We start from the raw sequence: 121,896 nt of genomic DNA on the forward strand, positions 1-121,896 counted from the left end.
TCTGCTCAGTCCCTTCCCCTCACCTATCAGTACCTTCAATCTGCTTTATTTCCTAAGGTGTTGGGTCTTCTTTCCATGAAAATTCTGCTTCACCAATTCCCCTTTGGTGAGATTTTCAGATTTTTATTTTCTTCAAATCTGCCTTTTAATGCTTCTAAAAAGTTAGTACAAGGACCCCATACTATCCTCCTTAAAAGAGATTTATTTGCAGGTTTGGTTTTTATTGGCTAATAACTCCTATGTGGTATCTGTCTCTGTCTCTGTCTTGTCTCTCTCTCTCTCTGTCCGACTCTCTTTTCTTTCTTCTTGTATTTATCTATACACACATATTAGATTTTGTCAAAAATAAAAATTTAACATCTGACTTTCCTCTTCTGTCTGTAACTGAGAGATTTCATATTGGTCTTAGAAAACAATTGGCAGAAGGCTCTTTTGTAGCCACCTACTTTCATTGTGTGGTAAAGGATTTGCAATTGGAATAATTGACCACAAGGGGGAGTGTTTCTTTTGACCTAAATTTTCTTGAAACTAAGAATTATATAGTGAGTTTTGCTTTTACAAATTATCATTGAATACAGTCACACAAGTAGGAGGTTACGTTTCCAAATAATCTCTTTCAGACACAGAGCTGGCTCAAAACTAACCTTTTAGATGTACAAGATACTGTCCTCCCACTGTGAAAGTTTATTAGTAGCATGATATATTCTATGTCTTTTAAATACCACTCCAAATACCTTAATGACATTAGTCTGGTGACTATAGAAACCATTCCACACAGTCCAGACTTCCTGAGTGGTATTTTCATAATACCACTCATAAATTCTTCTACACTTAAAAGTAAAAAGATGCCTATAGATGAGATTCAAATTTTACTCCCTATTTTTTTTTAACATAGCATAAGATTATTGGCTTCTATTTCCTTAAAGTCATTGACGCTAAGTGGCTTCCTGTGTATTGATCCTGGTAATGGGAACAGATATCTGTCACTAGACTCTATTTAGTAGCTGAAAATGATGACAGGAAATATTTGGACAGAAATGGAATTAGGATGTGGGTTAAAATACTTGGAAAGAGGATACAAAATGTTTAAATTTTAGACATTTGAAATGGGGATTGGTGGAGTGGCGTTAAGTGGTAGAGCACCTGCCTAGCAAGCCTGAGGCCCTGAGTTGAAACCCCAGTGCCACCAAAACAAACAAACAAACAACAACAAAAAAAACAATTTGAAATGGGTGGATGGGTGGTTGGGTTTTAGAAATAAGATAATAAAAATTTTCTAATTTTAGGCTCACTTGTGTTAGAGTCTAAAAAATGTAATGTGAAAAAAATAGAATTAATGGTGGCAGGTATTTTAATTGGGTAGAAAAAAGCCAAACTCTGTTACCTATGTGCATAAAAATTGAAAGAAAATCTGATAATGAACTCTGATTCTGTCAGACATTTTTGGGAATTAGCTCTTTTCAGAAAAGGAAATGAATATTTTTGATAACTTGTTACTATAGGCAAAATCATCTTTCAGCCCTTTTAAAGGCCTGAAATGTTCCTGTATTTCTAGTTTCACAGAATTTATTCCTTTTAAAATATAGAAATAAAATGGGAGAGTTTTTGCTTGCACTTACTTTTCTTTTAACCAATAAGATTCTATATGGTTAAAGAAAAGCTGAGAAAATGGTGGCTCCAGCTATTATTTTTAAATCATAGTTTTACTTAAGTGAATTGTTCCTAAAGTTGTTTTTCTATTCTTAAAATAATTAATTATATTCCATTCTAATCATTTGCTGATTTAACTGATGAATTTATAATTGAAATAAAGCCAAAGTCTTTAGTATAGGATGGGAATTTTTTTATTTCACTCCTTCTTACATACCCACAAATTATAGTTAGGGTTGTGTGTAATTTAAAAGGAACTAATATATATATATATATATATATATATATATATATATATATATATATATATACTGTGTAACAGATAAAAGACATAAATAGAAACTTCACAGAGAAGTGTAAGGGGCCAGTAAAAACATGAGAAGATTCACCTCACTAACAGAAAATGCAAATGAAATAACACAATACTATCTACATAACATAGTCAAAGATTCTCTTTATTAGCTGGGTTAGTTACTTAAATTCATCAACAACAAAACTGAAAGGAAATGGCTAGAATCATAAATCATCGGATTATTATTTATTCTGGATCCAAAGTGACTCTTCTAAAATAAAGGCAATGAAAACTACTGAGAACCTTAAATTAACATTTTGTAATTACATGTTCCAATTGTAATTTTCATAGATGTTTTTAATAATAAATGACATTTATTTTCATTTTATTCTATAACCATAATCCCATAATTGTTTATATTTGAAAGGGTTAAGACCTCAATGAAGCTTTTGTTTTTATCATTAGTGTCTTTATTACTGTGCTATTTATTTATATCACTTTCTTGAATGAAAGTTTTTTGTTCATGAAGAATTTTTAAGAAGGGTTTTAGAATACTGTATTTTTTGAATTTTTACAGGATTAGGAGTATCAGGCTCTGGCCTTCATAAACACTAGCTTGACTGTATATCACATTTTGGGTCAGACTTTTGTTTCCAGCCTTTGTTAGATATTGCACATCATTGCCATGGATGCCACCAAGTCTAAGGTCACTGCCATCGTATCCTTGTTTTTCTGTCTGGATATAATTATTCATCCTAATGTTTAGGAACTTTATCAGAATATATACTAGTGTTAATCAATCCTCGTCAATTTTTCCTTCCAGGAGCTTCTACTTGGTTTCTCCAGCCTCATTTCCCACCACCTTCTTTCTTGCATGGCGTTATCTCCCTGTGACTTGGCAAAGGCAAATCCTTACCCCACCCCACACCCACTCTGTCATTTGCTGTCATTATTTCTGTAGATTTAGCAGAAGCATCTCCTCTGGAGACTTCCTGCAGCCAATTCCGCAGGTGACGCCACGTCCCTCTTCCACTCCAATGAAATGTTACTTTATTATTATTTTTTTTGGTACTGGGGCTCGAACTCAGAGCCTACACCTTCAGCTACTCCACCAGCACTTTTTTGTGTGATGTATTTTTTTTGAGATAGGGTTTCACGAACTATTTGCATCTGCTGGCTTTGAACCGACATCCTCTTGATCTCTGCCTCCTGAGTAGCTAGGATTACAGGCGTGAGCCACCGGCGCCCGGCGAAATGTAACATTGTTGGTACACAGAGTTACCATTAATGTTTCTGGCTTTCTCCTGCCCGAGATGGTGAGCTCCAAGGGAGGGAAACCTAATTTATATCCCCAGAACTACTTCGGCAGTTTAGTAGGGTCCTGGTTGGGAGGAAGTTGGGGGTGTAGGATGGACCGCTTGCGAGCAGACTCCTGAGCGGCCGGCAGACCCGAGTGTCAATCTCGCAAAAGTGGATCGCGTGACACGCGAATGAATGCGCCCAGCCTTAAGGAACACTGATCCTATACTGCGTGGTGGGGTGAGAAAGCCTGAACTCACCCGCTGGGTTGTTAGCAAAACCTGCGCCAGGCAGGTGGCAGGGCACCAGGCTGAGTCAGGCGTCTGCTCTGCGGTACAACGACCTCCCTCCTGGGGAGAAGACCTTGGACTGTGTCGTCTATTTCTGGGCTCTTGCTCGCTTTCACCCAGCGTTGAGGGCCAGCCAAGCTTTCCATGCAGCTGTCCTCAGGGAACCTGTGGGGCAGGGTCTGTGGCTGCGGGGCGGAGCTAGAGACGCGCATGCTCCGTACTGCGTGCGGGGGGGGCGGAGCTAGCGGTGCGCATGCTCAGTGTTGAGCGTGGGGGAGGCGGGGGGACGGGGACGGGGACGGGGACGGGGATTAAGAAGAAGCGCCATCCTCAGGGGCCTGCTCTCTGGGCCGCGCATCCAGTGCGGTTCTGATCGGACTCTGGGGTGCTCTCGGGATGGTTCCGCGATGCCAGGTAAGGGTCGAGGCTCTGCGTGCGAGCTGGTCTGGGTGCCGAACTGTCCCGACATGTCTGCTCCTCCGTTTTCTACGCGGACCCGGCGGGGTCCGCCAGCTCTTCCTCCCTTCACCCCAATCCCCTCAACCCCTGTACCCCGCACCCCGCCCTGGCCCGGTCTTGGGTCCCCAGGCCCCACCGTCTGGTACTCCACCCTGGTTCGCTCCTGCTGCGCACCAAAGTCAAGTCCACTCCATCAACTCTTGAGCCCAGGTCATTTCTGAAGGTCCCTGGACCATTTTTGGCCCTGTCAGATTATTCGTTTTGATGAAGACACATTTTTAAGTTTAAAAAATGCATTTAATTAAGAAATATTGTGAAGGAATATGCTTCACCTGTGGATTTACAAACCGTGGATTATTTGCCCCGCTGTGGTGGTTTTATAAAGTTGTACGGAGTGACGGATCTGGTTACCAGGCTGATTGCCCATGTTTGCCCTAGGAAATACCAGTTTATCCTGTATTTCAAATCCATTTGCTGATCTAAATGTCAGGTTTTGTAAATTGCATAACTTAATCCTTGGCTCTGGGTCCAATGTAGACTGGAACCAAAGGTGATTTGACCACTCTGAAAACAAGTCATTCCCTGATTTATCATTTATTTTAAATGTGTAATTCATCGCGTTATTCAAACATTTGTTCACTGCTTTTAGAAAAGACGCTATAATTTTACTTCAATTGAAGACAGATTTAACATGTTTTCTAAGGAGATGGACTTAAGATATTAATAATGGCATACTTAAGTTTGTAATACTAAAAAGCAAACAGAAATTTGTCTGGATTGTGTTTAGAACAGTTATTTCCAAAATTTAAATTTGTAGATATACTGAAAGTTTTTTTATGGGCAGTTTAATTTTCCCTTACTTACAGAATTTGTCTTTGATTCAGACAATACATTTGGAAAATGAGAACACTCAGTGTGGGCAGTTAGAAGAGGACTGTGTGTTATTACTGAAAGCATTTTCCTTTCAGGTTGAAGTATTGTATTTTGCAAAAAGTGCTGAAATAGCAGGAGTTCGATCAGAGACTATCTCTGTGTCACAAGAAATAAAAGCATTGCAGCTGTGGAACGAGATAGAAGCTCGACATCCCGGGTAATTAAACATTCGTACAGTGCATATGATGGACACTTTATTATTTTTAAAATGTATAAATGAGAAAAGTTAAAGGTTAATTTTTATTTCCAGGCTTAATGTTAAGAAGGGTCATTAGTTTTATTTTTCTGGAGCTACTCCAGGAATCTTAAACTTTGGTATTTAGAAATGCTGAATTCCTTAAGGAACATTAAAGATAATTTGCTAAAAAGAATGTGTACTGAGATACTCCCAGACGGACATGGTGATATCATTTATAATTATTTTTGTAATTAATAAAATACTGAAAATGTAAATTCTGCATTTTTATAGGCTAAAATGAAATTTTTACAAATTCTCTTAAAAATGTGCTTTTTAAACTCTTTTTTGGACCTGTTCCTCTCTTTAGAACACTTAGAATAGAAATTTCTAACACTAAAAGAAGAATGAGCTACAAAACTATAAATGCCACTGAGCTTTTGTTTTGCAATATCAATCCCCCCATCATTCTTGAAAATCTATAACTTTACTGTAATCATTCTTACCACATGTGCTTTTGAAACTAAACATGAAAGTAACTTATTTTAAGGGTGTTCCAGGGCTGTTAATGGTGCCACCTAAGTGTATATAGCTGTATAATCTGGAACACGTAGTGCTATTCACCATGTGTATTAAAGAGAAAGCTATACCTTCTTGACTTCATGCCTTTTAATTTATTTTTACAGTGTCCTGACAATCAGTGAAAACTGATGGGGCCCCTGTCCTATTGTATTTTTGACCTATCTGCAGGGAGACCGCTGGTCTAGTGGGAGATTCTTGGCTACACCTACTTAGTATGCTTGGATACCTAGAAAGAAGGTCCATGGAAGGGCCATGTACTGACTAGGAAATTTTTCTTTTGTTTTGAACTGATTTGAATGTTGCCTCCTGTTTAGTTTTTTGCTTTGTTTTGTTTTTAGGTGCAAAGCAATAGAGTTTTATTAGGAAAGGAAAGCAGGAGAAAGAGCAGTGACTTCCATGTGGGAGAGGCTGGAGGAAAGCAGTCCAAGCCTTCCAGTCTAGTTTTTGATTGTGCTTGCTTAATTTCTTAAGACAGACAGCCCTCAGTAACAGCAGTTAGCAGTTTGATGTGTTCTTTGCAATGCATAATTATGTTTTTCAGTGGATATCTCCTTTTCACAGATATGAGTTAGTGACTTTGCAGGTGATACTTCCTGCAATAACAATAACATCTTTTTTTTGTGGTTCTGGGGTTTGAACTCAGTGCCTACACCTTGAGTTACTCCACCAGCCCTTTTATGTGATGGGAGTTTTTCGAGATAAGGCCTCATGAACTGTTTGCCTGGGCTGGCTTCAAACCACCATCCTCCTGATCACTGCCTCTTTAGTAGCTAGGATTATAGGTGTGAGACACCGGCACCCGGCTTACAATAATATCTTTTATTTAAGCTGAAGGGATTGGAAGTCTATTACACATTGAAACTTCTCATCAGACCTTTTCTCCTTCAGATTGGCTGATGTTAGAAATCAAGTGATATTTGCTGTTCGTCAAGAGTATGTCGAACTTGGAGATCAACTCCTCCTGCTTCAACCAGGAGACGAAATTGCCATTATTCCCCCCATTAGTGGAGGGTAGAACTTTTAAGCCATCTAGGTATGTGAAATTTACTTTTCTTAAGGAGTCTCATGGAGATGGATCATACAGATGATAACTTGTGTAAGGTTTGCTGTTACTGCATATTCTTTGCAAGTCTGTCTGCACCTGTTCTTTTAGACTGATACAGCATCTCTTGATTGGTACCTACCACCTCTGCATCAACTCTATTGCAAGCTATTTAATATTCCTTTGATGTCTTCATTATACTCATTTAACATATTTTGGTGGTTTTTTTTTTTTTTTGAGCTCTTATTGTGTATATGTCAGGCATAGTGCTAGACTGGAGAGTTAATATCCGCTGTTTGCTGGTGAGAAAATTGAAATTCATGAAGTTAAAAAACTTGACTTTGGAGGTCAGATATGCTGGCACACATTTGAAATCCTGGCTACTTGGGAGGCAGAGGCAGGAGTATCACAAGTTCAATAGTATATTTGGAGAAAGCATGCTTCTCTTAAGGATAGTCAGAAAGAAGCTCATTTTTTTGTCATCTGAAGAATAAGTAAGGTGAAAATTAACAATTATATCCCTGATTAAAAACTCTTAACTTAGGAAGAAAAAAACTTCAATAATATTTTTTTCCAAAATCAGTGATAAATATATGCAGTAGCAAATCCTTGGTTCCTTTAAAGAAAGGAATAAGCTAAAGATGCCTGTTTAATTTTTCATCTATTCCCCCCCAATACCCCATTTTTCAGGAGGGCAATGTGACAAAAAATGAAGAACAGGTCTGGAGAGTTGATTACTCAGCATGTCCCTCCTCAGAGGTCTGTCTCAGGCCCACTCCTGAAAACTATAGAATTCCTTGTTAGATCTGTATCTCAATTCTATTTGGACACTGTGATGAGCATATCACTATTACAATTTCAGAAGGTTCTAAGATGCTTTTTTCAGAATTTAGAATTTATTCAGCAAGTGTACACTGTCATAAAAAATGTGTGAGTTTCTGATGATTACTGCTGTGCTTTGGAAAGATCAGAAAGATTACTCAGTATCATTGTGTATTATTTGTGTGTCTTTAGTAGGATTTGTGTGAGGTCATTTTAGAACCTGCCAGCTAGGTTTGATAGTCATGTACAATCAGAAGTTGTGGGTATAGTTTGAAGCTCATAGAACCTATTTGGGTTACCTGTTTCTCACTGCAAGAAAAAGAGAAGAAGCACATATGGTATGTACAGAAGTAAAAAGTCTTGGAATCTTATGGTAAATTAATACTTGTACTTTTCTTTTTAGTAGTAGGCAGGTGATAGGGAAACAAACACTACATTTATTAAGACTTCTTGTTTGGAATTTCAACATCTTGAGTGAGTCCTTAACAACTTCTTTGAGCTGCCTTTCATTTTTTAATTCAGATGAAACCTCAGGATTTATAATTATACTTCCTATGGTCCAGCCTACTTACTGGTCCAGCCTGAGGGCCTCCTCTCTCCTTTGCTCTCTATACTTTGCCTCCTGAAGAGCACTTCATGCTCTTTCTTGCCCCAGAGTCTTCACATTTGTCATCCCCTCTGTTTACCTGGGGCCCTTTCCCTGTTTCTCCATATGGCTGCCTTCTTTTAGGTCTCAGCTTTAAGTATTGCCTCTTAAGAGAGACCTTTGGATCCCCTTACCTCTTATAGCCCTCATGCCCTGTCTCAGAACCTTGTTTATTTCTATAAGCTCTTCACTTCATGAAACCATTCTGATATAGGCACCCTGAAGAAAAGACCCTGTACTTTTGTTCCTTGGTTTGTAGCTGGTGCTTAAGGCAGTCTCTAGCCCTTAGTGAGTACGTATTAGTGGTTCTTAGTGAGTATATGATAATGCTTGCTGAATTAAATGAGAAATGCAAGACACTGCAGAACACCTGGGGGATAGGTGTGCAGTTTATATCCTTATTTCCTCTGTAACTTAATGGGGCTTGTGTCAGATTGTGGAGGGAACTTAGTTCCTATGAAATCACCATGTTCCTGCTTTCCCTCTCTCATTTTTGATTAAAGGAAACGGCAGTTCTAGGTGTAAGTTTTGGTTACATAGTGATTAGAGGTGATGTGTATGTAAATGAAAGTGTTGATATCTCAATTACACAATGATGAGAGACATAAGTAGTAGTTACAGGATTGGAGTAAGTTGGCATATGAGACAGATTACATTTTAGAGATCATTCTCATTGGATCCCTTTATAATGTCTAATTCATTAGGGATGTTTATGAATATATTAATTTTACTAAAATTTTATACTTGCATATTTTTATCATTCAGATCAAGTTATGCCTTCTAACGTATTTAGTATAGAAAAACATAGATGAAAACAGCCTAATAAGTTCAATGTTTTGCCTATAGTATGTGTGAAGGTTTATTAATATCTTATTTCTAGGAATGATATGGATGAAGTTGAAGAGAAACCCAAAGACATAATAAAATTCACTGCTGAGAATCTTTCAGTAGATGAAGTCTCACAGTTGGTGATTTCTCCCCTTTGTGGTGCAATATCCCTATTTGTAGGTGAGTTGTAATTTCACAGTATGCATTAACTGCACAAGAGAGTAGAAATTAGTAAGGGCTCCCCATGTTCATCGTTAATGGTCAGAGGACTTAAGATACTAAACAATGAACTCCAGTTGCTCATGAAAATGGATAGAACTTTAAAAAAAAGTTCTTAAAACTTAAAAAAACTAAGAAAGTTTTTCTTTTGATAGTTTTAATAACCTTCAGATTAATCTATATTAAATTACCAGGCTTAAAAGAGGTATGATAAAAGTTTTTGCTAGGAGAGAAAGTTCTGTATATTCTAAATATTGAGGAAAAAATGTACATGAACATATGCTGGGAACAAAAACATTTTCCTTTTCAATATTTAATGCAGTTAGTAAGAAATGGAATATAGCCTGTTTTGTCAAATGAATGTTTTCAGTCACCTTGTTTATTTATTTTAATTTTATTTTCTTACCATCTTTGAGATAATTATCTTTTGTTTTCCTAAACAACTTTTGTTTCTAGAAAAGTTCAAAGTAATTTTTAGACAAATGGCAAGTTGCTTGTTCACAATTCAGAAGTAATCCTTTTTTATTTGTTAATGTATGATTTCTATTGTAAAGGAAAGTTTTATTTTAATTGTGGGGTTTTTTTCCTCTTTTTTAGGGACTACAAGAAATAACTTTGAAGGCAAAAAGGTCATTAGTTTAGAATATGAAGCATACCTACCAATGGCAGAAAATGAAATCAGAAAAATTTATAGTGACATTAGGCAGAAATGGCCAGTTAAACACATAGCAGTGTTCCATCGACTTGGGTATGATTTGCTTTACCAATTTGAAAGTTAAGTGTAGTTGTTTTCCATCTCTGTACTGATGCTAAGTCTGGATGCTTTCTTAGGAATCCTACATTAATTACCATGAAAGGAAGATTTGTGTGTTGTGTGTTATTTCTGGAGGACAGTGGAGATGGTACCAATACCTTCAATGGCTTCTGGTTCAGTTTGAACTGCTTCTTTTGCTATAATGAATTGCAGATGTACCAAGACTTCCAGGCCCTGGAGCTATGTGCCTGGATGAATGTGTGCTAAAGTTCTTGAGGCCTTTTGAAAATTATTTTATGCCCTGGACTCAGTTTATATGAGTCTGCTACAGATAATGGAATGATTAAAATAGTTTGCCTTTTTGTACCACTAAAAAGAGCAGAGTTCTAGGCTTTAAAATGAAGCCAAAAATTAAGATTACATTTGTCATATTAATTATCTTGTTATTAAGTATAAATTTATTAATAACCAGTAAATTTATTAGTAATTAATATTTTCAATATTCTTAATATTTATTGCTATTACTTTAAATTATATGTTGCATTTACATGGTAATTTTGTATCTCTAGGCACTACCTGGCACTGTGCCTTATTTGGATCAGATGTATGTTGAGTCATCCAAAGAACCCTTTCTTCTTCCCCATCAAAGAGTTTTTGTAAATAGGTGCTAACAAATTATCCACAACATCAGCTCAGTATTACCTCTGCTGAATTTAATTGGGAAGAATTACTGTTTTCTAACTAAACTTGATGCTTAAATAAAATAGAATTACAGTATAGTTCTAATGTATAACTGGATTTTTTTTTACTTCTGTAGTAGATTCTTTAACATATACATTAGGAGATGATGGTAATTTTTTTCTTCATCCTGTTAAAGCTTGGTTCCAGTGTCAGAAGCAAGCATAATTATTGCTGTGTCCTCAGCCCACAGGGCTGCATCCCTTGAAGCTGTGAGCTATGCCATAGATACTTTAAAAGCCAAGGTGCCCATATGGAAAAAGGTAAGCTAAGAAAATATTTCATTTTGCCACAGGAACATGATTTTTCTCAGGAATGCTTAGGTAAAACGTAAGGAATAATGCTTTGTATTCATGTGCCGACCTTGACTATAGAATCTTGTTTTCCTTAAATGTGAAATAGTGCATTTATGTAATATCTCCTTTCCAGAATTGTTAAGCATGAAAAATAAGTGCCCCAAAGAATGTGTAGCACAGGATAGACCTTAACAAGCACTATTAGTTAGAATTCCTAGTCTGCACTGTTCAGTGGCTCATGAATGAATCATTTTTCATGGATTAGAATTCCAGTCAATTGGAGAATCTTTCTTTTGGAGAGTGAGAATAATATCTATCTACTTAGACACTGGTTAAAAGAGAAGTTCCTCAAGGCAAAAGAACCTTTTCCTAATGTTCCTATTTTTAGGAAAATAACCAACCAAGCAGGCAAAACAATGAGATACTGCTATGTCTGAGAAAATGCATAGTGAATGGATTTAAAAACATAAGTAGGTGCTGGATGCAGTGGCACACAACTGTAATCACAAGTTGTGTTACAGGAGGATCACAAGTTCAAGTCCAGTCTGGCTTAAATAGCTAGATTCTGTGTCAAGAAAATATGAAAAGGAAATTCTGACTTTATGTCACTAAGCCAAACCAATCCAGAGGAAATAATTCTCTAGTGAAACAGAGCTCTGAGGGATGAAATCTCCTAATTTCTCCATTGATGCTGTTACATTGACAGTGAGATTGTTCTGCACTTGAAAAGCTGTAATTACACATCTAAGTCCAGAATTGCCTTCAGCGTTGTGACTATTGGCAAAGCTGAGGAATTAATGAGTATCTCTGTGGATCAGAAGAACAGAGCAGATGGCCAGGACTTTAATGGTGACCTTCTCTGTCCTTGCAGGAGCCTCCACTCAAGTAGTACTATGAACCAGGGCCTGGGAAATGTAGTGACTATGGTTTTAGGAAATACTTTTGGAAGTGAAGCTCAAATATCTAGTTGGTTTGCTATGAACAAGGCAGTCACAATTTTATTAGAACATGAGGCAGGCCCAAAAGAGGTAGGAGGAACATTCCGAATGAACTTCAAAACCTAGATGGCAAAAATACCTTTCTTTATGAGGGAGGGGAGAAGGGACAGTCAGATGGCAGAAAATAGAGGAAGGGGTAGCCCCAGAAAATGAGGGCAAAGGGCGGGAGTTGGGGTATATCCTTACTTTTACAATTCAAGGAGTAGCTGGGTTTTCCTATTTCCTTTCTCTGTCTGGGAGAGTTTGGGGAAGGGATAGGTGTTCAGAAACATGTGTCCTTAGAATTTAGAGCAAACAGGAAGCCATGATATCACCAAATGGAACTGTCACTGGTCAGGATCAGTGACTGACCCTCATTAGATGGAAATGGAGACCTTCAGATCAGGAATTCAAAGTGGCTGCTTTGAGAAAATCTCAGTGAACTCTGGGACAACTCAGAAAAGCAGCTCTGAAATTTTCTTAGAAATTTAAGCAGAGATTGAGATAACTACCTTTCTCCCCTGCAAAAAAAAAAAAAAAAAAGGTAAAAACTATAATGAATGAACTGAAGGACAGCTGAATTTGAATTCCTCTCCCACTGAAATGGAACCTGATTAGCATGGTACGAAAAAGTGGTAAGTCCTTCTTCCCCCTCCTTTCCACAGTTACCTAAATTCTAGTTCTCAGCCAAGCCTATACAGGAGATAATCTGAGATGGAGGGAAAGGAATGGCAGATAGACAGTTGCATACTCACAGAGCACTTCATATTTCACATTGGAATGAAGCTCAGACTTTTTTAAGAAATTCCATGGAGCTGGCAGTGTGACTAAATGATAGAGTGCTTACCCATCACCGGCAGCATGGCCCTGCCCCACTGCCATAAAAGAACCTCTGGGTAGTCATTTAATTTCACAGGTTATGCCTTGTCTTGTCTTGGCAAAGCATTTTTAACAATGTTGAAGTACTAAGTATGTTTGGAAAGAAGAAAAAATGTCTAAAACTGATGACTATCCATCTTCTCCTATATAACCTAACCCTAATGTCTCTCCTCTTGACACAAATGGAATTAATTACTTATTCTCTTCTGTAGTTGCAGCTTGTCTTGTAATACTTTCTGGTCTGTCATTTCCCCAGTTGGATTTGGATTCCTTAAGTGTAGAGAACTTTTCTGCTTTCAGTTCCTTATACAAACATTGATGGGTTTGTTGAAAGAGAAGCAAATGTAATATTCATTTGTCTGATTTGTTCAATGTATTTTGTTTTCATTTGTTAAAATAATCTATTTTGAATACCTGTTTTGTTTCTGTTTTTAGGAAATATATGAAGAGTCATCATCATCTTGGAAAAGAAACAAAGAATGCTTTTGGGCAACTGACAAGTAGTTACTTACATTTTTAGAGCACTAAATTTTAAATCTGGTGAACTTTTATTATTTGATCACATTTTGAGTTTTCTCCACAAATGAAGATAGTTTACTGACACACAATCTTGTGTTGTACCAGTGGGACACATGGGAGAAAAGGAATTGCTGTGTAGGATGAAGGGTTATTAGGAGATGAGATGCAGAAGAAATGAGATAGTGTAAATGTGAAGAAAGATGTCTGTGGTAGACTTAGCTTTCTGTGACTAATTTCTAATTGTAACTCAACTTATGTTGAGGTGTGGCCCCTGTTCAGTGACTTTAACTGTTTCAGAGCACCCTCTGCCTCCCACAGTACACAACAGTATTGCTAACAGGGATGCATTATGGAAATGTTGGCAGAACTGGAAAGTTATTGCCAGATAGTTTTGATATTATATAGTATGTATTTTCAAAACTTACATATTTTTAAAATAAACTCATGATTTACAATGTTTAAAAATAGTATTTTCCTGCTTTTTAGAATTCAGTGATAATAGCTACAATATTTTATATTATAGAGACTTCTACATTTAGATCTATAATTGTGCCATAATACTTTTTGTATTTTATTAATTATTAATTTGGTATCAAATTAGCATAAAATTGTTATAAAACCAACTAGCAACAGGGTGGTTTGTGTTAAATGTTAGTTGATGCTTAAGATTTGACTCACAATTGTTTAGGGAAATTATATGAAGGACATTAATATAAGAAATTATGTGATTATTTATTAAAGCATTCACAGTTTTCCTTCTGAATGTTTATGCTGAATTAATTAGTGAAGTCATTAATAAGCAGTTACATTTTCCACAATATTTTCAAACCAGTTTTTATACTAAATATTTTTTTTGGCAGTCCTAGAGTTTGAATTTGGGGCCTTAAATTTGGTAGGCCAGCTTTACTGAGGCATACTTGACAAATAAATGTTGTCAGGTATATTTAATTAGCAGGTGTTTTGATAAATCTTGATGTTGTGAAGTGTTGTGAAGTGTTTAGCCCAGCCCAGAAAATTAAGATGCCTATCCTTGATGTATTCTTTTACCAAATTTCAATTACTTTAGGTTGTTTGTTGGTGGTGGTGTTTTTCTTTTTTTTTTTTTCAATTTTATTTTAAAATTACAAAGACAGCAAACTTTTCCCTTCACAAATAACACTTGTTTAAAAAGTAGGGAGAAGAGTGCACAAGTGTGTGGTTTTCCTATTTTATTAAAAATGAGAGAAAGACAACTGTGCAGTTTTTTTTCTCCCAGCTCCTGGCGAGGTATAAGGACTACCCCTAGATAGGCATATGTACATATTCACACGCATGCATCAGACCTAGCTCTCTAATGCTACTTAGCAGACTCAGAGCAACAGCAGCATGTCTTACTGCAACCCTCCCCCTGCCCCGAAAAAACTCACAAGTAAAGAAGTGGGAGGCTTTTAAGAGGCTGTTGTGGGGCTGAAGCAGACCAGAGCAAAACAAGCAAAGCCACATCTTAAAACAGGAGGCACAAAAAGCCAAGGAGAAAGAAAGAGTCCTCCTGGATGCAATCCATCAATCATGTGGAAAAACTTGGTGGTGGTTTTTTGAGACAAGTTTTCTCTCTATGTAGCACAGGCTGGACTCAAACTTCCTGTGTAGCCCAGGTTGGCCACAAACTCAAGATCCTCCTGCCTTAGCCTCCCAGGTAGTGGGATTACATGCCTGAATTACCATACCCAACTAGTTAGTTTTTAATATAATCAAGTATCTGCATAATTTGGGTAATTGACATCATCACAAAACTAGCATTGTATATGTATTAATAACAAAACTGTACTTTCAGACCCTTAGATTGCAGGGGTTTTTCTTATTTGTTTATGTCACAAATAAGAGACCTGTAATTTCCTACTTATTATATTCAGTGAAAACTTTTTACTTAAGGACTTACTCAACAAATGTTTATTCAGTGCCTGTTTTATGCCAGATACCCATCCTTGTCTTCCAACCTTAAGTTCTACAAGAAAAATTCTGGATCCTGTGTCTGGCTAGGATCTATGAACAACCACATACTCTTGAGGAACTCCTGGTTACTTGTGCCTGCTCCTTGGCTCATCCACAGATTATGCCAGCAGGACACCAGGAAGGCAAATGAACCCTCCACCTGCTTTCCCTGCTGAGTTGGGGTTGTCTATCTGGTCTTAGCCTTCCCCTCTCAATTTGGTGTCTTTCTCTTTTCCCACCAAGCTTATTCTGGCTTCATTGGAAACCAGTGGCTGCTGTTGGACAGTCAGTTGCACTATATTTGAAAGCACATTAGGTTAGTGAGCCACTGCAGATATTCCTAGGATTTTTGCATATATGTTATAGTGTTAATATGACGTACATGTGGATTTCAAGATTTGTCTACCCAATTACTTTTAGAAGGTCTTTACTGAGGGTAATTACATTGTAAAAGACATGGAACATTATTTAAAAATGTTTTTAAAAGAATCATACCTTCATTAAGTAGGTTTATTCCAAGTTTGAGATCTAAACTGTTGTGCTTTTAAGTGTCCAATACAGAGGTAGAGAATTCATCCAGGGCATACTGGACTTAGAACGGAACAACCTTGAAAGTTTTTAGTGCATTGCACTGTACTTAAATTTGGTCTATATTAATCTTTGCTTTCTTGGGAGTGGCAGGGTTAATTGGTAGTTAAGATGTAATAAGCTAGCATCTCTCTGACATGTAGCCATTGCAACTTGATTGGTCAAGTAAGTAGAGGAGTAACTTTAAAAAACAAACAAAAAAGAAACAAAGCAGCCTTTAAGCAGATTGCCTGAAAGATTTTGAAGTCACATTGGAGCTGTGACTGCTTATAAGTTCACTGAAGAAGTTAGGAAATTCATGTTTATACTGCAAGTGTTTTTGAACAGATGACAAAATGGAAAAGTTTTATCTTTGAATGAAAGTAATAGACATGTTCAAAGAGTGAAGTATTGATAATATTTTTCTTTTGGATATGATGTTTAGAGTCACAACATATTTTCAGCATTTTTTGAGAAATGGTGAGTCAGAAGCTTGCATTGGGATTTTGCTTTCAGATCCCCGAAAATGAACCTACTGGGGAATGGCATGCCTGGATATATCTTTTTCCAGATGCTGCTGCTTCACTTCACTGTCTCTTCCATGGTCCAGGCCTCCAGTCTGTTTCTCATGGACTACTGCCTGGCCTGTGTCACTCTGTCCCCTTCAGCTTCCACCACTCATTCTGCTACTCAGAGCCTTTTCAGCTAATCATATCCCTGGGCCTTGTAGTGGTTATCATGGCCACAATCCCACACAGCCTGCCCCTCACCCCACCCCCCTCATCTTGCAACAGGTTTGCTATTTGGCTGTAGCTGGTATGCATAGGCTATAACTGCCTTTGAGTCTTTATCTGCCCTTTCAGAGATTCCCATATTCCACTTCCTCTTTTGTTCAGTCTCTAAGTGTTACCTCTACAGACAGTCTACTGGGGCTACCCTATTTGAAACTGGAATCCTGGGGTAGGCGGGAAAGGGTAAGGGAGAGTAATAAAGGGGGTCAATATGACCAAAGTACAGAACGTTCACAGCTGAGTTGCCATCAAGAAACCCCTTTGAATTATGAATATGGAACTAAAATTGAAGGACAGGATTGTAAAATGGGTTCTGTGAGAGGGTGAATTTTTGTGGGAGGGGGTGAATGGAGGAGATAAAGAAGAGTGAATATGGTCCAAGTACTTTATATACTTATATGAAATAAAATGATGTCACCTTTTGCAATCATTTTAAGCAGGGGAGTGTTGAGGGAAAGAGATTGTAGGGACACTCTAACCAAGGTACAATACGTAAGCATATACAGAAATGTCACAATGAATTGCCCCCTGCCAAGGTACAACTAATAAAAAAATAATAGAAAAAAAGGAGAAATCTGGAATTCTGTCGCTTTACTCTGCCTTTGTCTTAATGCTGCTTGATGTACTGGTTAGTACATAACAAGTCTATGATATAGTATGCACTCAAATATTTGTTAAATACTTGTGCTGTTGATATATTTCATATTATGTCTCATTAACACACCTGACATTTAGAGTTGTAGCACTTACAGATGTGAAAAATCATCCAGTTAAATGAATGAGTGAGTACGTACAACTTTTCCTCTCTCTTCACTTGTATAATACAAGAAGTATGTATTGTCCTTTAAGCAGTCATGATTTGTGTGCATAGTTAGTTGGATTATCCAGCAGAGGGCAGTAGAGCCAGGGCTATGGTAATAAGAATTTGAGATTTTCACATTGAACCAAAAAGTTCAGTTTAGTATCTATTCTTTAAAGGAAGGTTGGCTGGAGTAGTCCTTAAATGAAAACTAAGCCCAAATATTGTGTGAGATGTATAATCTTTAGCATTTTAGAAAAATATTAAAGGTTTATGATAGGATAAGGGAGGAATTTTTTAATTTAAAAAATTTAAATTTTTTAAATTTTTTGTAGTTTTTAAGGGGTAATGTAAATAAGAGGAAGTATCTTTTAAAAATGGAGTAAATACAAAATTATTTTCTAGTTAACTGAATGGGCAAAATGGTAGCTTTAATTTAGATATTTATAGCACTTCAGCATTTCCTACCTTGGTCTGTGAAAAACAAACTTAATGCTTTTTTAAATTTTTTGGCTGTGCTAGGGGCTAACAGGGCCTCACACTTCCTAGGCAGGTGCTCTCCAACTTGAGTCACTCTGACAGCCCTTTTCACGTTGGTTTTTGAGACGGGGTCTTGCTTTATGCCTGGCTGGCCTGGACTGCAGTCCTCCTATTTGTGCTTCTCCAGGTAGCTGGGATGACTGGTTCATGCCACCATGCCCAGCCACTGGTTGAGATGACATCTCTTGAGCTTTATGTCCAGGCTGGCCTTGAACTGTGATCCTCATGATCTCGCCTCACAAGTGGGTAGGATTACAGGCTTGAGCCACTGTGCCTGGCTGGCTTAATGCTTTTTTTTAATTTTTAAACCCAGCATTGTATTTAGTATGAAATATATACCAGAAACACTGGTGCTGTAAGCTTCCTTTATGAGATGTTTCAGCACCAGTGCAATGGACAGGAAGGCATACAGAAGAGATGAGTATGAGGGGTTCGCACATCAATACAAATGGCAGCCCACACTCTTCCACTCAAACTCAACAGCTGGCCATTCACACAGTGATCGCAGTTGGGAGCTGATGTGTTTATTTCAGCAAGTTTAATAATTAAAATGAAATATTTAATCCCATAGTGCTTATGATTATGCTTTTGCACATTACAGCAGTTTGTCTTTTTGTCTTTTTTTAAACAGACCAGATACTTATGGTTAGTTATATCCATAGTCTTTTTAAATTGACTCTTGAGTGTGTTCTGAAGCCAAGTGAATCATAAGATACGGTGAAATGTGTAACTTTCAAAACTCAAGGAAAATAGTTATTTTCAAACACTTTTAATGATACTCAGTAATATGGTATGAAGAGTAGTTTACAATTAAATAAAAGTTTTCTGTTTGGTTCCTATATTTTGATATGAGAAAAGTTATTAGTCCTGATTTATAAATGGATAATTCATTTTTATACTTTTGTTGGAGAGGAAAAAGGCAAAATACATTTAATTTAAAACAGCAAACATCACATCAAAGACTATGCATCATTTATGAAGGAAATAAGACAATTTCTTCTTTAAAGAATATCCATTCCAACAGCAGTTGTGCAATATATACATTTACATTTTGACTTCATCTGCCAAAACGCACCAGATATACATAATGCTACCTTTTATATTTAAATAATAGGCATATTTTTATTCTTTAAAAGGAGTAGTGAAGGTTTTCATTTGTTTCAAACTTTGCCCCTATGTTTATTGTTCACCTCTAGATGTTCAGCCTTTCAAGTTGATTCAGGTGTATGGGGAGGGAATAGTTCTAAAACATTGCATAGATCATTGTTTATGTGAACAAGTTGAAATACTCAAGATGAATCGGGGAGCTCAGTTGAAGGAACCCTGCCTTGTGTTTAAGGATGTCTTAATTAATGAGACTTTCTTATGCTGGGTTATAGCTGTATATCAAGATCAATGCATTATAAACTTAAAGCTTTTTTAATTTAGTCTAATCATTTATGTGACTATCATAAAATGGCTTTAGTTTTCTTTTCACAGCTAGTAGATAACTTTCACTATTTTATAAAAATAACACTGCTAGCTAGAAAATTTTCTGGCCAGTTAGGAGTTCTCAGTTTGCTGCTAACGAGTAATGCATCATTTTAAATCTCAATACAGTTTCTTCATCAAGCTATTTTACAATGTTACTATTTTATGAGGCTTGTGTGGCAGTCATGCATAAAGCAACTAAAATTTTTTTATATTCTGTACATCTTTTCTGTATACCATTTATGAAATGGAAATTTTAACATGACATCTTTAAAGCCCTATATTCTACTTTTATAGCAAAAGTGTGGTTGAATGGAAGCCATAACTTCTTTTCCAACACTACCCTCCACTTTCTTAATTTCTTGAATGAATACTCACCTTTGCATATAAGGACAGGCTGTAGAAGGGTGAAAATATTATGTATACATATATGTAAGTGGAAAAATGAGACCTGTGGAAACTATTCCAGGAATGGGAAGAGGGAGGAAAAAGGAGAATGATGGAGGGGGTGAATTACATGATATGTTATGAGAACTTTTGTAAATGTCACAAGGTACCCCCGGTACATCAATAATAAAAAAATAATGCTTGAGGAATAATTGCAGGAATCATTTGATGATGTCTTGGAAACAAGATTGTCATGACTGCTGGTGGGGGTGGGAGGAGGATTCTACCTGGCATCTAGTAGGTAGAGGCAATGATGCTAAACAACATCCTACAAGGCATATCCACCTCCCCCAGAAAACCACCTGGTCCAAAGTGACAATAGTGCCAAGGTTAAAAACCCTACCTAACCCAAGGATGGCCAAAACTCTCAAGCTCATTGTGTGTAGTCGGTGACTTTAGTTTCTTACTTATCTAAGGAAGGGGAGACAGAGTGAAATAAAAGTAATGACATGTTATAGTTACTGTATCAGCACACTGAAACACTGGTGTGGATATATGCAGTAGTTACATGATTTGTTAAATTTTTTTAAATCAATGTAATTACTAGTTTCTCCACATTTTTACAAAAGAAAATTTTGGTTGGAATGAAACTGAGTCCACACAGCTGTCAAAAGTAGACTCTGGCACATCTAACTAAAGAATACCATGCTGTTTTTGCTATAAACACCTGCTGTTTTATGGCTAATATTCCCCCTTTGTTTGTTTCACTTTGTAACTACAAAGTAAATCATTAACTGGTTTTGGATAACTCTGAACTGCCACCCAGGGGCCAGGTAAAGCAGTCAAGGCCATCCATAAACACAAGCAATTTCCTGTTTTCCTCTGACGTCTTCAAGACACGCTCTTGGAGGACTATTTCTATTAGAGGAAATCCAGATTGTAGACATTTAAAACTAAAAGCGTCACTGCTGAGCTCCAACCCAATCTTCCCATTTTATAATGACACTAACATTCACAGAGGTGGAGGACTTGTCCAAAGCTTTAGGCATATAGTGTCTGACATAAAATGGTCCTGTTGCCCTTGCCTGCGCCCTTCTCCAGTCTCTCCTAGAGAATGTATGGGTTCAGAAATAGAGAAAAAGTGGTGAAAAAGGTAGAAAAGGGTAGTGTTCCTCAAGGGCCATTTGTATCATAATGACTGGGTGCTTGTCAAAATGAGATGGATCTCAGAGGTTGGGGCCGAAGAATCTACCTTCTAAACACACTTGCCTAAGTGAAGTCCACTCGTGTTCTGTGTGCAAGCACAGAGGATGCACCTGCTAATTTAGTGATTTCTGCTGCCGCCTCCATGATTTCTTGCACATTCCTGAGATTTTTTATTTACCTGTTCCTACTGCCCAAACTTCCAACATTTGGAAGTTCACTCAAGCTTTTTTTCTTTCTTGTTTAGCAACAAATGAAAATAGCTGCAAAAAGTAAGGAGTTTGCACAGTAATTCACACAGGTGTGTGAATTAAACAGATGACTTTTCATCCTAATCCTTGGTATACAGCATGGTGACTGAGGGTGTGGGATATTTGCAAGGGCAAGGGAGTAAAGGAAAGTAAGTAACTGGACTCCAGGAGAGGGAGGTTGGCTGCAGGGGACTGGACTGCTGTCACATGGGGGTACCAGGAAGTGAGAGAGTGATTTAGCAAGGAAGCAGAAAGGTTGCCAAAGAAATTGCTCCTGTTTCAAAAATTCACTAGGTCTGTGTCAGCCAGCTAATCAAGTCCTAAAAGAAAGGACATTTCCTCCATCTCCTTCCTCTAGCATAGATGAGGCCTCTAGCACCAGGATTTTACATAAGTTTGTTATTTATGAGTTCTAAGCAAAATTTTGTGCCTTGGCTTCTAAACTGCCCTGATCAGATCACCAACTTAAATGGAAATTCCTTAGTAGGACGTGTACTCTAAGCTCTTCTCAGTTATTCAAGTATTCTTGACAATTAGAGCAAGATAGAACTGAAGCCAACAGCAAGTTTTACATAGTTTATAAATAAAATTGTCACTTAAAAGCATCTTCTGTGGCAACTGTGGATGAACAGCAAAAATTGAAAAACAATCTGTGCTAGATTTCCACTTGTTACCATAACACTCATAATAGTTTAATGTATGTGGAAGTACTCAGTACAGTATATGATATGGATTATATATTTTATATAATATATAAAACAACAGCATTATATGTTTAAATATAAAATCATGTCATTGATAATATATAACAGATTATATATAAATTATATATAATCTATGTTATATATAATATACATACTGGTTACTTCCACTTTTGTTGTTACTGAGTTAAAGATGATTTAAAAGAGCGCATTCCACATTCCCTTAAATCTGAGGATGTGTTACCAGTTTCTTTAAGACTTCTCACTCCTGGAAGCATTTCATGTTTCTGACACAATACACATTAGAATGTAAACTCTGGACCAGCCAGTTTAAACGTTACTTTTTTCTTCCCTGTATAAAATACGTCTTTTGCCCTTTATACCCCTAACCCTCCCTCCCCAATTTCTTCATTCCAGACTGACCGGCAGTTCTTTTAAATGTCAGGCTAATTTACCTATTACATTATGTAAAGACTGGGACTTATTCATGACAGTCTCAGGCCTGGGCTGGAGCATCTGCTGGTAGCTCAGCTGTTGAGTTCTGTGGTCTCATCAGTCTCATCTGGATTTTTCAACATTTTCTCATACTGTCTTTTGAAGAAGCCGAGCTGTGAAGGCGATGACATAAAACTGTTACTACCCTGATTTGATCATTACTCAGTGAATACACGTGTCACATGTACTAACAAGATACTGTACCCAATAAATACATACAATTAAAACAATGTTACGCCCATGGCTTATGTGGCCTGATGTCTTTGAGCCCCTTTGCTACCCACACTCTCTGCCATGCCCCAGGAGTCCTGAGGCTCTGAAGAGTGTGGTACAGGCTGCTGACCTGGTACTATCACCCACTTACTGAGAAAATTTATATCCAGAGTCCAACTGAATTGTCTAAAGGTAAAGTTTTCAGAATATACTTATTTGAAGATAAAACAAAATGTTAAGATTCCTGGATGAAAAAGAAGTTAAAAAAAAAAGAAATAGAGTTCTTACTGTTTTTCAAAGACATGAATGAGAAATCATAAACAAACTTGCATTTCTTGCATGATAGAGGACATGCCATATCATACTTAAGATGGCTGTTTTGAGGAAATTCAAGACAGGCCTTTGGAAACCCGGTATTTTAAAATATGAAGCTTTTCTTACCTTCCATAAAATTGCAACCAGAGCCATCAGCAAAAGGATTCCAGCAATTACACTTCCGACTATAACTCCTATTGGTATTTCAGCTTTCTCATTGGGCTTCATTATCATAAGGGGAATCTGTAAGTACATGATTATGATCAAGTTACCTAATTTTAGCACAGAAAAAAAAAAGTGAAGTGTTCCACTCCAATTCTGTAACCCTATAAATCCAGGTCCATAGCTCTACAAAGGTGACATGACTTGATCATGAAGACATTTCTCAAGCACTGTGCAGAACAATTTTTAGAGAAAATCTGTAAAATCCAGGTAAGGAATACAGGTTCTTCTTTTTTTTTTTTTTTTAGTTTCTCCTATTTATTTGCATCAGTATTTCATGGCTATGTCATGTCTGGCAGCATCAGATGTTTTAATTATTATGAAATAGGAACTTCAGTTTCTGTCAGACATTTTCACCATCAAGCAAAAGCCAACTATGGTGGGGAGGGGAGTTGAAGAACACTTATCCCAGCTCCCTTGATATTCAACAACTTGGTATTTAGTTTCTAAAACACTGATTATTCTTAAATCCCATTCACAGTTCATATCAATTGTTGGAAAAGCTGAGAAAGTATTTCAGGGCTCGGGTTGACTTTTCCAGTGATGACCTTGGCCTTGAGGACAAGTGCCTTTTGATGTCCACTTCCTAGCAATCTTTGTGGTGCTGTAATGGAATGATGCCCCCAAAAATTTTAACAGTAACACTTCACATTCTTCTTTTTATTTTTCATTGGGTAAAGATTCTCAAGCATTTCCTTCACAAAATTCTTAATATTAGTAATAAATATTTTAGAAGAAAACAAGGGCACAATACCTAATTGATTTACTGTTAAATTGCAGTGGCAATGAAACTGCTTTTTTGTCATGTAATTTGAGTTGAATAAACAGAAAATTGGCCTTAGTGAGTGTACTTTTCTTCATTTGTGACTTCAAAAGCTAAAATGAAATTGTTCATAAATTTATAAATATAGTTACTATGAATTCATGTAATTCATTGCATACTGGTAGTCAAATGCCTACTCCTCTGTATGCTAGAGTTTCCTAATTTGGGGTCTATGGATCTGTCGTGATCCATGAATACAAAATTTTTGTGTATCAGATTTTTAAGTGGGCCTGGGATTCAAATAGGTAATCACTTGTCTTCCTATGGAGATGTGTCAATTTATTGTTTGGATAAGAAACATTCAAAGTATCTAAATTATTTGGATTAAAAATATTTCATAGACACAAGTAAAAGTTGGCCCCTTATTTATTAGTACTTCTCAGAGAAAAACCAAAAAAATAAAAATCTAATGGGGTTATGAAAAATATTAATTTGAATTTTCAATGAATATGTCTAAGACTGCTTTCTAGAAAACAGACTACAGCATATTGTTTGAACACTAAATTTTTTAAAGTGAGCTCTTAAAAAATCTATAGTAATTTCTCCCTAGGCTAAGTTCAGAGCAGTTCAACTCTGAAGTCTGTGCATTTCCTTTGGCTCTATTTCTTACTTTCCATGCCCAGCCTCTGGAAAGAGGGTGTGGGCTTTCACCGAGGTTTTTAAACGAGACAGGAAAGTGTCCTTTATTGTTTGGAATCATTTTCCCTGGGACAAGAGGGGGACAACAGTGCTGTGAGCTTTCAGACATTGAGAGAGACCCAGAGTTCACCCCACACATTGGCTTTTTAACCATGTCTGCAGGCTGGAGCAGCTGGATGGGGGCCAGTTGCCCAGCTGGCCTTGGGGGCAGTCCTGAGCTGGTTTCCAGCTCTTAACAAAAGCTTTGGGAGGAAAATGCTCAGGGCTCTGCCAGCAGATTAGTAGGGCATGGAAATCCTGCTACATCTAAAAATGACATGTGCTAACCAGAGTTTCAGTGCAAAGGAAAGTTGTCCACGCCAGCCCCTGAAACAGAGAGCCTTTGTTTTCTGTCAAAGTACACTTCTCTGAAGAACCATTTTTTTTTATCGAGGGGAGCATTTATAGTTCTTTTTAATGTAAGATCATGAATGAACATGTCACAAAGTCTAAGTGTCTGATTGTAAGACTCACTATTTATAAAAAAAATTTTAGTAAATACCTTATTAGGCATGCTTCAGCACATATCCTTAAAAATACTCCAAAACACAACTTATGACTTGCATAAGCATGACTTAGATTTTATAGCCTAAGATGCAGATGGTTTTGTATAGGCATACATAGGAGAAAGAAAAAGCTGGCAATACTGGTTTAGGCATGGAGAAGGGTCACCATGGTGTCCCAAATGAGACAGAGCCCTTCTGTTGTGCCTTTCTTTGGATCATCACTTCTAGGAAAGCCAGCTTTGCCAGCATGGGGGGCCTGGAGGAGGGAAAGTGTATCACTGAACTCTGAGCAGCAAACACTCTTGCCAATGCTCAGTGTATTAAACATCAATTCTCAGAGTTTTGGTAAGATACTTCTGCATGCATGTAGGTGAGAAGAATGAGGATGTGCTTTCACAAGTACAATCGCTACTCTAGGTAGGGAGGTGGTCACTCACCGTGACAGTGTTTTCTTCGATCACAAATATCTGAGGGTTATAGGTGTCGATTTCTGCAGCTGCAGTCAGCTGTACTGTCTGGAAAGTTGACTGGAACATAGGGGAAAGAAAATATTTTATCTTAGCAGAACTAAATGCAGAAAACTCAGCAGATTTATGCTTTATTTTCTGGTGGAAAGTCACAAGAGCAAATGACAGTTCTGAAGACTCCCGAATCTTCCTGTGCTCATCAGAAGACACTGGGCAATGTTTAAAACATGCTGATTGTACCCTGCCACTGCAAACTAACTCAGACTCTGGGAGTGACATCCATACATGCGCCAGTGACTCAAACTTGAAAATGCTGGAAAGGAAAATGGTTTCTTAAATGAAGTTTTTAATTTGGGAAACACCATACTTAACATCTTTTGAAACTTTATAAAGCTTGAGGCATGAAAGAAAATCACAAACAGTACTTTTACATCCCTACCTGCCTGAGTCACATGTAACGGAAAGTCAGTATTTATTTATTCTTCATAAATATTTTTATTAGTATATGATAGTTTTACAGTGGGCTTTGTTGGGACATTTTCATATGTATATATGAAATTAGACCCAAGTTTGGTTCATCCCTTACATTATTCTACCTTCTTAAAATAACTTCGACAGGTTTCAATGTTCCATACTCATACATGTATAGAAAGTACCCCAGCCACATTCATCCTCCTTTACCCTCTGCATTTACCCTTCTCCTCCCACTTATGCCCTCCCCTGAACATGATCTAGGAAAACCAATATTTAAAAGAGAATTTCTTTGATATATGTATGTAAAAACACATTATATACATAATCGAACATGTCAAATGAACCCATTATTTTGTATAATTAATATATGCTGATTAACAAAGGAAAAAGTACACTTCAAGTTGATCATGCATGTCAACAGCAGATACCTTGAACCTTTTGTCATGTCACAGCTCATCAGGAATAATTTCAGATTCTCTAATCTACATGCTTCTATCAAATACACTAGTTATGGGGTAAAGATGTAGAAAGGGCATTTATTTTATGTTGATCTTACTAGTAGCCTCCTAATATGAAATGTTTACATGCATTCTTTATGTAATTACAGAGAACCTATTTTTCAATGAAAACGTGATTGATGTGTGTATTTCACTGTTGATGTTAATATTTTCTCTATAAAGCTGATTGTGGGCCTGATGCTTATGGTGAAATAGAATACAAGGCTCAACTCTTAGAGCTGTTTTTACATGTTCTGGCTATTAAGACTCAGTTTTTCTGGTTACTAGGGTACAAGATCCAATATACTCCATGAAGTAATTTGCTAAACTATATCTTGGAGCCAGCAAGAGAAAAGAGAATATATTTCCAAAAAGTGAACAATTTATTTCCTTCCTACTAACTCAGTCTCTGTTTGTTCTTAATTTTCTCAAGATGAAGATTGTATCATAAATTAATCCTGAGAAATGTTAAGTTGACTTGCACTGCTTCAAAAAAAAGGGTGCCAACAGAGAGCAGTATATTAGTGGGCCCTGATAAAGGAAATGAGATGGAGATCCATTTAGATTGGTTCTCCCATGTGGTCTTTGGAATATCCACTGTGTTGTTGAAATATCTGAAATCAAGGTGGTGAGGGGTAAAACACTGGACCTTCGTGAAGGAGGAAGCTGTGGAAGACTTGATGCACAATCATTCTCAAGGCTGTCTCCTCAGTGTAGCCAACATAACTGTGTTGAAGAAAGATAAGTAATGTACTTTCTATAAAGGATAATTATACACTTTCTAAGAAGTCTGCTCCCAGGAATGAAACTGCTGCTTCTGAAAACTACAAAAGGTAGTTTTCAAAAATCTTATGGTTAAAGTGATACAGTTTTAAGCAAACTCAAGAAAAACCAAATGCTTTTTTACAGAGCTGGTGTGACTGTACTTCGATGAGGAAAAGTTTTCCTTCCCAGTTAGTCAGGTTGCTATACAAACATTGTTCCTTAAATTCAAGGAGCCAAGAACCAATTGGTAAAACTAAGCACCAAACTTCAGCAGCTAGAAAGGCGGTACAACCAACAGCATATGTCACGTCTTACAGGACTTAGAATTGTCCTGAAGGCTTTGAAGCACAAGTAACAAGAAAACAAAAGAAAGCAAGCAAAAGGGAAATCCAATTATGTATTTTTTCCTAATCTTTTATTACTCCTTTTGATGTCATGTTTTTATTCAAGAATATTTGACTCCAGGGATAAGTCAGAGGGAGCACATTTCTCTAAGCATACACAAAACTCCGTAGCAGGGGATGGAGATTACAGGAAATCATGAAATGGTGAGAAGCTAGGAAGTAGAGTATTGTTGTAAGCACCTTGAGAAAAAATCCAGTGAAAGCCACATGGGCCCCCAGGAAGTTTCAGACTAATTTTTATTTTGCCACCTAAATCTTTGACAAAACAAAGAGCTGGTTACTCAAGAAGTCCACTTTAAGGAGGCTGGCCTATAATTTTTTTTATGCCAGACTGAAATCCAGCTACCCAAATTCATGCTGAAACTATTACTAGGATAGACTTATAACTCCTATGGGAAGGAAAACACTGACAGTGTTATGGCATGTTCTTTCACTTCTCCTATGGATTGAAATGACTTAAAAGTTGTGTTCTTATTCAGCTCTTTCAGCAGAGGAAGGACAAAACAGGAGAGCAGAGTAGTTACCCACGAAGATGGACCCGTATGCTGGATTGAATCACTGGATGATTTGAGATCAGTCAATCAGCTGAGAACTCAAGGAGATGGAAGACACATGCATCTTGATGTGGGTGTGGTGGAGATGATTGGAAAGAGGGAAATGTGGGGACAAGCAGACACCATTTGTATCCAAGGACAGCAGAAGGTAACCTTGATGCTATTCCTGTAGATGTCTTAGGTTGAGATGGAGTCTAAGAAGCAAATCTTTTCATGAGGCACAGCCAGAGTGGGTGAGCATTGGAAAGAGATGTCAGCATACTGCTTTCCAGAGTATAAATGCTCTGGGTTACTTGGGCCCTGGTGACTAGCCATAACACCATTTCCTCAAAGGGTAAGGACTTCGTTGATGAGCCAAATAAATAAAGCTGGTACTTACTGCAGCAAAAGTCCCATTCCAAACTCTGGTTGTCACATTGATGAAGTACTCTCTTTTTTTGTGAAGGTCTTTCAGCCAGCATGTGACATTCCTACAGGTAACAGTTCTGCAGTTCTTTCAGGTGGGAGTCAATAATAAAAGAAGGGAGTTAGCATGGGTGTAAAAATAAGGCTTACATTTTACAAAGATAGATAAAATCCAGTGCTTGGAAGGATCTAGGGAAACATTTAATCTGATGAGTTATTAGTACTTATAACTGTTTTTCAGGAGACTTTCTGGTACTGTCTCAAGATGTAAAAAGTACACGTTTTGCCTCAGTCATTTCCTGTCTATATATAGCCTAAGGAGATAGTCAGAAGTGTGCTTACTTACTGCACTACTATTTCTGAGATTAAAACGAAAAAATCAACTCATGATTATTAACAAGTTAAGTATCTAGGAGTGCTGGCTCATGCCTGAAATTTCACCTACTCGGGAGGCAGAGATAGGAGGATCACAGTTTAAAGCCAGCATGGGCAAAAAGTTAGCAAAACTCTATTTCAAAAACAAAATACAAACCAGGTATGGGAGTTCATGTCTATAGTTCCAGCTAATCAGGAGGCAGAAGTAAGAGGATTTTTGTCCAAGACCTGCCCCTGGAAAAAATGCAACATGCTATCTGAAACAAAACTAAAGCAAAAAGGCCTGGGGGCATAGCTTAACTGGAAAAGTGCTTGCCTAGCAAGCATGAGGCCCTGAATTCAAATTCCAGTACTGACAAAACAAGCAAACATGAAACAATGTACTGCATAAGAAAATTATTGAACATAAACAACATGTAGTACAATTTAGTCATTAAACCAAATGATAAAGGTGAATTTCTTAGACTAAAAAAATTGATAGTAAAAGAATCAGTGCCTGCCAGGGTTTAGAGAGGAGGAGGGATCAATAGGCAGAGCACAGATTTTTAAGGCAGTGAAACTACTCCCTAAGAAACAGGTCATTTATACATTTGTCAAAATTCATAGTGTAAAAAAACAAAAATGGGAAGATAGAACAGGTCATGTCCAAGGGTGAGTAAAAGTAGGAAGGTGAGGGAAAACAGAGAAGATGAAGAAGGGCTAATATGGTTGACATACTTTATGTGTATGAAAATAGATCAATGAAACCAGTGGAAATGGTTCTAGGAAGGAGCGGGATTTGAGGGAGAATGATGAGGGAGGGTTGAATCTAATTAAGATACATTTTAAGCATGTTTGTAAATGTCACAATGAAACTCCCCTGCAAACTAATATATGCTAAGTAGAGTGTAAAAAATCTGTAATGTGGATTTTTTCAGTGTTAACAGTGAATCCTAACATAAAATATAGAACTTGATGTGTCAAATATAGGATGATGATGTGTCAATGTAGGTTCATCAACTGTAACCAATGCATCACTGTCACTCTGGGTCAGCGTTTTGATAGTGGAGAAGGCCATGAGAATGTAGGGACTCCCTGTATGGAAAATTCCTGTAAATTACACACAATTTTGCTATAAACTGATTAAAAATTAGGCTATTTAAAAATAGTCTATGACACATTGTCCTGTCACAGACCAAAAGATAACATGGCCCTTTTATTTAAAAGCCTACATATATAGCTATATGTGAACTAATGCACATTGGAAAAAACTCTTTTATTCTCATATTTTTCTGTTTCTCTCATTCTTCACAAAATAAAACAACTGCAGTGAAAGAAAGCAAAGAAATGTCAATATTCTGATAGGGGAGAGCTGATGTTTGGTTTAGGGTTTATTGCTTGCTAGATGTCTACTTACTTGAATACTTAATATGTGCCAAGCACCATGCTAGATGCTAGCCCAATCTCTTTCCCAAAGAAGAGAGAGTAGAAGGTAATACAATCTTGAAAAGCAGAGGAGGGAAGCATTCAGCCCTAAGACATTGGTGATTATGTGGAAGGGGAATTCAAGGAGCTTCATCTGTGTAGCACAACCCCAGTTTCCTCACAGCTCTTTGGAATGTTTCCAAAGTGCACAATGCACAAACAGTAGTTTCCCATGTGTCCTTTTGATGCCATGAATGGTGGACATGTATTTTGTTAGTAATGGCATAAGTAATAATTCCAATAACATAACCTTGAGAAGGTACTTTCTAAATCCCAGTTCACACCAGCCATCGCAGGCAAAATAAGAAAACTCTTTGACATCAGCTGATTGGAGAGAAACAAATGCCTTGATTCTGGTAGACAAACACTGATTAGCTGAAAGGCGCTTCACTGATAAACCAGTCCTCACCAGTTCTTTTATTTGCCGGAAATTTTCACTCTTGAAAGACACAGAAGAAAGTCTCTGTCCTATTTTCATTGGATTTATTTCTGCTTTACAACTGATGTCACCTGCCTACAAAGAAGAACACCATGTCAGATTTAGGAAGCAACATGTTTTTTCAACATTCTTTCAGCATGTTGGGAAATCCTACTGTCACATGCCAGGCAGGGAAGGAAGGGGCTGTTAGGCTTCTTTCACTGTGCTTACTGGCCCAAGTTTTTGTTCTTGCTAGGCTAAACCCTGTAGATTTCAAACCTGCTGATGTGAATTGATGAGGCAGGCTAGGTTTTTACAGCCTGTTGTGGTTTAGATGTGGTTTGTCCCCTGAAGTTCACGTTGGATGCTTGGTGCCATGGTGGCAGTGTTGAGAGGGGATGGGACCTTTAAGGGTTGGGGCCTAGTAGGAGGTCTATTGGCTAATTGGTGGGGGGGGGCATATGTTAAAAAGCAATTGTGGAATTCCAGTCCTCTAGTTTCCAATTTGGTGATGTGCTTGTACTCTCTATTTCTCTCTTGCACTCTCACATTCTCCTACCATCTGTACATCACACCTCTTTATAAGGTGGCTAGGGTGATAAAAATAAATAGCTAGGGCTGAGTATTACCCAGTGGAATTCCAGACTGGCTGGTTGACGAATAGCTACTAATTGTGGCTCTGTGGACTTATTAAGCACCCATAGTAGATTCAACCTCTCCTCAGATTTCTCTCCTAACAGGACCCTAGCAAACTCAAATCATCACTTGGGAAAAACAGGGATTTGGGAATAATTTCTGCCATCTGTAAATACCAAGAATCAGATATTTATTTTCCTCTAACAGTATTCTGCTTCTAATATGAAATTAAATGTTAGTTAATTGGCACCCAGTATGAATAGGTGTTATCTTTTGCTTCTCAACTATAAAATGTCAGACACAATTGCCCCAAACTCATGGGTTATTTCCACCTTGAAAGTACACATTATATACACACATACACAAAACACACACACACATGTGTGTTTTGTGTATGTGTGTGTATAGTGAGAGAGAACAAAATTGTATTAGTCTGTTTGAGGGGACTGCAGGAGTATGGGAGGCGGGAGAGATAAAGAAAATGTTAAGGAATAAAAAATATTGAGACAACCCATCTACATATGAACATATTAAAATGACCTGTACTGTAAGTTGTTAAATATTAGGGAAGCATGGAGATAGAGAATGGTAAGTAGTGGGAAGGGAGGGGGTCAATTTGATTAAAGCATGATCTATACATATCTGAAATACCAAGGCAAAACATCTTTGGATTATCAATATACATCTGAAAAATTAAGGAATGGAAGGAAAAATAGGTCTTTTCCAGAGGAGGGGACCAGTCAGAGGGGGTGGGCACAAGGAAAGTGGGAATGAGGGTAAATAAATTTTGTATTCATATCTGAAGATAGAAGAATGAAACCTTTTGAAATAGTTCTAAGAAGGGGGAAAGGGGAGAAGAGGGAGAATGACAAAGGGAGGAAATCTAAATAAGATATATTATAATTTCATATGTAAATATCACAGTATGTTCTCCGATACAGCTATTATATTTCAAAATATAATTTTAAAATATTTTCAAATATTTTAAAAGTAAACATTTTTATAGGCAAATTTGTTATCCTTACCTGGTCTGTGTCCACCCCAGTCAGGTACATTAGTGGGTTTTTTTCTTTGGTGTACTCAGGGATGTGGATGACTACAGATACCATGCTTACTGGAACACTTCCTGTTGTTACCTACACAGGGAAGAAAGAACTCCCCAATCACATGTGATGCCCATGATGCAAGGAAAATGAGCAGTAAGCCCCAGGTTGATGAGGGGAAACTATAAAGTAGTATCAACTGCAACTGACTGGTGGCATGTGTTGGGTAAGGAAGATCTCTCTATGCTTCAGTTTCCCAGCTGTAAAATAAAAATAACCAGAAATTCAGTAGGTATGGGCTGGTCTACCACCTGTTCTCACTGATGGAGTTTCTGTTTTAATTGGCTAGTGCCAACACCCTATTGTTATTAAAAATTTTAAATAGTATCTCTAAGAATAATAAGAGTACTGACCTTACAACTAGTCTTGAAATTAAATTAAATAATTTATATATAACTAAGTGATATATATTTCACCAATACTTATTGAATGTTTTATGAATGTTATCTGCTTTTCCTGTGAGTTGATTCAATATCCTATTAAAGAATGTGGCTACCAAATACCATCCACATTTTATAAATTCCAGTATCTGGATAACAAATTAAGATTTTGTATATTTTTTTTAAAATAATAAAACTACAGGGTAAGCAGTTTTTCAAAGGACTAGTAGGAGATATTAAAAAAGTCATCACTCAAGGTGGTGGGTGACTTTTTATTTTCCAAAGTTTCTGTAAATGTTATACTATAGAAAAGTCACTCTTCCACAACTTAACTGATTACAATCTTTAGATTAATAGTTGCTTGCTCATAGATACTCACAGTCATAGTCTAATGAACTTGACTGAGAATATATGTAGATACTACTTATTGTGAATGTGCAAAACCCATATTTGTACTCTATACAATTGGTGAGCTTCTCAAACAGAAATAGTTTCCCAAAATCAATTTATGTAATGATTTTCCTCTGAGGAAATTTGCCCATAGTAATAGCACTGTAGTGATGCCTTGTCTGTTAATGTTGAACTTTTGTCTTGTCTCTGACACATCACTAAGCACAGAGCCTCAAATTTACATATATATTATCTATCCCAGTGTATCTCAATGTATGGCAACTGTACCAGCATTATCAGTATTGTCACTTGGGAACTTGTTAGAAATGCACATTTTTAGTCTCACACCAGACGTATTTAATCAAAAACTCTGGGGATGAAACCCAGCAACCTGTGTTTTAATAAACCTTCAGATTATATTAATGTGCACTCAAGTTTGAGAATCACTGGTGTATTTCAACTTCATTTTATTTTCTTCTGTTGCCAGACCAATTTTTTTTCTTTCTTCTTCTTTCTGACTTGCTGTAATTACAAGTTTACCAACCTTAAGGGAAAAGATGAATTTTGGACCAATCTCTTCCAAATTGTGCACAATAGAAGGAACATTCTCATTTGAGGAGACTTCATAAAAATTTATGTTGGTGGATCTGTTGGATGACATTTGTAAAGCCAAATTTTTAGTTTTGCTAATGTTCTTGAGTATTAAAATCTTCTATTTAAGTATCTTCTGGCTTACATTACAAGGAAAACGTTTTACTTTAGTTATAAAAGCACAAAATGACTACTTTACATCAACTTTTTAGGTTCTGCATATGAAAGAAAATATGACATTTGTCTTTCTGTGTCTGACAAGAGTCTGGGAAGGATAGAGATGGAAATGCCAGTTTCCTCTACTTTTATCATTATGCCTTCTATGTATGTGCTGAATTATTGCTCTATACTCATCTATATTATAAGAATTTTAAAGTGCTAAATAAAAATGAATGCTTGTTCTGGTCTATGTACCAATGATGTTTTTCAAGGTAAAAAATTCCCTTCCAAACATATCCCTTTATAGTCATTCTGTAGAGATTCTTTGTGTCATATGTCTGCCAGTTGTCATGTTTCTAAAATAAGTACAAAATTATTACTATATAATTGACAGTGGAACTTTTCTCAAAATTGATACTACATTGCCTGGTATTTAACATTGTGGACACTCAGTCCTTGATTAATTAGCAGATTTATAAACCAAAGTTTCCACTTGGTATGGCTCGAACATAATGATGGGGTACCAGGTATTAGTGCCTGCATTATTCATTAGTGGATGAATAATGCACTTTACTAATCCTTCTTCCTATCTGTCTCTAGTTCCAATCCAGCTATAATAGTTTGAAGCTGAATTGAGCTGATCAAATCTGCTTCCACCATAAATGGGACCACGTTTAAGATGGATGACCCAGAAATTTTATTAAGCTAAATCTAGAGGCATTTACCTTGATGTCTTTGCCTGGGAATGCCAACTACTGTCTGCATGTAGAGTAATATAGAGTAATGGTTAGGTCATAGGAACCCCCACAGAACCACTCAGACTGGAATGAAACTGGACATATCCCATATTCTCACTTTGTTCTGGTGCTCTGAGGCTGGACTGAAACCAGGACAGCTTGTTTGGGTTGAGGATGTGGAGAAACAGGTGTCAGGAAATGTACTATGCATGTCTTCTCCATGTATTCCCAATGGACAGTTTATCTTAATTATAGGATGTTGATTCTCTTTCCTAAAAAATTGAACTGGACATTTTCTGAGATATACATTTTTGGGTTTTGTACTGAATCCTCCCCCTCTTTCTTCTTCTCTTCCTCCCTCTCCCTCCCCCTTCTCTCTTTTTGCCTTACAAAAGCTGTTTCTCAAAAGGAAAATATATCATAGGGAAACTCATGTGGGATTTGCCAAAGCTATATATGTGAGGGGAAACAATGATTTGTCAGCCTTACATGGAAAATGGGAAAACTGATTAGGATTTGAAACAGAAAGCCTGACTACGTATATATAAATTATTCTCACTGCCTTCCAGAAGACCCAAACAGGGCCATTTTCTAAACTGATTAATATGTTCTGCTTTTTGAATTTTAAAGAGATCTGACATTTGTCACTAAAGTTACTAAAGTTTTCCCTAAGTTACTAAAATGCTGATCATAAATGTTGATCAATATATTTATAGTTGCAGTTAGCTATACTTAAGGGGGATCCTGTTACAAAAGTAATTCTACTATTACTATTTTCACCCATAATATTTATACAATATAACTAAAAATTTACACAGTTGAAAAATGATCACTAAGGAATATACTCAAGAAATTGAATAGGACTTTTCTCAAAAGTTTGCAAAGATGTTTCATAAAGTTTTTGTTTCACTATTGCTTGTGATGGTTAAATGAACAAAATAAAAATGCGAAACAACCAAATATCTCACTAATATTGGAATAGTTATATAAATTATGATCCATCTAGCAACAGAATAAATTAATGTATGTCCTGAATAAGTGGACTATTACAGGGAGGTAAGGAAGGTTGACCTTTCATTTCATAGAAAATGTTTGGATGTTCTATTACATTTATTGCTTTTCTTTTTAAAAACCTCTGAAGAATTATCTGAGTATAGGATTAGGTGCTATTTTAGCTATTTTAACTTTTATTCTTTATAATATTCCATAGTTAAACTTCACTATATATTTTAAAGAACACTGGACTGTATTAGAATCCAGTCACAAAAATGCAGAGCTAAGATGTCCATTAGTAAATGTGAGGTCCTATTTCAATCTTATATTCATTTCATGTTAAAATATCTGAAAAAAATTGGCCACCACAGGACAGTAGAATCACAAAAAGGCTGTATTAACAAAAAGTGTTTAGGAAAAGAAAGAGTGAGAAGAAAAAAATTCAGGTGATGTGGCAATACTAACCCCTGTGGCTACATTTGTTTTCAATCACTTATTTTTGCAACTGGGAATCCTTTGAAATCATAGTCACTGATTAATTTTTCAGGGATGGGTGGTTTGGGCTATATTTTGTTTGTACTTGTACTTTTGAAACTTGCTTGATACAGAAGCATTTTTCTCATCTTTGCTAATGTGTCTCAAGCTCCAGACAGTGACATATTTTCCTTTTTCTTTTTGCTTAGTGATTTATTGTATGATCGAAATATTCCATGCTTTTAGCAGCTGGGGTGGTGAAGCAGGAGTAAGAGAAGCCTGATTTCATGGGACTTCTTGGGGAAACTCTGCTGCATGTTTTTCAGGGGTCATTGGTTTGTGCAGGGAAGCTGCTCGGTACTTCACCAGGGAGAGGATTCTGGTTACTAGGCTTGGAAGTAGGCAGCCCCTGGGCCCATGCACCTGTATGGCTGCGCTCCAGTGTGTCTGTGTCATGAACCAGCCTGTGAATTAAGCTGCTAACAACCTATTTACACCTGTCCCTTGGAACAATTCAAGATAACAGCAATCTTTTAATCACTGCTCTCAGGTTTACTTGCTTTGGGAAGGGAAGAAAGAGGAATAAAGCATTTCTTCACGAATGACTTCCTTTGGAAAATCCCTCATTTCCTCTTGGTTGGAAGAAAACCCCAATCACTTGCATCAGAAATTTTCCACTCAGAAACTAGACTGGTCTAGTTTCTAGTCATAGTTTCTATGACTCCCTTGAATATGTGTTGACCTCTTAGGTGCAAAGTATGGTGCTGGGGGCTTCCATGTTCCAGGGGATCCACTTCCATGTGAATATTTGTTGACACCTCACATGCACAGTAGGAAGTAGGCAGTGAGTAGAAAGTGCTACAAATTCTCAGGGCTCCTAGAGTCTGTTTCAACATCTTGGGAAGGTTTGCACCTCCACTGAAGATCTACAGGGGAGTTTCCCCATGGCATAGGGCAAAATGTGTTTTTCTGTGTTTCTGGTGCTGTTCTAAGTCAATTAAGCTAAAGAGTTGCTCAAGGTCTTCTTAGGCCACTAATTTGCCTGAGGACTTCTCTTTCAGTTGACAAGGGGGAGACAAATTCTTTAGTTAAGACTGGGCATATAGAGGATTTCTTTATTCATGAGCTAAACGTGTCATAAACAGGAGTGGTAATAGGCTACCCACCTATAACAGGCATCACCTACCTGGTTAAATGAATTTCAGCATCATACAGGAGAGGAATTTTGAGGTTGATCGAATTATCTGCTGTGTTTGCTTCCTTGCTTTCACTAAAAAAAATTAGGAAATTACTTAAAGAGACATATTATAAAAGCCATCCATCATCAATTCATACCTCATTATGATTTACCTGAAGGCTTGGAAATGGACAGATGCCTGATTCCGAGCATTTTGAAGATCAAAGTCAAAGTTAAAAGTAAAAGTCACCTGTATACAAAATTAAAATCCATCAGTCTATGATGCTTTATACCAGGAAAAAATATTCCCCATAAAAGCAAACTCACTTCAATTTGATTCTAAATTTTATATACTTGAAGCTTTAAAATTTGTAAACAATCTTTATTTGTCCACCTTGCTTAGCATGCTTGCTTTAGAACTGGGAGAGCTTACCTTTCAATTGACACATATAAGTTACCCAGTCACATATACTTGTCTGAATCGCAAAGCTTTCAGATGATTTGAAGCTTGCTCACCAGAGGTTAACAAGTGATTTCTGTGACTTTCTACAGCATTTGACCAATGTTGGTCAACACATTCAGACAAAAAGAACTTTCCATGTTGCATGTGTTTTTGGAAAAAAATCCTACTTTTATTAAAAATTTAAAGAAAAACTTCAGTTAAGAAAGTTCTTCTTAGTATGCAGCTGGTTATTTTGTGATGTCTAGCAAATGATGACACCTCTTAAAGACATGTTATGTTGGTAAATTAATGAGTGCTGAGGTTTGGTCAGCAAGGTGTACCTGTTGATTTTTCTTTAAAGCAGGGTAGCCCACGTCACAGGTAACAGACTTCAGTAAAGAACCAACCTGGCATGTTACTTCTGTTCCATCACCCTGAACAAGAGCAAGAAAAAATAATAATCGGTTTGCTTATTGGGTGTATGTACCCACACTGAAAGACAAATAAGGATTTGGACAACAAGATTGGTTCACATTAAAATAGCTTATTGCTATTCAAAGACCTGAAATTCTTAAACTGTCCAAGTGGCTAACATACTGTTTTTATTACTAGCTCTAGAGATATACCTGACAAATGTATCTGGGGGGATTTCCGCCCCCAGAAGGAAATGATAATTCTTATTTTCTAGAACTACAAATAGCTTTAATATAATATTCAGTAATCTTTAGTATATATATTTTTTCTTAATATTTTTGTGAAATATATTTTCAGAGAAGAAAAATCGTATTTTTAAACAACCTACAGAATCTATTTTTAGTTTTCTGTAGTTTGTTTTCTCTTTAAAGAAGTTGCTTAAACACCAAGGTCAGGATTGGTTTAGAATTCTCAATGTACTGAGTTCACATTGACTTTAAATGGGATGAAACCATTTTTTAATGCTTTAATCAAGTAGCTCCCTTGGAAAATAGCTTTTCCTTCTCTCCCTTTTCTTTTCATTGCTTATGGGCCAAGGAGGGAGCGAGGCCCTCATAGTCAAGCGTGTTCCTGGTTTAGTGATCAGGTCAACGGGATTGCTCGGTTTTGCTGGAATGCATGGTCTTGGCAGCTGCAGCAGGACTTGTGGTTGCGCAGCTTAGGCTCAGCTGTGGGGCTCAAATGCCTTGGAGCAAGTGCACCACATCTGCACGGCAGCCTCAATACACAGGGCTCGAGAAGAGTTACTGGAGTGTCTCACTAAGGCTGCCAACTCTCGGGGTAAAGGAAAAAGTGACCCAAGCTGGGAAGCAGACCTGGTCTAGATACGGAGCCAGACTATGTTCTCATGTGGATTGATCATGCTGGTGTCAAGGTGTTCTTCAGACAAGTGCAAAGACACAGAGGTTTGAGTATAAGGAAACAGTCATTGATGGCAAGTAGGAAACACAACTGTGCTGTGCTCAGGGTGTCCTCACATACCGGCATGGAGTGTGAAGCAAAAAACAAGTTTTCTGAAAATTCAGCAACAATTGCAGTGTTGTATGCATTTTCCCCTTCATTTTTCAGTGTTACCGAAAATGTCAACCTTTTGTTGTGGCTACTGACAATAAAAGGTTGTTCCCTGGTTTAAAAAAAAAAAAGAAGAAGTAAAAGAAAACCATTAAAAATTTTTAAGTTTTATTCATTTAAGAAAGAAACTCTATTTGAAACACTAAAAACAATACTTAATAATGGAAAAATTTTCAAGTTAAAATGATACAAAGTAATAAATGCTATTTGACTTTCTTGTTTTGCTTTCAATTACATTACTGGGAAAATATCCAGATGTCAGTGATTTTATATTTCTTACTGCTTTACTCTTATTTATATGGTAGAAATTGAAATTTAGTTTTTAAAGGTTATTACTATTATGAATATTTCTTTTATAGAAAATATCTCCAAAATTTAGTTTGAGTGAAGAAATCAACTCTATCATCTCTTTCCACTGAGGTAAAATAGAACGTACTGAGCAGCTGGCAGCTGTTGGACATCTAGGACCAGATCAGAGATGCAAACTCCATCCCCAGCACAGTCTTTATAGAAAGGAATCTACAAAAAAGGGGGAAGCAATTATGCATATGCTTTTGGGTTAAAAAGCAAAGTGCAAAGGCACACATACAGTATTATTCCATTTATATAAAGTTCAAAACCATGAGAAACCAAACAATGCATTAGGAATATGTACAGGTTTAGCAAAATCATAAAGAAAAGTATTGATAAATACAAAGACAATAGTTTCTTTAGAGGGAGGTAGGTTAAAGTAGATATAATGACACAGAAGTTCATAGGCATTGGTAATACTCTCTTTGTTTAAGTGGATGGTAAGAACAAGTTGTTTGCCTTATGTCTTACTTATTTCTTCAACAAATATTTATTGAACACCTATTGTGGGCTAGGCACTGCTCTTGGGGCTACAAACAGTAGAGCAGTGAAGAAAGACAACAATTTCTGCTTTCTTGCAACTTACATGCTAGTGAACCTTATACGTAATGTCGTTTGGAAAACTAAGACATCTAGACTAGGTCCTATGTATCTTTCACAGTACTGCAGTGGCCATAATACTTTGTAACCCAGTCAAAATGCAGGAAGGGCATGCTGCACTTACGCTGAAGACCTTGACAGTCTCAGAATAGGCTTCAAGGGCAGGGCTGGTACCAGGGTTTTCCAGACCAATGTCCACACGCAGAGGCAAAGCGTTGACAATATCAGTTGGTCTCTACATGCACACACACACACACACACAGACACACAGAGTAAATTACTAGAGCATGGCAACTTTTTTTTCTTTATTCATTTATTCATATGTGCATACATTATTTGGGCCATTTCTCCCCCCTGCCCCCCACCTCCTCCCTTACTCCCCTACCCCCTCACTTTCAGGAAGAACCTGTTCTGGAGCATGGCACTTTAAAACAGGAAAATGACAAGTGTGTCTACAATTAAAAACACAGTCAGAGCTCAATTATGTAGACTATCTTTTTTTTGAATGATCAAGACTTCTCTGTCCTAATTCTGCTATCAGTCTCTAAACTATTTAGAAACCTCAGGAGATTTGATTCTAATAAAAAGTCTAAAGCAGCAATTTTTAGTGGGTCTCATCAATAATCTCATTATGTATACACAAGCAAATATAAATATTTGTATGATATGTCCAGTTTTAATCTTCGGAAGTCTCCTATGTCAGGACCCAGCTCTTGGGTTGTTGACTCTGTCTTTCTAATTCCTATTGTCAAAACTTAAGTATGCTTAGGCGTCTCAAAAGGCTTATTCTGTCTCAGTAGCGAAGATGTCTAGGTTGACTGTCAGGAAAGGGACAAGATTTCCTTTCTTAGGAGGACATGACTGTGTTCTACAAAACCAGAGAATGATGATTCCCACGTCCTAAATCAACCTCCCCAACCTCTGGCCCGAGCTGATTGTTCAGAGAGCTGCATTGCTCCTTGAATGTAAAGATAATGCACTCAATACTCAGGAAAGCCAACCTCATCCCCATACAAATACAGCTTCTCCACTTTGCCTCTGTATAGAGGGCTATGGACTTGCAGCCTTCCAGAAGCATGGACCCCTTCCAATTTTTTGAAACATCTTGTCTAATGAAATACTGAAAAATTCCAAAAAAGGTTTGCCAAAGTCATCAACTAATTATCTTACAATCCTCCTTCATTCTTGTCAGAAAAGAACAATGTCTAAATAAATGAAAAAATTATAAAATTCAAATTTGTCTTTCCTCTCTCTTCATTATCATTGAGTCCATTTACTGGAAGGACTTCACTCCTAAGTCTTGAGCCCTTTGGGAGGCCTGACAATGAAGACTGCTTCAGTGAGGAAATGCTTCTTCAGTTAGCAGAGAGCTTTGCCCACTGGATGAACTTAACCAGTATTGTTCTCAAATAGTAAATAGAAATTTTTGTTCTTTAAGAAAAACAGCCTGGCATTCATTCTCCACAACGGATTACATGTGTAATTTGACCCACCAGTTGGCACAGGTTAGGAAAGAATGGAAGCCAGTTTTTTTTTTTCCTTCAGAAAATATGTACATTTTGTGATTTTAACAACAAATGTCCAGGACTTCATGGACTGGAAACCTTTAAATTAAACAGTAAGCAAAATAACTCAATGATTGTAATTCATCTACTTATCAAGTAGATATTTTTCCAACTGTTATGCTTAGTTTCTTATAACATGTGATCTCTGTACCATCCATCTACATTAGGAATATATAGGATGCCTCTTAAGCCTTCATATTCCTGGTCTCTTGAAGCTCACATTTTTGATAGTGGGGACCCAGGATATGAATTTTTAAAATGTTGCCTTGACAATTCTTATGTACCTTACTTAACCTCTGGGAACCACATGTAGGAAAGTACTTTAAAAATAGCTCTTTTTAATTGCTTCCTGAGTAAATTATACTTTCAAATACTGTTATGTGGTTGTGAAGGGGAGATATTGTAAATTTCCACCTGAGAAGCATTGATTTATATGAGAAATTTTCTGTAGTTATTTATGGCATAAGATTAGAACAATTAATCTTTCCTTCATAATCTGCTATCATTCTCCTGCATTAAACTAATACTGGAATCACGATTGGAATAATAATAATAATGATAATAACTGGTATTATTACTGTTATTTGGTGGAGCTGGGGGATAGACTCAGAACCTCCACTTGCTAGTCAACCACTCTACCACCATTTGAGCCATGCCCCAAGCCCTTTTCTGCTTTATTATTTTTCAGATAGTCTTGCAGTGTTTGTCTGGGCTGTTTTGGAACCACCAACCTTTCAATTTCCACTTCCCAAGTAGCTGGGATAACAGGTTTGAGCCATTGCACCTAACTCCTGCTAAACATTAAAGAAAACACTGTATCTTCAATTTCTTTAAGAATCTTCATAGCCCTTTTAGCTGCAATCCCCAATAAAAATTAATTCCAGTAACATACATAGAAATAGAATGTGACCTTAAGTATTAGCACAAAGGAAATGTACTTCCTGCTCATGGAATTAAGAAAGAAAGGCATTAATTAGAAAAGCATTGATTTTCTAACACATTGCTTCCATTTTGGACTTTCAGAATTCATTAGTCTTTGAGAAGAAATAGAGTGAAAGAGATGACTGGGGTCTCACCTGTATGTGAATCTTGTACTGGGAGCATGATTTTGCTAGTGTTAGTACCATATTCTTTTGCAGGTACCGTTCATTATTTTCTTCAAATAGACCCCTGGAGGTTATTCTGGATGAGTATCCATCTGCATCAAGTGTGATGTTAAACATAATGGCTATGATAAAAAATCATGAAGAAATGTTATTACAGATGAACTCCTAAGGGAAAAGCATCTTTGCTTTACTGTATCTTACTGAACATGGTGCCTGACTTCAAGAAAACATAGAAATGGTCTTTACATAAGTGAATTATAAACTAAGGATAACACTCTGTGGCATTTGCACTTCCATATGATAGAATATTATTTATTTGACTGCAGATACAAAGAATTGTGACACAGATACAGAGAAATGTAGCTTAGAGCAATGGAAAGAAAATTAGACTTTCTCCCAGGAAGTCTACTGAATAAACTTGGGCAAATTACTTACTCCTACCTGCATAGGCTAATAATCCATAACACAGACATAAAAGGAAAGGACCTTAGTTATTTATCACATCCATGTATATTATCCATACAAACTTTATAATATATCTGAAAAGTAGGTATTATAATTCTATTTCTGAGATAATGAACTAGAATAAATGAGATCAGATAATTCACTTAAATTCACATAGCTAGGGCATGGTTAGAAATAAAATTTGGGTATTTTTGAGAGGAAAGCTCACATTCTGTTTCTATGCTATTGTAAGAATTGAATGTTATGTGGAGATTAGCTGAAATCCTTTAAAATAACCTCGACATAGCCTGGTATTTTCTAGATGCTTTCATGGGGAAATGCATGCAACATTGCAGTAGTAAGGTTTGAGTTAGATAGACTTAATCTGAACACTAATTCCACAGATTATGAGCTCTGTGACTTTGGGAAACTTAGTTAATCTCTTTCAACTTCTGTTTCTTCAACTATCAAACGGAGATAATAATATCCAACCCGGGAAGTGAAAATGAGAAAAAAAAGTGTGATGACAAAATTAGAGATAAGGGCAAAATAGTTTCTGCCAGGTAGCAAGGGGTAAGGGGGGGTAAGGGGGGGAGGTAAGGGAAAGGGTGGCAGGAAGGGGGGAGAAATGACCCAAACATTGTATGCACATATGAATAAAATAAAAATTAAAAAAAATAAAAATAACAACAGAAAAAAAAATGATGACAGTAAGCAATGTCTAAAACCACCACAACATCAACTCTGGCCACATGTCCAAAATTTAGAGTGAATATCTGGTCTTATCCATACCATCAACTACTTTTGCTTGGGGTTATTCTAGCAAATATTTTATTTCATTTTTTTCATGGTTAAAACCATCTTTGTTTTTATTTATTGGCTATAAAAGAGGCTGGTCTCAAACTTTTGATTCTCTTGCTTCAGCCTCCCCAGTGCTGGGATTACAGGCCTTAGCTTGACCTCTATCAGTTTATATTAGTTTCGATATTTTAAGGTTGAATATACTTCCAAAAACATTAATTCTACCATAGGGTAAAGGATGCAGAGGGAAAGTCCTAATAGTAGGAAAGCCCAGAGACATTCAGTAGCCAATTAACGATAAGGAAATTCTCTGAAAGAATTTGTGAATGTGTGGCAACAGACTAGATGAAGTACAATCAAAAGATGCAAGATACACAAGGCACATTCATGCTTCAGGGCCAGGACAGTTTAGCAGGAAGCCATTTCTGCCAATTAATAGATTTTATTCCCAATGTAATCTTTTATGCAGACTATGCTCATACAGCAGTAGATTTGACTTAACTATCATGGCGACTTGGATGGATGTGTGCTCCAACGCAGGTCTGTTTCGTATGCTATTCAAAGTTGTGTCAATGTTTGAACATCTAAAAGGAAAACCTCTACATGGATGGGGAAGTAGAAAAATATGGAAGTCACGCCAGAGGTAAATCTAACTTCTGCTTTATTTATATTTTGATATGAATTGTGGCAAACAACCTACCTGAATATTTTCAGCCTTTAAGTTAGTTTATTTGCTTACCATGTAAGTAAGTACATGTAGGTACTGAAGGTTCTTCAGTTTAAAATCTAAATCTGATGGAGGGAGGATTAGGACCCATAAAATAGTATCAAGGCAGAAAAATGTAGTTTTTAATAAAGTGTTGAATTGTATACTGCCTATAGAGGGTGCTGAGATAATTGGGGCAAGGGAATGAAAGAGATGGAATGGCCAGAAAAGGATTCCAAGAGGATATGGGGCCTCGGCCAGGTCTTGAAAGATTTTTTGGCCAACCAAGGAACAAGAGGAGAGGATAACAATATCTGGCAATATTTGCTCACAGTGTTTTTCTTACTTTCTTTTACTCACTTTGTATTATTTAGAAAATTTAAAACAATGGCCACCAGTTACATATTGCTTTCTGTGTTTTCTTTCATTATTTTATACTCATTAATTCCTCTGGAATAGAACAATATTTAGCCCTTTTACTGAATATGCTCTGTATGAGTTGTGGCACAATCGACATATGGCACACTCATTTAAACCCAGCAGCAATTCAGTGATGTCTGTGTGTGCCTGAGGAGTTAAGAGAGAGTAAGAGAAACTCAGAGGACAAAGTTGGGAGAGCCCATGATTATGTCACAGAGATTACAATGTTCTGCAGCAGAATGTCACCGTCAAAGCTGAGGGAGGAAGCTCTAAACAAACCTTCCATGCCTAATGAGTCATTCTTAGGTGCCTTAAATGTGTGGCATTTTAAGTGTCTGCAAGTAAAGATCCTTATTTCTTTGGTCTACAGACCAATCATAGGTTAGGCTCAGGGATGAAACTCTACAGGCAAACTTATCTTTGTATAGGTTATTTCAGGTCTACTCACCCACTTGATTATTTTGCATAGTAGGCCTAAACTTCACAGTGAAGCAGAGTTGGAGGATTATCTCAGCATTTTTGTTGAACAAAATAATTTTTTCTGGGCTGAATGAAGCTTTTACAGCCACATCAGCAATACTTTGTGACCTGAAAGACATAAATAGAAATAGATAGATGGATGTTATCACAGAGTACACAAACTATGGACTTTACATAGAGGACCTGCTGCCAGCATTATTGAATGTTTCTCTTCACTCCCTAAGAAGTTGAGCAGTATTTTCTGTTTGAAATGTCTAAGATGACGGGCAGGGACAATGTCTTACCTTTTTGTTACTGCATCATCAGCATAATACACATGTTATATTTTTATTAAGTAAACACCTGCATGAGAACAGAATAGGGATCTGCAACCTTCTTGCAAATGAAATGCCAAGTCATGATCTCTGTTGTATTTTGCCAACTTGAGGCAGTGGTATTCTCTCTTCTCACAAAGACAGGGGAGGGGGAAGGTAGGAAGGTGGAGGTGGAAGGGCTGAAGAGTGTGGTAGCAGCTTTTCCCCTGCTACCTCTGTTTGGCAGAGATCCTTTAAAATGTGGAACATGGCCATGATGGTGGTGACAAGCCTGAAGACAGAAAATGACTGTCGAGTCCACCAGAGACAGCATGCTATACATCTGACCCTGGTGTAGCCTTTTAGATATCTGTCTTATGTGCTCCTTACAATACTCATGTGAAATGGTTGGAACAAATATCATTTCCATCTAAGACACAAGACATTTGGTGGCTTACCAATTTATTGAGTAATAACCAATGAGAAATTAGAAACTATAGTATTTTAATTCCTCCATTAGTGGAGTTTATACTTTATCATAATGATACCCTCTATTATACCTACCACTATTTATTAAACAGCAACTAATAAGTAGTAAATTCACTGCTTTGAAATGTACCACAATAAGATACAGAAAATATTTCCTTTTAATTTCAAGTACCTCCTGAAGGACTCTAGTCAATTGAAAAATTACTTGAATAGTTAATATGTCTCCGTCCGGTCTCCTAATAAGCACTCATAACCTATCTAATAACAAATCCAATATATCCTTGAGCTCATAAGATCTAAAATGCTTAAGAAAATGTTTTCTTTAAGGCAATCTTTCTGAGAGACTGAGCATTTATTCCAAAAGAGATGTCACTGACCTACATATTTTGTAAACTTATTTATTTTCAGGGAGTTACCCAGAAAACCCAGTCTCAGCACTGTATAGGAGTATGACCACAAAATAATATTAGCCTATCTTGACTCATCATCTCAGTACACTGGTTTGATTCAATGAATCTTGACATTTTTGAGGAATCAAATCTATCTTCAAAGAGAAAAGTTTAGCCCTATCACTGACTATTTTAAAAAGGAGTATCATAGTATTGTAAATATACAGCCTACAAGTATGAAGCTTACCAATATCTTTACATTGTCATTGTAAGGTTCTCTGAGATATATAATTTCTTATTAAAGCAGTTTAAAATCAGCCATATAATTTATCATATGTTGTATTTAATCTTTGTGTACTACTCTTAAGTGATTGTAAATAATTTTATTCAGTAAACATATTTTTTTGTTCTCCCAGTCTTAAATAGTATCCTTGGGTTCTATTTTTTTCACGTAATAGTTTCATTCTGCAATAAAACAATATACTTTACTCATTAAAAGCACAACTGAAATTTGTAAATAGTATCATTAAACTCAGGAATCATAAAACACTAATGAATGTCTTTCTGGTTTTGGCACATTTGAACATTTAAAGCACATTTTTTAACACAGACAAATGAAGGAATGTGTACTCTTGATTGAATAATCAACTTCTTTCTGATTCTATTCCTAGTTCACAGACTTATTTTTGACTTTTAATCACATGGCCTTTGAATCTCTTCTTGTTCCCCCCAACCTTCTACTCCTATGGAGGTCAGTAAGAGGTTGGCTAAACTTAATGGCTCATGTTTATGACTACTAATTTTAAAATATACCTTTTAACCACCTAAGAAATTTCACTTTACTTGTGGAGTCTGAAATATCCAGTATTTTCCTTGTACTCTCCTGAGGCTTGCTTGATGTAAGCTAGGTAAGACTGTTTATAAGAAGATAAAATTCAGTAATTCTCTGGATATCATTTCAAGGGCTTTGTCTTTTTTACACACTGTTCCATTCCACCATATAGAGAAGAAACACTTGATTCTAATGTTAAGAGAATGTATATAATAATAATATATGTTATATATATATTCCCACCAGGAAAAGCATAGTCCTTCCTTTTGCAAATTATGGTACACAAATTCTCTGTAGTCTTATATAATCCATGTAGCATTTCTAAATATCAGCATAGCAGGTCATTTTTAGTTAGCTTGTTTGGGCTTGGTGCTTACTGCCTCACCAAAGTTGAACTACTTGTCCAAAAGCACCAATGGACACATCAGTGATGGAATCCCCATTTAAATCTCCATAGCCATCCAAAGATCTCCCAAAGAACTGCAGACGGCTCCTGAAGGCTCCATCGGATCCCAGGATTTTCTGAAAAAGCAAGTTTGTCATGAAATTATAATGCACAAGAGCTGAAGCAAAAAAATGGCAGCATTTCCATCTCACTATTTTATTCTTATGTGGTCATTTTCAACATAGACTTTATTCTCCACAAAGTGCCATTAAAAAAAATCATATCAGATCTCTGTATCCTTCTCATCAAGGAAACAGCATGAATCATTAATATGGATCACAAGCCAGCACAAAACAATGAGAAGTTCAGTGGACTGAGAATGAGCTGATGGAAGTCGAGGTCCTGATTCTCATCCTGGGTTTTTTCCCTTAGGTCCCACACAAAAGTTGCCTAATCTGTAAAATCTCATCAGTCATTCTTTCTCATCTTTGAAATTTCATTCCCTATTTTAGTTATATTTTCATATTTTATTCCTAAGAATTTATTGCTATGTAGAATGCCTTATTTCTTTTTGGTCATGTCTTCTTCATTAGCCTATAAAATCCACAAAGAGTAAAACTTTGTCAGACCTATTACAAAATAGACATCACCAGAGCCTAGAACAGTGCTTGGCACATAGTAAAGGGCCACTAAATACTTTTGAGTGAATGAATGAGCTAAAAATTAAGGTGGATGGAGTGGATGGTCTACATGATACTTTATAACTTTAACATAACATTAACTTTAACATGATAGTCTGTAACATATCATCAGGTAGCTCATGGATTACCTGGGAATACTTAGTGCGAATGGTGCCCTCTTGACCATTGTAAATGTAGACAGCTCCAGAATTCTGGTTTTCTAAAGGTGAGCCAACGATCACGTCATTAAAGCCATCCATGTTGATGTCAGAAAGAGCTGCAATCGCTGAGCCAAACCGAGCATTTTCAATGCCCTTAGGTCCTTCAAGAAATTGATGCTGATTCAAAATGCCCTTCAAAGGGGAAAAAAAACAATGATTAAAGCCAACTTCACAATGTGTACAACTGAAATTTACAGCAAATGATGTCCAAACTGATTTAAAAGTGTATAGAGTATTAAACTTAGAATTAAAAATTATCTATTCGTGATGAGAATTATAAAAAAGAATTTCAGCCAGGTGCCAGTGGCTCACATCTGCAATCCTAGCTACTTGGGAGGCTGAGATTGGGAGGATCATGGTTGGAGGCCAGCTAGGGCAAAAAAGTTCGTGAGACCTCATCTCAACAGAAAGAAACTGGGCATAGTGGCATTACCTGTTATCTCAGGCTCTGAGAGAAGAATAAATAGGATTGTGGTCCAGGCTGGCCTGAGCAAAAAGTGAGACTTTATCTCCAAAATAACCAGGCCAAAAAGGGCTGGAAGTGTTCCTTAACAGTAAACTGCCTTATTGCCAAGTGCAAAGTCCTGAGTTCTAACACTAGTACCACCAAAATAAATGAATAAATAAGTAAATAAATAAATAAATTCAGTTACTAAGGGCCCAGGACATCTGCTCATAAGCCAAGGTGAAAGGAGATAATTGTCTTAACTGCAGATGAACAACCTGAATAAAATATTCAATATTTACCTCCATGTCCCCTTCACCTGATTCCAAACCATTGATTTAAAATTTTTCTGTTGAAAGTCTAATGTCCTTAATGAAATTAAGGTAGACACAAGGCAAAATAAGACATGATAATTCAGATTTAACTTAAAATTACTGAAGAGAGGCATAATTGTAACGGGACAGGAAGTGGACAATGAGATTAATATTCTACTATAAGAAATACTAAATTATTCTGTCCAAAGGAATCGGTATTTCTTTGTAAAAATACAGTTTTTCCTTCAGATTTTGTAATCAAGTATGAAAATATTTCATGACTTCACAAGACAGTAGAGCTTCTCAATCATGAAACTGGATCATTGATTCTTTCTCCTCTATTACAGTTTTGTGAAAATTAATTCATTACTGAGCTAGAAAAGTGTTGATAAGTATCTTCATCATCAACAATTAATGATAATCCAGAATATCTGACAAGGTAAAAACATTGAGGAAACTAGAAATTTATTAAATTTTCGAGTAAGTAGATAGGCTCTTCCTTTATTGTACATTCTTGACATGTAGAATTAAAGTTGTTTTAATTGCTTCTGTTAGAGGTTTAATTTTTACATTAATTTAAATAAATAAGGTAGGACAAAACAGTACAACTAAGCAGCTTCCCTTTTAACCTCCACAGTTGTCTAATTTTATATGTCAACCTGTGCCTTTAATTTTAGTTTTCTTTTCTGTTTCACTGCATTCTACATTCTTACCTGCATGGATTTATTTATTTATTTATTTTTATTATTCATTTATTCAAATGTGCATACATTGTTTGGGTCAATTCTCCCCCCTGCCCCCCTCCCCCACCCTCTCCCTCCTCCCCCCTTCGCTTCCAGGCAGAACCTGTTCTCCCTTATCTCTAATTTTGTGGAAGAGAAGACATAAGCATAATAAGGAAGACAAAGCGTTTTTGCTAGTTGAGATAAGCACAACTATACAGAGAGATTCCTAGCATTGTTTTCATGTACAAATGTGTTACGACCCATGTTGATTCATCTCTAACTGATCTTTACACTGGTTCCTGATCCCCTTCTCATGTTGACCTCTGTTGCTTTAAGGTTTCTGTATTAGTTCCTCTGGAGTGAGAAGATCAACCACTTTCATATTTTGGGTTTTCTACCTCTTCTCATATCTCCCGTACATGCATGGATTTACAGTCAGAAATACTGTGATTTTCTGTGTTGAGGAAGTTAAGTTTTATGTACAAGGATGTGAAATTCCAAGAGTTGGACATATACCTAAATGTCAAACTAAGTAATGGAATTTCCAGCAAATTCACATAGAAAACATCTGAAATTATACAGAAGTTTCTAAAGTGGCTGGTACAATTTTTCTCACTGTAAAATGATAAAAAAGATAGTATTGTTGTTATATTTTTACAAAAAATTGCATGAGATGCTTGAGAAATACACAAATGTTCATGTGTGTATATATTTTTAAAAAATGATGTGACTTATAATGGCCTATTTGTATAAGAGAATATATATTCAGACCTCTCACAGAAAGTAGAATGCACTTTAAATTCTAATTAGGCCTTGTAAAAATGTGTTTTTTAAATGATAAATTAACAGGAATCCTCAAAATTGATGACATGACATAAAAACCATAGTATAAGTGCAAATTAATTATTATTCGAATATAATACATTTTTCTTTAAAACAGAAATTCATTTACTTATCAGTATTAAAGCAAATTAAACCATAAGTTTAAACATTTATTTTTACCTTTATAATGGTAAACAAGTAGACTCTTCCTTCCTCTTTTTTGAGGTCATTCATGTACATTGGTGCACCTACCAAGAGCACATCTGTAATAGTGTCTTTATCCACATCAACTGAACACAGCACACTACCAAAATAGGAGCCAATCTGCAGTAATAAAGAACATTTACCTTAGGACCCCAAGGATCATATATAAAAAATACTATACGAGCTTTTATTTACTCATTCAACACACATGAATGGTTAGTTTACTATTTGTAGGGCTCGGAGCACACACATGGACAGCACAGTCCCTTCCCTCAGGGTGTGTCTATCAAACACTTGTTTCTTAAAACTTAGTGTGCACAAGAATTACCAAGAAAATGTTTTTAAAATACAGATTCCTGAGGTCCATTTCCAGAGAATTTGATTCAATGCCTACGGTGTGATCAAGAAAATAGCATTTTAAAAATAAGCACTCCAGGTATTCTGTGCCAGTGGGCCAAATACCACATTCATAAGAGAAACTCTCAATAGCTAGGTGAATGCAGAAGGAGTGGAGGGAGGGGAACAAATATTTGTGCTCCCATAGTAAAATATATTGTCATAGAGGAAAGTCCCAAATGCGGAGTAATTACAGTGCAGGGAAGTCAAGGAAGGCTTACAAAGAGAAAGTACTAGTGAGGAAGACAAGGAGTTTTCTAGGACAGAAATGGGAAGGCATGAATGACATGACTCCATGGCCTGGTCCAAGACAGGTGAGTAGTTACCACATGGCTTGGGATGGGAGAACGAGGCGGAGACAAAATAAAATAACAGAGGATGGGAAACTGAACATTCATCCCATTCAGCAGTGTTCAGTGCATGCCTATGTGAACATTTCTCAAGAATTTGGGAATTAATGGGATGGAGGCATGGCTCAAGCCATGGAATGCCTGCTTAATAAGCACAAAGCTCCAACCTCAAAGCCCAGTCCTGCCAAAACAAAGAAAAAAAAAAAAACCAAAACAACAATAAAAAAAACCAAAACCAAAGAATTTAGAATTAATAAGAAATGATTCATTTCATATCACAGTCACCATTTTTCTCAAAATAGTAATACACTTCTTTAAAAATATTAAAGAGGAGGGGAAAATGTGATAAGAGCTTGTCCACGGTCAAGGAAGTCAAGAACTCATTTTCTCACTCCTGGAAAATCTACAGTAACAATGGAATCAGACCTAATCGAGGAGAAGAGAAATCTGTGGTTAGTTTTTCTGACTCAGAGAAGCAAATCATTTTGTGTTGGTTGTCAGGGATCAATGATGTTATTTGAAATGGGTCCATGGGTCACAACTGCTTAGAAAGGAAACAGGAACCAACCAGCTGTCCTTTGGCAACAAGCCTTTGCTATAGTTGGCCATACTGGGATTTGTGTTGGGGTCTGACTTCCAAATGGCCATACATCAGTAGAAAGTGACAGAGAAGAAAGTTGTTTGATTTTAGAAAATATCAAAGCCAACAGAGCACCTTGACAGGCCCAAGTTCAAGCACCTTGCACAAGCTCAGTTTTTATGGTATTATACTGTTCCTTTCTTCTCATTACTTCTCCTCCAGATCCTTGCCTCTTACTATGGGCTTGGCAACAGAGCCATGGTTGGGTGCCTGCCATCATGGCTAAATAATGTCCATCTTTCACTAACGTGGACAGTCAAAAATATAGACTGGGATGTCACCAAACAGCACAGGCAATGAGGCCAGATGAGATTGGTTTTAATGACAGCTTAACTACATTAAAACCGTGTGATCTTAGACAGTTAGCAAAACTCTCCATGAACTGTCAAAAGATCTTCCAGTACTGTTGTAAAGATTTAAGATTTGCTACATAAGCAAAATCAGATTATGGCGCCAAACACAGAGGTGACACTCAACAAATATTAGTTCCTATTTCCTACCCATCCAACTCTCCACTTACCCCAGTTGTCCATAAAGTTAATTTTTCTGCCAAGTAATGATACTTACCTGCTCCCCTCTGTGAGACTGAATAACTGTGACATTGCCATTCTCATTAACACTATATAGAATGATGTGGCCAGTATAATTTGCCCGAGGAGCACCAGCAACAAAGTGGACACCTTTTTCAGCAGAAATCGCGGCCACAGAGTAACCTAGGAGAGGAGTCATAAAGTGAGTGCCACTGAATATCTCAGCTGGATAAAGCTTGCAAAGTTAGTAGAGATGATCAGAGGTCCTTTTATGTTGCATGTGATACACAGTCTCTAGTGCTTCTGAGTGCATCACTGAGGACATGTCTTCCTTATTTAAGATGAACTGTTCCTGCCTTTCACTTGTAGCACTGTCCAGCATAAGCAGGGCCTCAACTATAAAGCTGGCCCTTGATTCTTGTTTGTTTTCATCGGCCACCTATGAACTTGGCACTCAACAAATATTACTTGAAATATTAAATGAAATTAAAAGGTAAGTTTGCATAGTGGACAGAACACAGGCCATGGAGTTTCTAGACAGCCCCAGATTCAAATACGGGATTTTTGCTACTTACTGGGTTGTTTAACTTGAGCCAAGGTATTAACCAGCTGGCTCTTAGAGGTAAAATGGTGTTCAAAGTGTTGTTGGAAAGATTTAAAGGTTTACTTATACAGAACAACCAACTCAGGAAGTGCTCCCTGAGTAGACACTCAAAAATCAGTGGATACTTACCACAGGAACAAAAACTAAGAACTCTTAAGTAATAAAAGACTACCGCTCAATGTATGACTTTTAGAAACTACTTTCATTTTTGAGGAGCACAGTCATGTTCTGGGAATTACAACCAATTGAATGGCCAGAGGAAGCAGTGTTCCTAGTTAAGTACAAACACTATGGGCTAGGAACTGACTGGCAAAGAGGTAACGTCTATCTGAAAAATAAATATGTTAATTAGAGGAAAGTTCAGAGGCATTGCTGATGTGATCCTGAGATTCAACAAGGAGTTTAAAGAAAGCAAACTTCAGACTGTTGAGCCAAATGCTGCCATGTCTTACCTAAATATGAACTGTGATTTCTATCCTGCAGAATTTGGTCAAATGCTTGTTTAGGAAAGATCAATTGTCCATGAGATGTCTTCTGGACAACAGTCCCACTCCAGTCAAAAGCCCCCACTGCACCTAGCATCAGAATGTCCTTAAATAATTGAGAAATGAAGATTAATAAGACAAATGACCTTTAATGCATACACATGAAGAACAGGCAAAACATTGAAACATATTGTCTAGATTAAAGAAAATAAGCACAATGAAGTAAAATATATGTGAATGTATGTTGATATATCTCAGAATTGTTTTCATAAATTTGTACTGGAGAATAAGCTTACTGTGGACTATGCTATCTTGGGATGTACTTATTATGATATATAAGTAAATCTTTGCAATAAACTGCAATACATGATGATTTCATAGCCATCTTCAAATTTCTATTCAAAGGCATACATTTGCAAATGCCCCACAGGAGCTGCTGGAAAGGAGTCAGACGTAAGCTTTCAGTCCTACCTACTCATTGAGACAAAAACACTACCTTCAACAACAGGAAGGGCTAACCCCAGAGAAGGGAGATGATGTTTTTTTCTAAGGCACATCTTAGGACACCCTCTTCTGACTTATCTATTCTATTTTCAACTTTCTTCTCTCTTTTTGAGTCATTCTCAAACGTCTTTCTGACATCTGTATTCCTATAACCAATCCATTTGATAATAGCACAGCTAGAAAAGGCAATTGTAATTACGACAAGTCAATCTATTGAAAGGAAAATAAGCGTAGGTCAGCCCTGGGAGAGAGGGTGAAGGAAACAGGCTATCTGAATTGTCTCAAATCCAATTTGAACATCCAAAGCTATAAATCACTGCAGAATGAAGGCTTGGTAAGAATAAGAGATATTTTCTAACAGCTAAGTTTTTGATCATAGATGTTAGAAAACATGATAGCAAACAGGGAAATAATATGTCCTATCCAATGAAAAGAAACCATGAAGTTGTGTGAATGAGTATAATAAAATCAAGGACTTTGAACTGGGGTACATGAATGTGCTCCAGGGAGTGTAGAAAAACCTCATGGAATTATGCACAAAATTCTCTGAGTGTAAATTCATTTACATTTTTTATGGGAAAAGTCATAATTTTTATGAGCATCTGTAAAGATTTGTAATCCAGAAAATGTCAGTACCTTTTATTCTATACAGAAAATGAGCTGGTTTTGGTTCTTGGATCTGCTTATCAAATTCTCTGAATTCACATTATTCCCTAAATATTTTCCAGGGCCTCAGATCATTTTGCACTTTCACTACTCCACCCATATCCTGAGTAGAATTAGGACTAGAGGCCTGGAGTTGGATATTTCTGAGGAAAATGAACGAATTTCCCTGAGCTAAGAAGACAGTGGCATTCTCCAATCCCATCTTACATTTTTCCTAACTCCTTCTTTTTTCAACTATTTTCGATCTCAGCTCTTAGAAAAAGATACCATTGCACCCCAGAATGCAACGATGTCATCAATAAGAAGAGTTTGTGTTTTGACAAGTGGTTATAGAGGTTAATTGATTCAAAAGAAATTCCTGCAGGGGTAATACCGGCAATTAATATAGAACCTCTGTCCTGGAGCCCTCAAGGCCTTCCTTGCTTATCTTTTATCCCCCATAGAAAATCTCTTTGAAATAGGGAAGAAAAGGTGTTATTAACCTTTATTTTTTTAGGTGGTCAGTCAGCAACACAAAAATGCCTGAAGACTGTGACCAGGAATTAGAACTGGTGGTCACAGATAACTGTTTTTCCTACTTTATGTATAAGTTACTGTGTCTAGAAATATTACGTCTGATCAGTTTGGCTTAAATTTATCTGATATACACACATTTTGAGGAGAGTAGTCTGCACTGAATCCTACTTGTGACATTTCCATCTGGAAGTTTTCTCCTCCTTGAACAGTACCTGGGAAATAATCAGTTTCAAAAATTGTATTACTGTCAGAAATTTTAAATCAAGTTTCCAAACATGGGGACACACACACACGCAACACACACATAGTGTTCTGACATTCACCCAAAAATATGGAACTGGAGTATTTCAGGAAGAGGAAGTCACTAAGAAAAAGTTCAAGGTAGTGTTCAAAGTTGGTTTTAATCTTAATTAAGCACTAATCTGTTTAATGGAATACTTATGACGCCCCTGATATTAAAGAACCCTTAACAAAGGAAAGGTATGAAGTAAGGTGAAAACTGAAGTCATGGTTTTCTTTAAATTTGTCATTACTAGTTAAGAAATTAACTGAAAGTTTAGCTTTTAAATGTTTGTACAACTAATGCACAAATACCTCAGATGCAGTTGGAAGAGCTAGAAAATTACAGGGAAAAATACACCAAAAAATATTTGGGTTTATTTTCAGGACTCAGGATTCAAGACTGAGTGGGAATTTTGCCAATTTGAAAGTTGGTTGTAGTTGTACATATGTCCTTACCTCTGTCACTAACACCATAAGACTCCATTAACACTTGTTTTCTGTATAGTGAGGTTGTGGTCAAAATGGTTGCATTTCACTAATGTTCACATAAAGGAAGCTGTATTCCAGGACAGATACTTTAATACAGAAAGAAGAAACTATACAGGACAGTCTTTTTTAAAAAATGTAATACTGGATGAGCAGAGGTAATTTTTCACAAAGTAAAGGTGTGTTCCTCAAAAGTTTATAGTAGCATATAGTGTACAAAATCCTTGATCGCCAGCTTTTAGATCATGCCATTATTCATGCCATTATCAATAAATTGAGTAGCATTTTGTATTATCTCAGGGAACATTAGATTTTTGTGATGATTTAAGAAACTTAGAAGAATTATAAGAGATTTAAGAAAAATAAATTTTTTGGATAGAAATTTCCAGTGGATAATCAGGAGATCAAAATTGACTATAGCAATGAACACTTAACTTATGCAGACCCCTTGAGCCCAACTTTGAAGGCAGTACCTAATATGTGAGTGCTCAATAAAATGCCCTCTTTAATGTTAAGAGTTATTTGGGTTAATTAACTATGTGGAACCAGGATTTGGGTCATGTGGAACTTTTAACCAAGTTTAAAGTATGTTTCAGACTTCCACATAGTGAATTCATGGCTATGTGATATTTCTACAGTGACTAGACTATCCAATCCTACATAAGTGAATGATTGTAGGTACATTAAATGAAATATTTTCCCATACTGAACTATCAAAAAATTTCACTGTATTATTAATTTCAGAAGTATATATGCTTATTAAAAAATTCAAGAATTTCCAAAATTACTTTCATAATGTAAACCAACAAGCTGTTTATGATTATAATAGATATTAAGTTATTCCCTCAAAAATTTCTAATAACCTATCACCTTATCAGCAATATATATGAGCCTCCTTGCTTCTGAATAATAGCTGTAAGATTAAACAGTATTGATTTGTGCAAAAGCATATTTTAGACAAGACATAAAAGTGGTTGAATTTATATTTTTAAATGATAACTAAAGTTGAGAATATTTTCTGATGTTTATTGACATTTATTGTGTTTATATGACTTTTAAAATGCAATCTATACAAGTTAATGTTCATACAAGCTTATGATAATAAAATAACAAATTCTCAAAAATCATTTTTGAAAGAAGTTCTTTTACCTTCAATGCTGAAAATCTGTTCTCCTAATGTCCCAGCCTTTTCTAGTAGAGCTGCTTCATCAGACACATTGAAAAAATATCTTTCTGTTGGAATACTAGCAATTGCTTTGATTTCTTTTATTAAATTTTTGGTATTCATGGCATTTCTGTTTAAGTACCCAAGAACCTTAAAATAGAGGAAGAGCAAAAAATGTCACTCATTCCTGCTGTACACCAGTTTTCCTATTACCACAATCTAGTCTGGAGAAGTGAATCAAGCAACATTTCCACAACCCTCTATTTAATTGACAGGACTGAAGATCGGCAAGAAGAGAGATAGTAAACAGTATTTAATCATAAACTTTGAACAGCCAATGAGAAAGTAGGGACTTGAAAAGTGATGCTATAAGGCGTTGTTGACCCATCAACTGCAAGACAAGTAAAGGAAAAGCCACTTACTGCTATGCCAAATCTCAGAATATTGTCATTATTACATTGCTCTATCACATCTTTCAACATTGACCCATCATGAGATTCACCATCAGTTACAACTACCATTACTTTGGTAGCACCTCGTCGTCCACCAGAAGCTGCTGAATAAGCGAAATCTCTGTGGCAGATAAAATTAAAGATTCATTATCTAAGCATGAAGTTCATTTGTGCACATCTATCTGGAAACAGAATTAACAAATTAGCTTCTTTAAGCATAATATATTGTGAGTTAGAATTTCTCTCCATGTCAGTGCTTAGTGCCATATTTAAGAGTGTCCAATTTGTAGTTTGTAGAGAGACATATAAAAATAAAATTCTTGCTTGAAATTAGAGATAATTTTACAGACATCATGCTGTGTATGTGTGACTTCACCCCATCATTTCTTAAAATATTTTCACATAAGAAATCTAAATTCATTTAATACTTATCACCAGATCTAAGATATTTATCATAAATTTTATTCACTACACCTGTGTTTACTTTTTCTAGATTTAATTATTTTTAAAAAAGAGTAATAAGAATACATTTAAACTACTTGAAAGGGTATAAACAAAAATGTGATACTACGCCCTCTTTTCAAGTAACCACTATTCTCAGTTTCTTATGTTTCCCTCTAGAGAAGATGGAAATCTTCCAACATTAGCATATATAAAACCTTCATTTTTAAATGGCTACATGATATTTCATTATTTAGAGACATCAGTTTATTCCACCTGTTCCTCATTATTGGGTATTTAGGCTATTGTGTCATCTCACTCATATACTTTCTCCTTAAGTCTTGTTTACTTGACCAGGCAATCCACTTCACCTAATGACAGCTAACCTATTAACTCGCCAATAGCTTATGAGATGGTCAGGAATAAAGGGACACCTTACTAGAAATAGGGAAGATTAAATCAATCATATCTTATGGGGAATCTACTTTTGAGATGTGAGGAGAATCACCAAGTGATAGAAGCAGCAACCAAAATATACATAGAGAAGAAGGAGGGGACAGATATAACGGAAAACACAGAAATAGAAATGGCAGGATGTGGTGACTGACCAGATCACAATCTAAGGAGGAGTGGGAAGAATAAAGCAAACACCAGTAAGTTTTTGCCTGCATTGCTGGGAGAACAGGCATGAATAAAAAAATGGCAAAGTCATAAGGGAAAGGAATAAAGCTGCTTTAGGACATTTTGAATTTCCTAAGAGAGACAACATTTCAAATAAAGATATTCAGCATCAGCTAGACACCTGTATGACTTTGAGGAGAGAGTTCAGTGCTGATGATACAGCAATGGGATGGACCATGTAGAGATGATACTGAAGCCAAGGGAGGGGACACAATTACTAAAGAGAAAAACTATGAAGAAGAGAGGGATCTTTTTAATGAAGAAAAATAGGAGAAGGAACAAGTGAAGATGCAAAAGTTACTGACAAAACATTGGCATGGACACCAGAAGTTTGCAGTGTTCATCCTTATCAGACTTCAGAGGAGCTAGGGAGGATGAGGCCACGGGCAAGACTCCTGGGCTGGGTGACTCAGCAGCCATGCTTGGTTTCAAGGAAGGGGAGAAAGTGAGTGTAAATACACAGAAAGAAATAGGTTAATGAACAAGATAAAATTGGCAGGAAGTAGGTTTAATGAATGAGTGTTCTCACTTATTTTCTAACAATAGAAGAGTGTTTAGTATTTTTGCAAAATATCCAGTTAAAATAGAATGAAGGTCATGGAGCTGTAAATGAAGAAACTAAGATAAGAATGTGAAGAATGCCATGCAGTTTTAAAATCCACACTTCCCACATGTTGTAATAAGCATAATAAGCTGATTTGGTTTATTCAGATCTATGTGCACATGTTAATTTGCACAAAATACACCTTTACCTTAATTTCTCTGAAGTTCTGATAGGTATGAAATAATCATGATGGATTGCTTCATTCCCTAGTATTTTAACCTAAGATTTTCTCATTTCATTTAATTCATGTAAAATCACCTAAAGTCAAGTTATATTTTATAAAAAAGATTTTAACCTCATTTCCTAAGTGTCTTCTTAGAGTATTCAAGTCACAGTATGCTTGGACATTTTTTCTCCATTCATTCTGATTTAAGTGTGGGTTCTAGTCCTATTTTTCCTTTATTTTTCTTACTTGTTGGCACTTTTAGCATCGAAACTTACCTTGCAAATTGAATTGCTTTGAAAGTATTTGTGAGATCCCCACCATACTGATATGTCCGGGATGTTGCTGCAACCATTTCATTTTTGGTTTTGAAGGTGTTCAGGTTAAACACAACTCTTGGATTATTGGCATATTGAATTAACCCCACCTTCAAAAGAGCAGAAGTTTATTAATGGTCTGTCATCAAGTTGTAAATAATTTCTATATAACCAATATATTAATATTCAAAAGTATATTTAAATAGGCTGATGGGTTAAAGGAATCATTTCCAATTTTGCTCTTGATAGATATGTTTCTTTCAGTGGAATGAAATCTGTGAGAGGCTATCAGTATGCAATAGGAATACTGTACTGTCAGGCAAGATTATGTACTACAGCTTGATTTGGTTCTCAGGAGTAATAATTACAGATTTTTAAGCATTACCTTATAATACTTAATATTGATGAATACTGAAACAGGTTTATGACAGAAAAATTAAAATAGGTATAAATAAACTTTCAAAATACCAGTAGATATATTGTTGCAAACAACTATAAGCAGTCACAGATGGAGGGTAGTAGCTTATTGAGGTAATTATGTAACAAAGGATCAGAACTGAACACAAGAAAAGCCAATGGATTCTTAAGCAGTATAGTCAATTTGGATTTATTTACCGTGATGGATTTCCTTTAGTACGGGCTTGAGCATCTCTGGAGGAAATTTGATGGATGTGAATGGGGGGCAGGGAATTTTATGACTTTTAGAGAAAATGTCATTAAAGAGAATCTTAGGTGAAAGATCTGAGTGGGACTTCTGAACAAGAAGTTTGGGATCATTGTCTAACTCTTTAGCTCAAGGTCACACCCTTCTATCAAGATCCTCAAGTTTTGGAATCATCTTGTGAGCCTAGGGGAAAGAGTTTTAAGAACAGGAAATGGCAGTAGCATGTCAGTGGTAAAAGGCTCAGAGGCAGTTCACCAGGCACTGAAGATTATGAGAAATATAATGTCCCTGTACCCTTTTCTTTAGGCTAGGATGTACAACTTGAGAAGCAGGGAAGAATCAACAATAACTCTGCAGGTTTCAAAGTCTAATGTGAGAGGAAGATGGTGTAAAAGTGACCCAGAGACACAGCCCCAGAGCTTCTGAGTGAGAAAACAGAAGGAAGATTTAAAGACATGGTGTATATTAAAACTCATAGAAAGGTCACATTTACCTCGTAAAAAGAAGAAAAGTCCATGATTCTATGTGAAATTTATATTAGACACAACCCAAGTGGTTGTGTGATGGGATAGAGGACTTAGCCAATTAGAAACAGAGAAAACCGGCAGATACAAAAAAAACTTCTCTCATAAGGGGCTTTATGTTGTTCTCCAGAAACCAAAGCCATGCCAAGTCTTAGTAAACAAAAATTTCTGGTAAAAACTTAAGAGTGAAACTTCCAGCACTTCAGCAGATATTATGGTCCCTTAGTATTTAGAAGGAACATCAATATTTTATAATATTATATAGGGAATCAGAAAAGCATATAGGGAAAATATTCCAACAAGATGTGGGATATTGGAGAAGAAGATGGAGCCCAAGAACATACACTGGTAATTGTGTGAACTTCTATCTACTGATTTTGGTTCAATGTGCTGTTACAGCCAGAATGATCCAGGAATGGTAGATCTAATCAGAAATGAAAAAAAGAAGAAGAAGCAAGGGCAAGGAGAAGAAACCCAGGAATGGAGCCTATTATTTTAAAGATGGTATCTTGCTATTGCCCAGGTTGATTTTAAACTTCTGGTATTGAGAGATTCCCCTGTCTCAGCCTCCTGAGATCTGGGAATATAGGTGATACTTTAAAAATAACTGCTCTTCAATCTTGTTACAGAAGCATGAACCTTCTGCTGTCAAATTTTGGTTGCTGACCTCAAAAAGATATAAAAGCCTTCTTAAAACATAGAGAGCTATAACAAATTATTGAAAAACTTAATCTTGTATAAAATATAGACTAGACTAGAGTGCTAAAAGACTGTGATACAATAAATGGTAGAATTATGCTTGATGATTTATTTTTAGAATTCCCAGAATTCAAAGATAATTGTTTTACCAGCAAGGAGTAAACAAAAGAAATGTATTATTAATCCAAATGGACATAAAGAAAAAATGCATAACCAATTTTAAAGTGTATATGAACTCATGGGTTAGATGGGCTAAAATAAGACAACTAAAAGAACATACTCTTTGGACATATTACATCCAATAATGCCTGCATCCTTCTGATGTCTGCATCAGAAGTAAAACTCTAAGGGCAACAGCATGGGACAACTTCATATGTAGAATAATAACCATTAGCATTACAAGTTTCTATTTACTTTCAAGGTTACCATGACACTCATTAAATATGAAGATTTGCAAATACCTAGGAGTAAACTTAACAAAGGATGTGAATGACCTCTACAAGGAGAACTACAAACCTCTGAAGTAAGAGATCGAGGAAGACTACAGAAGGTGCAAAGATCTCCCATGCTCATGGATTGGTAGAATCAACATAGTAAAAATGGCTATACTACCAAAAGCAATCTACACGTTCAACGCAATTCCCATCAAAATCCCAATGACATTCATCACAGAGAATGAGAAATCTACCTTAAAGTTCATTTGGAAACACAAGAGACCACAAATAGCCAAGGCAATATTCGGCAAAAAGAGCAATACTGGAGATATCACAATACCCGACTTCAAACTATATTACAAAGCAATAGCAATAAAAACAACATGGGACTGGCACAAAAACAGACATGAAGCCCAGTGGAACAGAATAGAAGACCCAGATATGAATCCACACAGCTATTCCCAACTTATTTTTGAAAAAGACACCAAAAACATAAAAAGACAGCCTCTTCAACAAATGTTGCTGGGAAAAGAGGTTATCTGCCTGCAGAAAACTGAAACTAGATCTATGTTTAGCACTCTTACTAGTATCAACTCAAAATGGATCCAGGACCTTAATATCAGACCCGAAACTCTGGAGCTAGTACAAAAAAGAGCAGGGAATACTCTAGAAGCAATAGGTATAGGCAAGGACTTCCTCAATAGAACCCCAGCTAAGCAACAAAGAGAAAGGATGGACAAATGGGGCTACATGACATTAAAAAGCTTCTGCATAACAAAAGAAATGGTCTCTAAACTGAAGAGACCACCCACAGAGTGGGAGAAAATATTTGCTAGCTATACATCAGACAAAGGACTGATAACCAGAATACACAGGGAGCTCAAAAACCTAAACTCCTCCAAAATCAATGAACCAATAAAGAAATAAGCAACTGAACTAAATAGAACTTTTTCAAAAGAAGAAACTCAAATGACCAAAAAGCATGAAAAATGCTCACCATCTCTGGCCATAAGGGAAATGCAAATCAAAACCACACTAAGATTCCACCTCACCCCTGTCAGAATAGCTATCATCAAAAACACCACCAACAACAAATGTTGACGAGAATGCAGGGGGAAAAAAGAACCATCATACGCTCCTGGTGGGAATGCAAGCTAGTATGACCACTCTGGAAAACAATGTGGAGGCTTCTTAAAGCACTAAACATAGATCTGCCATATGATCCAGCAATCCCACTCCTAGGGATATACCTAAAGGAATGTGACTCAGGTTACTCCAGAGGCACCTGCACACCCATGTTTATTGCAGCACTATTCACAATAGCCAAGTTATGGAAACAGCCAAGATGCCCCACTACTGATGAATGGATTAAGAAAATGTGGTATCTATACACAATGGAATTTTACTCAGCTATGAAGAAGAATGAAATCTTATCATTTGCAAGTAAATGGATGGAACTTGAGAACATCATCTTAAGCGAAGTTAGCCAGGCTCAGAAAGCCAAAAACACTATGTTCTCCCTCATATGTGGACTTTGGATCTAAAACAAATGTAGTAATATTATTAGACACGGGTCACACGCTAAGGGGAGAACACACACAGGAGGAGTAGGGAAAGGTAGGAAACCCAAAACTTTAAAGTGTTTGATGTACCCACTGCAGAGGAGCTAATACAGTAACCTTAAAATTACAGAGGCCACTATGGGAAGGTGACCAGGAAGCAGTGAAGAGGTCTGCTAGAGATGAAACAGTGGGGGTTGTAATACTCATGTGCATGGAAGCAATGCTAGGAATTGCTCTGAAAAGCTTATCTCAAACTAGCAAAAACACTATGTCTTTTTTATTATTGCTTATGTCTTCTCTTCAACAAAACTGGAGAAGAGGGCAGAACAGGTTCTGCCTGGAAGCAAGGGAGTTGGGGGGAGAGGTAGTGGGTTCGGGGGAGAAATGGCCTAAACAATGTATGCACATGTGAATAAATGAATAAAGAAAAAATAAATAAATATGAAGATTTGGCAAATGCAAAAATTAATACTTTACATCTGAAATTATTTTCTCGGAAAGAAAGCCATGGTTTAGTTTATGTACTTCAATGTCCATACCTGTGTCTTTGTGGGACCTATATCCAGGCCTTGTACAAATTTTTCCAAAAAATTCTTTACTGCTTCCCAGGGATAAATACTATTTGATTCATCACATACAACCACAACATCTATGAGGGAAGGGCAGGCTACACAGGAGAAGAAAAAAACAGCAGATTTCCATTAGTAAGTCAAACTTCATAGTCACATAAAAATGAGACAGAGGGTTTGGTTGGGACTTGATAAAAATCCACCTCCCCTCTTTAAAGGCATTGTTCGTCTTCTGTAGATTCACGACTTACTCTGAACTGCAGGTGAAAAGCTGGCCAAAAGCTGAAAATCAGGACTAACGTCGGAACAAACACCAGTTGTGTAATACTGATTCCCACACTGGTGTGCCCATAGAGGACCACAAGTCTTCAAAGAAAGAAGAAAATGATAAATAGTCACACACAAGAAATGCTAACCTTTCACCCTTCCATTTAGAGAACTAGGAAATCATTTGTATTTTTTTCCAAGATACCAGGAATTACCAACTCTTAAAACTAATCAAAAATGCCTTTGAGTGAGAATCCACTGGGAGGGCAGAAGAGATGGAGAAGGTGCAGATGCTCTGTGCCCAGTGGCAGGCCTCCCAGGAGGAGGGGTCATGGGACTTTTAGGGCCCGTATCAGTGAAGGAAAGAGCCCACCCGGTCACCCACCAAGCTAGAGAAAGGCACTTTCCTTTTAGAGAACAACTAACAAGAAACTGAGTGCAAAGTTGATCTTTTGTCTGTCAGTTACCCATCCCATCCACTGCTGTGGAACAGGACTCCTAGATTTTCTAAGAGTCACAAAGGGCAAATTGTGTGTGAAAATCCACACTTAAAAAAAAGACATTCTGTAGGATGGAGGGTAACACAGATGGGGTGAATTTTGTCAAAGTACATTGTATGCAAGTTGTAAATATCACAATAAAATTCTTTTGTACAATTTATTTATGCTAATAAAAACTTTTTAAAGGAATATATTTATCTATGGTCGTACTTGGGTTTGAACTCAGGGCTTTGTGTTTACTAGGCAGGCACTCTATCAGTTGAGCCATGCCTCCAGTCCTTCAAAAGAGGTGTGTTTTGTTTTGTTTTTTTAAAGATAACCAAACACAAATGAGGTTCTCAGGCTACCAGTTTTTAACTTTCCTATAAAATATTTCTTTACTTTGAGGATTTCAAAACCCTTTACTTCCACTTTGTAATTTATCCAGCCACAAACCTGGCTGGCACTTGTCTCCTTGCCCACAGTATCCACACTCCAATTATGAATATGACCACTAACACAATCCCAGTTCTCTCCTTTCCATCAGCCCTTGAATGAATGCCAAGAACGTCTTGATTAAAGCATGTGGGAAACAGTTTAAATAATATTAAAATTATTAGATGGAAAGGAGAAAAGTGGGAACGAGAAGCCTAGTGAAGATACTAGAAGTTGTCTAAAGAGTTTAACGTTATGTAAAGCATTGGCTAAAACACTGACCTTATGTAAAGATCAGTTATTAAAACTGAAAGAAAAAAGTGGACTTGCAGGAAGAAATTTGTAAAACAAACGGGAACTTATTTGACCCAGTTTAAGTTAGTAGCTTTATAGTTAGAAGCAGCTGTGGTCATATTTCATGCTCAATGAATGAAGCATAGTTTTTCTTCTATAAAACGGGTGCATTTACCAGTTAGTTAGGAAAAAGTCATTATTGACACTTCTGGCTAGTTTAACCAATAATATGTACCAATTATTGATTTCTACATTGCACTGCTACTTTGAAAAATAACTCATGAAGTATGCAAGAATAATTTTTTTGTTTTGTAGGCAATGGAAAACTGCATTAAGCAGTTGAAATTAGAATATGCCAATAGTTAATGCCAGAACATTTTTGCTTTAAGCCCAGAATTTAAGAAGGTTCAAAAAAATGTGATGATTGTCAGTCTTTTCCACATAATATTTAAGAGTATCTTATGATTTTGCTTTTGACATTTCAAGTGTGTAAAGGAAATATTGCTTTTTTTTCTTCTTTGTCTCTTTTTCTCTTTCTCTTCTTGTTACATTGACTGTTAAATTAACCTCTCAAATTCTTTTCTGATTTCATTTTATTAAATCTAGAGGTACAATCTATAATCCTTTTCTCTAAATATGTTCCTCTTGGGTCTTACTGAAACTTTAAATTAAACAAAAAATATGAAATAAACTCTATTGTAAAGATTTTGTAAATCATAAACTATGAAAAGCCCTTCCAATATTCATTTTCATGCTGAGGGAACACATACTAAAAACAATATTTGATGTACTTAGTCATAATAAAATTTTCTGAATACAAATATCTGTTCAAAATATCTGGCATAGTTCAAAATTGGTTACTTTTTTTTTTTTTAAAACAATCCAGTCTTTTAAGATAACATGCCAGTGGCATAGATAAAATTAGCATAAAGTTAAATGGGTTTTCTAAGACAATTTTATTAGGGTTATTCACTGAGGCTGTTCCTACATGAGCCAATGCAAATTTCAAATAAGATTGAGTTTTTATTTGCCTTTCCACTTTTTTTTTTGGTGTGTGATGGTTACCATTTTTTTCTACAGCCAAATCATTTCAGCAGTTTCCTATAGTATTTCTTCTATTAGTTCTAAAATTCTTCCTTCCTTCAGAGTATTTCCATTTTTTATATGAGTTGTTTAATTCACTTGAAAGTTTATTTGGATATATGAATTGTTAACCAATTAATTGTGTTCAGACCGCTTGATAAATAGGCATTCTATTTTATTGATTTATGATATCTTTTCATAGCATTTTAGAAATTGAGAGTACAAGCAAAGAAAGCACCATGCCTTCAATAATATCAGATTAACCAACCATTATAGCAAGGGATTAAAAACACTTTAGAATACTTTCGAGTAATGTTTAGGATTAACAGTGCCTAGCTTTAATGTTCCTTCAGAAAGGAGAAATGAGACCTGGAATTTTGATGTTATCAACAGCTACAAGTGGCATGGCTCAAGTGAAAGAGCGCCTGCCTGTCAAGCATGAGGCCCTGAGTTCAAACATTAGTACCAAAGAAAAAAAAAGTTACTAAGCACACCTTCCAAGGACAAAAAATCAAGAGTTCTTTTTGTTCTCTTCCCCATTTTTTCTGAAAGAATTTTGTGATAATGGTTTTGCTGAATATCTAAAAAGTCTATACATGAAGGGATTGCTGTTTTGCATTAGATATCCAAATAGCATAACTGATCCAAAAGCACGCTCTAGTGTTTAAATGTCCAGATGTGATTTGATGGGAAAGGATGGTGAGAAGATGCTGACTAAAAACTTTCTGCAAAGGAAAGAGGATTTGAGAGGTTAACACTCACAAGAAACCCTCCGGTTCCCACGTTCCTCGTTAGGGTCAAGCCAAGATTCATGTTGTTTTTTATCTCAGTAACATTTGGGATACTTGTTGAAGCTTTCAGAGGGAAAGAGATTTTAAAATGTAATTAAATCTTTGCCATTTACTTAATGCTTTTTTAAACAAATGAACAAACAGGCACACACATATTTTACATAACATTGACTGCTTTAATACTATACATCCAGGAGCTGGCGTTACACAATGCAGTGTAGAGAATGCCTTCAGTGAGTGATCCAGCAGCTTATTCTAGTGTATGAAGCTGCAGAGTTGAAGATATTAGGGCACAGGATAGAGAGGACATTTAAAGCCATTTTTAAAAAATAAAGTCCTGACCAAACAAAACAATGTGAGGATACCACTTGTTTCTGTTTGCCACTTTTGTTTGTTCCAATCACTTGGTTGTACCCAATGCTTCTTTTTATCTGGAATGTTAAAAATGCCCTTAAAGAATGCCATTTGATTGAATCTGGCTGAAAGAAGTGGGTGAATTTTAAAAGAAAATCATGAAACCAGCCAGGTAAAACAAGAAAGGACTCTCTCCAATATTCTCTCTCCCCCGATACAGTGGCTGACACCGTTCTTGAAAGATTGAAGACTGCAATTCTCCTCAATAATACCATTTACTCATCCAAGCCAAGCCATCATGGTCACTTCATTTTCCTTAGCTTGACTCCTTCCTTCATTTCTCTTGGTGACTTATTTCACCCTTCTTTTCAAGTCTTCAACTCAACCAGGCCCTGTCACTCTTAGTGAATGAATAACTCAGATACTACAGGGAAAAAGAATCACTCTAACGGTAACTTCAACTTACTGTCATAACTACATGAGGATCATTCCTAGAACTCCAACATTTTCTCTTCTTTCTGTCTTAGAGAAGGGAGCATTCTTTGTAACACTCTTTTTCCCAGGTACCAGTGACATTAATCTCATCCAGTTAAATTTGTCCTTTACTGCTAGTCACTCCTTTTTTGTCACTTTCCTACAAATAAAACCATCTCTTTTTTCTAGAGTGTTCTTCTCTCAATCTTATTGTTTCATAGGACTGTTTTTCTCAGCTCTCTCCTTCATTATTCAACTTCTAGAAAGGGAAGTGGACTTTTATTCCTTGTACTTGTTCACTATGCATCCTCTCCTAAATTCTTTATTTTCTCCCAGTAGGACCACTGGATTTATAGTCTAGGTGAGAGTCACACAAAACATGATTTGCTAGAGTGCAGAAAAAAATAATAAAGCTTCTATGTGCATGCTTTTATTTTTTAAATCTATTTTAACGTAAATGTATTATTTAAGAAGATACTACATTAGTACATATATAGAGATTTAAAAATAAATATACATATGCATACATACATAGTAGGGGTAAGTTCAAAAATTAAGAGTGATATGATACATTAGAAGTGATAAAACTTTTTTTTTTCAGTACTGGAAATTGAACCCTGGGCCTCACATATGCCAGGCTCACCACTGAGCCAGACCCCCAGCCTATAATAATAAAACTTTTGAATTAAATAATAAAACTTGTGAACATTCACTCCTAATTTATATATTTTTACTATTAAAACATATGTGTGGTGAGTGTTCAGGGAATTACTGATCTATGTCACTCTCAACCTCCTCAAATAAGTCGAAGGTGTTTACTTTACCCCTGTAGCAGTAACTGACACTCTTCCCAGCTCACTGAAATGTGTTTATTGAACATCAGTCATGTGTCGGAAGTTATGCTACAAATTAGGTATAAAGATCTATAAGAAATATTCCTCGTGTTTCCAAGTCTTAGTTACTGTTTTTGAAACTTGTCTTTCCCTTTATTTTTTATAGCACTGCATTTTCCCATTTTATGCCTCAGTTTTTCAGGAAAACTCTAACTTCTCAACACTGGTTTTTCTGGATGCTGCCACTGATGTGATGATCACATAGATGACATCTTACTTGCATCCGGAAACACTGTGTGGAAATATTAGTCATTTAACTTTCTAGGATTGTTTCATCATTTTTTGCATTGTAATAGAAAGCATCTGAGACATGGATAATTAAAATAGCAAATAATTCCAAATGGTTAACTTTTTATTAGAATACAATCATTTAGATATAATCCAAAACAAAGTATTTCTTGGCATCTCCAAACTCAGCCCTAGAACTGATGTTTCTGGCTTGTTTTGGAAAGGGGGAAAGAAATATGGGCAGTCATTTTCCTACAAGTAATTGGGAAAATAATTCTAAATGTTAATGGAAACTTTCCATGAGTCTGGGCTCCATGGTCCTGGAGGCAGCACATCTCCCTTGTATCTTGTTAAATTGGGGCTTCAAACTGTTTTGGAAATTTGGATACTATTTGGCCCCATGTGATTAAAGCATAAAGTTGTCTACTTTTCTTTAAGACAAAGCGAGGTTTGTTTTTGCTGTTATTTTTCAGTTAAGTATATAACAAATGAGATTTTACTATTTTTAAAAATTAACATTGCTAATTACAACTTACTTTGCAAATTGAGTTTTTCACATGTAGCAGTGGATTGGTCAACAGGGCATCTATACACATCTCCCATTTGGTTATTAGGAAAGCCACTCCATGGTGAACCAACCAGTAACCTAGAAATAGGAATTTTTGTTACACATAGCATGTTAAGTGTAGTTTATTAAAGATAAATCTTACCACACATCCGTGGAAAAACACATTCAACTTTAATTTTGTATGAGTGACTAATTGATTTACTTTGTGTAAGTAAACAGTTCATATTTGTTCAGTTATAATTTGGTCTGCTTCCTTTCCTCTTAGCTGATCAAGACCCCAATGAATGGCTGTGGTACTGTTGCTCTTCTACATTGTGTGAGAGACACAGAATGCAAGCATCAAATGTAAGTCACACATGTAATTTTAATTTCTCCAGTTGCTAATCAGATTAATACAATAAAAAGCAATAAGTGAAATTAATTTTAGTAATGCATTTTATTTAACTCAGTATAGCCAAACTAGAAGGCAGTCAATATAAAAATCATTAATGAGCTACTTTTCATTCTTTTTCCCCTATTAAGTCTGAAATTTAGTATACATTTTATACTTAAGAGCACATCTCAATATGGACAAGTAGTATTTCAGAAAACCAATAGCCTTATGTGGTCAGAGGTTACCATATTGATCAGCATAGTTGTAAAGAATGAAATCATTTTAATCACTAACATTTGTGGAGTTCTTTCTACGTCCATGTTAACTCATTTAGGGAGCAGCTGACATATCAAAGTGGCTTTTGTTTGTTGTCTTTATAAGAGGACACTTAGCAAAAACACTGAACAAATGCATTATGGGGCTCTCCTTATATGTAACAATGTGTGTGTATCTAAAACACAGGATGAAACTAGTACACATCCTTCCTTTGGTTAGTTTCACTTCCTGTAGAGCTTCTCCATCTACAGAGTTTGTTTTTCCCTGTAGAATCACTCAGTAGATGTTTATGACAGCACAGCACTGGACAGAAACAGCCAGTGGAACAGTTTGATCTTCAGAAACTGTAGCAGGTTAATTATTCTGTAACATTCAGTTATTAAGGAAACACATTTGCTTCAATATTTTTTTTTCCTTGTCAAATTTGGGAAGGGTTGGATTATGAAATTTAAATTCTTTAATGATCATTGTGTACAATAATTTACCATTATCAATTAAACATGTGCCCCATGCTGTTAAAGATACAGACTTCTGTCTGTTAAATCTAGGAACACCAAAAATACATGAGTAGTAAAATAAGAACACAAGTGAACTGAAAGATATGAGTTATTCACCCTGTGGAACAAACTTAAAATGGTCAAAGGATGCAAAAGTGGACACGAAAGACAGTTTATAGTTCATTAATAAGCTTCTCTCCTTGTTTATCTTAGTTATTCTTATAGAGCATATTAGAATACTTTAATCAATCAAGTTTTATTAAAGTTATAATTAAAAGATTTTTATCTTTTAAAATTTTAGTTTATTTTTTAATTTTTTTGTCCCCTTATAAGCAGATAATTTAACATAATTTACCTTTTCATGTACCACACACATTTAGGATTACACTAATCCCAGGCATTATAGGTTAAGGTATTTGAAAAAGATAGAAATCTGAATACCAGATGTTACCAAGTAACCATACTCACTTTAATGGAAGGAGGGACAGAATTGCAGAATTTGGGATGCATGTTTGAACATCTCCAAATTCATGACCACTCATAGAATACTAGGAATTTTTGGTAGTGTGAAAACTGTCCATTCTCCCTCTGTACAATTCCTCAGGCTTCACTTGTAGTGAGACTACAAAGCATTTCTCTGATTTTTGTGTGCCAGACACATCTTAGAGTGTAAGAAAGACACAGATAACCTGACTTTGGCCTTTTTTTTTTTCCCCCAACCCTGTCTCTTTTCCTCACCCTCCAAGAGCTGCAGGACTTCAGTCTTAGGGAACCAAGCCCCTACTGCAAATCAGATTCTCTCTTGCCTCTAAACCTTCCCTCACGGTGTTTTGTGCCTAGCAAGTTCTACTCATTATTTAGATCGCCTGCTGGACACTCTTTCTTCCTGGAAGTTCCCCTGGTTCTTCTAACTCTGAGGACTGGAGATGAAGTGCAAGTGCAGGATAGGATTTCTGTGCCTGTGGGACTGAACAGCTGTGGGCAAATGAGTGAAAAACAGATGAATGATTCTGTACTATTATTTAAAAGAACTCTCTTGGTTTGAGGAACAGTTAAGTAAAAAGTCTTTAATTCTGTTCTAATTGAGGTGTGTGTGTGTGTGTGTTTGGTTCAAGTAAAGGCAAATATTTTTAAAAGAAGTGAAAAAAAAATCAGCCAAACCAAGAGGAAAGCTCCACATATCTAACATGCATCAAAGTTATTACATGATATTTATTTATTTTGCAATTCTGAGGATTGAACTCAGGGCATAGCATTTGCTAGGTAGGCATTCTACCACTCGAGCCACATCTCCAGCCCTTTTTTCCTTTTAGAGTTATTTTTCAGGTAGGGTCTTTGTTTTTGCTCTGGGGCTAGCCTGGACTATGATCCTCCAACCTACACTTCCCTCATAGCTTCAATTACAGACTTGACCCAGCACAACTGAGCCATAAGTTCAGATGAGGTCTTGCTAACTTTTTGTGCATGCTGGCCTTGAACCACTATTCCCCTGATCTCTGTCTCCTGAGAAGCTGGGATTACAGGTGTGAGCCATTGCATCCAGCAGGTCATTATATTGTAAAGCAGACTGTGGAGTCTGTGCAGGAAGAAAATAGCACCTTATAGCAAACAGCTATCGCAGGAAGTACAGCTCTGACCCTTGGCATGGGAATTTCTAATAATTACAGTAAATGTGACATTTTGTAGTGAGTACAAGATTTTCCAACCATTATCTAATTTAAACTGCAAAACGAGTCTGAGATTGCGTTACCTCCACATTTTATATGGAACCAGTGAGAGAGATGAGCAATTTATTTATGATCAAATGACAAGGGGGAAGCAACTGCACCCAATTCTGAAGCCCAGGTTCTTAACCTTTAGGCTATTCTCCTTTCCCCTAGCTGCAGGAGGGCCTGGCACAGGTCTTAGGTTGGGAAAACTATCTGAATAGAATTAGCGTGGAATAAAAACCAGAAGTGGAGGCCACACCACTGGGAATAACTGTATGGCTATGTGGCAGAGAAGGGGCTGAGAAAAGTAGATAATAAATCTATTAAGTAGTGATCAGTGCTTTAGATTGCCACTTCCATGACCACCCTGTGAAAGCACAGCACAAGGTAGGATGCAGGCTCTGCTGTGTGCAACAGCAGGCAAGGTCAGGGTATGGTCAGCTAATACCACATGCAGCCATTCAGGTGACTTCTATTACATGCATTTCCATACATCCCCACTACAGCCCAAGAGAGGCACTTAGGAACAATAGGTAAGTGTTTCTGACCTAAAATTGAAGCATCTCGTCTCTCAGATCCTCCAGCAATAAGGCTGTACCACCAGCTACCTCTTACCTCTATGAGAAGGCATAAAAGCCTATTTGCTGTATCCTACCCACTAAGCAATCCCTGCACAGTCTCCCCTCCCCACTTGCTGCCTCCTTTAACAATATGAATCCCCCCCGTAAAATGAATATATTCTAATAAAAATTTGTAATAAAAAAAAGGAATTTGATATCCATGAAGTTCAAGAGGGTTCTCAAAAGAAGAAATTCAAATGGCAAAAAAGCACATGAAAAAGTGCTCACCATCTCTAGCCATAAAAGAAATGCAAATCAAAACCACACTAAGATTCCACCTCACCCCTGTTAGAATAGCCATCATCAAAAACACCACCAACAACAGGTGTTGGTGAGGATGCGGGGAAAAAGGAACCCTCGTACGCTGCTGGTGGGAATGCAAACTAGTGCAACCACTCTGGAAAAAAATTTGGAAACTTCCTAAAAATCTAAACATTGATCTACCATATGATCCAGCAATACCACTCTTGGGGATATACCTAAACGAATGCGACACAGGTTAGTCCAGAGGCACCTGCACACCCATGTTTATTGCAGCACTATTCACAACAGCCAAGTTATGGAAACAGACAAGATGCCCTGCTACTGACGAATGGATTAAGAAAATGTGGTATTTATACACAATGGGGTTTTACTCAGCCATGAAGAAGAATGAAATCTTATCATTTGCAGGTAAATGGATGGAACAAGAGAACATCATTCTTAGCAAGGTCAGCCAAGCTCAGAAGACCAAAAATCTTTTAGATTTAGATCTAGGGCAAATGCAGCAATGTGGTTGGACTGGGACCACACGGCAAGGGGAGAGCACATATGGGTGATATAGAAATAGGTAGAAAACCCAAAACGTGAAAGCGTTTGATGTCCCCACTCCAGAGGAACTAATACAAAAACCTTAAAGCAACAGAGTAACCTCTGTTACTTCTCTGATGAGAAGGGGATCAGTAACCAGGATAAAGATCAGTGAGAGATGAGTCAACATGGGTTGTAACACATGTGTACATGAAAGCAATGCTAGGAATATTTCTGTATAGCTATCCTTAACTCAACTAGCAAAAACACTTTGTCTTCCTTATTATGCTTGTCTCTTTTCTCCAACAAAACTAGTGATAAAAAAGGCAGAACAGAACCTGCCTGGAACTGAGGGACGAAGGGAGGAGAGGGTGGGAGAGGGGAGACAGGGGGAGAAATGACCCAAACAATGTATGCACATGTGAATAAATGAATTACAATAAAAAAAATAAGACAGAGTGGCACCACTGCCACTGTGAAACTGCGGCACTCCTAAGTTTATCAGATGAGAAGAGTGAGCCATGGGTCTGCTCTGCTGTGTGCTAATCAAGAAGAATGTGAAAGCACTTGAAATTCTCTGACAGAATGCAAATAAATCCCTGCTAAGACTATGCTGTATTAAATCCATAACACAACACAGTAGGAAACAGTGGAAAACCAGACCATTCTGGTCACTGTTGAAGAACAGGAATGTCCTCATCAGGTGTGACTCAGTGCTTAGACATGGTGAAGCACATTAGAAAGTGGCCTCCAGGGCATGTCAAAGACTGCAGGGAAGGCTTCACAGACCACTGTGCACCTCCTTTCCTGGCAACATCTCCAGCAGACTCCTCACTTCCTCCCTAAGTCTTCAGTGGACTCCTTTTTTGACAGCTCACTCTCATGAGGACAGTCTATGACATCATCCGCCTATGGCCTCTCCCCGGGAATTGCGACATTCTTAAATTAATCAGACAGGAAGTTGGGGAGGCTGATATTTTTATCTATGAAGTTTTACAGATTCAGCTGTAACAGGAAGAGACACACCCGGACAGAATGTTACAAAGGTGGGTGGGCAAACCCTGCTGAAATATGGCAAAAGTTCTGTGAGATAATGGATTTAATTAATCTTAAGCACACAAAGCAGCAGCCTGAGCAGTCATGTAGGCCGAATCTCTAAACAAAATAAAATCTCAAGATACAAACTTCTCTTTTCCTACAGTGAAACTGGGAATTCTTCCAAGACTACTTTAAATAACACTACTGCTCAATTATCTTGTGGGAAAATAGTGATTATGTAGACGTCCAAAACATAGCCAATTTGCCCACCTCCAGTGGAACTCAAAATGCTTTTGTTTAGTTGGTAAACAGTATTTACAGTGATGTAGATAGGATAGTTTCAAACCCACAATCCAGAAGCTGGTATAAATATCTTCCTTTGGTCTGTGGCTCTCTGAACTCTCCAAGTGTTCCTTCAATAGTAGGGATTTTTCTACAGATTACTGATAGAGACATACTTAAAATAGTAAGGCAAACATTTTGTTTTATTCAATTCAACAAATATTTATTGGGTTCCTATGAGGTTGACATGTTACAAATATCCATGGGGTAAATTCTTGTGTGTACTGTGTGGTCTTGCCTTGCACACAGCCTGTGAGGTTATATGCGGTGAACAGACCTACTATGGGTCACACTGGATTCTAGGCATTGGTGATTTATGAATAAATCATTCAAAAATCTCTGGTCTCAGAATTTACTTTCTAGTGGAGAAAACAGGTACTAAACTAATAAGTAAACCATATTGTGCTAGTAATCAGTGCTCTGGAGAAAAAAAATGAGCAAAATAGAACTAGGAATGTGGGTGGAGAGTGGTGTAATCGTTACTAGAATGAAAAAAGAAGGCCTCACTGAGAAGGAGTAAAGACTTAAAAGAGGTAAAGGAAAGAGGCAGAAGACACTAGTAGAGGAGGAGTCCAGGCTTTTGGAACAAATGCAAAAGTCCTGGGGCTAGAACGCAGTGCATGAGGAAGAATGTGACTGATGAGGTCACACTGATGCTGAGGCCAGATCAGAGACTTGTATGTAATTGGAAGCCCTCCACTTTTTCTCTTAATGAAGCAAGGAAGATTCTGGAGGTGGGGATGTTGACTGATCATGTGATCTGACATATTTTAGGGGTTCTGAATGCTGCTTTGTTCAAAACAATTGTTTTGGAGCAGAGGTGAAGCACCTAGAAAGTGACTGCAATAATCCAGGCAGGAGGTGATGGGAGGCTTAACCAGGGCTGGTACAGGTGGTACGCAGTGGTCTTCTTTAAGACACCTTGTGAATGTAGGGACAGCAGGATTTCTGGAGGGATGGATTTTGGATTAAAAATTAAGCAAAGGAAAAAAGGAAAGAAGGGAGGAAGGAAGGAAGGAAAGAATTGTGTGCTCTTACTTTGTATACAACCTGTGAGGTTATATGCAGTGAACAGACCTACTATGGGTCACATTGGATTCTAGGCACTTGTGATATATTTGTGAATAAATCATTCAAACATCTCTGGCGTTGGAGTTTACTTTCTAGTGGAGAAAATAGATAATAAATCTAATAAGTAAAATATATGGTGGTAGTGACCAGTGCTTTGGGGGAAAGAAGAAAGGAAGGGAGGGAGGAAGGGAGGAAGAGAGAAAGGAAGGAGCAAGGGATAATCCCAAGATTTTTTGGCTGAGAAAATAAAAGAAATGAATCACCATAGTTAAATGAAAGGAATCAGCAGAGCAAGACTGTGAGATAGGGGAAGCTCAGGAATTCAATGTGAGATACTGCAAGTTTATGATGTCTATCAGATATCTAAGGGGATGTTTTCTTGTGATTAGAAGACTGTTGTATATAGTATCTATGTTAATATGAGAAATTTTGAAGTCTACAGTATAGGAATAGAAATATAGTTCATTATACTATTCTAGTCCATTGAGAGCACAAGACGTCTGGTGAGTTCTAAATGGCTGCCTGCTTCCTGCTAGTAAATATGAAAAGCAGTTTGTGATGGAAAGACTTCACCCATGAAGACTTTGTACCTCTTAGGGAAGGGGAAGAATGGGTAAAAAGAACTCATCTTTTACGTCTTGGTTAAGAAATATTATTACAAACTAATGGTTAAACTCTTTGGCATATGTTGAAAGGCAATTTCAGTATTTAAACCTCATTATGGTGCCTCAGACTCCTTTGGCTGCTAAATAGTTTTTTCTAATAGTGGGATGAGTAAACCCTTAAGGTCTTTCAGAGTCACCACACAGAGCCCACCAGCCTCATTATTACCAAAACATCTTAAGCCTTAGCTTCTCCATTGAAAGTGAAAGAATCAATAAAAATGGATAGTTATTTCAACTCATCCAACATGTAGTTTTTCTGAAGGTAAAATAAAAAGCTGAAATATTCACCGCAAAGCATGATGATGACACAAATTCCCATTCTCGGACTGATCCTGAGGAGGGGATATGATTTTAAGATTATCACATTTCAGAAGTCAAAGCCTATGAGCCAATCTCTTTCAACTATGTGCTTTGTCAATTATGTTTTATCAGTGATAAAAAATAGACTAGCAACAACATTGAACACAGCACTATAGTTTATAAAGCACTTTTTATGTGTATTATCTCCTTTGATGCTTATGAATACTATGTGAGGTGAAATGTCACTTCTATTTTCATAAAAAGAAACTGACTTCGAGTGTCTGCGTAACAACAAAAGCCAGATCTGCCTCCATGCCCTTTCCTTCCAAAGCCCCTATTCTACCATGTTAAGTTCACTTAAGACTCTTAAGCTTTTACTATTTTGCCACCCTATGGGCTACAAACAAATTCACAAGTGGCTTCTACCTGTGCCACTTAGTACCTCCCATATCCCTCCTCAGATAAGCTTAGATGAATGGAACTGTCTCAGACAATCACATGCTAGAAAGGTGTGCATGTAGAAATCCTTCACCCTTATAAATGAACTTCATTCTGAAATAGACATTTGGACATTATCAATGAGGAAAACTTGTAAATATATGACTAGCTCCATGGGATCAGATTGGATTTTCACAGCTTACTGACATGCTTCCAAACATTCTGGAGCAGAGGATCTCTCCGAAGTACAAGCTATAAACAGTGGGTGCCTATGTGTGTTCATGTGTTTGTATGTGTACACAGAAGCTTGTGTCCAGAATAGAGGAAGGAAGAAGCAAGTCAGAGCAAGGAGTCCTTAAAATGTCCTTTCTACTGTGAGTTTTTTAAAATAATAAATAGCCCACATCATTAAAAATTAGAAACAAATATTATTTTAACTTTGTAAAAAAATAATTAGATAGTATAGTATGAAAAGTGTTCCAGTTGAGCCAAACCTCCAGTCCATATATATAAACATGTTTCCAAAAGTAGAACTGGTAGAAGAGACTAAGGGAGGAAGGAAAGAAGAGAACACCTGTATAGGAATAAGACATAATGAAATGCACTGAAAACTGCTGAACAATACAGGATGGGGGAAAAGGGTAAGGAAGAGTAGTAGAGGGAGTTACCAAGGTAAAACCCTATTGAACAGTGGATAGACACAAACAATGAAGGACAGGAATGTGAAACAGGTCATGATAAGGGAAGGGTACTACTGGAAGAGGGAAAGTAAATGAAGAGGGAAAAGAAGAGTAAATACGTTATGTATATTTTCTACACATGTGTGAATATGGAACATTGAATCCTGTCTAAGCCATTTTAAGAAGGGGGAGGAGAAAGAGGGAGAATAATGGAGGGGATGAACCAAACTGGGTTACATTGAACACATATACAGAAATGCCACAATGAAACCCTCTGTACAGCCATTATGTACAATATATTTAAAAATGTGTGCTAAATGTAGGTGAATCAAAATTAGAGTGCTCCATGAGGTCAATGTTCTAAAAGATATGTGGTTCCCCTTTTATCCTGCACCTGTTGACAAGTAATGATAGGAAATATGCCACTTTGCACACCTATAAGAATAGTGTTGAATGATGGCTTAGTTACATGGCAATAGCATAATTTTTTTAAAAAACTAACAATATGTTTTATAATCTTAAAAAATGTAAGACTACATTCTAGTGAGACATCCAATGTCTTCATAAGATCAAAAATTGGACTAACTTATAAGTTAGTAAAAATAATGAAAATTTAATAAAAAGGAATATATAGGTTGAGGTTTAAAATAAAAACAAATTTCATAAATAAATGCAGCATACAAGGTCAAATGGAACTGTCAGGATAATCTAATGGAACCAAGATTCCATCTGTGGGACAATACATAAAGATGACATATTTAAGGGTCATAATGAAAACAAAGCCGTGACTAGTTTTGCTGGGTACAGGTAGCTCATGCCTGTAATACCTCAGGAGGTAGAGATCAGGAGAACCACGGTTCAAAGCCAGCCCCAAGAAAATGGTTCATGAGACCCTATCTAAAAAAAAAAAAAAATCACAAAAAAGAGCCTTTAGTTCAAAGTCCAGTGCCCCCCACCAAAATAAGTAAATAAGCAAACAAGCCATGGCTAATTTGGAAAGGGGGTCAAAATAATACTCTTGGCCAACCCAAAGAAGAAATGGACTAAAGCAAATCCAATATTCATGGAAGCTAATCCACAGAGAGATGGATGAGGGACAAAGAGTGGGGTGTGGTAGGGAGGAACTGGTTATAAAAGCCTGATTTTCTTTCTATGATTTTACAAGGTACTAATAAAAGTAGCTTGCATATGCTTAGTAGTTAATTCTTGAAGCGCTTACTTTTATCCTTGTAGAAGTGCTCGTAACATTTCACTTGGTGAGAAAGGTATTCTTTGTGCTTCAAAGAGATTGTGTGACTGTCCCCAAGTTGAGGGAAACAACCTTGTGCTCTAGCTTCTTACTTCGATGAGAAATCTTGTTTATGAGAGGCTAAAATAGTGAATGGTAACCATCATCCAGGGCCAGGCAACACTCAATGGTAAAGCCAATAGAAATTTTAATTCAAACTTCTGAAACCTTTTCTTACTTTATAAAGTTAATATTAAAATAAAAGTTATATGTTACTTATGGATACATTTATGAATAAGTAAGTGATATTACTTATCTGGCCACCTTGGATGCTTATAAGAACTTGGTTCATTTGTAACATTTTATCTCTGTCTTGCATTAGTTTATGCTATCTTTATTATTTGTTAGCCCCGAACTTAGGCAAACTATCTAAACTTACTAAGTTTCAGTTCCCTCATTTGTAAAAAGGACAATAATTTTACAAAGCTCCTGTGGTTATTATGAATATTACTTGTTTGATGCAGAAAGTACTTTGCTATCACTCAAGTACCCAGTGAAATACTCTGAGGTTTGCTATAGAATTGAACATTTCTTCTTTGTTTTTATTTAAAATTTTCCTATAGACACATTTGTAGAGTACAATATACTATATTTATAAAATACATAGAGTTTTATTAAACTTTTTCTTAATTAAAAACAAAAATTATAATATAAGCTCATTTTATAGATGGGTTTTCTTTTGTTTTGCTATGGTATATTTTCATCCTGTTTCCTTTCTTCTTAAAAGAACTGAGATGCACCAGGCCTCTCCAGAATAAGAAAATTCATTTCTACAACTGGAAATACCCCTCATTCTCAGTCAGCACTCATCATACAAGTGGTTACAGTTTTCAATAGTCTTGAGTCATATAATGAGCTCAGATTGTTCTTGGGACTGGCCTTCAGATTACACAAACAGAAACAGTGAGTATTGCCATGAGCTCCAGGAAGTGATTTTAAACATATCTCACCCTTTGTAGATTGTTTGTGATAAGGATTGCTTCATCCATGTTTGAACATCCTGTGTGTAAAATAAAGGTTCCAGGAAGAGATGGCCCTTCTCTGCCTGCACTGAACTAGAGAAAGGTTAGATCAAGAAGAATCGACCTAGACAGTAACACACATACGCAGGAAAGCAACGCAAGTCAACTCCCTGTATAGCTATCCTTATCTCAACTAGCAAAAACCCTTGGTCCTTCCTATTATTGCTTATACTCTCTCTTCAACAAAATTAGAGATAAGGGCAAAATAATTTCTGCCTGGTAGCGAGGGGGTGGGGGAGAGAGGGAGATGGTGAGGGGAGGGGGAAGAAATGACCCAAACATTGTATGCAAATATGAATTAAAAAAAAAAAAAAAAAGAACAGACCACAACAGCCAGAGTGCTGCTTCGGTCCTCTGCTTGGGAGGTCATCTTGCTTTTAAAACTATCCAGCTCACTTGAAACTTTTAAAAAGGCTCAACAATTACCAAAGAGATGTCACTACTCTTGCTAGAGTTGAAGTCTATGGTATAATAAAAATCTTATAATTAAAATTAATAAAAGACTCAAGATTCCTTTGTTAAAATCTAGTAGACCAGTAAAATGGGACTATAAATTCTTAGAAACACAGGACACATGCAACAGCTAAAATTGTACTTTAAAAAAATAACAGTGTGATTTAAGAAAACTCAGACCAGAGTCTTAAGTAAATTGTCAGAGGGAAGAAAAAGGTTGAGTCATGGCAAAAATAGATTGCAAAGAAAGTCAAAGTAATCAGAACAAAAGGTACCAAATCTCAGCTCTGGGACAAGCAATAAGACAGCAAAGAAAATAAAGGGCTGTGTGTACACGAGCATGTATATATAATACGTATATGTTCCAGAAAAGTGACACACAGCTCATTAAAGGATTCATAGTATCACCACTTTCTGTGCCCAAAGTTAACTTCATTAGGATCAGAGGAAAGTTAATGCTTAAACACTCCTTTGCACATCTGCTACTTCCATAATGTCTGTGCATTTGTCATAAATTAGGAGTGGAGAAGGGCAAAGAGCCAACTGTCAAAACAAACAGGCAATTCTGGATTCTGAGTTTCACATTATTTTCTCTGAGAATTGTGGAAGCTGTCTAACCCAACTGTGGCCCACCTAGTGCTGGCATGGAATAACCATGACAAGGATCTTGGCACAGCTCTGCCCTCAATGGCAAGGCACCTTGGCACAGGTCATGAGGAAACCTTGTCCCTTTGGTGCCCCAGGCCTAGTAAAGAGATAATGAGCTTTTAATATTGTTAATGTAGCTAGGGGTACTAAAAGAACACAAATACCAGCAATTATCTGGGGTAGGCACTAAGTTATGTCTTCTGTATTATTCATGGATGCCTGCTCTGCATATCAGACTTCCTCCCTGATTACTCTGTGCTCCTTACTGTCAATGCTGATATTTTGTACTGTCTGTACTCCACATAGTGTCTAGTCTGCAGTGAACTGGAAGATTAAGCCCATGGCTAGCCTTTTCTGTTTCTTTGCTTCAAAAGACCAGATCAGAGAAGGGACTCAGACAGGCTGGCCTACCTCTTTTTTTTTTTTTACTTTCCTGCTTCTTACCTCTACTCGGCTCAGCTCCATAGGACTAACATGTTCTATACCTTCTCCTCCTGTGTGTGGTGGGGTATGAGCGTAACAGCTGGTAGTTAGATACAGCTAGAGGTAAAGAGGATCTTGAACCTAAGCTGAACATTACACCTTGCCAGAAAGCTCCACACTAGCATTCTAAGCACTAGTCAAGCCATTAACGGAGTGAAGCTTTTTTATACTTCTTTCAATCTGGTCTTGACATCACCTCATCAGCATAAGAAGCTCGGTAGATTCTGCTAACAAATTTGTCTTTTAGCAATGACTTGAATGCTTTCAGAGAATCCTGGAGAGAGAAAAGACAGGTGGCTGCCTCTCCTTTTCCCGGACTGTATCAGATAGGTTTCTGTCAATTCTTTGTCCGTTTCTGTCTTGTTGAATTTCCAGTCTGCAACTTGGCCAGTGGTTGAGTTCCCTTCTAAGGTGTGATAGACTAATAAAACCTATTATTTATTTTTCTTTTATTCATATGTGCATACAATTTTTGGGTCATTTCTCCCCCCTTAATAAAACCTATTATTGATGGTATTTTTTCTTCTTAGATTTATCCTGACTCAGGCAAGCTCTTTCTTAAAAGGAAGAATCTCAAATTCAATGCCAGATTGTAGACTATTGGAGTTTACCTGAAAGTTTCATTTAGTTTGCTAAGAAAGTCTAATATAATTCCCTGTGTAGGGTAGCTGTTGTGAATCAGTTGGAAGTAGAAATTAAACAAATAGTTATTGATCCCCTGCTTGGTGCCAGTCACACTCTGGTTGCTAAACACTCATCAACAAATAACAACAAAATGTTCCTGCACTCAGAGACAAGGGCAGAAGACAGATAGTGAACACACAAAAAAAAAGAAAGATAAACACAGGTAGAAATAACAGCTAGAAAGAAAACAAATCTACACAGAGATATAGAGAGTAAGTAGGTGTAGTGAAGTACCGTGTAGATAGGCATGTTCTGAAAGTTCTAGGAGGGTCAGACATCTGAGCCGAGACTCAAAGATGAGAACCAACCTGCTGAGTGAAGGTAATGGCAAAGACTCTTACGGGCAAAAGAAAAGGACGCGAAAAAAAAACCAAAACTCTAAAGTAGCAATGAGCTTAAGATCTCTGTTCTTAAGGAACAGACAACAGGCATTGTCCATGGATAACAAAACACAAGAGAAAGAGTAGGAGATAATGTGGGAGAAGTAGGCTGGTATTGGATTATGGAGGACCACTTAAGGAATTTTAATTTATTATAAATGCAATGGAAAAGTCACAGTGGGTTTTCATCTAGGGAATAAGTTCATGCTGGCTGTTGAGGGGAGAGCAAGAGTGGTGAGAGGGAAACAGGAGACAGTGTAAGGAGCTGTGACAGCAGAATCTGTAAGAGCTAGTGTTGGCTTCCATCAAAGTGATCAGAGAGATGGGGAGAAATGGTCAGGTGTGGTCTTTGTTTTGGTGATGGGTCAACAGGATTGGCTTATGGGTGAAATATGCAGGAGGAAAGAGAAAGGGAGAGGAGTCAATATTTTTTGGTCATTAGCTGATATAGAAAATCAAATATTTGTGTTCTCTTAAATTTGATATGTCTATTAAAGTGAAGGTGTTGGATGTGGGAGTCTGTGTGAAGGAATCAGAGCTGACTGTGTAAAATTGTGGCCTATTAACAGATTCTCTGCCTAGATTCCAAGGCCAAAACACTGGCCATATCATCTTTTTAGCCTTCTTATTACTTAGCGGTTAGCAAAGAAAAATTTAATAATTGATAGAGATACAACTTTGTCTTCTATCCCAAATCATTACAGTAACTGTTAATCTTTGGACTTCCAACCTGACTTTTTTTAATCCTTCCAGAGACCTAATAAACTATTTCTGACATACTGTTTTCTAAGTCTCCTCACAGTATGTTCACCTCCAGCCTACTCAACTCCGCCATTTTAAACGCTTCTCACAATTTACCTCCTCCAGGAGCCTTCTGAGACACACTACCCTGTCTCATGGTAATTTCATTTGTTTCCTCATCACACAGACAGGCATGCCCCAAAATGAAGATAACTTGAATTTTAAATAAAGTTTTGAATTCAATTGTTTACAGGATCAATTCACACACAGGAATGTTATGCATTATAGCTCTTGCTTGATAATCCAACAGCAATTAAAGTAAATACTGGAAAGCATTTTAGAGGGTGGAGATCAGCACCTGAAGCTCCAAGGGGATGGGGACAGTCTGAAACCTTCTGCCACAACAGAAAGATAAGTTTCCAAGGACAGGAATCCTATCTACAGTGAGATAGAAGAGGAACTGTAGTTCTTCCCAAATACAACTTTCAGAACCATCTGATTTCCCTGACTTTGTTTCCAATACTGTTATGGGAAACTTAAACTAGCAATTGGAGTATATATTTCTTTTGCACTCTATGAGGATGGTCATTTTTCACTAGGGAGGAAAGCTATAGTTTATAAATATAACTCTTACCTAGCATTGGAAGGCTGGGGGCTCTTTGTAGTAAAAATAACAGGTGCTAAATATAATAGAGAAAGGCATCTTTGTAAATTTTGCATGGAAGCTTATAAGGACCCTGTGTTACATGGCATAAGGAAGGCTAAATTAGACTAAAGTGAATGGACAAAGCTTTGTTGAGGAAAAAAATTTAGGGAGCAAATGATTCCTAAACAGCATTAGCTTGCTCATTATTTTGACAGTTCAGTGAAAATCTGTTCATAGAACAAGAAATGAAGGCAGTATCTATCTATCTGTCACCTATCTATTGATCTACCTATTTACCTACCTACCTACCAAGTAATCTAATGGTCAAAACTGGTATTATTAATTTGCTATAGGGTATTTGGAGAAAATTTTCTAGGGTTTTTTTGGTGCATTATATTATCCCATTAATTGCCAATCTGCAGTTGTCAACTCTCAAAGAAAGATCTTTCATTTAAAAATATTGGGGACTATCAGTGGTATATTTGCACAACCATTTTAGTAAATAGTTGGAATCAAATCTTAAATTTATATAGTATTTTTATTGAAATGATAAAGAGGAGAATGTTCTTACCAGTTGCCTTTTTGACTTATAAATTGCTGCACTGCATAGCCAAACTGTTCATTTGAAGGACCGGAAAATATTTTTGCATCTGGGAGGCCAACATTGTATGCCAAACAGCAATTTAAAATACCTATAAGAAAAATGAAAGCATGGTCCATGTTTATAATTTTTTAATGTAAGTATACAATATAAATGTTAAAGACCACTTTTAAAAACTTATTTGATCCAATAATTATTCTTCTCATCAGTTTTCAAAAGTAACAGAATCTGCATCTAAGAAACTTATTTGGAGCCCTGGAAGCACACCAAATACTTTAGTATTATTGTCTTTGTTTTTCAGAGATTTCTGAGGTTAGGAGGTAAGTGTATCTCACAGCCAGAGAATGGTAAGGGTAAGGGCAGGATTCAAACACAAGACTAGCTTATTCAACATCCTGAACTCTTAAGCCAGTATATTATCTCTAGGGATTCTTAAGTAATTTGAGTTCTATTTATCCTTTCTAACACAATAAGACTCTAAGCTGTCCACATGCAGGATCTGACAGCTTTCTATTTCTTCTGAATACCTTGTGGATCCTGACATAGTCTCTATATGAAATGTCTGTTGAAAAAGCAGTGCTTATTTTATCAAAGGAGGGATAAAAATCACAGCTCCTTGAAAACTGCATCAGAAAAGACCATTTTGGAGGATAAAAGAGTTGGGAGAGGTATCATATCTTTTTATTCTAGTAGGAACTGTCAAAAGTAGTTTTGCTCTTTCTTAATGATCAAGAAATAACAATCATTTAAAAAAACAGAACAAAGACCAAGGAAGACAGCACACTGATAAACTGTTTTGAAAATTCTTGTTTCTGATGAAAAAAGAAAGAAGTGAAAGAGTAAGGTGAATTATATTTCCTCTCTGACAGCATTAATGTTGGGAGTCCTTTCTGTAGGAAGAAGGTTATGTGGGTATGCATGCTTTCTATGGAGGTGGGAATGTAGTTCAGGATCAGATTTATCTGTGGAGACACCAAAGACAGAGAACACTCTTTAAAATCCACACCAAACTTCCATTAACATGTGTTTTGCAAAGGAATATCCTACTTTGTGGCAACATTGAAAGTGCATAGCATTTCATAAGTCTATTGTTACAGGAATAGAAAGGCTGGATGAAAATAACTTGCTCTTCCACTGGGCCTCTGAACTTCTGGGTGCAGATTCTGTAGAGTCCTCCAAAGGAAAAATGAAGTCAATGATGAAACTTTGCAGACTTAAATAGTCAATATGCCAAAAATCACTATACTGGGGATTTGCTTACTCAGGAAAGCTCAGCTCATTATTTCTTGGAAATATGTGCTGCCAGGAAAAGAAGTACAAATATTAATTTTTAAATACTCTGTAGAAAAGTTTACACATCTTGACATTTGCAAATTTTATCCTTAACATGTATTTTCATAAGCGCTACTGCTTTTTGTTTTTGAGGAAAAAAAATGCAAGAGCAAATGACATAGCAAATTAAGCATGAAGTCAAAAGCAGCATTCAGAATATTCTACTTGATTGTACAGAACTCAACAAATACTATTTCAATATTTACCAATTGCCAAATATACTTAGTCAAAGCATGGGGAGATGATGCCATCTGCTTCCACTTTACAACATCTACTGCTAGAAAGAACATTTGTGACTATATCCATGACTTCATTTTCTCTTCATTAACTGACCATGGAAAACCATGTACTGTCCTGAAATAATGATGGAGTTCATTTCATTGTTTAGCAGAGAAGTTTTAATATATGCACATACTCCATATATAGTCTTGCCTTGCTTAATGACAAGCACACATTTTGAGAAATGTGTTATTAATTTTTTTGTTGTGTAAACAATCTATAGTACAAGAACACGAACTAAGATGGATTTACGACATCCCTGGGTGATATAATCTTATGGAACCACCATCATATATGTGGCTCGTTGTTAACTGAAATGTTAAGCACAAATATGCAGTGTGTAGGTATTATTATATGTGCATATAAAATTTATTATCTATGTACAAATGAGGAAACAAGTTCATTTTACCATCTAGAAATCTAATTTTATTACATATTTAGTGTATATATACTTGTATAAAATGAATTTATGCACACATATGTTTATATACACATATACAATACTATTAATAGTGTAGGTGAATTTTTTTATCATTCTACTCAAAATGCCCCAAGATCTTGCCATTGCACTGAAAATAAAATCCAATTTCTTCACCAAAGTTTCAAAGATCCTTCATGACCTGGTGCTCATGTATCTTTCTGACCTCACTTCTCTCTACTCTCCTTGCTTCACTGTGTTTTAGCCATGTGACTTTCTTTTGGTCCCATGAACTTATTTATGGTTTTTGCTCTCAACTCAGCATTTAGGTCAATATCGTACTCCATCACTGACCACTGTCATAACAATTATTATCCCATTTATCTATATTGCATTATGTCTGTCTCTGCCTACTAAATTGAAAGCTTCTTGAGACACCAGACCTTGCTTCTTTTATTCACTCTTATTTATTTTCTCATCACCTAGGATAATATTTATAGAATAGAATACATTTTAATTAATATATATTCTTCAATGATGATTTGGAATACAAAGAAAATTAGACAGGAAAATGATCACTCAGAGTTCTATCATTCTACTCTTAGGTGCAGTTAATTTGAATATATTTTTTCCCATACTTTTCCCTCTATAGTATAATAGATATACCAATTTGTATCCTGCCATTTCTCAATGCTTGTACCTTCTTGCCAATGAAGACAGAATCCTCCTGGGTCACTTGATTCCCACAATAACCTTGTACAACAGCAAAACCTAGTTATTATTACCAATTTACAAATAAGGAACATAGAATTCATGAAAGCTACCCATCTTGCTTGCCCAATGTCCCACAGTTGGTGGCTGAGCGCTGAGTCTTGGTTTGGCTTATTTTCTCCAAACTTTTTGTTTAGAAATTCTGTTCATAAATGGTATGCTCATTTTTTTTCACAAAATGTCATTATTCATCACTATTCCTTCGTTCCACTTATCCTAAATTTCTTATTTCCTGCTATTTAAATCCTTCCCTCAAGACCATGCCTCTTTTGATACATCTGGACAATTCTGATTCATATTTCTCTTTAAAAATATATTTGCAATTCAATATCTATGTCATCATTTCATACCATTAGCATATGGTATCTATTCAGTTCATATAAATTTAATATTTTTATATAAAGTATTATTTCGAACTCAATGCTCATTTCTTCTTTGCAATCTCAATGCTTATCATAATATGTTTCTATGTCTGTCTCCACAGTCTAACTGGACCATATGAAGATTAGGAGCTATATTTGGTTCATTTTGTTTCCTCCCTCCCAATCATTCCTGTATGTCTATATATTCTTAAAAAGAGCATCATTCAGAAAGCATTTATCAGCTCCTTTGTGCCAGAAAGTTTTCCACATCTTGATGATACATAAAATGAACAAAACAGAAAATATAACTGCTTTTTGAGTTTCCATTCTGCTCTTTTGGCTAACCCCCAAATTATAATGTGGTAACTGTAAAAATTCAGAGAGGACACAAATCCCTGGGTCAAATGTTGAGAAAAGGATAAACCTGTTTGAAGGCTTCACAAGTAGGTGGCAATTAATCTGGATCTTGAAAGATGAGTTGGAATTCACTACAGTAAGAGGAAGGTGAAGCTCATTCCGGGCACAAGAAACATCATGTTCAGCAGGCACAGAAGTGTCAAAGAGCACCAGAATGCTGCAAGGTTTGGCCCAGAAAGCCACTGATGGCATCATTAACATAAACATTTCCAGTTCTATGTTAGATGTAGGGAGCATCAAACAGACTAGAGCTTTGCCATGCCAGGAGCATCTTATTACCCAGACTGTAAGTCTTCCTTCTCTGTCCTCATGTGAATGCCGGTGAATTTAATAATGGCATAGTACACTCAAAATATTTATCAAAGGTAATGTTCTTATACATTTGTTGACAGTAACCAAGCCAAAATCTTTCAGTAAGTCTCACCAAAACTCACTGAAAATATAAGCATTGTATCTTCTACAGGATTAACTAGTTCTACTTTCACAATGAAAAGGGGATAGATACTATTTCATCTTTCATTTTAACCTGGCTCGTTGCCATTTTAATATCTGTATGTAAACCAGATAGTTAAGAAAAAATAACTTAAGCAAATTTCTTTACTTATTTAAAAAATTTATAGAAACTCTTTCCCTCAGAATTTCTAACCATATCTGAAATAGGTTTTTGTTTGTGTGCTTCTTTGTTTAGAAATTATCATCATTTAAGAATCAGTTTCAGAAAACATGGAATTTATTCTCTCACTTTATTCTGGTATCAAATTTTACATTGTTAGGAAATCTAAAATAGAAACTTATGGTTTGTGACTAGATAAAGTTAACTTCATTTTGTTCTCCAGATGCAGTAAAGCTCAGAAAAGAAAAAAGTTTGAAAGCAGAAGCAGAAATATATAGATGTATAAAGCAAAGCATGTGCTCCAATATTCAATAACAAAAATTTAGTAAGAACATACATTGACTTCCATAATATTATTTTCAGAGCTTAAGGACACAATTTATAGTAATGACTGGCAGAAAGAGGACCTGATCCATTGACCAAAAGCAACCTTAAGCCTATCTTTCTATTTACATTGGAAGATCAGTGGGGCAAGCTTTCCACAGAATAGGTTCATTTGCAGAAGGTTTCAATAAGAAATTCAGGTTAAGAAAAGAGAATCAAGACCAAAACTGAGAGGTGGATTTAGGAAGAGCAAGGTGGTTTTAATATCAGACTTGCAGATTTTACTCTATCTGGCCTATTTCTGCAGAGGTATGCTGGCATTTTAGGAGGAAAAAATATCTCCTGTAAGTAGTGAACAAAAATCTAAAAACTATAAGGCCCAGAATTCTATGAACTGTGAGCATGGGGTGTCACTGCTTTAAGGAGGTAGTGTGCAGTCCTCGCGTGCCTGAGGAGGCTGTAAAAACATTGACAGGATCAAGGCAGAACTGCCCCCTGTGCATCAAGACTTCGGTCTAAGGGCAGAGAAAAGAGAACGGTGCAGCTGTGACCAGCACAGAGGGGACACTATTCGGAGCAGCAAAGATTTCCAGGAGAACCACATCCAAGACCTGGGAGGATGATCTCCACTCCCAAAGGATGAAAAAGCAGCGTTAAGGGATGTAGGCTACCCTGATGTATAAGTAGGTGATTGAGACACAGAAATACTGTATTGCTAAGCATAATTTTGTATTTTATACTATAGGTGGCCTATGAAACTATACTTTATGCATGCTGAACAGTTTTTATAATTTGTAGCTATCTAAAAAATTAGTTCTTAATAACCATAATTAAAATATCCAAATGTCTATCATGAGGGGATTGAATATGCAAATTGTAAATGCAAACCAAATGGAATTCTACACTGTCATTAAAAAGAAATAATCATGAAGACTGCAGGATGGCATGAAAATGATTAATGAAACCAAAATACAAAATGATATTCAGAATAGAAGAAAAACATAAAACACATCCAGAGGATATTAAGTTAGCAAGCAGTATAATTGTGGATGTAATTTGCTGCTGTCTAAATTTCCTTTAGGGTATTATAGTATTTTTGCAATAAATAAAAATCGGGATAATAATAATTAAGAAAGCAAATTATTTATCCTATCCTACGCTAGCATAGAAACACAAACTGTTTTACTTCAACCTCATCTACAGTGCCTAATCTGATTATCACCCCCATGAAGATAACATTTATAATATATAAAGGGAAATTCTGGCCCACTGCAGTAGGTTTGATTCTTAATTTTATTTGCTAAGTATGTTCTAAGAATTGGATCTTTACATTTATCCCTACACATTTAAAAGGGTAATGGTAATAAATGTATTTCAGTCAATATCTTAAATGGCTACATGACAATTCTTCAATTTCATGAAAGTCTATGTTTATATGTCTTATATGAACTCAGTCAATACTTGCAATGACACATGGTTTTATCCTTGATTCTATGGTTTTAATTGCTCCATTTACAACTGCCCATAAAATGTATGGATTTACACACATATGTACTCCTTAAGCAGACTACATGTTCTCATAATTCAATTTTTTATTCACTCAGCAAACATTTACAGAGTGCTTACTATGTAACAGACACTGTCTTAGTTCAGGAATGAGAATTATAAAATATCATCTCATCTTGTAAGCTTCTCATGGAGTATATGAAAATGAATCATACAAAAGACATAGGACTGATATTGAGAGAGGCTGAGATTTAGTATTTATTCTGCTGCTTATGGAAGTTTCTTATCCTGTCAAGGCCTCAGATTTTTAATCTCTGAAGACAGAGACTTATAAGTCCTCTCCCATGTACAAAGATTTTACCAATTAATACATTTTGCTCAAGGTAAAAGTAATTGGATTTGCTTATTATATATAAATTCCTTGTTACATCCTTTGTGATCCAGTAGATCATTGATCATTGACTCCATGTAAAATTATTCAATTTAGGGCTGGTGTAGTGGCTCAAGTGGTAACTGAGGTACTGCTTGCCTAGTAAGTGTAAGGCTTTGAGTTCAAATCTTAGTGCTGAAAAAAAAACCTGAATCTGAAAATTAATTAATTTTGAAACTGATTTTTAAAGTACTTTTCTTTATTCCTCTTAATTTTTAAAAAGAACATTTTACCTATTTTAGCTATAACTCTGCCAAGAAAAGATGTAATTTCTAATACAAATACTTTTATGTTTTCTAGAATGCTTTGTCTTATTCAAAAAGCGTATCATCTGAGGAGACCTTTCGGTACATATGACAAACTTAAAGTAGAGTTAGCATAGGCTTATAGTAATTCCAATTTTTATTACTAAAGATTAAAGATGGGCACTGTAATCCCAGATACTTGGGAAGCAAAGATTAGGAAGATTAGAGTCTAAGCCGGCCAGGTAAAACAAAAACAAAAACAAAAATAAAACTAGTGAGACTCCCATCTCAACCATTAAGCCAGGTGTGCTGGCACATACTACAATTCCAGTTACACAGGAGGCCATAGGTAGGAGGACAACTATCTGAGGTTGGCCTCAAGCAAAAATGCAAGACCCTACCTGAAAAATAACTAAAGCTAAAAGGGCTATGAATGTGACTTACTAGGTATGCTGAGTTCAAACACCAGCACTGCCAATGAATAAATAAAAATGGGTAAATAAATAGAAAAATAAACAAATAAATAAATAAAATGAAAATAACAATAGAAAAGTTATCTGGTGACAATAACAAAACCAAATTCATCACATACATATGCGGAACAAACTCATCCTTCTTCATCCAAATAAGTCATGAATACATGCATGAAATTAAAATTATCAGCAAGAGGGTACAGTAGGAAAATATTCTCCAAACCTGGAGAAACTTTTAGTTCATCAGTGAATCTCAAAATTCAGCCCTGGGTCTAGAGAAACCTTCACTCCAGTGGGTGGAGTGGAGAATGAAGGCCAGGCAGCACTCAGCATCCTAAACTTTGGTGATTTACTGTTCTAGGATTTTAAAAATTATCTTGTGATGATTTATTTACAATAATTTTGCTGAAATCAATGCCATTTTTCTCAATTACACCCATATTATTCCTTGTACTTGTAGAAGGCAAATTCTACTTTGTAACTTTGATGTCCAGATGGGTGAGACCATAGTCACAGCCCCAGACTCTGTCTCTCCAGCTCTAATTCTAATTCCAAGATCTTTCTGACTCCTGGTTTTCTTGGTCCCATTCTGCCTTCCTCCCTTACTACCACCTCTCTCTCTCCACTCCTCATATATGCACAGCCATTGTTTTTAGTCTTTTGAAGTTGTTTTAAATAAATCACATTGATAAAATTGACCATTATTTAATTGATGAAATACTTTATACTTATGGTTTAGAGAGGAACTATCTTTGTTTAGAAAATCCTTGATAGTGAATAATATTGAAATATATTGCATATGTGTAGGAAGAAGGCATAACAAAATGTACTGAAAGCTATTGAATAATAGAGGGTGGGGGAAGGGTTAGGAAGAGTAATAGAGGGGTTTAGACTGATTAAAGTACAGTATATTCACAAGTGAAATATCATGGGCAATGAACATACACCTAAATAATGAAGGACAGGAATGTAAAACTGCTCCTGTTAGGGGAAAGGTACTTGTGGGAAGGGGTGGGGGAATAGAGAGGGTAGAGGAGGATGAATATGGTCAATGCACTTTATATACATGTATGACAATAGAACATTGAAACCTGCTAAAATCCTTTTAAGTAGAGGCGAGAAGGATGAGGGAGATTGGTTGTGGGGATAAACCTAACCAAGGTACATACATGGAAATGCCACAGTGAAATCCCCTGCACAACAAATATGTGCTAATAAAATGTAAAAAAAGAAAAAAGAAAACCCTTGATAAACTGAGGTGGAGATAAAACTTTTAGGTCATCAGTAATGAGGCAGGGCTACTAAAGAGATAACCAAAAAGGACTAGAGGGCAGGTGAAGTGAACAATGAAGGAGGGGACCAATTGCTGGGTGTCGTAGTTCACACCTGTAATCCCAGCATTCAGAAGGCTGAGGCATGAGGGTTTTGAGTTCAAGGCCAGACTGTGATATATATAGCAGATTCTAGATCCCAGATAGGGCTTCATAGCAAGACCCTGTTACAAAATGAAAGAAGAATGGAGGGAGGGAGGGAGGAAGGAAAGAAGGAAGGAAGGAAGGAAGGAAGGACCAGCCATACAGTGGTATGGTTGAACATTTATAAGCACAGGGATGCCTCTCACTGTAGTTTAGTCTGTTTGAATTCCTATACTCAGTTTGTTTCCTGTTTTATCTATCTCACACACAAAGGTCTTGTAAGAGTGATTCCATGAGGAAATTATCAGTTTACCATAGCTATGGTGGCAAATTACCACAAACTAGATGGCTTAAAACAACAGAAATCTTTTGTTTCACAGATCTGGATAACAAGAACTTTCCAATCAAGATTCAGCAAGGCTGAATCTATTTCCTGCCTCTTCTACCTTCCAGGGACTGTTATCATTCTTTAACTGTGCCTGTGTCATGCTAATCTTTACCTTGTGGTCACATCACATCACCTCCTTCTCTATTTGTGTGTCACATCTCCCTCGTCTAACTATTGTAAGGAAACTTGTCATTGGATGATCTCAAGAGTCTTAACTTGATTACATACACAAAGTCTCTTTTTCCAAATAAGGTAATACTCACTAATTCCAGGGATGAAGACATGGATGAATCCTTATAGGAACCACCATTACACCCATTGCACTCTGATGTCTGGTCCCCCCCAAACTCACATCCATGCCACATGCAAAATACATTATCCCAATTCTCCAAAAGTCTCAGCCCACTACACACCAACTCTAAGCCTAAAATCTCATCTAAATATCAACTAAAAAGACCCAAACTCATCATCCAAATCAGATATGAGTGATTCCAGGTGATGTCCTAGAGCAAAATTCCTCTCTACCTGTGGGCTTCAAAAACTAGAAAAGTTACCTACTTCCAAAATACAATGATGGGATGAGAACCTGATAGACAATTTCATTCCAAGAGGCAGAAATCGAAGGGCATAAAGGAGTCACCAGTCCAAAAAATGTTTGACATCTAGGAAGGAAAATTCCATTAGGTTTCAAGACCTGACTGAGAGTAATGAATTCCCTATCGTTCACAGCTCTGTCCTGTGGGTACATGGGAGCCCGACAGGCCTCATGGCTGACAGCAGCTCTAGTGGTCTTTAACTCTTTGCCCCCCTCAGTTTAAGATTTCCACATTTCTGCTGAGACAGTATTTATATATACTAGGGTTTGAACTCAGGGCCTTCACCTTGAGCCACTCCACCAGCTCTTTTTTGTGATGGGTTTTTTGAGATAGGGGCTTGTTAACCATTTGCCTGGCCTGGCTTCAAGCCATGATCCTCCTGCTCTCAGCCTCCTGAGTAGCTAGGATTACAGGCATAAGCCACCAGAGCCTGTCCATTTTTTTTAAAACCTTGTCGATCTTCAGTTTATTTAGTGGGGATCCAAGCCATTAGATAAAGATCTTTCCTGGATATTGTTATCTCTATCCCTGGCCTGTGCTGAGATGGATGAGAGGACCCATGGGTCACACAGCTAATCTGTTCAGCAAAAAGCTGTCCAGCTAACCACTGACCTTCTTTTCAGTCTTGTTTCTTAACAATGAATAGCTTCCTAATATTATTGTCTTAGTTTGGGATGCTATAACAAAGTACTATAAACTGATGACATTTGAATAATAGAAATTTATTCCTCATAGTTCTGGAGGCTAGAAGTCTGAGATCAGAGTTCCAACATTTTTGGATTTGGTAAGGGTCCTCTTCCAGCTTGCAGACAGCCACCTTCTTACAGTATCCTCACAAGGTAGAAAGACAGCTACCTAGCTGTCTAGTCTCTTCTTATAAGGGAATTAATTCCTGTCATAAGGGCTCCATTGGCACCACCCAATTACCTCCCAAAGGCTTCACCTCTACACATTATCATGCTGAGGATTTCAACACATGAACTTCTTGGAGGAACACATTCAGTATGTTGTTCTGAAGCCTAGATAGGCTGAGAATTTTCTAGCTCATCAAGGTTGATGATAGGCTGAGTCCTTTTTGTTTAACAGATTCTTCTTCAAGTTACCTTTTTCTTCTCACATTTACTACATTGCAAGGAAAAAGCAGACTCTTGAGATGAATCTTACCTCAATTTTAATAGGCAGAGAAAAGACTCTAGCTGACATTTGGATGATAACCTGTTTCAAGGTTTGCAGCCATTAATTTTTTTTACAGTTAATACTTATATCATTTATTTAACGATTAAGCTGTGTTTATATCAAAGAAATACAAGCATCATCTGCATAGCCAGAAATAAACCCTTTAATATAATGTTTAGCCTTTAGGGGGTGTTATGAACCGAATTGTATTCCCCTCAAAATTTATGTATTGAAGTCCAAACCTCCAATGTGATGATATTTAGAGACAGAGACTGTAAGGAAATAATTAAGATTGAATGAAGTCCCCACAGTGGAGCCCTAATCCAACATAACCAGTGTCTTTAAAAGGACAGAAGAGACACCAAGGATATTCTCTCTCAGCAAAGAGAAGAAAGGAGGAAAGGCCTATAGAGGAAAGCCCATGGGAGACAAACCAGCAAGATAGCCACCAACAGAAACCAATTCTCACAGTATCCTGGTCTTGTACTGCTGACCTACATAGCTGCTAGAATATAAATTTCTTTTGGTTAAGCCACCCAGTCTGTGGTATTTCATTATGAGAGTCCTGGTAAAGGAATATAGTAGGAAATCAGAATGTTTCAACATAACTAATCTAGGCTTCAAAGACTCTGTCCATATATACAGGCACACATAATGAAGAGAGATATACACTAATTCCAACTGTATCATTTAAGATTCATATTTTGTGTAAAAAAAATCCAAAGTTATATGTGTGTGTGTGTATGGTATGTGTATGTGTGTGTGTGTGACAAAGTAACTGCATAAATCCTGCATGTGGTTAGATCATTTCAAGGCCTTTTTATATTTTAAAAATTCGATCTTGAAGGCAATAAACATCTCAAAAAGCCCACTATTATTGTTTCTTGCATCCATTTACTATGACTTGGTGGCTCCTAACAACTCAATAGATTCTCTTTTATTTCCGAAGGACACTGGAGAGTGAGCTGCCATCTGGCAGACTCAGTGTCTCCTAAAGGCTGAGAGAGCAACAGTAAAATACAACAGAGAAAGAATGCTGGCTCAATGCTTACTGGGAGATCTACTGGCAATACTGCCTCTTGAATTTACTTTTTATTTTCCCATTTCTTCCTAAATTCCCCCAGTGTAAAAAGAGAAATCTTTCACCCATCTCCCCTTTTCTTTCTCTCTCTCTTTCTCAAAGTATCATTTTTGTGTAGTTAACAAGTCTGTGCCTATTGCCTAACCTGCTTAGTAACAAGCTATGTTTCACAAATCTTGAGGCAATGTATGGAAGAAATGAACAAAATTAATATTAGCATTTCTTCTACTACTCTGTTCACAAGCCACTTCTCTACAAAATTTGGTGGCAGTCTTCTCTGGCCACCAGAGTCTGCATACACGTTTCTTTCAACTCTTTGATGCTGACCATTTACATGTCTTAAGAGTTGTATACTACCTGGAAATGGTACTCAACTGTTCTCAAGTGTAAGTTTTATCTCATCAGCTGCATGATCAGTCTTTCCCTGCCTGTCTGACCTCTCTTACAGTGCACTCAGCTGGAGTTCTGGTTCTTTCTCAAACACACTCTGATCTCAGGCCCTTTGCATCTGGTCTGCCAATTAGGAATGGGCTCTTCCAAAGACAGCTGCGTATTAATTCTCATTGCCTTCCAGCTTCTCTCACACACAAACTTCTCAGAGATGCCTTCTCCCACCAACTTTGGTAGAAAGACTGTGGGGTGCCCTTCAGTGTTATCCATCTTGTAGTACTCTTGATCTTATCTAATATAGTCCCCTTGGGTGAAGGCAGGACCTGTGACATTAACTGATGGATTTGAAGATTTAAAAAAATAGAATCAGATATTGTGGCTATCACTTCTGTGAATCCATTTACATAGGTTGCAACTTCCATTTTTGCTAGCATATGCTCTTCCTTATTGGCCTTGATGAAGCAAAGATACCCATAAGCTTAGGAACTAAGGGCGGCTTCCAGCTAAGAGTTAGCAAAAAATTTAGGCCCTCATGAAACAGCCGTTGAGGAAATTAATTCTACCAGCAATCTGAGTAAGCAGAAACATGATCCCTCCTCAGTCAAGCAATCAGATGAGACCCCATACCTGGCAAACACCATGGTCACAGACTTGTAACAAACTCTGAAATAGAAGGCCCCAGTGAGGCCATGACCAGATCCAGGCCCTCAAAAACAATGAGATAATAAGTGTATATTATTTTACTTCACTGCATGTGTGGCAACTTATCACACAACAGTAAACAACTAACACAGAGCCCTAAGTGAAACATCTTCCTCTCCACTTGCCTCTGCCTGGCTTTTTGTCTTCTTACTCTACTTCTTTTCTTTAAGAAACTTTTGTTTTTCAGTGCTGGGGATCCAATGTTTTATTTTCTTAATACATTATCACTGCCATATGTCACCATTATTGTCTGCCTCCCCCATTGAAACCCATAGGGGGAAGTCCAAATTTTGCAGGGACCAAAGCTTCTATAATTTGAAGACGAGAGGCTCCTTATGGAAAAAAAATCTAAAAAGTCGTTGAACAAATTTAGCTATAAAATTAAATATTTATTTGGAATGAGAAAAGCAATCTTAGCAAATTATTTTCAAAAGCTAAAAAAGTCATGTATCACTGAGTGCCTAAAACACTTCTATAAAATCCTTTTTCCTATAGTTCATGGTCTACATCTTTTGATCACTTCTTCACATGACAACAATTTTATAAAATAGTATTCTCTAAAGGAATAACAGGATGTGTTTCTTCTAGCATGGTAAAATGAATTTTTACAATTATTACTTATAGTTAAGAAAAGTTCCTTTCATTTTCACACATCCTTAGTTGTAATGTCACATAAGTGTTTAGAACTGTTTTCCAGTTTTATATAGGAGCTATCATATTTCAGGACACCTTAAGTTTTCTCTTACAGAAACTCTGAATTGATGAGAGTTAATAATTAGTTTGCAGTTAACATATGCCTTTGTTGAAGTAGGCTGTGTTAGAATAGAAATGAGACAGTGACTTTAACTTTTGCATAGTTAATACAAATATCAGGCTGTGTGAACACATGAGAAGGGGTCTGCATAGTACAGCCACTGTTTTATGGTAAATTTGGTTTTGTCCCTGAGAGTAAGGACCATCTAATTTGTTAACTGCTACATTGCCCATACTTAGAATAGTGCCTGGCACATTGGTTGTTACGTAGTAATAATTATTGAAGAAACAGACAAGTTAATTGTTTCACCATTACATCAAGCAATAAGTTGCTCATATACTGCAAGAATATTTAATAAAGACCGGTTTAGTTAATAAATAACTAAGAGTTCCAGGATGGTTCAAAGTAAAATATGAGAATGCACATCTATTGAGTAGATGTGTTGATGGATTAATAGTTAACATTAATATATACATACTGCATAGATATAAGTAAAAATAAGATCTAAATACATGTATTAATCACTATATTCTGAATGTTTATATGCAAATGTACATGCAAATACACACAGGTTTTTTTTCTACTTAGAATTTCTGAGAACATTTAGCTTTTCTGGTCTTCTAGCCATCGAACCTTAAAAAGATGATTGACTATTTGTGGGTTGATGGGGTGAAAGAAGTATGTCAAAGATAGAAGTACAGTATTTTTAAACCAAAAACTTCACTTCCTGAGCAAGGATAACAGTATGTCACAGCATCTAAGAGCTTGGTCTCTGAGGTTTAAATAGCTCTGTGACCTCTGTCAAGTTTCTCGTTCAATATAAGGCACTGCTTTCTCATTTGTAAAATAGCTTTAATACATGTGTCCCCATCATTTTTATCGGATAATGCATCTGAAACTTCAAGCCAAGTACCTAACAAATGATAGGCACTTAGTAAAGTCAGTTTGTTTCTGTTTTTGCCCTTAGTATCATTACACACTTCTGAGAGCAGCACACTTACTGAGAAATGTAATAAGCACTTTCACTACTGACATAAAAATCATATCCTGAACACATTTCTATTTAAGTTCCTGAAAACTGCTGTATAATGAGCAAGAGGAAGACAAGTGGCTGCACTTTATGTGAAATGTACACCATAAAAACCAAAAAAATATTATCAGTCACTGGACCCTTCAGGAAGCCACACTAACAGGAAATTGAGGTATCCAGACCCTAATTCTGGAACTGAGCAAACAGACTTCAAACTCTACAGTGCAGCTAATTATTATCCAGAATATGTTTGGCACAGGAAATGGTCATAGGTCACATAAGATTTTTTGAACACACACATAACTGCAGGAAATCTCATTTTCAATAGTATTGTTTTCATGCTGCAAAGACAGTTAACGCAGGTAGAAAGCACCAGAGTCCAAAAAATAAAAGCAACTTAGAAATTATAGGCCCATTGGAAATGATCACACACCACATACAAATTTAAGCTCTTTAATGTTGGCTTATAACTATGGCACTTGAAAAAATGCAAAAGCCAAAAGCACAAAATCATCCCTACAACTGCTTGTGGGTGTAACAGTGTAATACCGTCCTTGCTTTCACTAAAGTAGGAAAAGTCTTTGCTCTCAGGGTTGAACTTTACATTCAATAAAGATTTAGGTGCTACCATCCCCTCTGCAAGTAATGTTAGAAATGGAAGGAAATCCTACTAAAAGGGGGCTGCCTTGGAGCCCCCAATCGATTCCCCCAGTGTCTGACACTCTAATGACATAGACGCTTCATTACTTTAAAAGTCCTTTAAATAAAATGAATGATGATAAAATGGATGAATACAAAGTATAGGAATCTTTTTATTTTATAGGCATATAATAGTCATACAGGGGGATACATTGTGATATGTACATATGTACTTACAATATATCTTAGTTAGATTTACCCCTTCAATCATTCTCCCTCCTCCTCCCTTCCCCCCTTTCTTAGAACAATTTCAGCAGTTTCATTCTTCTATTTCCATATATGGATACAAAATACATACGTCATATTCACCCTCATTCAGTCTTTCCTTATGCCCTCCCCGATCCCCCTAGCCCACCCCTGGAAAAGACCTGTTTTACCCTCCTGTCCTTCAATTCTTTTTAAGTGTACATTGATAATCCAAGGGGGTTTCATCTTGGCATTTCAGCCATGTATATATCATGCTTTAATTGGATTACTCCCTCCATTACTTATCTTTCTCTATTGCTCTGCTCCCCTATTGTTCAACAGTTTATGGTTCTTTAGTTTATATTCGAATATGGATGGGATGTTTCAATGTTTTTCATTCTCTAACACTCTCTTTCCCTCTTCTGCCTCCCATAATTCCCTTAGACAGATCCACTAATACAACCTTGTTCTCTCTTACTATATGTGTGTGTACAAACACATATATGTATATTGACTTTATCTTTAATTAATAATTACTTTAATAATAGTTGAATGTATATTACCATAACATACACAAAAAAAATCACAAAATGAAGATTTCACAAACTACACAGGCTATATTGCAACTTATAAGGTAAAAAAAAATTTAAGACCAGTCCCAATACAGAAAAGGAAAAGTATTTCTCCAAGAGAAGGCAAGTTCAGCCTGAGCTGAGTTGCCTTCTGCTCTGTGTGCACAATGTTATCAGGAACACTTCTAATTTGGAGGAAGGTTCAGACCTCAGGATGAAAATGCAGAAAAAGCAGGGCCATCTTTCCACATTGGCATGGCTTAATGAACATGTTCGTAGAAACAGAAATTCATTGTAAAACAGAAAATAGTTACTTAGATATTACAGTAGAAAATATATTGGTATGAGAATTGTAAAAAATTATGAATTATAAGAAAGTTATAGTAGAAGAATAAGTGACTCGGGTTAGTAGTACTATTGCCAGTATATTCTGGGAAAGAAACCAAAAAAAATTTAGAATAATAAATTAATGAATCAATAATCACTGTCATATACCTGAATAATTACTAAAGAAAGACACTAATAATATATAGATTTGGGGATCTTTCCTTTATGATAATTTGGCTATATGGTGAGGTAATGTTTTAATTCTTTTATGCTGATATTATTTCCTTTTTTCTATTATACTTATAGTTGTGTATTTTTAAGAAGTCTCTCATATTTACTATTAGTATTCTACTAGGGGTACATTGTGATATTTACCAAAACTCTTAAAATTTATACATCATAGTTGAATTCACCCCCTCCAACATATTCCTTTATCCCTCCTCCCCTATTCCTGGAATAGTTTCATTTTCCATTTTTATACATGAGTACATGTTTTTATAATCTACAAAATACTTTACCCTTCATTATCACCACTGATCCTCTAGGTGACCCAATAAGGTAGAGAATAATTTGCTTGTGACTTAAATAAGCCAGGCATGCTGCACAGTATTCAACAGTGCACAGAGCAGACCCTGCCCAGCCCCTTTCCTAGAAAGAATTATCAAGCCCCGAATATCAATAATGACAATGTCTAATCCCTAGTCTAAACAGGGAACAGTCTTGTAAGCACATTAAGTTGTTTATGTTACTGTAGTGGTTTTAAAACATGTCTGGGAATAGTTTTACATTCTTCCATCAAAAGACTGAGTCTCAATTTCCTTCTCTTGAAACTATGTGAGACTTTGTAATTGGCCTGATGAATAAATATGATTGCATAATTTCTAAGTCGAGGTTAGAAAAGGCCACACAGTGCTACCTAGTTTCTTTGTGGGACACTTGATTTTAGAGCTGGCGTCACTCTCCAAGAAATCAGACTACCCAGAAAGTGCCATGCTGGAGAGACCAAAGTTTACCACATGAAGACAGAAAACTGTCACATGAGAGATGGTGAGCCAAATGCCCAGCCAAGTCTTTCTTAAGTCCTCACCCAAGAATCCATGATATGTAGTAAACGATGGTTGAAGTTTTAAGCTATTATCTTTTGGGGTGATTGGTTGCATTGCAATAGCCAAAGAGTACAATCTATGGATTGAGTTATTCATAGTCAAAGGCTCTGACAAATACGATGTTTTCCCCCTTACCCTACAGGGTTTTGATCTATGAAAGCACAGAGAGCTTAAGCAGAGGACTGCCACTTCTCAGGGGAAAACGGACTATGATCAGCACGTGGGAAATAGGAGACAAAGCAAATTTTGTCAAAGAGATTTCCAGAGGGGCATCCAAGGGCATCTTGAAGCGATACAGGTTGTAGTCCTGGGCTTTAAGTCATTTCAAAAGGCAATTCTTACAAAAATGAGGAGGAATGCCAAACTAGATAATCTCTTAAGGTTCTTCTAAGCCCAAATTCTAGGACCTTAACTACAAATACTTTACAAAAGAGATGCTTTTTAAAAATGCAACTTGAAAAAAATAATCCTGGTGAATAAAAACAATGAAAGCACCAGTTCACAGCCATCAAATTATAGAAACTAAATGAAAATCTAGTGATGAAATTGACAAGCCTTCACATTAACAGATGATACATGGTTCAATATATGACTATAGCTAAAAAATATACACACAATCTTTGACACTGTAATGTCCCTACAGGAAATCACCTAAAAGGAAAGAAAAGAAAACTTCTTATGCAATGACTTTTATAGCCACATTATATACTGGAGGGGGAAAATCCCACAGGAAACAACTTAAATACCCAACAATGGGACAATAGTTAACCATGACATGGCAGGATGCATTAATGTAAAGTTATAAATATAAAACCATAAGGAAAAATACATACAAGCTTCTATAAATTGAAATTATTAATCAAATTTATTATTTCAATTGATATATTTACTTCACAGATAAAGATAATTTATATAAGCAAATATACAAATTCATAAAGTTAAGGTGAGTTAAATTTGATAATTAAAAACATTTTCTACTATAGAATTAAAAGTTTAGAATATTTGCCAATATGGAACATCATTTTAATCAATTTTGCAAAAAAAACCTATTTTTCTATCAGTTAAAATGCCACATCAACAACTAGTATGTGGAAAATTTGGAAAATAAGAAATAAATATTGTTTTATAAAAGGAGATCTTTAAAATGCTAATCTTGATTTTTCACTTTTGGAAATAAAGAACTTGTTTGAATCAACTCTCCCATTGAAGACTGCTGAGAAATTTGGAAGAAATTTTTTAAATATTCTTAAATATACTTAAGAAGTCTTCCTGAAAGGGGATGAAAAAGTAATTTAGAGAAGAAACTTAGGCTGTTGGATCCCTTGTTGCTTTGGTGAGGGTGGAGGGGAGACTGCAGAATAAAGAAATTTTCCAATCCTAAAAAAAAAATGAATGAAAAATTAAAATCTAACACCTGTCAGACAAGGAAATTACTACACCTATATAAAAACAAATAAGCCTACAAAAGTTGTGAAGGATACAAACTAAACTTAAAATTGTTAGCAAAGAAATTTAGGACAGAGCCAAATAGAAATCCTAAAACTAAAAATATAGTAAGCATATTAAGAACTGAATGAATGATTCAACTTCAGGATAAACACTGTTAAATCTAGAAATAGTGAATAGTAATATTGATAAGAAAAACTACCCAGAATAAAGTGTAGACAGACATAAAGAGAAGAAATACAGCAGAGAGCATAAGAGGCATACAGCACATAGGGAAAAGTTCTAATATTCAGTGTATTCTCTTTATTCACAGCAGCTATGTTTTGTAGATTTTCTGCAAATATTAGCAAATTTGCTACTATTGCTCCTAGGGGAAATAAGGTCTTTGTTAGTCTCTGGTCCAAAGTTACTCATCAACCAATCAATATATAACCTTGCTTTATGGATGTATCTGTTTAATGACATCTTATTTAATATATATTATTGTTTCATTAGCATTAAACACTCAGCCAACTGCCCTATAACTCATGCCTGAAGGAAGATTATTTTACCCACATATTTTCTCTATAAAGCACATCACTGCCTCTTTTGCACTTAAGTACACTAAGTAGCACTTCAGAGCAACACTTGGAGGCCATTTTAAGCAATGATGTCATCCAAAGCCGAAAATACAAAAAAGCTGGTGCTAAACAGAGCATGAAAAGCACACCTGCTTTGTATGATAGCTGAAACAAAAAAACAGAGAGGTTTTTTTGATCTCAGTGGAAGAAATGTACAAAGGGTAAATCAAAAGTTTTGCTGCTCTGTGATGTTTTTAAATGACCACCAAATTCCCCTAGCATTGATTTGGAGGTTCTAAATACAGTAGTCCACTCTCATCTGTGGTTGCTCTTTCACAGTTTCAGTTACCCACAATGAACCCCTGAAAATATTAAATGGACATCTGCAGAAATAGACAATGCTCAAGTCCCCAATTGCATGCTATTCAAAGTAACATGAAGAAATGTGGTCCATCCAGCCTGAAACATGAGTCATCCCTTTGTCTGGTGTATCCACGCTGCATATACTGCCTGCCTGTTAGCCACTTAGTAGTCATCTCAGTTATCAGATACTCTACTGTGGTGTTTCAGTGATTGTGTTCAAGGAACCCTTAGATGGTATCCCAATGCTATATCCCAATGCTTATGTTATGCAGCTCACTTCATCTTATCATGTAGGCATTGTTTCATCTCATAGCATCACAAGAAGAGTGAGTACAGTACAATAAGACTTTGTTGAGAGACTACATTCACATAATATATTTACTATACTGTACTATAATAATTTCTCTAATTGTCATTTATTATTCTCTTGCTGTGCCTACTTTATAAACTAAACCATGATATATATGTGTGTATAGGAAAAAACAGCATATATAAGGTTTGGCACTATACACAGTTTTAGACATCCACTGGGGATCTTAAAATAAAGCCCCTGAGGATAAGAGGGACTACTGATAATGTTTGTAAGTGGGCACATGTGTAAATACAAAATTATAAATAATGAGACATCAGCCCTATTTGTGGCTGAAGGCCCAGAAAGTCAGAAAAGAAAAAAGTAGAGAAGAAATATTTAAAGACATGCTAGCTGAGAATTTTCTCAGAGGAGAATAAGACCAAAAATTGTTGAAATAAAACATAAATATGGCATATGGAATAAAAGAAGTTGAAAATTGCTACACTGAAAGCACTAATAAGTTTCAGAAAACCCTGATGAGAATGAAAATTAAAGAATACCTAAACAAACAAAGAGATAGATCAGATTCATATTTAAGAGTACTTGATAGAGTAAATATGTCATTTCCCCCCAAATTAATTTATGGAGTCAATATGATAAGACAATTTTTTGGCAGTACTGGGATTTGAACTCAGGGTCTTGATCCTGCTAGTCAGGCACTCTACCACTTGAGCCACATCTCCAGCCCTTTTTACTTTAGTTACTTTTAAAACAGGATCTCACATTTATTCCTGGGCCAGTATGAACCACATCCTCCTATTTGTGCTTCCTGCCCACCTGGGATAACAGCCACACACCACCGTGACCAAATTAGTTGAGATGGAGTCTCACAAAGTTTTTGCCTGGGCTGGCTTCAAACTACAATCCTCCTGAGTATCTAGGATTACAAATATGAGCTACTTTGCCTGGAAAAAATTTTAAGCATTTAAAAATTTAATGAAAGTCATTGACATTAACAAGTTCATTATAAAATTTATATTAAAATGCAAAGGCCAAGTCACTTTAGAAGGGGAAAAAGAAGGGGAAATTGCTTTGGTCGACAACAGAAGTTATTATAAATCTACTGTAATCAAAGCAGAGTGATCCTGGAACAGATCAGAGAGGCTAGAAACAGATCAAAGCATCTATAATACTTGATTTTTGATAAAAAAAAAAAAGGCGTTGCAGAATGGGCTATCTTTTCAATAAATGGTGCTCCGCTAATTAGTAATCAATATAGATAAGAAAAATATCTTTGACTCCTAGCTCATATAATTCCCAAAAACCAATCACAGGCCTAACTGAAAATACAAACAAATACGTTTTTAGATTATACATAAGAATATTTTCATGCCCTTGAAGTAGAGAACTATTCCTTAAACATACTACTAAAATCAAAACAAAAAAAAAAAAAACCCAACTGCAAAACCAGGTAAATTTAACTAAATTAAGTTTATCAATATATCATTGAAAGAATACAATCTTCCAAGTAAGAAGCCGTATTTACAATACATGTAACTGGCTCATAATTGAACATAAAAAGAACAAGTATACTCCATAGTGCTGAAAATAAAAGAGCTACATCTATATGCAATACAGACTATATAAATACAAGGTTAACAAAGGTCAGACACAGAAGAATATGTACTGTGTTTCCTACATGAATTTAAGATCTAACACAAACACTACTAGATTTTCAGATTTTAGCTGTAGAAGTACAAATAAAAACAAAGAAATGACTGCTCAAAAAAAAGTAAAGAGTAGGGGAGTGGTTTGTTACTGAGAAAAAAAATATGTATAGGACTTCTGATGTTCTGGCAATCTTATTTTTTTTTTGACCTGAGTTGTACTTACACAATATTTTTAAAATAGCAACTGATTAAGTTGTGGTGAGGTGGGAGACACTCCTCCACAAGCATCTCACAGAACACTTCTGCTGAGTAGGTGGAAGATACAAGACCCTAACAATTCTTCACCATGCCATTTCTCAAGGTTGTATTTGCAAAAGCCACTGAGGACTGAGGTATTGTCTCCCTGGGCGACAAAGAGTAGGCTTTTTAACGGCTTGTTGTAAAGTTGCAGGTTTCCCAGGCTCAGTACTCCTTTCCTGGAAGCTGTTGTATGTATAGGCATCTGCCTGGGCCCTCTGTGGTGCCCCCTCCACCCCCTGTGACTTGGAAGGCAGAAAGAACCAACACAGATTTGCTGATGTCATGTTGCTTGTTGTGCCAGGAGTAATAACGACCTTCGTCTCTGCCCCTGAAGTCTTGTGTCTTCTGCCAACATATATAAAAAGGTGACAAGCAAAATTAATGACTTTTATAAGGAAAGGGTGTAGGAAGGTGAATATGGTGGAAGTGGTTATGCACTTATGCATGAAAATGGAAAAATGAGACCTGTTGAAACTATTCCAGGAATGGCGGGAAGAGGGATAAAAAAGGATGATGGAGAGGGTGAATTCAACTATGATATATAATAATAATACATATAATATATTAATGTATAATAATAATATTATATTTGGCAAATGTCACAATGTACCTCCAGTACAACAATATAAAAGAAACATAAATGCAGAAAAAGAAGGGTAAAATCAAATTCAATTCCTAAGAAATTGTATATTTACTTTTAATGCATTTATCTGTATATATGTTACATTTTAGAATAAAAAGTTTTAAATTTTACCTGAATTCTGTTTTTCTTTCATTAACCCATCATTTGCCAAGTGCTTACAATATACACAGGAATATAATCATAAAAAGGACAAACATGATCTTAGCAAATATTGTCAGTGACAGAGACAATCTAGCCCACGATAGATAAATTATGGTGCTGCTTTATGACAACAGAAAAGGACATCAAGAAATGGTTTGGGGGAGAAAAGGATGTCTGCACTATACTTTTATTAATTTTCTTACATTTCAAAAGAGCTAGTTAAACATTTTAAGACAAAGGAGAAACATTCTAAAAGCAAGCAAACTGCCAAAAAAGTGAAAGCTACCAACTGAAGGAGTATTTTGACAAATTCATGTAAACTTAAAAATAGAGTGATTTTGCATATACTAATAGGAAAGAACTGGGAATTTCTCAGTTAGGCATTCATTCAGCAGAGTGCCTTTACTCCCACGTTGCAGTAACTGTTACCCACTGCTCATCATGCATCACTCATTCAACACAGTGGTTCCAAGAATCCTTGGCTTTTCTTCTCCATGCTGGCAGTCTATAGGAGTAGAATCACAGAATGTGATGACTGTTATGGGGGTTCCATCTGACAACTGAAACCTAAATAGGACCAGGGCATGGATGTACTTCCTGGTGTGCCTGAGCCTCGGAGAAGTCAAGATTTAAATGACGTACAGAAGTACTTCAGAACAGAACATGGATAAAGGCATGTGATCACAGGGCTGTAATCTTAAAAGAGATCACCAGAATCTTAATGCACTTGAACTTCACTTGAACCATAACAAAAAATAATAGAATGACACTTATTAAAGTCTGATTGTTCGAGGGGTAAAAATTAAATACTATAATAACAAAGGGGCTTCTTAAGCATTTGTATGGATTATTTACTAACATTTAAAATTTTGCATTATATTTGTTAGGGCCATGTTTATACTTTCATACTGAAAGAAAAGTAAAGATCACATAAAAGTATTGTAGTTTCCAAGCTAAACTTTCTTTACTTTTTCTCTCCTTCCCCTCTTCCCCACCAGAGCAATGTTAGTAAGTACATAGAACACTTATTGTGAAATATAGCTTTTATGCACCAGCATTCAGAGTATGATTTAGAAGGGGTCATAAAATCTAAGAAGGTTCATAGTCTAACTTTGGATAGGCATCCAAGAAACTACTTCATTAAAGGAACTGAACGTAACCGATAAACAATTTGGAATAGAGCTGTCCACTGATCTGTCCAGAAGCCAGCTTGTGTTCAGTCTGCATTTCTACATGGTATCCATGGAAATGAGATCAGGCCTGCACAAAGACAAACAAAGGCCACCTTGAAATGAATGGGGAAGAGTGACAACTGCCAATGTTCAAGGCATGCATCGGCACAGTAGCTTTGCTCATGCTTTTCAAAACACAATGAAATAATCTCTAACAATGACAAAACAGTGTATAACACTCCTTTATTACCATTGCTCTGTTGAAACATAACCTCATTTTTATACAGGAAGTCTTTCAGCAATCTGGATTTATGTATGGCTTCTGTTGTTGAAACTGTCTTTAGTCATTTTAAACTAGTAAGAGGGAGAATTGCAGTCACCCTTTCAGGACATAGAATAATAATGCAGGTGTCTTTGCTGAAAAAGTCTCACAGTTTTTATTAACTATTTGGTCAACAGAAAAGACAAGTCTCTCAAAAGAAGTAAAATGTTTAAAAATTATTAACCATCCCAATTATTCTATGAGTTGAAAACATTAATGAAATACACATTTTGTTCTGGTTAGTAAGTACAACATACATACAAGAGTCAGCAAGCATAGATTGGATAAAATTCTTGAGTATATGCGATTTGAAATAATCAAGAGATTATCTGGAGAAACATAAATCTGTATTTCTAAATGATTAGTTTCTTCAGGAAATCTGACTAAAGCATATTTCTAGGCTATCAAAATTAGAATGTTACTTTGTATTATGCACCCTATGATAAGTATTTTCTTCAAAAGGACTTTAGTGTGGTATGTTCTGAGACAAGCAAAGTTTATAAAATGGAACCTCCATCATTGGAGCAGCCACACTGGAGCACGGGAGGTGCCTCTTCTTACAGGTCTTATTTCCTTCTCCCCTTCACTTCATACTCTTTTTCTTTCCCTCATTGCATTCTTCGATCAACTTTGCCTTTCTCTCATCCATGAAACTGAACTCTCCATTTTATACCCCAAAACATACTTTGCTTTCCTTTTCATGGTCATCTATGGCTTATAGGTAGGCATTGCTTATTGCCAGAGCTGTTGTTGCTTGTCATCAATTTTTCTCCCTCTCCATTCTCTCTGGTAATTTTCCTTTCCACAGACATCTCTTGTGTTGTGGACCTCTGCCACTTACAAATACCTCAATGCAATTTTAAAAAATTACAAGTGTATCATGCAGTATCATAAATAGAAATTCAAAAATCTCATTAAAATAATATTAGACAAGTCTATCTTTGTTTGTTTAGCTGTTTAAGGCAGCTTCTCCTATCTTTCCTCCCTTTTACTACCAAACTTTCTGTCACTGTTATGGTTCTTCTCTTCAGCTTACTTGCATACAACTCCACTGTAGTCTCCCCATGGAGACTGCCCTTGTCCAGGCTGTCGGACTAGCTTGATTTCTGTGAAGAAGTTGATCCTATTGACCAATTCTTCCTTCTCCAAATATTTCTGTGGCATCCCACTTCCTGTAGTCTTCTTTCTGCTTCAAAAATCACCCTGGCCTCTCTGTTCCTCTCTCCTCTTCTGACATGGCCCACTAAAGAAATTCCCACATTGTGGCCAGAGACCTCTTCTAGTCTCTCTTTGCCTGACTCATATTATCAATGCCATGTCATCAATTATTTCCTACATGTGGATGCCTCCTAACTCTCCTCTCTCCTCATCTTACTCTCTTGCCTATTCCCAATGCCACTACATAGAACTGTCAACTAACCTGACATGTACACCTGGATGTCTCAAATGCAACCTGTCCGAACAAACAGATCAACTTGCCCTCAGCACTCCTCACTTCAATAAATGGCACTGAACTGTGTGCATTTTCTATAGTAGAAATCTAAGTATCTGCCTTAACTTTTCCTTCTCTCAGTGACACCATGGTAAGTCAGTTACCAAGTCTTGTCTGATTTTCCTCTTTAACATCTTTCTAATTGGTCCCTTACTCTCTTTCCCACTGCTACTATCTGAATTTTAACTGCCATCATCTCTCAATTGGCACAGCAAACCAATACTTAAACTAAAACTGGTTCTTTCCTGGATGGTCTTGGTGCCTTCCATCTGGCCTCCATCCATCTACCTTCCTTTATGTTATCACAGTGTTCTGCCTAATAAGTAAATCTGAGCATTTCGCTTACCTGCTCAAAGCTCTCAAAACCTTCCCATTGTCCTCAGGATAAAACCCAGGTTCCTTAACCATGGTTTAAAGGCCCCATGGCTGGATGTTGCTTACCTCACAGCTTTTACTCACTGTGACCACCTTGAGCACTATGTTCTAAGCATAATGACCTTCTGCTTTCAATATGTCAGTTTCCCATTTAGAGCCTAAACATCTGACCCAAGAACCAGGAGACTTGGGTCCTACTACTAGTTATGTTGCTCTCTCTTATCTGACCATAGTACGACTTATAGTCATTTAAAATAAAACTGGACTCTATGATCTTCAAGGTCCTTCATGGAAGATATAAAATCTAATGATTTCCTATTCTTTTTTGTCCGCATGAATACTTCTTTAGAGGTTTGACACTTCAGCATCCTAGTGATATTTCTCTGTTCTCTGAACTCAGTGCTGTATCATTCATTAATTATATGCAAACATATGATGACTATTATGCTATAGAAACTTATGTTATAGTTCTAGGTTATATAAAAAATAACTAAGTTTCAAGTTATATGAAAAAAATTAAGACTCTAAGAGGAAATATAGTCTTAAATTTAAGTAATTTAGAAGTTAAAATACAACATAAGAGACTATTTTTCATTCCATCTATCCTTGAAGGTACTCAAGAGTGTACTGGTTTTATCCTTATGTTAAGTGACATGATTTCAAGATGTCTTTAATGATTCTGAACCTCACTTCAATACTTGACAGTATGTTTCTTCATCCACGTGTTTCTTAAGAATAAAAATTCTTTTCCAGAAGTCCCCCACCAGATAGCGCCCCCGCAATCCATCGTTGGCCAACATTGCATTATGAGCTGATGTCTACATCAGATAATGGTGTAGTAGTCACCAGATTGACTCAGGCCAATCACCCTCTGCCTTCCTTGAACCTCCTAGTTGTGCAGAAGAGGATACTAACTTGATAAATGGACTTCTGCTAGAAAGGAAAAAGTCTGGCTGAAACTGGTTAGGTGTCCTTCAGGACTGAGACAATTTACTTACTCCATATTTGAACTTGTTTCTAATTAAACTGCAATCTTTCTAGGCTATATTTTGGAGTTTCTCTGATTCAACTGTTCCTACTATACAGCCTTACATAAAGTAGGTGCTTCATAAAGATTTGATCAAATGTTAGTTTTATAGAATTCACTGTAGTCAGAAATATAATCTTTGCATGGATCATTTGCAGGGGCACAGGAATCACTGTCATCCACAGAATCTACTGTCTTAATACCCATGATATCAGTATTCTTTTCTGTAGAGAGCCACTCTTCTGGCTGTTCTTCCTGATAAATCACTGAGCACCATGACAACTGAAAGAAACAAGGACAAGAAGTCTCCACACCTTTGATTTTCTGATTAGAGAGGCAAGCTTCCATGATTCTTCTTTCTTTGTGTTGTGCTGAACCTTTCAGCAATATTTTATACTGAGTAGGGTTGATGGTCCAGACTAAAACTTACGGTGATGATGTTTACAGGATGCCAAGATACTTTTGGTCTCAAATATTTTTCCATTCTTAATGAATTCTTTATTTTTTACATGCTGACCGAATATGAGTCTTATTTTGCTGAATGTCTAAAATTCATCATTACATCATCTCTTTACATGAACAGGCTTCTCTCTTTGATTATGCCCAAGACTATTAGAACATGAAGACAGGGAGCAGTCATCATCCACTTTAGAAGGGATTCATTGAAGCTGATGCAGTCACTGACTCTTGGTGTTGAAATCTGTCTATCTTGGTGGCCATCTCACAAGGTGATATAGGCAACACTGGAATTTTAATTTGTTAGGAAATGGAGGAAGATGGTGATAATATTTAAGCAGTCAATTCCAAACCTGACTATACATTAGAAATACAAGAGTGGTTGCTTTAAAAATTGGAATTCTGAGCCCCAATCCATGAATTGCAATCAAACAGAGGCTCATGAACCAGAGGAAAGCTCAGCTGAGGTTGGGCAGGTAGAGCTGGTGAGCAGTGGAGGAGGGAAGGTGATGATGATGAGAGAGGTGGTTTAGACTAGGTCCCAGAAATGAGAGATTACATCATGCTGTCCTTTTTGCTATAATAGAAAAACTGCCCTGTTTTATAATTATGTTTGGGGGTTGGTTTCTTGTAGGAGTGGAAAATGGTCAGTTGAAAGAGATGAGAGAAAAATAGAAAAAGCAACAATGCGGTGAAGTCTGGAAAATATTTTAACACGAAACATGGTAGAATCACTTGTAGTCAGAACACACAACGGTATATACAGGTGCATTTATAACACTTGGAGAATATGTCTGTGTGCATGTATGCAGTATGTGTGAGTGTGTACTTTTATGCAGAAATGGATAGAGTAGCAAAAGGTTGAATAAGTAAAGTGTGGCCAGTTGGCAAAGGACTTTTTGTGATATGCCAAGAAATCCAAGCGTTTGAAATCAGGGAGTGGAGTGATTGGAAACAGATAAATGAGGACAATGAAGGGGAGGGATAAGAAATAAAAACAGGAAAACCAGTATAAAAGCTACAATAATCCAGACACAGCAAGATGAGGGCTCGGACTGGTTGGTGGTAGAAGTTGTATAGATTGGTGGAAAGAACAAACAGAATCTGGAGATCAACTGTGAGATACATGAGCAAACTGCTGGCTCTCCTGCGTGCATGATAACACTGCTATTAAGCAGTATAGACAATAGAGGAGAAAATTTTGAAGGGCAGGTGTTAAATTCAATCTAGAAAATGTAGAGTGTAGCATGCTTATACAACATCCAGATGGAGGAATTTACATTCTGGAACTTAGAAGAAGAGTGTGGCTGGAGATTCTGAGTTGGGTGGGAGCCCGCTCAGACAGAACCTGTACAATGAAGAGGAGGACTCAAGATAGAACTCTGCAAACAACAAGAAACAGGACAGGAATTAGCCTGCAAAGAAGACTGAGACAGAGAACAGGAAAGTAGGAGAAAGAGAGAACAGAAGCCTGTGGTGGAGGGTGTTTCAGGAGGAAATTAAATATTAAAAGGAAGATGTTTTCATTATGGAAGAAATTAGAATACTTACAGATCATGGTGAAGTTACATTAGAGAGAGAATCTGAATATGTACATTAAAGAAAGCTGACTCTTTGTAAGATTCTAGGGGCAGTAAGAAGGTGGGTAGAAGGATTCCTTGGCCTGGTAATATACTAGAAAATATGTAACCTCTTTCATTTTAAAGTTACAGTTGCCTTTCTTCTAAGAACTTTTACTTAGTTTGCAGATTATCTAGGCCTTTTATGATCGCTCTCTTCCATTCTCAGCCTGCCTGTGAACAATGAAAAGTGATAAATATGGAACTAATCTGTGAAAACTAATCTCACAGGTGCATAACTAATCTCTTATGCACCTGTGAGAAGGTCTATGGAAAGTGAATTTGAATCTAAGTGTTAAAATGAGATTTGAGGGGATATGTTTCCAAAGTGGTTTGTGTGTATATGCTGGACAGAATGCAAGATGAATAAACACATACACATGCTTACTGTTAAAATTTTAACTTTTATATGTGTTTATATGTCACTATTACACATGCATACAATTTATAAACAATTATGTATATGCATGTTTAGTGATGACGTACATTCAGAAATTTTATATGGATAGTGTAACTCCATAAAAATTTTAAATACTACTAGAAATTTTAATTACTCATGTAACCTTAGATACTTAAAGCATAAAAATGATGCTGCTTTCCTAAAAATCTCAATTGCTATCTCAACAGACAAAGATTTAGTATATGATTTAATAAATTATTTAAATCAAGAGAAATTGTGTTTCTTGCATATGCAAATAACTGGTGCAGGAGGAAGAGGGAATAAATGCACAAAATATATTTACAGATGTCACTGTAAATCACCACTGCTTGCTGGCATTGAGTTATCCTTGTTAGGTAACTGCAGACTGAAATTTCTGTACCTGACTTCATACCTTGCAGCAACACATTCCACTAAGGTGTGTCTCACTGCTCTTCGAGGACAAGCCTCAACATTTCAGAGATTAGAAAATGATGCTATGTTGCCATAGCTTCTTTTAATACCAGCAATTAAAGAGAGATGAAAAGATTAGAATTGTATTTCTGTGAGCTCTTAGGAAGGTTGTACAGTTCCAGGGACCAATTTTCAGTGTCAAATCCAACTTTGCCTGAAATCCCTTGATTAGAGTTGATAGTCTCTCAAACCAACTCTTGTGTCCCCAGGACAGAATTACCTGTGAAGCAGCTGGAACAAGTCAGCAAACAAAATGATGCTGGGTATCTGCTAGAGGATGGGGAAGTCCTACTATTTCTCTTATCTCTGACCTCCAGAAAATGCCACAGGGTTGACTTGGACAAAGTTTCTTCCACCATAAAGAATAGGACTGGCTGAAAGTCAGCCTCAAAGGAGGACAACTCTTCTTTTTTTAAAACACTTGAAAACCAGAGACCATTTTTTGGTTATTGTTTTGATAGCTATTTCGACTACATGACACAATCATGACTCCTTCTCCCTCAAGTAAGTTGTTACATTTAGACACAAACAAGCTCTGGAAAAAGCCCTACCAACGGCATTAGGGCAGCTCCTAGTCACCCGCACCCTCACTTAGTGCAAAGGAAGTCAGGGAATGAGCCGGCCCCATTCCCACGGCACAGCAGTTGGAGTTGCTGCTCCAGCAAATTCTGCGCTTGTGGCATGGAAGATCAAGAAAGTGGAAAGAATGGGCCCATGTTCACATTCTTTCAACAGACGACTCCATTTAGAACAGTAAGAGGAAGGCAGAAGGGAAGGGAGAATTCCCCTCTGCCAAGTACTTAAGAGGCTCTTGGTTTTTCTGTCGTCTAAGGGAAGAAACAAGAATCAGGCATTATTCACACCTTCCGGTGAAATTCAGGCATTTCCAAATCTCCTGCAAAGCCACTGGATTCTGGATTCTCCAGGACCCAGGCAGGCGCAGCATCTAAGCGAGGGGAAGTTAGGAGGACTCCAGTCCACCCACAAGTCCCCAATCAGAGTGTGCGTGTGTGTGTCCACGCGCGGGCTTTTCTCTCCAAGCAGCTGCGGATGGCTGGCAGCCCAGGTCCACGTGGATGGAGAGTAGAGATTCGGCTCCCGCTCCCTCGCGCGGCAGAATCCCAGCCACGCGCGTTCTGGACTCACGCCAGGTCCCCGCACTAACCCCGCGGCCGATGCACAGCAAATCCCGCACTTACCTTGACCGAGTGCCAACAGCAGCCGCAGCGGCAGCAGCAGTCGCGCGCCCCCTGCCTGTTTTGGCCCCATCCTGGGTCTGCCTTGGGGACGGTAGGTGCTCTGGCTTTGCAGAGAATACCCGTGGCCGAAGCTACCAGAACCCAGGCTCTCCAGCAGCGCTCCAGAGGGCTTCTCTCCCTGTCTGGGCTAGTGCAAAGAAAAGTTGCCCGGCAGCTCCTGCAGAGCAAGGCCCGCCCCGCGCGCCCCGCCCGCCTCGGCAAACACCGGATCTGTCCCCGCCACGCCCCGCCAGGCCCAGCCCGGACCCGCCGGCGCACAGCTGTACTGGGCACCCCGGAGCCCCACCTCGATTCCTTTACACTGGACGTCGCGCCCCCGGCAGCCTTTCCTGTCCTGTAAGAGACTGGCCAGGCCCATGCGACGAGAGAGCGTCATCCCTGTCACCACCTTGTTCCCAAAAGGCTTGTCTGTTGCCCTCAGGAGAATCCTCCCCAGGACCCCTGGAGAACATCGGCCCCGCTGCAGCCCTTTGTCTCTACCAGTCTTAGCAGGGGGAGAGGGAACAGCTAGCCCCAAACCACAGTTCCTAGGGTGCACGGTGTGTCCCCTTCTGTGCCCAGAGGGCAGTGGGTGGATAAAGGGACAAAAATAGGCTCAGAACGACCAGGTTAGAAACTAACTCATCAGGGAAAATCTGCTGTCAAGTTGTGATTATCCCCAAGGTACTATTTAAGCACCACAAAGGGGTGTGTGTGTGTGTGTGTGTGTGTGTGTGTGTGTGTGAGAGAGAGAGAGAGATAATTCATAAAAGAACTCATAATAAAGAACTCACTTGATTACTGAGTTTAAGTGATTTATTTCAAGATATGTGAGAATACACAGATGAATTCCTGACTCTTCCTCTCCCCCTACATCCCACTGTGACCATTTTCTTCCATTCCTTCAGTCTCAGATCTGGAAAGAAAACATTCTATAACTGTATCTGAAATTTTTTTTTTTACTTATAACCCCAAAGAATAGAATATTTACTTTTGTCCTCTCTAAACCTGATTTTTGGGCTGACAGAGTGGTTCAAGCAGTAAGAGTGTCTTTCTAAATCTGACTTTTTTTTTCCCCTCCAAAAGTCCACCCACAAATTCCCAGTACATTGCTGAAACCAGAATTTTTCCTGTGATGGCTTTCTTTGAACTAATCGGATGTTCTCATAAATTAAACAGTTATTTGTCTTATTGTCATGAGCACCATTCCAAATCTTTATGTGCACTACCACCAGCAGGTGGGGATGCCTCAGACATTACCACTAAGCCAGTGGAATGGTTCTAGGGGAGAAGAATGTAATTAACTAGTAAAAATCAAATGCTTATTTATTTATTTTACCATAGGTAGGACTGAAGTCTTGAATTTCTAAAGTATTAAGTTGATAATCATCAGGTACTACAGCTTCTGATCTATAAGTTTAACACCTTTGAACCTAAAATACATAGCCATGGGTTCTTTCCTGTTTACTTATGTCACTTACTAACTCTAGTTACTAATCCTGACACACTGAGGGTACTTTTTTTTTCTGACCTGGTTTGTAATACTCACACATTTAGTAAGACTCCTGCTACCACCTGAGAGGCTTAGGGAGCATCTCACTAACCCTGACACACAACACCTCTGCTCCTACCAGACTTCTTGTGGGAAGTCAGCCAGGTTTCAGGAAGATGAGTATCTGTCTGTTTCCTTCTGACTCACTGAAATGTGAGTAAGTATTTGGAATGTACCTTTGTTTGGGAGGCAGGATAGCTCCCTTAATGTGCTTTGTCTCTGGGAGCTGGAGAGGAATATGCACCTTTCTTTACTTTTGTTCTCAGAACTGAACACTTCAATGTTACATTGCTATGAAGCACATATTTTTCCAGAGCAGGTAAATTTCTTCTCAGGAAATAAGAAACAAACCCCTGCCTCACAATAATTTAAAGAGCATAAAGAATTCCTGAGGCAAAATGGTTTGAGAACCACCTAGGTGTTCCAGATGTCACATTCTGAGCAGGAGATAAGGAAGGTTAAGGCAGGGCTTCTCAACTCTGGTCTCAGGAGCCTTTTATGCCCTTCAAGCTGTTAAAGAGCTTTTATTTTTTGTGAATTATTCCTTAGTGATGTTTACCATATAAGAAGTTAAAACATATTATTCCCCAGATATTTATGTATTAGTCACCTTTTAAATAACATAGGCCTATTGCAGGTTGACATAAATAGAATGTATTTTATGAAATAAAATAACTATGTTTCCAAAAATAAGATAAAATAACTCATGAAAACAGTAGGTTTGTTTTATATTTTTGTCGTTCTTTCTAATATCTGACTTAAAAATATACACTGTGATTCTGATATCCACTTCAGCATTCAATCTGTTGTGACAAGTCCTACTGATATGTATTGGAAAGTCCCATAGATATGTATTGAGAAAAAACAGGAGACAATTTTGAACAATCCTGATATAACATAAGTGGTAGTCTCTTAAAGGCAGGTTGCAATGTGGAAACTGATACTGTATCAATGACTCTTAAAAATGCATTGGTCTACTGACCTCCCCCACCTTCCTTCTCTCTCTCTCTCTCTCTCTCTCTCCTTCTCTCTCTCCCTCTCCATCAGAGTAAATATGAACATAGTAAAAAAGGTAAATAATGTTTTAGTATTATAATAAAAATAATTTTGACATCATTGAGCATTTGAAAGGGTCATGAGACACCCAGAGACTATACTCTGAGATCACTCTCAGGTGGAGTGAGGCCCTTTTGTGTTTTCCTTCTCTTAGCTTTAGGCAGGAGTTTCTCGGTAAGGAGTTCAGCAAACTGATGGGGTTTTTTCCCAGAATTCCTTTGTGATCTCTTTTATCGGCATGCCCTGTTGTTCTTTGCTTATTTCTTCCCCATGTATATAATCACCAAACC

At 36.8% G+C, this 121,896-nt stretch overlaps 2 protein-coding genes across 4 annotated transcripts; one reads left to right on the forward strand and one right to left on the reverse strand.

Annotated features, from left to right (window-relative positions):
- Positions 1 to 3,813: 3,813 nt before the first annotated feature.
- Positions 3,814 to 15,860, forward strand: Mocs2 (molybdenum cofactor synthesis 2). 3 transcript variants are annotated; one of them, XM_020180122.2, is made up of 6 exons: positions 3,814 to 3,945; positions 4,959 to 5,080; positions 9,071 to 9,198; positions 9,835 to 9,985; positions 10,869 to 10,992; positions 13,317 to 15,860. In XM_020180122.2, exons 1-6 carry the CDS (start codon positions 3,928 to 3,930, stop codon positions 13,383 to 13,385), a joined length of 612 nt encoding a protein of 203 aa, XP_020035711.1. In that variant the 5' UTR covers positions 3,814 to 3,927; the 3' UTR covers positions 13,386 to 15,860. The 3 variants fall into 3 exon arrangements, with proteins under 3 accessions (XP_020035711.1, XP_073933606.1, XP_020035712.1); XM_020180123.2 differs by lacking the exon at positions 3,814 to 3,945 and adding an exon at positions 6,569 to 6,713; XM_074077505.1 differs by lacking the exons at positions 9,835 to 9,985; positions 10,869 to 10,992; positions 13,317 to 15,860 and adding an exon at positions 6,569 to 6,713.
- A 1,213-nt stretch (positions 15,861 to 17,073) lies between these two features.
- On the reverse strand, positions 17,074 to 119,191 carry Itga2 (integrin subunit alpha 2). The gene is made up of 30 exons (XM_074077504.1): positions 118,960 to 119,191; positions 87,369 to 87,489; positions 71,623 to 71,732; positions 69,109 to 69,200; positions 66,040 to 66,154; positions 65,759 to 65,886; positions 61,298 to 61,446; positions 59,101 to 59,251; positions 58,663 to 58,828; positions 56,881 to 56,957; positions 55,027 to 55,165; positions 54,008 to 54,153; positions 52,031 to 52,174; positions 49,473 to 49,676; positions 48,644 to 48,780; positions 46,224 to 46,363; positions 43,375 to 43,526; positions 40,858 to 40,968; positions 40,219 to 40,301; positions 39,693 to 39,834; positions 38,579 to 38,671; positions 37,969 to 38,045; positions 37,805 to 37,888; positions 34,209 to 34,311; positions 32,817 to 32,927; positions 31,147 to 31,251; positions 28,873 to 28,986; positions 25,770 to 25,859; positions 23,230 to 23,346; positions 17,074 to 22,688 (listed from the first exon to the last, which is right to left on the reverse strand). Exons 1-30 carry the CDS (start codon positions 119,027 to 119,029, stop codon positions 22,608 to 22,610), a joined length of 3,552 nt encoding a protein of 1,183 aa, XP_073933605.1. The 5' UTR covers positions 119,030 to 119,191; the 3' UTR covers positions 17,074 to 22,607.
- Between the last annotated feature and the right edge of the window lie 2,705 nt (positions 119,192 to 121,896).

The sequence above is a fragment of the Castor canadensis genome, chromosome 6 (genome assembly GCF_047511655.1).
Source record: "Castor canadensis chromosome 6, mCasCan1.hap1v2, whole genome shotgun sequence".
NCBI lineage: Eukaryota > Metazoa > Chordata > Mammalia > Rodentia > Castoridae > Castor > Castor canadensis.

What these genes read in the sequence shown, in the direction of transcription:
- Mocs2 (XM_020180122.2), top strand. An exon ending in ATAGAAGCTCGACATCCCGG is followed by an intron (nt 5,081 to 9,070) that starts GTAATTAAACAT and finishes TCTTATTTCTAG; the next exon opens with GAATGATATGGATGAAGTTG. An exon ending in AGGTGCCCATATGGAAAAAG is followed by an intron (nt 10,993 to 13,316) that starts GTAAGCTAAGAA and finishes TTCTGTTTTTAG; the next exon opens with GAAATATATGAAGAGTCATC.
- Itga2 (XM_074077504.1), bottom strand. Translation starts at nt 119,029, where the DNA reads ATGGGGCCAAAACAGGCAGGGGGCGCGCGACTGCTGCTGCCGCTGCGG. An exon ending in GCTGTTGGCACTCGGTCAAG is followed by an intron (nt 87,490 to 118,959) that starts GTAAGTGCGGGA and finishes TTTTTCTTATAG; the next exon opens with GTATTTTAAATTGCTGTTTG. An exon ending in ATAAGTCAAAAAGGCAACTG is followed by an intron (nt 71,733 to 87,368) that starts GTAAGAACATTC and finishes TCCTATTTCTAG; the next exon opens with GTTACTGGTTGGTTCACCAT.